The sequence below is a fragment of the Populus alba genome, chromosome 13, assembly GCF_005239225.2.
Source record: "Populus alba chromosome 13, ASM523922v2, whole genome shotgun sequence".
Classification (NCBI taxonomy): Eukaryota; Viridiplantae; Streptophyta; class Magnoliopsida; order Malpighiales; family Salicaceae; genus Populus; species Populus alba.
The window spans coordinates 9548525-9692703 of NC_133296.1; the positions used below are offsets into that span (position 1 = coordinate 9548525).

At 34.7% G+C, this 144179-nt stretch overlaps 1 protein-coding gene, 1 non-coding gene and 1 pseudogene across 2 annotated transcripts; 1 reads left to right on the plus strand and 2 right to left on the minus strand.

Moving 5' to 3' along the window:
* Window positions 1–34357: 34357 nt before the first annotated feature.
* LOC140954402 (uncharacterized) lies at window positions 34358–106476 on the minus strand (annotated as a pseudogene).
* On the plus strand, window positions 50241–56312 carry LOC140954438 (uncharacterized). Its single transcript, XM_073403942.1, has 6 exons — window positions 50241–50760; window positions 52907–53043; window positions 53179–54075; window positions 54397–54525; window positions 54601–54730; window positions 55362–56312. Exons 1-6 carry the CDS (start codon window positions 50241–50243, stop codon window positions 55823–55825), a joined length of 2277 nt encoding a protein of 758 aa, XP_073260043.1. The 3' UTR covers window positions 55826–56312.
* A 15579-nt stretch (window positions 106477–122055) lies between the features above and the next one.
* LOC118034489 (small nucleolar RNA R71) lies at window positions 122056–122162 on the minus strand. Its single transcript, XR_004685037.1, has one exon. It is a non-coding gene; the product is annotated as a small nucleolar RNA R71 (small nucleolar RNA).
* Window positions 122163–144179: the final 22017 nt, after the last annotated feature.

The following is a 144179-nucleotide window of genomic DNA, read 5'->3' on the forward strand; positions in this document are numbered from 1 at the left end:
GACTTTAGGGTATTAGGTGTTAAAACACCCCTTCGGGCTTAATTGCTTAGGTTAGGGAGGCTACGAAACCAAACTTATCCACGTTTTATTATCATCAATACTATCTTTTTTTTTTTTTTCTTTGCAAATTATATACTATCCTTTTCCCTTAGTTGTTACCTTCAACAAAAGAACATAATTAATGTAATAATCCAATGTGCAACCCACAATCATATGTTAAAGTGTGTGTGTGAAAATGAAGGTTTAATAATACTTGTTAAATGAGTATAGGAGCAGAATCAAGTGATAACAATGTGAGAGTTTGTAAACCTGAATATTTCAAGAAGTATTATGATAGACCTTGGTAATGAAACTTACTAAGATGCGTCTCTAGAGTCAATAAAATTGATTCCATACTCTGCCATCCTAATAACAATTTTGTCAAATGGTTTTAATAATAGCAAAAACAGTTAGCAAGTTAGTATTTTTTTTTTTTTTTTGGTTTTTAAACTACTACCCTCTCCCCCCAACCAAAACGAGACATTGTCCTCAATGTTCGAAGGTATAAAGATAGAGTATAGAAGACATCACCTGAAACAGCGAATAATGACAAACCTGAAATACACTTAAACAAACATAAGAAGTAACAAAACAAAATAATATGCTATTAATAAAACCAAAAGACACAAGTTTTCACAGATGAAGACTCAAATCTAATCTAAGCTTTTTACGGCTTTCCTTAGTTGACCAATCTAGGCGACTCATGCAGGGATCAATGATAGGGATGAAAGATTGTAGTTGGTCAATCAATTGTTCAGCAGTAGCAGCAGAGATTATGATTTGTCGTGCCGAAGATGTTAGAAATTCCTGTTCCACAGCTTGATCAAGGAAAGACAACAACTTATCATAAAAACCATTAACGTTTAACAAACCTATAGGTTTATGGTGAATGTGCAGTTGGGCCCAAGATGAAATATGAAAGATCTCTTCCAATGTGCCCAGACCACCTGGTAAGGCAATGAAGGCATCAGCATGGTTAAACATGGTATTCAGTCGGTCAGACATTGTTGGGACCTGTAGTTCCTCTCCAATTGTTTTTCCAATGATGTCCCCAGTTGCTAAAGCTTTGGGGACAACCCCCAAAACTTGACTGCCTCCTAAAAATGCAGCCATTGACACACCTCCTATTAACCCAAGGCTACCTCCCCCATACACTAAATGAATCTTTCTCTCAGCTAGTACCCGACCAAGATGATTTGCTGATTCTAAAAACTCTTTTTCTTTCCCAGAACTGGATCCACCGAAAACACAAATATTTCTTATATGATGACTTGAGGAACCTGCCATTTCTACACACTTCTATATTTGATGAATATATGGGATGAGTAGAAATGAAGGGAAGGAAGAGAAGAATTTATAGATGAAAAAGTGAAAATGCAATCATACCACCTATATGTAGGCCAGCTGTAGTCTCACAAACTCTCTCTCTCTCTCTCTCTCTTTTTATTAATTATTTATTTTGAAAAAGCATGTATGTACAGGTAGTTGTGATTGTGGCTCACATCTTCCCTTGGTTTTACGTCCAAGAACGGCTTAAACGCCCTCTATGGGTCGGGGATAGGCTTCCCATCCAGTTTTCTTAAAAACTAGCAAACAGGGTCTTTTTTAGTCAGATTCCCAAGACTAAGTCGATCATGTTCTTTATGGAATTGTGGCCATAAATCATGAATTACACGATGCACATCTCCACTAGGATGCGTCTCAAGGGTCACTAAAAGATTATCTAAAGACCCCTTACTCAGGCCATCCTTAATGAATTGTATCTTATCTTCACGGTTTACAGATACCATTCCTAAAGAACGACATGTCGCATTACAAGTCCATCTGGCACATCTGTGACAGACTTTCAGTCGTTTTGCACGACGTTTCTTTGCAAAAGTGCTTTTACCTGTTCCAGGCATGTGTGAAATGAAAGAATTGGAGGACTCACCTGATAATCGGACCTTTGCTTTAATCAGCCAACGAATATCTTCAGGAATTCCATGGTTCATTAACAACCTCAATCTTTCACACCTAGCACGGTAAATTTTTGTAATCGCATTCTGAGGCAGAGCGGGAAAATACTTTTTCAATTTTTCAAGAGTGGTGTCCATTTTTAAATGAGAATTGGATGGGAGATTCAAAGAAGGGAGAAAGAGCTAAGAATTGTACAAATATATACAGATATCAGTTATTTGGGAAACTGAAAGAACCGACTTATATCACGGAGTACCGTTATCCGCCATTTGACCGGGGTGAGAGACTAGCAAAACAAAAGTCACACTAAAAAGCAACAAAAAAAAATGTGAGAAAAACAAAATAATCAACCTTTATCAATAAGATTATTCAAACCAATGGATTCATTTTCACTAGGAAACTCATCAAAGTAAGCTTTTAAACGATGTTCATTTACCTTCAAAACATTGTCATTCTTTGGATTCTCAATATCAAGGGCCCCATAAGGATACACATGTTTCAAAATAAATGGACCGCTCCATCTTGATCTTAGTTTTTCAGGAAATAAATGGAGTTGAGAATTATAAAGCAAAACTTTTTGACCAGTATCAACTTTTTGACAATTTTCACAAGTTTTGCAGAATGTATGTGTGTCCTTGAACATGGTGGGCCAATAAAATCCATTTTGTAAGATTTTTGCAGTCGTCTCTCTTGATGAGAATTGACTCCCACATGCTTCAGAATGACAAAGTTTAATGACATTACTTACCTCATTGTCGGGAATGCATTTTTGAAATATTTGATCAGGACAATTTTTGAATAAGTAAGGGTCATCTAAGTAAAAGTTCTTCACTTCGTTCAAAAACTTTCCTTTGTCTTCGGTACTCCAGTGAGCTGGCAAATCTCCTGTTGCAAGAAAATTGATATTTTTAGCAAACCAAGGCATTGAACTGAGAGAAAGTAAGGATTCTTCAGGAAAGTAATCATCGATTGGTGTAATGTCAAATATCAAATCTGTTGTCACTCTTGACAAAAGATCGGCATCAATATTTTCGGTGCCTTTTTCATCCGTGATTTCTTCCTGAGAATAAATCATTTGCAAATCTTCAGATTCATCCAACTTAATTTTACTCAAAGTAGATTCAAGTTGATCATGAACTAATTCTTCAATAAGATCTACTTCTTGTAAATCATTATCATCTCCAGGCTGCTTGCAAACGTTGAAAATATTCATCTCCAATGTCATGTTTCCAAAAGATAACTTCATGAGTCCATTCCTACAATTAATCAATGCATTAGAAGTTGCAAGAAACGGACGTCCTAAAATAATAGGAAATGAATTACATGCTTCAACAGGTTGCGTGTCCAAGACAATAAAATCCACAGGATAAATGAATTTATCGACTTGTACTAACACATCTTCAATTATTCCTCTAGGCACTTTTACAGATCTATCGGCGAGTAAAAGAGTTACAGAAGTTGGTTTTAACTCACCTAGATTGAGACTTTGAAAAACTGAATATGAAAGTAAATTCACACTAGCTCCAAGATCAAGTAAGGCTCTTTCAATTTTATGTTCTCCAATAAAGCAAGAAATTGTAGGACAACCAGGGTCTTTATATTTCAAAGCATTATTGTTCTGAAGAATGGCACTTACTTGTTCGGTGATGTAACCATATTATTCGATAGTTTCACCCGCATTTAACTAGTGTTTTGCATATGTTATTTATATAAAATGCCTTGATATTCTTTGTTTATGTTTTGAAGGCACTTTTGGATGAAAGATACAAAAAGGAGTAAATTGGAGGTAATTGGCAGATTTGACGTTCAGTCGGTATTTTGTGCAGAGCGTGAGTTCCAGAGATCGAAATGAAGTGATTCCAGTGGAATTAAAAAGCTAACATCCATACCTTTTTGGAAATGTAATGCAAGAAAAATAAAAAGAGAAAGATCATGGAAATCACATCCTTCAAAGTCAAATCTCGCAGTCTGCCAATGTTGACCTTTGCCCATTCAAAATTCAATATCTGGAGCTTCAAAAGTCCAATTGATGCAAACTCAATTTTGTTGGATTCCTTACTCAAAGATCTATAAACGCTCCAAATTTCAGCCAAAAACGATGTCATATGAGGGATATATGATTTTTCAAAGATGACAGCTGAATTCTGCCAGCAAGCAGGTTGCGTGAAGAAACGAATCCAAATTTCATCTAGAAGCATCCAAACCGACCAGCAATTTAGCTCCTCTAGTAAATATTCTAGAAGGTCAAGGAAGGCAGCCACCAACCTCAAGGCAGCCACCAACCTCAAGGCAGCCACCAACCTCATGGCAGCCACCAACCTCAACCCAGCAGCCAGCAACCAGCAGCCAGCAGCCTTCACACTACCACCATCTATTGATGTTCACACTTGAGCTTTGATATTTTCTTACTTAAAATTTGTGTATAAATAGAGGGTGAGTAGAAGGAGGTAGACAAAAAGAGCAAGAAGAAGGGAGGAAACACAAACTCTCCTCTCTACAAATCAGAAATTATGTATTCTTTCATCTTTAGGAGTAGTTGTTCAATAGATATGCAAGGCTAAGCTCATTTTCTTGGTTGCAAGGACACAACAAACCTTCGGATTTCAAGAACCGTGAGATTTATTCTTCCTTTTATTTTCAGTTTATGTTATGAATGAGTATGTTTGTTTTCCTATGCATATTTCCTATGATTGTTTATCTTAATTGCTAGAGCGGACTCTAAATTATTATTGTGAACAATCTATTGCTAAGTTTGATATCAAAACCGGAGTTGTGGTATATAAACTTGTGAAGCAACTAAGCTTGATAATTGTAGCGGAACTACGTTATTAAACTTAGGGAGAACATTCGATCATAGCAACACAAATTGACAACTTGGTTGTTAAGATTAATGAATTTATCTGGATCTTAAGGCTGCCATTGGATTAAATCATTAGTGCGGACACTGTGATTGTTTGTTGGTTAGGGATAGTTATACGGCGGATCCGTTAATTAACCAATATTAAGAAAAGATAAAATTCATAATATAAACTGGAGTTTCGTTTCAAGGATCGGTTCTAATTTCCGTTGGTGGATGTGTGCTTGCAACCAAGGTTTGTTTTCTTGATATATTTCAGTTTCAATTGATTTTGTTTGCTAGTTTAATTTCTGCCATAGTTTAAATCATTTCAAATCAATCCCCCCCAATTACATAACGTACAACATAAAAATCTAACTTCAAACTTCCTCGTGGGATCGACCCCTTGCTTGCTCTATACTATCTTGTGTGTTTTAAGCTAGGGTAATTAATTTGTGCGACCGCGACATCGCAACAAATTTTGGCGCCGTTGCCGGGGAGGTAATTTTAGTTGATTCTTGTGCTTGTACTGTTATTTTTAGTTTCTGTGATTGTTATTTACATTTCTGAAAAAAAAAAAAAAAAAAAAACAAAAACAGAATTTTTGCTTGCGGTGTTACTGTTCACCTGCCGCAGCGGTACAGTTCAAAACAGAATTGTTTGTGGAATTAGGTTTCTAGCCTTTGTTTTCTGAAGTGAAACGATGTTCTGAACAAGACTAGTGGTAAACCACTAGCCCCACCCCATCGAGGCAAAATTCTGCTGTTTTCTAAGGTTTTTAGGTAGTTTTAGTTTTTTTTAGCATAGGATTTTCATATAATTTTCATTTTTTTTTTCTCTTGTGTGGTTGCTTTCTTTTGAGTTTTCTTAGCGATTGATGCTAGTAACCCGTTCTACTAATCAGAGTCTAGTGCAGGTTGATCTTGAAATAGAAAGTACTTTACGCAGGTTAAGAAAGGAAGTTCACCTCAACACCATGGCGATTGCACGACAACAAACACTCAAGGAGCTTGCTGCTCCTAACGTGGAAAATCAACCATTGTGCATAAACATTGACAATAATGTAAACTTTGAGCTCAAATCTGGTTTTATACATTTGTTACCAACATTTAATGGTCTTGCAGGAGAAGATCCTCATACTCATCTCAAGGAGTTCCATATGGTTTGTGTTGGCATGAAACCGAATGGAGTTGATGAAGAACAAGTTAAGTTGAAAGCTTTCCCTTTCTCTTTAAAAGGGGCAGCAAAGGCATGGCTTTTCTCTATTCTCCCAGGATCTATTGGAACTTGGAATGCCATGAAGAAGATTTTTCTTGAGAAGTATTTCCCAGCATCTCGAGTTGCCAACATAAGGAAAGAAATATGTGGGATTCGGCAATCTCATGGAGAGACTCTCTCTGAGTATTGGGAAAGATTTGAGCAACTATGCATTCAATGCCCTCATCATCAAATACCCGATCAGCTGCTCATTCAATATTTCTATGAAGGATTGATGCCTACTGACCGTAGTATCATTGATGCTGCAAGTGGAGGCGCATTGGTAGATAAGACACCTGAGGCTGCACGCCAATTGATCTCAAACATGGCAGCCAACTCGAAACAATTCGGCACTCGTGGAGACTTCTCCAACAAACGAGTAAATGAGGTAAGTATTTCTAACCTTGAAAATAAAGTTAATGATCTTACTTCTCTTGTGCGTTCTTTGGCTTGTGGAAATGTGCAGCAGGTGAAAGTTTGTAGCATATGCTCCTCACAAGGACATGCTTCGAATATGTGCCCAACAATGCAAGAAGATTACATTGAACAAGCTCATGCAATTGATGGAGCATTCAACGGACAACCTCAGCATAAGTATGATCCTTTTTCCCACACGTACAATCCTGGATGGAGAGATCATCCTAACCTACGATATGGGAACCAACCTCAACAAGGCAATCAAGGCCAACAATTCCATCCCAATGGATTTCAACCCCAACAGAATTATCAAGCAAGACAATTGTCATCCAATGATGATCTTCGTGAGATGATGAAAACTTTGGCTTCTAATACTGTTACTTTGCAACAAAATGTCATGTCTTTTCAACAGGAAACAAGGTCAAGTATTCACAACTTGGAAAAGCAAATGGGGCAAGTAGCTTCAAGTGTAGGAAAATTGGAAGCACAAATGAATGGAAAATTGCCCTCCCAAGCATTGAATCCAATAGAGCATGTTAGTGCGATCATGTTGCGAAGTGGAAAAGAAATTGAAGAGAAAAGGTCAAAACAAATTGAGATGGAGGAAGAAGAAGAGATAGAAACTGAATTGAGTACAAAGAAGGAACATCATCCTCCTCCTCCACAAACTGAAACAAAGACCAACACTCCAAAGGTAAATCCTCACTCAATGAATTCCAGTTTTAAAACAATTCCACCCTTTCCCGTGAGTTCTTCTAAGTCAAAGAAAGAGGACAAAGAAAAAGAGATTTTAGAGGTTTTTAAGAAAGTAGAACTCAACATTCCTTTGCTTGATGCTATCAAGCAAATTCCCAAGTATGCCAAATTCTTTAAGGAGTTGTGTACTACCAAGAGAGCTTTCAAACTGAAAGGTCATGAAACGGTAAGTATGGGTGAAGTTGTATCTGCTGTTGTTCAAAAGAATCTGCCTTTGAAACAAAAAGACCCAGGTGCGTTTACTATCCCATGTGTTATTGGTAATGCTAGTTTTAAAAGAGCTTTATACGATTTAGGTGCATCCATTAGTGTTATGCCTAAACATGTTTATGATTCTCTTAGTCTAGAGCCTTTGAATAAAACTAGTATTGTAATGCAACTTGCGGATCGTAGTTTTGTTTACCCACTTGGTGTGATAGAAGATGTCCTAGTCAAGATTGATAGTTTGGTTATTCCATGTGACTTTTATATTCTTGATATGGAACATGATTCTTGTGATTCATCAACCAGCACTCCTATATTGTTTGGGAGACCATTCTTGAAAACTGCCAACACAAAGATTGATTGTGGTAAGGATACCTTGTCTATGGAGGTAGGAGATGAAAAAATTGAATTTAATTTTCATGATGCAATGACATATCCTTATAGCAATGTTTATTCTATCACATGTTATGACCAAGTTGATAAGTGTGTGCAGCCAGTTTGTGATTTTGATGATGAGTATGGATTAAGCATGGCTTTGAGCAATGACTATGATTTTACCAAGATAGAAGAGATGGAAAGGCATATATGTGTTCCCCAAAACATGCATGAATCAACATTGGATTTGCAAGATTTGCAAATTGTCCTTCATGATGCAGGAGTCATTTACCCCATCACGAATAGTGAATGGGTGGCGCCTATCCTTTTGGTGCCTAAAAAGATTGGAATTACGGTGGAAGAGATTCAAAATGATGCTTACGAGAATGCAAGGATTTACAAAGAAAAGACTAAGAATCTTCATGACCGAATGCTTACAAGAAAGGAGTTTCATGTTGGAGACAAAGTCCTTCTTTATCATTCGCGTTTGAAACTTTTTCCTGGAAAGTTAAGCTCTCGTTGGATTGGACCATTTGTTGTTTCTAATGTTTTTCCTTATGGTGCAGTTGAAATTACAAGTTTAGAAACAAACAACATACTCAAAGTCAATGGGCATCGTTTGAAACCTTTCTATGAAGGTTGGACGTCAGAACTCACCGCTTCTGTAGAGTTAATTGAACCAATCTATGAAGAATGAGCATGCAATATGTCGAGCCAATGACATAAAACAAAAGCGCTTACTGGGAGGCAACCCAGCACAAAAAGAAAAAAAAAATCAGATTTGCTTTCTTTTTCCTTATCTTTTATTTTTCGTATTTTACTTTATCTTTGTCATTCTCTTATGTTCCTTTGCTTTTATTTCAACATTGAGGACAATGTTGTGTTTTAAGTGTGGGGGTATTGGGAGAATTTTGGTTTTCTTATTTTCATTTTCTTTGTTGTTTTTTTTTTTTTTTTTTTTAAAAAAAAAACATTGTGTTTGATCTTTTTAACTCCTATTGGTTTTTTAGAATATCAGTATTATATATGAGAATTAATTGAGATAGATGAAGATATAAATCAAATGAAGGAGTATGCATGCAAATTTTAAGGTTTAATTGGTTTAGGGATTGACTTTGAGAATATGCCATGTTGACTTTATAGTGTTATACCAATGCAAGCTTTTGAGCCTTCAACATTATATTCTTTGAGTGTGCATTCTTTCAATGATAAGTATCTCTAGAACTTGCTTCATATCTTATTGAGATTATATCCCATTACAAATATACATGAAGATGATAAAGGCATTAGGAATTTTAACCCCTCAAGCCAAAAAGCCAACCTAAAGCATATTATCCTTAGTGAACCCGTTTTGAGCTTGGTTATCTTTTTTTTGCTTTATCCATGTATAAGCCTTAACTTTATATATGTTTTTCTTTTCCCCTGGCCAAGGATTAGTAGAGCATATACCTGTAATATTTCATGGAATTATGGTTGGAAATTATATGAAAAGAAAGAAGTGATGCTTGATGAAAAAAATGGGCAAAGTTGCCGAAGAAAAAAAAAAGAAAAAGAAAAAAAAAATATTCCTTTATATTCTTAAGGTTTTATGTTGAAAGAGCTTGAAATCAAAAGGAGTTAAGCATTTGTGATTAAAGATGAAAAATTTATGAGCTTTGATGGAATATCTTGTTTGAAGTATCATTTTTCAAAATGCTCTACTTTCATTGGTTTGAACCTTTCCTTTTCTTTTACTTTCTTTTACCTCACCTTAACCTCAGCCCCATTACAACCGGAAAATAAGACCTTTTGATTCATGTAGTACTTGTAATAAGTTACTAATGGAGATGAGATTGAAAAGCAAGCTTATGGTAGAACATACTCTTTGATTGAATTTGAGAGATTTAAACACATAAACCCTAAACACATGAGTGTTGGAGTGTATATCAATGAGAGGACCTATCACTTTGGCATGGCATAGATTTCATTTAAATCCAGATGATTGATTGAGTTTTGAAGTTTGCATGTAAATAAATTCATGAGAATTATATTATTTATCCTTCATGATTGTATTCTTGTTTATAATGCTTGTACTCTTAGACATTGATGGGAGATTAAGAAATTGATCATAGTTATTTTCAAATTTAATTTTATTTATCCTTTCTCGAGGACGAGCAAGAGCTAAGTGTGGGGGTATTTGATGTAACCATATTATTCGATAGTTTCACCCGCATTTAACTAGTGTTTTGCATATGTTATTTATATAAAATGCCTTGATATTCTTTGTTTATGTTTTGAAGGCACTTTTGGATGAAAGATACAAAAAGGAGTAAATTGGAGGTAATTGGCAGATTTGACGTTCAGTCGGTATTTTGTGCAGAGCGTGAGTTCCAGAGATCGAAATGAAGTGATTCCAGTGGAATTAAAAAGCTAACATCCATACCTTTTTGGAAATGTAATGCAAGAAAAATAAAAAGAGAAAGATCATGGAAATCACATCCTTCAAAGTCAAATCTCGCAGTCTGCCAATGTTGACCTTTGCCCATTCAAAATTCAATATCTGGAGCTTCAAAAGTCCAATTGATGCAAACTCAATTTTGTTAGATTCCTTACTCAAAGATCTATAAACGCTCCAAATTTCAGCCAAAAACGATGTCATATGAGGGATATATGATTTTTCAAAGATGACAGCTGAATTCTGCCAGCAAGCAGGTTGCGTGAAGAAACGAATCCAAATTTCATCTAGAAGCATCCAAACCGACCAGCAATTTAGCTCCTCTAGTAAATATTCTAGAAGGTCAAGGAAGGCAGCCACCAACCTCAAGGCAGCCACCAACCTCAAGGCAGCCACCAACCTCATGGCAGCCACCAACCTCAACCCAGCAGCCAGCAGCCTTCACACTACCACCATCTATTGATGTTCACACTTGAGCTTTGATATTTTCTTACTTAAAATTTGTGTATAAATAGAGGGTGAGTAGAAGGAGGTAGACAAAAAGAGCAAGAAGAAGGGAGGAAACACAAACTCTCCTCTCTACAAATCAGAAATTATGTATTCTTTCATCTTTAGGAGTAGTTGTTCAATAGATATGCAAGGCTAAGCTCATTTTCTTGGTTGCAAGGACACAACAAACCTTCGGATTTCAAGAACCGTGAGATTTATTCTTCCTTTTATTTTCAGTTTATGTTATGAATGAGTATGTTTGTTTTCCTATGCATATTTCCTATGATTGTTTATCTTAATTGCTAGAGCGGACTCTAAATTATTATTGTGAACAATCTATTGCTAAGTTTGATATCAAAAACCGGAGTTGTGGTATATAAACTTGTGAAGCAACTAAGCTTGATAATTGTAGCGGAACTACGTTATTAAACTTAGGGAGAACATTCGATCATAGCAACACAAATTGACAACTTGGTTGTTAAGATTAATGAATTTATCTGGATCTTAAGGCTGCCATTGGATTAAATCATTAGTGCGGACACTGTGATTGTTTGTTGGTTAGGGATAGTTATACGGCGGATCCGTTAATTAACCAATATTAAGAAAAGATAAAATTCATAATATAAACTGGAGTTTCGTTTCAAGGATCGGTTCTAATTTCCGTTGGTGGATGTGTGCTTGCAACCAAGGTTTGTTTTCTTGATATATTTCAGTTTCAATTGATTTTGTTTGCTAGTTTAATTTCTGCCATAGTTTAAATCATTTCAAATCAATCCCCCCCAATTACATAACGTACAACATAAAAATCTAACTTCAAACTTCCTCGTGGGATCGACCCCTTGCTTGCTCTATACTATCTTGTGTGTTTTAAGCTAGGGTAATTAATTTGTGCGACCGCGACATCGCAACAAATTTTGGCTAAAAAGGCTTTCTTTTTCACATTCAGTTTTCTCTTCACAGTGCACAAATCTTTCAAAAATTTAGCATAGGAAGGAACCTGTTTAATAGCATCCAACAAAGGTATATTGATCCTTACCTGTTTGAAAATTTCAAAGATTTCAGAGTTGTGATTGACTTTCCTTTGTTTGGTCATGGCATGAGGAAATGGAAGTGCTGGCGGGGAATCGGCCTTCTCTTTGCAATGTTCAGGTTCAACCCCTTCCTTACCCTCAGAGATAGACTCATCATCTTTCTCACAAGGTTCAAGAATAGGTTTTTCAATAACCTTACCACTACGAAGAGTGATGACTGATTTGACTTGATCCATGTGTTGGCTTCCAGAACTACTTGCATTTGCATTGTATTGCCCCTTTGGATTTTGCTGTGGTTGAGAAGGAAACTTACCTTTCTCTTGAAAACTGAGAGCAGATGTTAATTTTGCAAGAGCATCTTTAAAATCGGTCATGCTTTGAGCAAGTTGAGTGTTGATTGTCTCCTGCTTTTCAATGAATGCATGCAATATTTCCTCAAAATTTCTTCTAGGAGGTGGAGCATAAGGAGGTGCATATCCATGAGAATTTTGGAAATTATGGTGTGCTTGAAACGGTGGACGTGAAGTTTGTGCATTGTTGCTATCACTCTTCCAACTAAAATTTGGGTGATTTCTCCAACCAGGGTTATATGTTTGTGAGTATGGGTTATGGTTGGGTCTTTGGAAACTGTTTAAAGCATGGGCTTGTTCATGGAGGCATTCCTTGAAAGAAGGCAAAGTTGGACAATCATTGGTTGCATGCTCATTTGTTTCACAGATTTGACACACAATGTCTTGAACAGATTTTAATTGACCACTCTTTTTTAATTCTAGTGCCTCGACTTTTCTAGCTAAAGATGCAAACTTGGCTTGGAGGTCATGATCTTCCCTAAGGTTGTGCATACCCCCACTAGATGTATGAGGTTGAGTTTTACCTGGTGCCTCATAAGTACCTGTGGTGTCCCAATTTTGAGCATTTTCAGCTAGCAAGTCTAGGTACTCCATTGCTTCATTAGGGTCTTTATCTTCAAAAGTTCCATTGCACATCAATTCAACCATTTGCCTATCTCTAGGTGTTAAACCCTCATAAAAATGTGAAACCAATCTCCATGTTTCAAAACCATGATGTGGGCAAGTATTAAGCAAATCTCGATACCTATCCCAACATTGGTAAAATGTTTCTCCTGGCTTTTGAGTGAAAGTGATGATTTGTCTTTTGAAAGAGTTTGTTCTGTGAGATGGAAAAAACTTCTTTAAAAATTGTTGTTGCATATCATCCCAAGCACGAATGGATCCTGGTCTCAAATTTTGTAGCCTTGTTTTAACTTTATCTTTTAATGAAAAAGGAAAAAGCTTTAATCGAATGGTGTTCATGCTACAATTTGAGTCATTATAGGTATTACAGACCTCCTCAAATTCCCTTAAATGCAAGTATGGATTTTCTAAGTCTAAGCCATGAAAAGATGGTAAAAGTTGAATAATGCCTGGCTTAAAATTAAAATGAGATGCATCAGGAGGGAAAACTATGCATGAGGGTGCACTAGTTCTTGTGGGATTCATGTGGTCTCTAAGTGTTCTCATACGGTTATTCTCATTATTCTCATTATGAAGCGATTGATTATCTTCTTCGGCCATATTTTCTGAAAATGATGAAGATACCCTACAAAGTCGACCACTTAATGTACGTGACCAAACTCTCATGCACGTGTAAGAAGAGAATAAAAGCAAGAAAAGAAAATAGAAGAAAAAGAAACAAAACAAAACAAAGGAAACAAAAATAGATAAAATGAAAAGTGAAAAGAGAAAATAAATTAAATATTATAATTTATACAAGAATTTACCTCCCCGGCAACGGCGCCAAAAACTTGACACGATCAAAAGCTTGATGTCTTTTCCCAAGTACAGGAGTGTCGAAGTAATAAATAACCCGGCAAGACCGGGGTCGAACCACATAGAGGTTAATTGTATAAATTATAAATAAAAAAAACAACAACAACAACAATAATAATAACAATAATAATTGCAATACTCAGTACGTGGCGTTGTTACACCTGAGAATGATCCAAAAGACCGGGTCATAGGTTTCCAGCCTATATACTGAGTTTATGAAAAGATCAAAGGGATATATTACAGAATGTAAATAACAACAATAACAATAATAATAATAACAATAGTAGTAGTAGTAGTAATAGAAGAAGATGAAGAAATTAATGAGAACTTTGAGTTGGAAGATTAATGTAAGGATTAAACAACGATAAAATTAAATGTCAAGGTTAGAGGATCCACTAATGGTACTTCAAACAAGTATAATATAAAATCTTATTACTCAATTGGAAACCACACATAAAGGAGGTTCCAATCAGATTATAAATTGTTAACATGATTACATTAGTTATCTTATTCGAATAAAGCTAATACTTGTAAATGTTGGCAGGCATTCATGATTATAACTTATGTTAACAACAAATCAAGTCCCTTTCATAGCTCAGGTGTCGGTTATACCATACAGTATGGGCTATGAAAGTACCAAGTATTTGTTGTACCAAGTGTTATACAACATAAATCTAGATTAACCATTTAACAAGCAAACTATTAAAAGTGAACAAGATAACAAATATAAAACATGTTAGTATCCAACGTTAAGGTCCATGTTAAGTTTATATTATACTTATTCTTACACCATTAGTGTACCCTTTTCACCTTGACATAATTAACTTAGCTAAACATAATAAAAGAAAGAAACATTAATGAACAAGACAATAACATAAATGAGAAAGAAGTTAACTAAGTAAAGGAAAGAAAATGAAGTGCATAAACTTGATATTAATGAAAGCAAAACATAAGCAATACAAAGAGAGAAAGCAAGAGCATGATCTTGATCTGGAAACCAAGATGCCTCAATACATGGTAAGTGCCTCCTTTTATAGGCCAAAATTTGGAACTATTGATTTGTTGACTAATTGATGAGTGGGTGACCACATCTTGACTAGATAACAATCCTTATCTTCTTGTCTGATCAAGACGTCATTGCTAACATCATAATTTGCCCAGAATCCTCAAGAATGTTCTAGGAAATTGTCTCAGCTTTCCAACAAAAAAAGGATGAGGTCATTTGGACTTCTAGAACTCAAGATATGGGCTGAACACTAAATAGTGTTTGGGCTGCAGGACAGCTTCGGACTTCTTCGTTGTTCCTTCAATTTGGACTTCAAAACGACCTTTTCAAATCTTGGGCTCCTCATGAAAGTTGTAGGCTTTTGTCTTACCTTTCCATCCATATAAAGTGGACCTAAATCCGAAATCTAGAGCTCCAGATATGATCCAATTACCGAGCAATGTTCCGGTTTGGACTACACCGACATCTCTTTTCTAAGTTTGGCCATCTCTTTGTCCTTTAACTTTCAATGCTTAAACTCATCAATCAATCCTTTTATTTATGTGATAGTCCTGCATTTAAAATGAGCATTTACCATAAATTAAGGTATCTTATAATATCAAACTTGTTATTATAAAACATGCTTTAGTTAAGGAGTTATTGATACTTCAAGTGCAAAATGATGATATAAAACCTTGATAAACATGCACTTTTAAGTACTAATCATGCCACCAACACATAACAAGAGCGGCAAAAGAATTTTATTGATTTGAAAATTGTGTAACCCTTACATGTTCGGTTATGCCCTTATTTATACTGCCTTTAGACTCAAATAAACCTTAATGAATCCTTTATGTGGGCTTATAGGATGCCCACTTATAATTAAACCCAAATAATGTAAATAAAACCTTTGTTAACCAGTATTGTAATGTCTTCCTGGACTTCGATTGACTTGATATGTTAACCCAAGATAGGAAAGCATGTTTGTAGACTCGACGTAAAAGTTCAGCCTGATCCAATGGTTAGATTGAGAATTATGACTGTTGTCATTAAACTAGAAATATATGCATTTTATGTCAAAGTCCGAATCTAATTGTTTTTTTGTTGGCCGAATCATATCATTCATCGAGTCTAAGGACATATTTGTTTTCATTAGGGTTTTTTCAATGCTCGGATCAAATTAACAACTAGGAGAAATGGCCTCAAAACCTAAAGAGCCACTCAATTAATATTAATTCGTGAATGAGAAGTATAAGAATGATGCCACAAAGTCAATTGTTCTTCGATAAGTCGTATTAGCTTTTTATAGAAACAAGGAAAGGAGAATATCACACCAATCACACACAAAGTTGCGGCAAAAGACATTTATTAACCTGAAAATTTCATAGCCCCACACACAACTGATTATGGCTTTATTCATTTAATTCATCTAATTCATGTCCAAGAATAGCCCAAGTCATGTGCAACAAGGAGCTGATGTGTTCGGCCCCATACAACCTTGTTAGGCTTGTTTTTTCCTAATGCTACAAGGATAGAAAGTTAACAATTTATTCTCCTAATAAGTAAGGATTTTGGCCAGATCTTGTTCCCAAAGAGGGAGGATTATTTAATGTTTTTCCTAACATAGAAAGGAAAGTCGTAAAATCAACAACAAAGGAGAAAATTTATTTTCTTATTTTGTCCAAAGTTAAACAAGTAAATCCAAGCTAATCAAGGGCATAAAAAGGGGCGGCAAAACAAATTTTCCAAATCAGATTTCTTCTAGTTTATTCGAGACTTTTTAAAGGTGACAGATCTGATTCTAACATATTTAGGATAGTAATTTTTGAATTTTTATTATTTTGTACTTAGTGTTTGGGTTGTTATTACTTATTGGGGTCAATTGTAAGTGGGTTTCAAATAAATCCACATAGGGGGGTGTCTAATAGTGTATCTTTAAGTCTTAGGAACCCTATGAAAATTTAATACTAGAATGTACACAACAATTATATGTACACTATAAATGGAAAATAAACCCTATCAAAGGCTTGTTTGGGTTTAATTAATACATTGATTTTATCTAGGATCCAAGGCTTGAACTCAGGGTTTTGGCAAACTAATAAAGGTTTTAGGACAGTTTTTGTATGTGGATCAATTCAGCCCACAAGGGTAGATCCATTAGGGTTAATTTTTCATAACTATATAAACACATGTAAGCCTAAACTTCTACAACCATTGATGAATAATACTTCTGAACTTTGTAGATTTAATGTGTGAGAGAAGTTCTTGCATTCTTTGGTTCTTGAACTAACTAAATCTAACTTATCAAAGATTAATTGTGATAAGGATCAGCCCAACACGAAGTGTAATCATACCAATGACTCATTAGAGGTGCCAACTAGGCCAATTACAATAAGCCAAAAAGCTTAAAAAAACATTGAATGGGCTTGTTCATAACATATGGGCAAGATGGACATAAAAGAGCTTGGGACATTCAAGAGCATGAAGGACAACCTCTAATTCAAATTCAAGAAGAGGCTAATTCATACGAAACAAGGAGATGATATGTCCAACCCCATACAAGGATAGAAAGTTAACAATTATTCTCCTAAACAATCAAGGAAGTTTTGGCATATCTAATTCCTAAACAAGGAAGATTATTTAATGTTTTTTTCTAGCCAAAGAAGGAACGTGATTAAATCATCAACAAAGGGGGAAATTTGTTTTCTTATTTTTTTGAGTTAAACAAGGAAATCCAAGCTAATCAAGGACTTATAGAGAGCAGCAACACAAATTTCTCAAATCAGATTTCTACTAATAAATGGGACTTTTATAGGGTAGCAAATTTGATCTTATCATATTTAGGATGTTAAATTCGGATTTATTATTGTTATTATTGTTTTCTTCCTAGAATAGGGTTTTTATTTATACTATTTAGGTTTAATTGCAAGTGGGCCTCATATAAGTCCCATTTAAGGGGTGATGCGAACCTCTTGAACACGCGGTCAAGCAACATACGCGCAAGGAGAGATTTGCAGCTCATAAGTAATCAAAGCTACAACCACGAGGAGATAGGTAATTTCAGATCCTTGAGAGGATCAATGACATTATCAAGTTGATCTGCCAGGTAAGTATGGTGTTAATGTTACCTTTAATGTTTATGATCATATTCTGTTTGATGTAGGTGGTGATTTCAGGTCAAATTCTTTTGAAGATGATATGATCCAGGCAAGGTAAAATATAGACTTTTATGTAAAATGTGCAACTATCCAATTTTACGGCAAAAATCATAATTCTCAATCCGACCATTGGATCGGGCTAAAATGTTACGTGGAGTCTCCTGACATATTTTCCTACCTTAAGTTAAAATATTAAGTCAATCGGAGTTTGGTAAGGCATCAAAACACGGGTCAACAAAGGCTTACGAATTTTTTTATTTACTTCCTTTTGAAGTGGACTTTCTATTTGGCCAGGATTCTTTTCCTAAAAGGAAGCGAGAGCTTATTTTGGGAATCTCTCAGCTATAAAAAGATCTTTAAGGGGCTACAACATAGTTTCCAAGTGTGGCAAGGATTCATAAATGTTTCAAAATATTTTTCTTACAAGAATTCCCTATTCATCCTAGCTACAAGAAAAAGGAAAGAAGATTTCAGAATTAATTCTACCTTCAGATTTGATTCTCCTAGTTCTATGGGACTTCTAAAGGGCAATAAATCTGATCCTATTATATTTAGGATATTAAATTCAGATTTGTTATTGTTTTTACTATTTTCTTCTTAGTTTTTGGGTTATTATTACTTATTTGGGTCAATTGTAAGTGGGCTTCATTAGGGTTTCTTTAAGTCTAGAGTTAGTATAAATAAAGGCATAACCAAACATGTAAGGTTACGCAATTTTCAGATCAATAAACTTCTTTGTCGTACTTATTATGTGTTGGTGGGATAATCTCCCTTGCTTGGTTCTCTAAAGGACTGAAAATGACTTATCGAAGAACAACTGTCTTCGTGGCGTCATCCTTAAACTTCTCATTTGCGAATCAATATTCGTTGGGTGGGGGTCACCGTTTTCAATAGTGCTGGTGCCTAGGTACAAGTTATCTTTGTGTCACACTCCTGTCAATCCTAATTTACTTGGCTTTTCGGGAATTGGTGTCTTTGTGTGTGAGTTGCGTAACCATGTGATGCGAACCTCGTGATCATGTGGTCACGCAACCCACAATCAAGATTGAGATCTGATCCCGGAAAGCCGAAATAGGTCTGATATGAGTGTGACACAATGGAAACCTGCCCCAAGGCACCAACACTATTGGAATGAGCAGAATGACGCCACGAAGCCAGTTATTTTTGATAAGTCAGATTCAGTTCGTTCAAGAACTGAAGAATGCAAGAATCACTCTCACACGTTAAAACTAAAAAATTCAAAATAATAATCATCCAAGCTGCCGAAATTGTGGCTTACATGAGTTTAAATAGTTCTTGAAAAGTTAATCCTAATGGACCCCTTATGTGGACTTATATGAGGTCCACTCAAAACTGGCCCAAAACTCTAAACTGAAAAAGCCCATAACCTAATCCAAACAAGCCTTGGACCCTAGCTCAAAACAAAGTTTTAATTAAGCCCAAACATTAAAGAAAATAATAAAAATAACTAATCTATCATTAAATACCACCAGCCTTCTTTTCTTGTGTAGCTAGGATGAATAAGGAATCCTTATAAGAAAAGGATTCTGAAATATTAATGAATCACTGCCACACTTGTAGATTATATTGCAGGTCATTAAACATCCTTATGGAACTAGGAAATTCCCAAAGCCAGCTGCCACATCCTTGTAGGAAAAGAATCCTAACCAAATAGGAAGTCCACAAGTCAAATGGAAGTAAATAACAAAATCCATACAGCCTCCGTTGACTAGTATTGCGGTTCCTTCCCGAATTATGATTGACCTGAATTTTTAACCCAAGGTAGTAAGATATGTCTGGAGAGTCCACATAAAATATCATCCCGATCCAACGGTCAGATTGAGAATTATGACTGTTGCCGTAAACCTGGACTGTTGCGCTTTTTACGCCAAAATCCGAATCTGACCTTACTTGGGTTGTATCACATGGCTGAACCGTATCACCATATGATCACGAGGTTCGTATCAGAAGAGAGAGGGGATAATGAGGAATAGCCCAACACCAAGCATAATCATGCCAATGACCCATTGGAGGTGACAATTTAGCCAATACAAGAGTTAGATCAAAGAAGCTTAAAGAAGCATTGAATGGGCTTGTCAGAACATATAGAGCAAGATGGACCTAGAGGCGCATGGGACATTTAAGGAGCATGAAGGAGAGCCGCTAATTTATCTAATTCAGGTCCAAGAAGAGACTAATTCATGTGGAACAATGGGGTAATGGTCCGGAATCACAACAAGGGTTAGGCTTATTTTTCCTAATGCTTCAAGGATAGAAAATCAGTAATTTGTTCTCCTAATTAAGTAAGGAAGTCGGCCATATCTTTGTTCCTAAAAAGGGGAGGATTAATTAATGCTTTTTGATTAGTACTTAAAAGTGCATGTTTATCAAGGTTTTATATCATCATTTTGCACTTGAAGTATCAATAACTCCTTAACTAAAGTATGTTTTATAATAACAAGTTTGATATTATAAGATATCTTAATTTATGGTAAATGCTCATTTTAAATGCAGGACTATCACATAAATAAAAGGATTGATTGATGAGTTTAAGCATTGAAAGTTAAAGGACAAAGAGATGGCCAAACTTAGAAAAGAGATGTCGGTGCAGTCCAAACCGGAACAGTGCTCGGTAATTGGATCATATCTGGAGCTCTAGATCTCGGATTTAGGTCCAATTTATATGGATGGAAAGGTAAAACATAGGCCTACAACTTTCATTTGGACACCAAGATCTAAGAAGGCCGTTTTCAAGTCCAAAATATAGGAACAACGAAAAAGTCCGAAGCTGTCCTGCAGCCCAGACACTATTTAGTGTTCAGCCCATATCTTGAGTTCTAGAAGTCCAAATGACCTCATCTTTTTTTTGTTGGAAAGCTGAGACAATTTCCTAGAACATTCCTGAGGATTCTGGGCAAATTATGATGTTAGCAATGACGTCTTGTTCAGACAAGAAGATAAGGATTGTTATCAAGTCAAGATATGGCCACCCACTCATCAATTAGTCAACAAATCAATAGTTCCAAATTTTGGCCTATAAAAGGAGGCACTTACCATGTATTGAGGCATCTTGGTTTCCAAATCAAGATCATGCTCTTGCTTTCTCTCTTTGTATTGCTTATGTTTTGCTTTCATTAATATCAAGTTTATGCACTTCATTTCCTTTCCTTTACTTAGTTAACTTCTTTCTCATTTATGTTCTTATCTTGTTCATTTATGTTTCTTTCTTTCATTATGTTTAGCTAAGTTAATTATGTCAAGGTGAAAAGGGTACACTAATGGTGTAAGAATAAGTATAATATAAACTTAACATGGACCTTAACGTTGGATACTAACATGTTTTATATTTGTTATCTTGTTCACTTTTAATACTTTGCTTGTTAAATGGTTAATCTAGATTTATGTTGTATAACACTTGGTACAACAAATACTTGGTACTTTCATAGCCCATACTGTATGGTATAACCGACACCTGAGCTATGAAAGGGACTTGATTTGTTGTTAACATAAGTTATAATCATGAATGCCTGCCAACATTTACAAGTATTAGCTTTATTCGAATAAGATAACTAATGTAATCATGTTAACAATTTATAATCTGATTGGAACCTCCTTTATGTGTGGTTTCCAATTGAGTAATAAGAGTTTATATTATACTTGTTTGAAGTACCATTAGTGGATCCTCTAACCTTGACATTTGTTTTTATCGCTGTTTAATCCTTACATCAACTTTACATCTCAAAGCTCTCTTTATTATTACTATTACTATTATTGTTATTATTGTTGTTGTATTGTTATTTATAATTTATACAATAACCTCTCTGTGATTCGACCCCGGTCTTGCCGGGTTATTTATTACTTCGACACTCCTGCACTTGGGAGAAGACATCAATCTTTTGATCGTGTCAAGTTTTTGGCGCCGTTGCCGGGGAGGTAAATTCTTGTATAAATTATAATATTTATTTCATTTTCTCTTTTCACTTTTCATTTTATTTAACTTTTGTTTCTTTTGTTTTCTTTTGTTTCTTTTTCTTCTCTTCTCCTTTCTTCCTTTTATTCTCTTCTTACACGTGCATGAGAGTTTGGTCACGTACATTAAGTGGTCGACTTTGTAGGGTATCTTCATCATTTTCAGAAAATATGGCTGAAGAAGATAATCAATCGCTTTATAATGAGAATAATGAGAATAACCGTATGAGAACACTTAGAGACCACATGAATCCCACAAGAACAAGTGCACCCTCATGCATAATTTTCCCTCCTGATGCATCTCATTTTAATTTTAAGCCAGGCATTATTCAACTTTTACCATCTTTTCATGGCTTAGACTTAGAAAATCCATACTTGCATTTAAGGGAATTTGAGGAGGTCTGTAATACCTATAATAACTCAAATTGTAGCATGAACACCATTCGATTAAAGCTTTTTCCTTTTTCATTAAAAGATAAAGCTAAAACATGGCTACAAAATTTGAGACCGGGATCCATTCGTGTTTGGGATGATATGCAATAACAATTTTTAAAGAAGTTTTTTCCATCTCACAGAACAAACTCTTTCAAAAGACAAATCATCACTTTCACTCAAAAACCAGGAGAAACATTTTACCAATGTTGGGATAGGTATCGAGATTTGCTTAATACTTGCCCTCATCATGGTTTTGAAACATGGAGATTGGTTTCACATTTTTATGAAGGTTTAACACCTAGAGATAGGCAAATGGTTGAATTGATGTGCAATGGAACCTTTGAAGATAAAGACCCTAATGAAGCAATGGAGTACCTAGACTTGCTAGCCGAAAATGCTCAAAATTGGGACACCACAGGTACTTATGAGGCACCAAGTAAAACTCAACCTCATACATCTAGTGGGGGTATGCACAACCTTAGGGAAGATCATGACCTCCAAGCCAAGTTTGCATCTTTAGCTAGAAAAGTCGAGGCACTAGAATTAAAAAAGAGTGGTCAATTAAAATCTGTTCAAGACATTGTGTGTCAAATCTGTGAAACAAATGAGCATGCAACCAATGATTGTCCAACTTTGCCTTCTTTCAAGGAATGCCTCCATGAACAAGCCCATGCTTTAAACAGTTTCCAAAGACCCAACCATAACCCATACTCACAAACATATAACCCTGGTTGGAGAAATCACCCAAATTTTAGTTGGAAGAGTGATAGCAACAATGCACAAAATTCACATCCACCGTTTCAAGCACACCATAATTTCCAAAATTCTCATGGATATGAACCTCTTTATGCTCCACCTCCTAGAAGAAATTTTGAGGAAACATTGCATGCATTCATTGAAAAGCAGGAGACAATCAACACTCAACTCGCTCAAAGCATGACCGATTTTAAAGATGCTCTTGCAAAATTAACATCTGCTCTCAATTTTCAAGAGAAAGGTAAGTTTCCTTCTCAACCACAGCAAAATCCAAAGGGGCAATACAATGCAAATGCAAGTAGTTCTGGAAGCCAACACATGGATCAAGTCAAATCAGTCATCACTCTTCGTAGTGGTAAGGTTATTGAAAAACCTATTCTTGAACCTTGTGAGAAAGATGATGAGTCTATCTCTGAGGGTAAGGAAGGGGTTGAACCTGAACATTGCAAAGAAAAGGCTGATTCCCCGCCAGCACTTCCATTTCCTCATGCCATGACTAAACAAAGAAAAGTCAATCACAACTCTGAAATCTTTGAAATTTTCAAACAGGTAAGGATCAATATACCTTTGTTGGATGCTATTAAACAGGTTCCTTCCTATGCTAAATTTTTGAAAGATCTGTGCACTGTGAAGAGAAAATTGAATGTGAAAAAGAAAGCATTTTTAGCCGAACAAGTAAGTGCCATTCTTCAGAACAATAATGCTTTGAAATATAAAGACCCTGGTTGTCCTACAATTTCTTGCTTTATTGGAGAACATAAAATTGAAAGAGCCTTACTTGATCTTGGAGCTAGTGTGAATTTACTTCCATATTCAGTTTTTCAGAGTCTCAATCTAGGTGAGTTAAAACCAACCTCTATAACTCTTTTACTCGCCGATAGATCTGTAAAAGTGCCTAGAGGAATAATTGAAGATGTGTTAGTACAAGTCGATAAATTCATTTATCCTGTGGATTTTATTGTCTTGGACACGCAACCTGTTGAAGCATGTAATTCATTTCCTATTATTTTAGGACGTCCGTTTCTTGCAACTTCTAATGCATTGATTAATTGTAGGAATGGACTCATGAAGTTATCTTTTGGAAACATGACATTAGAGATGAATATTTTCAACGTTTGCAAGCAGCCTGGAGATGATAATGATTTACAAGAAGTAGATCATATTGAAGAATTAGTTCATGATCAACTTGAATCCACTTTGAGTAAAATTGAGTTGGATGAATATGAAGATTTGCAAATGATTTATTCTCAGGAAGAAATCACGGATGAAAAAGGCACCGAAAATATTGATGCCGATCTTTTGTCAAGAGTGACAACAGATTTGATATCTGACATCACACCAATCGATGATTACTTTCCTGAAGAATCCTTACTTTCTCTCAGTTCAATGCCTTGGTTTGCTAAAAATATCAATTTTCTTGCAACAGGAGATTTGCCAGCTCACTGGAGTACCGAAGACAAAGGAAAGTTTTTGAACGAAGTGAAGAACTTTTACTTAGATGACCCTTACTTATTCAAAAATTGTCCTGATCAAATATTTCAAAAATGCATTCCCGACAATGAGGTAAGTAATGTCATTAAACTTTGTCATTCTGAAGCATGTGGGAGTCAATTCTCATCAAGAGAGACGACTGCAAAAATCTTACAAAATGGATTTTATTGGCCCACCATGTTCAAGGACACACATGCATTCTGCAAAACTTGTGAAAATTGTCAAAAAGTTGATACTGGTCAAAAAGTTTTGCTTTATAATTCTCAACTCCATTTATTTCCTCAAAAACTAAGATCAAGATGGAGCGGTCCATTTATTTTGAAACATGTGTATCCTTATGGGGCCCTTGATATTGAGAATCCAAAGAATGACAATGTTTTGAAGGTAAATGAACATCGTTTAAAAGCTTACTTTGATGAGTTTCCTAGTGAAAATGAATCCATTGGTTTGAATAATCTTATTGATAAAGGTTGATTATTTTGTTTTTCTCACATTTTTTTGTTGCTTTTTAGTGTGACTTTTGTTTTGCTAGTCTCTCACCCCGGTCAAATGGCGGATAACGGTACTCCGTGACTCTTAAGTCGGTTCTTTCAGTTTCCCAAATAACTGATATTTGTATATATTTGTACAATTCTCTGCTCTTTCTCCCTTCTTTGAATATTTTCCCCAATTCTAATTTTAAAATGGACACCACTCTTGAAAAGTTGAAAAGGTATTTTCCCGCTCTGCCTCAGAATGCGATTACAAAAATTTACCGTGCTAGGTGTGCAAGATTGAGGTTGTTAATGAATCATGGAATTCCTGAAGATATTCGCTGGCTAATTGAAGCAAAGGTCCGATTATCAGGGTGAGTCCTCCAATTCTTTCATTTCACACATGCCTGGAACAGGTAAAAGCACTTTTGCAAAGAAACGTCGTGCAAAACGACTGAAAGTCTGTCATCGATGTGCCAGATGGACTTGTAATGCGACATGTCGTTCTTTAGGAATGGTATCTATAAACCGTGAAGATAAAATACAATTCATTAAGGATGGCCTGAGTAAGGGGTCTTTAGATAATCTTTTATTGACCCTTGAGACGCATCCTAGTGGAGATGTGCATCGTGTAATTCATGATTTATGGCCACAATTCCATAAAAAACATGATCGACTTAGTCTTGGGAATCTGACTAAAAAAGACCCTGTTTGCCAGTTTTTAAGAAAACTGGATGGGAAGCCTATCCCCGACCCATAGAGGGCGTTTAAGCCGTTCTTGGACGTAAAACCAAGGGAAGATGTGAGCCACAATCACAACTACCTGTACATACACATGCTTTTTCAAAATAAATAATTAATAAAGAGAGAGAGAGAGAGAGAGTTTGTGAGACTACAGCTGGCCTACATATAGGTGGTATGATTGCATTTTCAATTTTCATCTATAAATTCTTCTCTTCCTTCCCTTCATTTCTACTCATCCCATACATTCATCAAATATAGAAGTGTGTAGAAATGGCAGGTTCCTCAAGTCATCACATAAAAAATATTTATGTTTTCGGTGGATCCAGTCCTGGGAAAGAAAAAGAGTTTTTAGAATCAGCAAATCATCTTGGTCGGGTACTAGCTGAGAGAAAGATTCATTTAGTGTATGGGGGAGGTAGCCTTGGGTTAATGGGAGGTGTGTCAATGGCTGCATTTTTAGGAGGCAGTCAAGTTTTGGGGGTTGTCCCCAAAGCTTTAGCAACTGGGGACATCATTGGAAAAACAATTGGAGAGGAACTACAGGTCCCAACAATGTCTGACCGACTGAATACCATGTTTAACCATGCTGATGCCTTCATTGCCTTACCAGGTGGTCTGGGCACATTGGAAGAGATCTTTCATATTTCATCTTGGGCCCAACTGCACATTCACCATAAACCTATAGGTTTGTTAAATGTTAATGGTTTTTATGATAAGTTGCTGTCTTTCCTTGATCAAGCTGTGGAACAGGAATTTCTAACATCTTCGGCACGACGAATCATAATCTCTGCTGCTACTGCTGAACAATTGATTGACCAACTACAATCTTTCATCCCTGTCATTGATCCCTGCATGAGTCGTCTAGATTGGTCAACTAAGGAAAGCCGTAAAACGCTTAGATTAGATTTGAGCCTTCATCTGTGAAACCTTGTGTCTTTTGGTTTTATTAATAGCATATTATTTTGTTTTGTTACTTCTTATGTTTGTTTAAGTGTGTTTCAGGTTTGTCATTGTTCGTTGTTTCAGGTGATGTCTTCTATACTCTATCTTTCTACCTTCGAACATTGAGGACAATGTCTCGTTTTGGTTGGGGGGAGAGGGTAGTAGTTTAAAAAAAAAAAAAATACTAACTTGCTAACTGTTTTTGCTATTATTAAAACCATTTGACAAAATTGTTATTAGGATGACAGAGTATGGAATCAATTTTATTGACTCTAGAGACGCATCTTAGTAAGTTTCATTACCAAGGTCTATCATAATACTTCTTGAAATATTCAGGTTTACAAACTCTCACATTGTTATCACTTGATTCTGCTCCTATACTCATTTAACAAGTATTATTAAACCTTCATTTTCACACACACACTTTAACATATGATTGTGGGTTGCACATTGGATTATTACATTAATTATGTTTTTTTGTTGAAGGTAACAACTAAGGGAAAAGGATAGTATATAATTTGCAAAAAAAAAAAAAAAAGAAAAAAAAAAGAAAAAAAAAAGATAGTATTGATGATAATAAAACGTGGATAAGTTTGGTTTCGTAGCCTCCATAACCTAAGCAATTAAGCCCGAAGGGGTGTTTTAACACCTAATACCCTAAAGTCAACTGACTTGGGAGCTATTGGCCCAAAGCTTGTTACATGGGTTAAGGAGAAAAGCTTAAGGGAATCAAACATTGCATTATCTACGTATTAGTATCTGCAACCCGAGTTGTTAAGCTCGTAGGGGTGTCTCAACACCTAATGCCCTAAGACCAACTGGTCTGGGAGTCATTAGCCTAAAACTCGTTACATGGGTTAAAGATACATTGTGTTTTAAGTTGTATGTGTATATAAATAAAAAGAAAAAAAAAATCCCAACCCAAGGAAGTTCACCTTAAACATTTGAACATAATATTGTTTTCTTCCAACAAAAGCCCCATCATCTATGTTTTCATTGAGCACACAAAAAGAAGGTTTATTAATATCTTGTTTAAGAAGTATGAAGCAGGAATATAAATTTAATGAGAGTTTGTTTATCTGGATAGATTAATGGAAGTTGAATGATGAATGCCTTGCTTTGTGGAACTTGCAAATTGTTTCTCTATTTTAACGCTTTAGATTACTAGGGACTAGTAATAAGCTGGTTGGGGGTGTGATTAGTACTTAAAAGTGCATGTTTATCAAGGTTTTATATCATCATTTTGCACTTGAAGTATCAATAACTCCTTAACTAAAGTATGTTTTATAATAACAAGTTTGATATTATAAGATACCTTAATTTATGGTAAATGCTCATTTTAAATGCAGGACTATCACATAAATAAAAGGATTGATTGATGAGTTTAAGCATTGAAAGTTAAAGGACAAAGAGATGGCCAAACTTAGAAAAGAGATGTCGGTGCAGTCCAAACCGGAACAGTGCTCGGTAATTGGATCATATCTGGAGCTCTAGATCTCGGATTTAGGTCCAATTTATATGGATGGAAAGGTAAAACATAGGCCTACAACTTTCATTTGGACACCAAGATCTAAGAAGGCCGTTTTCAAGTCCAAAATATAGGAACAACGAAGAAGTCCGAAGCTGTCCTGCAGCCCAGACAGTATTTAGTGTTCAGCCCATATCTTGAGTTCTAGAAGTCCAAATGACCTCATCTTTTTTTTGTTGGAAAGCTGAGACAATTTCCTAGAACATTCCTGAGGATTCTGGGCAAATTATGATGTTAGCAATGACGTCTTGTTCAGACAAGAAGATAAGGATTGTTATCAAGTCAAGATATGGCCACCCACTCATCAATTAGTCAACAAATCAATAGTTCCAAATTTTGGCCTATAAAAGGAGGCACTTACCATGTATTGAGGCATCTTGGTTTCCAGATCAAGATCATGCTCTTGCTTTCTCTCTTTGTATTGCTTATGTTTTGCTTTCATTAATATCAAGTTTATGCACTTCATTTCCTTTCCTTTACTTAGTTAACTTCTTTCTCATTTATGTTCTTATCTTGTTCATTTATGTTTCTTTCTTTCATTATGTTTAGCTAAGTTAATTATGTCAAGGTGAAAAGGGTACACTAATGGTGTAAGAATAAGTATAATATAAACTTAACATGGACCTTAACGTTGGATACTAACATGTTTTATATTTGTTATCTTGTTCACTTTTAATACTTTGCTTGTTAAATGGTTAATCTAGATTTATGTTGTATAACACTTGGTACAACAAATACTTGGTACTTTCATAGCCCATACTGTATGGTATAACCGACACCTGAGCTATGAAAGGGACTTGATTTGTTGTTAACATAAGTTATAATCATGAATGCCTGCCAACATTTACAAGTATTAGCTTTATTCGAATAAGATAACTAATGTATCATGTTAACAATTTATAATCTGATTGGAACCTCCTTTATGTGTGGTTTCCAATTGAGTAATAAGAGTTTATATTATACTTGTTTGAAGTACCATTAGTGGATCCTCTAACCTTGACATTTGTTTTTATCGCTGTTTAATCCTTACATCAACTTTACATCTCAAAGCTCTCTTTATTATTACTATTACTATTATTGTTATTATTGTTGTTGTATTGTTATTTATAATTTATACAATAACCTCTCTGTGATTCGACCCCGGTCTTGCCGGGTTATTTATTACTTCGACACTCCTGCACTTGGGAAAAGACATCAATCTTTTGGTCGTGTCACTTTTCCTAACCTACTAAAGAAACAAATGATAAAAACAATCGGGGTCGAACCATAGGAAGGTGAACTATATAAATTATAAATAATAAAAACAATAAAAACAACAACAATGATGGTGGTGGTGGTGGTGATGAGTTAAAGAGGACTTTGAGATGTAAGATAATTATGAAGATTAAACAATGATAAAAACTAATGTCAAGGTTAGAGGATCCACTAATAGTATTAGAGATAAGTAACGTATAAACTCTTTATAAATTATTAACATGATCATATTAATCATCATATTTACGTAACACTATACTTATAAATTTTATCAGGTATTCATGATGCTAACTTATGTTGACAACAAATCAAGTTCCTCTCATAACAACGGTGTCGGCCGAAGATTATGAAGAATCAAGTATTTGATGTACCAAGTGCTATACAACACAAATCTAGATTAACCATTTAACAAGCAAGGTATTGAGAATTAATAAGATAAAAATGATAAGACATGTTAATAGTAAGTTGTTTAGGATATAAGTATTAAAGTCCATATTGAGTTTATATTATACTTAGCCTAACACCATTAGTGAAACCTTTTCACCTTGACATAATTAACTTAGCTAGACATTATGAAGAAGAAAAACATAAATAAACATGATATAAGTTAATTAAGTATAGTAAAAGAAATGAAAAGCATGAACAAAAGATTAATGGAAGCAAAACTTAAACATTACAAAAATATAAATAGAGAGAGAGAGAGCAAGAACATGATCTTGATTTGAAAAACAAGATGCCTAAATAAATGGCAAATGCCTCATTTTATAGGCTAAAATTCAGAACTATTAATTTGGTAATTGATTATTGATGTAGTGGACAACTATTGATTTAGTGGACCTGGTGGACAACAACACTCAAACATTTTGGCCGGATGAAATGACATTGATGCAATCCGAATTTGGCAAAGTATTTTTCATGAAAGTTGTTCGAAATTGCCGTTTCCTTTGACCCACCAATTTTCAGCACATTTGGATCACTACAACTTGAGATATGTCTAAATTACTGAGTAGTGATGCTGGTGGATGTGGTGGATAGCCCTCAAGCTCTTGTCTGGATGAAATATCATTGCTACCATCAGAATTTGAGCATGTCTTCTACATGAAAGTTGTTGTCAATTGTCTTTTCCTTCCACCCACCAAATTTCACGTCATTTGGCCTTCTAGAACTCCAGATATGGGTAAAATTCTAAGTAGTGTTTGGGCTGGATTACAGGACAAATTCTGACTTTTCTTTTGTGGCCAAACTTTGAATTTGAAAATGATAGATTTGGGTCTTTCCCTATTCATGAAAGTTGTAGTCCTATTTCTTATCTTTCCTGCCAAATAAACCAAACTAAAATCCAAGATCTATAGCTCCAGATATGACTCAATGACTGAACAGTGTTCGAATTTGAATTGAACCACATCTCCTTCCTAAGCTTAGCCTTTTCTTTGTCCTTTCACTTTCAATAGTTAATCATAACAGTCCATCCTTTGAATAATGAGATGTACCTGCACTTAAAATGAGCATTTACTATAAATTAAAGGTATCTTATATTATCAGACTTGTTATTATAAAACATGCTCTAGTTAAGAAGTTATTGATACTTCAAGTGCAAAATGATGATATAAAACCTTGATAAAAATGTACTTTTAAGTACTAATCACACCCCCCCAACTAGCTTATTACTATTCCCTAGTAATCAAACTATTAAAATAGAAAAACAATTTGCAAGTTCCACAAAGCAAGACATTCATCATTCAACTTCCATTAATCTATCCAAGTAAACAAACTCTCATTAAATTTATATATATATATACTTCATACTATGGAAACAAGATATTAATAAATCTTCTTTTTTTATATTCTCAATGTATGAAAACATAGATGATAAGGCTTTTATTAGAAGAAAACATTAATATGTTCTAATGTTTAAGGTTAACTTCCTTGAGTTAGGATTTTATATATATATATATATATATATATATATATATATATAAAACTTAAAACATAATGCATCTTTAACCCACGTAATGAGCTTTCAGCTAATAACTCCCAGACCAGTTGGTCTTAGGGCATTAAGTGTTAAGACACCCTTTCGAATTTAATAACTCGGGTTGTAGATGTTGATACGTAAATAATGCAATGTTTGATTCCCTTTAGCTTTTCTCATCAACCCATGTAACAAATGTTGAGCCAATAGCTCCCAAGTTAGTTGACTTTAGGGTATTAGGTGTTAAAACACCCCTTTGAGCTTAATTGCTTAGGTTAGGAAGGCTACGAAACCAAACTTACTATGTTTTTATTTATTTATTTAATTACATTTATCATCATTTTTTTTTTTTGCAAATTATATACTATCCCTTTTCTTTAGTTGTTACCTTTAACAAAAGAATATAAATAATATAATAATCCAATATACAACCCACTATCATATGTTAAAGTGTGTGTGTGAAAATGAAGGTTTAAGAGTACTTGTTAAATGAATATATAAGCAGTAGCAATTGATAATAATGAGAGAGTTTGTAAACCTGAATATTTCAAGAAGTATTCTAATAGACCTTTAACAATGTTTACTAAGATACGTCTCAAGAGTTACTTTAACAAAAGAACTCCTTGACTCTGCCATCTTAGTAACAACAGTTTTGCAAATAGAAAACACAGTTAGTTTTTTTTTTTAAATATCAACTACTACCCTTTTCCCCCAACTAAAACGAGACATTGTCCTCAATGTCCCAAGGTAGAAAGATAGAGTATAGAAGACATCACCTGAAACAACGAACATTGATAAAGCTGAAACACACTTAAACAACTATAAGAAATAACAAAACAAAATAATAAAACAAAAGGACACAAGGTTTCACAAACAAAGGCTCAAATCCAATCTAAGCTTTTTATGGCTTTCCATATTTGACCAATTTATGTGACTCATAGAGGGATCAATTACAGGGATGAAAGATTGTAGTTGGTCAATCAATTGTTCAGCAGTAGTAGCAAAGATTATGATTTGTCGTGCCGAAAATGTTAGAAATTTATGTTCCACAGCTTGATCAAGAAAAGACAACAATGTATCATAAAAACCATTAACATTTAACAAACCTATAGGTTTATGGTGAATGTGAAGTTGGGCCCAAGAGGAAATATGAAAGATCTCTTCCAATATGCCCAGACCACCTGGTAAGGCAATGAAGGCATCAGTATAATTAAACATTGTATTCAGTCAATCAGACATTATGGAGACCTGTAGTTCCTCTCCAACTGTGTTTCCAATGATGTCCTCTTTGGCTAAAGCTTTTGGAACGATACCCAAAACTTGACTTCCTCCTAAGAATGATGATGTTGACACACTCCCCATTAACCCAAGGCTGCATCCTCTATACACTAAATGAATCTTTCTCTCAGCTAATACCTGACCAAGATGATTTGTTGATTCTAAAAACTCGTTTTCTTTCCTAGGACTGGATCCACCGAAAACACAAATATTTCTTATTTGATGACTTGAGGAACCTGCCATTTCTACACACTTCGATAGCTGTGGAATGTGTGGGTTAAGTAGAAATGAAGGGAAGGAAGAGAAGATTTTATAGATGAGAAATTGAAAATTCAATCATACCACCTATATGTAGGCCAGCTAGAGTCTCTCTCTCTCTCTATCTCTCTCTCTCTCTAAAAACATGTATATGTACAAGTAGTTGTGATTGTGGCTCACATCTTCCCTTGATTTTACATTCAATAATGGCTTAAACGCCCTTTATGGGCCGGGGATATGCTTCCCATCTAGTTTTCTTAAAAACTGGCAAACATGGTCTTTTTTAGTCAGATTCCCAAGACTACGTCGAGCATGTTCTTTATGAAATTGTAGCTATAAATCATGAATTGTACGATGCACATCTCCACTAGGGTGCATCTCAAGAGTCAATAGAAGATTATTTAAAGACTCCTTACTAAGGCCATCCTTAGTGAATTGTATTTTATCTTCACAGTTTACAGATATCATTCCTAAAGAACGACATTTTGCATTATAAGTCCATTTGGCACATCTGTGACAGACTTTCAATCATTTTGCACGATGTTTCTTTGCAAAAGTACTTTTACCTGTTCCAGGCATGTATGAAATGAAAGAATTGGAGGACTCACCTGATAATCGAACATTTGCTTCAATTAGCCAGCGAATATCTTCAGGAATTCCATGGTTCATTAACAATCTCAATCTTTCACATCTAGCACGGAAAATTTTTGCAATCGCATTTTGAGGCAAAGCGGGAAAATACTTTTTCAAATTTTCAAGAGTGGTGTCCATTTTTTTTTTAGATGAGAAGTGGAAAAGAGATGCAAAGAAAAGAGCAGGAATTGAACAAATGTATACACATTTATTAGTTATCATGGGAAACTGAAAGAACCGACTTAAAAGTCACGGAGTACCATTATCCGCCATTTGAATGGGGTGAGAGAAACTAGCAAAAAAAAAGTCACACAAAAAAGAAACACAAAAACAATGTGAGAAGAAGAATCAATCTTTATATACAGGATCACCCAATTCAATAGAATCATTTTCAACTGAAAAATTATCAAAGTAAACTTTCAAACGATGTCCGTTTACCTTGAAAACATTACAATTCTTTGGATTCTCGATATCAGAGGCCCCATATGGATACACATGTTTCACAATAAAAGAACTGCTCCATCTTGATCTTAGCTTTCCAGGAAATACATGGAGTCAAGAATTATAAAGCAAGACTTTTTGACCAACATTGAATGTTTTTCTCAGTATTTTCTTGTCATGAAACTTTTTGATTCTTGCTTTATGAATTCTTGAATTTTCATATGCATCATTTCTTATTTTCTCAAGCTCATTTATTTGTAATTTTCACATCTGACTAGCATCATCAAGATTTGAATTGACAGTTTTAATAGCCTAATAAGCTTTATGCTCAAGTTCCACAGGTAAGTGATAAGGTTTTCCATAGAGTAGTCTATAAGGTGACATACCTAATGATGTTTTATAAGCAGTTCAATAAGCTCAAAGTGCATCATTAAGTCTTAAAGACCAGTCTTTCTTATCAGGGTTCACTGTTTTCTCCAAGATCTGTTTGATCTCCCTATTAGCAAGTTCTACTTATCCACTTGTTTGAGAGTGATAAGGGGTGGCAACTTTGCGTGTAATTCCATATTTTTTCATTAAAGACTCAAATGACTTGTTGCAGAAATGTGTTCTACCATCACTTATCATGGCTCGAGGGATTCCAAATCGACTTAAAATATTTTCTTTCAAAAACTTTATCGTTGTTTTATGATCATTGTTTCGACTTGGAATTGCCTCTATCCATTTTGAAACATAATCTACTGCGACTAATATGTACAAGAAACCAAATGATGGAGGAAATGAACCCATAAAATCTATACCCCAACAGTCAAAGATCTCAATAACAAGAATAGAATTTAAAGACATCATGTGATGTTTTGAAATAGATCCCAACTTTTGACAATTTTCAGAATGCATGTGAGTCCTTGAACATGGTAGGCCAATAAAATCCACTTTGTAATATTTTTGCAGTTGTCTTTCTTGATGAGAGATGACCCCCACATGCCTCAGAATGACAAAATTTAATGACACTATTTACCTCATTGTCAAGAATGCATCTTCAAAATATTTGATCAGAACAATATTTGAATAAATAAGAGTCATCCTAATAAAAGTTCTTCACTTTGTTCAAGAACTTTCTTTTGTCTAGGGTACTCCAATGAGATGGCAAATGTCCTGAAACATGAAAATTAAGAATTTTAGCAAATAAGGTATTGTAGAGACAAAAAATAAGGATTCATCAGGAAAGTAGTCATCGATTGGTGTGATGTCAGATCTCAAATTTGTTGTCAATCTTGACAAATGATCTGTGATAACATTTTTGGTGCCTTTTTTGTCTTTGATTGTGATATCAAATTCTTGAAGTAACAAAATCCATCGTACCAGTCTAGCTTTAGAATCCGTTTTTGAAAGAAGATATTGCAAAGCTGCGTGATCATTAAAAATGACAATAGGTGAGCTAACAAGATAACTTACCTTCTTGATGTGCATTAAGTTTAAAAGAGATTATTAGCGAAAAAGTTTCATTTTCTCCTAAAAATGAGTATTTCAGATTGAATGGTAACGACTTCAAATCAGGTTTTGGTGGTTGAACACTTGAAGGTATAGACTCAATTGATCGTGGTGGCAATTCTTCAATTTGTGATCTCCAATTACTTGGCCAAAATTCTTCTTGAAAATAAACCATTTGCAAATCTTTAGATTCATTAAACTCAATTTCACTGGAAGTAGTTTGAAATTAATCATAAACTAATTTTTCAATAAAGTCCACTTCCTGTAAATCATTATGATCTCCAGGTTGCTTGCAAATGTTGAAAATATTCATCTCCATTGTCATGTTTCCTAATGATAACTTCATCAGTCCATTCCTACAATTAATCAATGCATTAGAAGTTGCCAGAAATAGACATCCTAAAATAACATGAATTAAATTACATGCTTCAACAGGTTGTGTATCCAAGACAATAAAATCCACAAGATAAATGAATTTATCAACTTGTACTAACACATCTTCAACTATTCATCTAGGAACTTTTACAGATCTATCGACAAGTAAAAAAGTTATAGAAGTTGGTTTTAACTCACCTAGATTGAGACTCTGAAAGACAGAATATGGAAGTAAAATCACATTAGCTCCAAGATCAAGTAAAGCTCTCTCAATTTTATGTTCTCCAATAAAGTAAGAAATTGTAGGACAACTAGGGTCTTTATATTTCAAAGCATTATTGTTTTGAAGAATGACACTTACTTGTTCGACTAAAAAGGCTTTCTTTTTCACATTCAGTTTTCTCTTCACAGTGCACAGATCTTTTAAAAATTTAGTATAAGAAGGTACATGTTTGATAACATCTAAGAAAGGTATATTGATCCTTACCTGTTTGAAAGTTTCAAAGATTTTAGAGTTGTGATTGACTTTCCTTTGTTTGGTCATGGCATGAGAAAATGGAAGTGTTGGTAAGGAATCAATATTTTATTTGCAATGTCCAGCTTCAACCCCTTCCTTACCCTTAGAGATTAACTCATCATCTTTCTCACAAGGTTCAAGAGTGGGTTTTTCAATAACCTTACCAATACGAAAAATGATGACTGATTTGACTTGATCCATATGATGGCTTTCGGAACTACTTGCATTTGCATTGTATTGCCCATTGGGATTTTGCGGTGGTTGAGATGGAAACTTACCTTTCTCTTGAAAACTGAGAGTAGATGTGAATTTTGCAAGAGCATCTTTTAGATTTGCCACGGTTTGAGCATTTTGAGTGTTGATTTTCTCTTGTTTTTCAATGAATACATGCAATGTTTCATCAAGATTTCTTTTAGAAGGTGGAGCATAAGGAGGTACATATCCATGAGAGTTTTGGAAATTATGGTGTGTTTGAAATGGTGGCTGTGAAGTTTGTGCATTATTGTTACCACTCTTCCAACTGAAATTTAGGTGATTTCTCCAACCAAAGTTATATGTTTGCGAGTATGCATTATGATTGGGCCTTTGGAAACTATTTAAAGCATGAGCTTGTTCATGGAGGCATTCTTTGAAAGAAGGCAAAGTTAGACAGTCATTGGTTGCATGTTTATTCATTTCACAGATTTGACACATAATGTCTTGAACATATTTTAATTGACTACTCCTTTTTAATTGTAGTGCCTCAACTTTTCTAGCTAAAGATGCAAATTTGGCTTGAAGGACATGATCTTGCCTAAGGTTGTACATACCTCCACTAGATGTATGAGGTTGAGTCTTACCTGGTGCCTCATAAGTACCTATAGTGTCCTAAATTTTAGCATTTTCAGCTAGCAAGTCTAGATTTTCCATTGCTTCATCAGGGTCTTTATTTTCAAAAGTTCCATTGCACATCAATTCCACCATTTGTCTATCTTTAGGTGTTACCCATTCATAAAAATATGAAACCAATCTCCATGTTTCAAAACCATGATGAGGGCAAGTATTAAGCAAGTCTCGATACCTATCTCAACATTGATAAAATGTTTCTCTTGGTTTTTGAGTGAAAGTGGTGGTTTGTCTTTTGAAAGAGTTTGTTCTGTGAGATGGAAAAAACTTCTTTAAAAATTGTTGTTATATTTCATCCCAAGCATGAATAGATCTTGACCTAAGATTTTGTAGCCATGTTTTAGCTTTATCTTTTAATGAAAAAGGAAAAAGCTTTAATCTGATGGTGTTCGTGCTACAATTTAAGTCATTATAGGTGTTACAGACTTCTTCAAATTCTCTCAAATGCAAGTATGGATATTTTAGATCTAAGCCATAAAAAGAAAGTAAAAGTTGAATAATGCCTAACTTAAAATTAAAGTGCGATGCATCAAGAGGGAAAATTATACATGAGGGTGCACTTGTTCTTGTAGGACTCATGTGGTCTTTAGGTGTTCTAACTCAATTATTCTTATTATAAAGCGACTGGTTATCTTCCTTGGCTATTTTTTCTGAAAATGATGAGGATACCCTACAAAGTCTACCACTTAATGTACGTGACCAAACTCTCATGAACGTGCAGGAAGAAAATAAAAGGAAGAAGGAAACAAAACAAAAGAAACAAAAGTTAGATACAAAAAAAGTGAAAAGTGGAAATAAAATAAATATTATAATTTATACAAGAATTTACCTCCCCAGCAACGACGCCAAAAACTTGACATGGTCAAAGAGTTGATGTTTTATCCCAAGTGCAGGAGTGTCAAAGTAATAAATAACCCGACAAGATCGGGGTCGAACCACAAGGGAGGTGAACTATATAAATTATAAATAATAATAATAATAAGAACAACAACAACAACGATGGTGGTGGTGGTGGTGGTGGTGAGTTAAAGAGAACTTTGAGATGTAAGATAATTATGAAGATTAAACAATGATAAAAGGAACAAGGAAACAAGACAAAAGAAACAAAAGTTAGATACAAGAAAAGTGAAAAGTGAAAAGTGAAAATAAAATAAATATTATAATTTATACAAGAATTTACCTCCCCAGCAACGGCGCCAAAAACTTGACACGATCAAAGAGTTGATGTCTTATCCCAAGTGCATGAGTGTCAAAATAATAAATAACCCAACAAGATCGGGGTCGAACCACAGGGAGGTGAACTATATAAATTATAAATAATAATAAGAACAACAACAACAACAATGATGGTGGTGGTGGTGGTGGTGGTGAGTTAAAGAGAACTTTGAGATGTAAGATAATTATGAAGATTAAACAATGATAAAAACAAATGTCAAGGTTAGAGGATACACTAATAGTATTAGAGATAAGTAACATATAAACTCTTTATAAATTATTGACATGACCATATTAATCATCTTATTTACATAACACCATACTTATAAATTTTATCAGGTATTCATGATGCTAACTTATGTTGACAACAAATCAAGTTCCTCTCATAACAATGGTGTCGGCCGAAGATTATGAAGAATCAAGTATTTGATGTACCAAGTGCTATACAACACAAATCTAGATTAACCATTTAACAAGCAAGGTATTGAGAATTAATAAGATAAAAATGATAAGACATGTTAATAGTAAGTTGTTTAGGTTATAAGTATTAAAGTTCATATTGAATTTATATTATACTTAGCCTAACACCATTAGTGAAACCTTTTCACCTTGACATAATTAACTTAGCTAGACATTATGAAGAAGAAAATCATAAATAAACATGATATAAGTTAACTAAGTATAGTAAAGGAAATGAAAAGCATAAACAAGAGATTAATGGAAGCAAAACTTAAACATTACAAAAATATAAAGAGAGAGAGAGAGAGTAAGAACATGATCTTGATCTGAAAAACAAGATGCCTAAATAAATGGAAAATGCCTCCTTTTATAGGCTAAAATTTAGAACTATTAATTTGGTAATTGATTATTGATGTAATGGCCAACTATTGATTTAGTGGACTTGGTGGACAGCAGCACTCAAGCATTTTGGATGGATGAAATGACATTGACGCAATCAAAATTTGGCAAAGTATTTTCCATGAAAGTTGTTTGAAATTTTCTTTTCTTTCACCCACCAATTGTCAATGCATTTGGATCACTACAACTCAAGATATGTCTAAAATACTGAGTAGTGATGCTGGTAGACGTGGTAGATAGCCCTCAAGCTCTTGTTTGGATGAAATGGCATTGCTACCATCAGAATTTGAGCATGTCTTCTACATGAAAGTTGTTGTCAATTGTCTTTTCCTTTCACCCACCAAATTTCACGTCATTTGGCCTTCTAGAACTCCAGATATGGGTAAAATTTTGAGCAGTGTTTGGGCTGGATTACAGGACAAATTCTGACTTTTCTTTTGTGGCCAAACTTTGAATTTGAAAACAATAGATTTGGGTCTTTCCCTATTCATAAAGTTGTAGGCCTATTACTTATCTTTCCAGCCAAGTAAACCGAACTAAAATCCAAGATCTATAGCTCCAGATATGACTCAATGACTGAACAGTGTTCGAATTTGAATTGAATCACATCTCCTTCCTAAGCTTAGCCTTTTCTTTATCCTTTCACTTCCAATAGTTAATCACAACAATCAATCCTTTGAATTATGAGATGTACCTGCATTTAAAATGAGCATTTACTATAAATTAAAGGTATCTTATATTATCAGACTTGTTATTATAAAACATGCTCTATTTGAGTTATTGATACTTCAAGTGCAAAATGATGATATAAAATCTTGATAAAAATACACTTTTAAGTACTAATCACCTTGCCACATTTGGAGATTATATTATAGCTCATTAAAGATCATTGTGGAACTAAAAAATTCCCAAAACAAGCTCCCACATCCTTGTAGGAAAAGAATCCTAGCTAAATAGGAAGTCCACAAGTCAAAATAAAGCAAATAACAAAATTCATACAGCCTTTGTGGACCCGTATTGTGATGCCTTCCCAAACTCTAATTGACCTAACATTTTAATCCAAGGTAGGAAAACATGTCATGAGACTCCACATAAATGTTCAACCTGATCCAACGGTCGGATTGCCGTAAAGGTGGACAGTTGCGCATTTTACTTCAAAATCCGAATCTAATTGTTTTTTCTCTACCCAGATCGTATTAGTTACCGAGGAGGTAAATTACTGTATAAATTATAAATTATAACCAAGGACTCCTCAACTGGTAATGCTAACTCATCCCCATCACTATTCTTGAATGGTGGCATACCTTCATTATCAGATTTGTCACTTTCAGATTCAATATCATCATTATCTCTAATCATCATGATTCTCTTGTTTGGACACCCTGAAGTGTAATCTCAATGTCCTTGACACCTGAAACATTTAACATCACGAGTATGTTTAGGTTGAGTTTCACATTTACCTTTGGCACCAGTAGGGACATCAACTTTAGCCTTTGGTAGTTCGGCTTTGGAAGGAATAAAGGACCTCGGCCAGATAGTACCCTCTCTAATGCGAACCTCGTGATCACATGGTCATGCAACCTAATTAAATATGAAAGTTGGGTTGTTAAGAGAGTGACATAGAGATAACATGTATTTAGGTACCTGCAATAGTGGAAACGAAAACCTCCACCCAACGAATATTGATTCACAAACAAGAAGTATAAGGATGATGCCACAAAGCCAGTTGTTCTTCGATGAGTTGTTTTTGGTTCCTTAAAGAACCAAGGAAGGGAGATTATCCCATCAACACACAACTAGTGTGCAAAATAAGTTTATTGATCTGAAAATTACGTAGATCTAAAAATTGTATAACCCTTACACGTTTGGTTATGCCCTTATTTATACTGACTCTAAACTCAAATAAATCCTAATAGACCTCCCTTACAATTGACCCAAATAAGTAATAACAACCCAAAGTTTAAGCAAAAAATAATAAAAATCCAAAAATTAATATTCTAAATAAGTTAGAATCAGATTTGTCACCCTTAAAAAGTCCCAGACATACTAGGAGAAATCTGATTTGAAAAATTTGTCTTGCTGCCCCTTTTGATGTCCTTGATTGGCTTGGATTTCTTTGTTTAACTTGACAAACCAGAAACCAAATTTCCTCCTTTGTTGCTGATTTAATTACTTTCCTTCCTAAGTTGCGATCCAAGGGTTGTTGTTTGAATCAAGTTATGGGCCTTTTAGTTTAGGATTTTTGGGTCAGTTTTGTATGTGGGTCATTCTAGCCCACAAGGGTAGATCCATAAGGGCTAATTTTTAAAATCTATTTAAACACGTGTAACCTAAATTTCAAAAGCCATTGGAAATGAAAACCCCCACCGAACAAAAATTTTAGGTTCTGATATAAAAGGGAGTATTACAAGCAATATTTCAAATATTCTGATGAGGTGTTAAGGCAAATGACAAGGAGGATTTAAAAGGAAATGTGGTGTCAAAGAGAGAGAAATAAAGAGATTAATGTTCTAAAAAAAGAAACCAAGTCTTTATCCCATATTCTAGGAGAGATGCAGCAAGAAGATAATGTGTTAACAACATTAGTCGATGCGCAGCAAGCTTCAGAAAGAGAAGAGCAAAAACGCCGCCATAATGATAGACAAAAGAGAAGGGCTACTACCTTCATTCAAAGTTGTTGTCGATGATTGTTGGCAAGAAAAGAACTCTAAAAGCTTCAAAAGGAGGCTAAAACTTTGTACCTTATCCCTCTTAATGATTCTAGGATGAATCATCTTGAAAAGAGAGAGAATGATACGATCCTGAAAATGAAAAAACACTCAAATTTGGATTCTGACGTAAAATGTACAACTATCCAGTTTCATGGCAACAATTATAATTCTCAATTGGAAATGGAAACCCCCACCCAATGAATATTGACCTAAAATTCTAACCCAATATAGAACAACATATCAGGAGACACCACGTAAAATTTCTGCCCGATCTAACAGTCGGATTGAGAATTATGATTGTTGCCATAAAACTGGATAATTGCACATTTTACCTCAAAATCCAAATTTGACCTTGCCTTGATTGTATCATATAGTTCTTTCAAAATGTGTAAGCCGCGAATCGGATTTCCTTGTGCACCATGATGGTATGATGTCCCTATTATAGCACAAAATAATTTCAAGCATTATAGGTAATTTAAAAATGTAATAAAGCAATATTAACGTTACATTTCATTCATGGACCAAAAGGAGCACAATTCTTTCATTTCTCCTTATGTAAATACCATTGTTAATAATTTATTAATTATTGAGGCTAATTACAATACTTAAACCCAATCATTCATCTCAAATACTGTAACATCTCCTATTCCGGGATAAAATGACAATCTCATGTCAATAAAAAGAAAAAGAATAATTTTGGCTAGGATGAATAAGGAATCCTTGTAAGAAAAGGATTCTAAAACATTTATGAATCCTTGCCACACTTGGAAACTATGCTGCAGCCCATTAAAGATCTTTGTAGAGTTAGGAGATTCCCAAAATAAGCTGCCACATCCATTTAGAAAAAGAATCCTAGCCAAATAGGATGTCCACAAGTCAAAATATGAACGAAACTGCGATGATGGTCTCGCGAGTAGCAAGCGAGTCTATCCGAAATATGAACGAAACTGAAGACTCGAATAAAAAAAACAAAAACAAAATATGAAAAATGATGAAACAACACCCAGATATGTTGGTATGATTTTAATTCAGCACCAACCTCCCTCACATTTTGGGTACATGTTCCAGCCATGTTACCATGTGTTACCACCTTCTCAAGTCTGTGACACACGTTCCCCATCGTGAAATTCATTCTTTCCATCATCTTCGTCATGGCTTGCATTTGGAATTTAAGTTCTACATCGGGAGGGCGCGGTGTGTTGTTTTTATTTGACATGATAGTACCTGTAAAAATTGGTTAGTGGTAAAAACAAATCCTCACATCACTCGTGTTTCGCTCAAATACTCTTAATGTCCTCACATGCTCACACCTCTTGTCTCACCTTCTTACGGTTCTTGCGAAACTAAAACCAACACCAAATAAAACCAACTTGGCAGCGCAATCCATATATATATATATATGACTCAAGAAGCAATAAAAACAAGAAAACAAGCAAAACAAAACTGCGATGATAGTCTCGCGAGTAGCAAGCGAGTCTATCCGAAATATGAACGAAACTGAAGACTCGAATAAAAAAAACAGAGTGATGTGAGGATATGTAGCAAGCGAGTCTATCATAATGTTGAGCAAATTATGAGATTCTTTCTTTGGTCAGGTTCAGATATGAGCACTACTAGGGCTAAAGTGGCTTGGGATCAGGTATGTCTTCCAAAAAAGGAGGGGGGGCTAGGCATAAAAAGGATAACAGAATGGAACAAGATTGCCTTGTTGAAACACATTTGGAACTTGTGCAATGACTCGGATGGCTCAATCTGGTCTACTTGGATCAGATCCAATCTCTTGCGAGGTAGGAATTTCTGGACAATCAAGGCGCCAGGAAGCTGCTCTTGGGCTTGGGGAAAGATTCTAAAGCTCAGATCCTTAGCATGGCCGAAGATGAAGCACATCATCGGAGATGGAATGACAACCTCTCTATGGTTTGACAATTGGCATCCTCACAGCCCGCTCGCTGATACTTACGGTGAAAGATTCATCTATGATTCAGGTATGGAACATAACGCGAGAGTGAACCTGCTGATTAATAACTTAGAATGGAGAATTCCTATCACTCATGCTCTTGGCTGGCACCCCATTATAGAAGCTATTCCGCTATTCCTTCCACATCTACTCTTAAGGGTAAAAAGATGAGATTGTTTGGTTGGATTCGCCACATCAAAGTTTCTCGGTCAAAGTAGCATGGGAGCAACTAAGAATTCATCATCAAATGGTTGATTGGCATGACATTGTGTGGTTCAAGAATGTTGTCCCAAGACATGCATTTCTTCTATGGGTGACTATCTAATGGAAACTCTCAACGCAAGATAGACTTCATCGATTTGGTATACATGGTCCCAATAGGTGCTCACTCTATCTCCACAACAATGAAGATCAAACCACTTGTTCTTTGAATGCTCCTATACGAAAGCATTATGGTGGAATGTTTGTCACAGATGCGACATTCCAAGAATGACAAAAAGCTTGGATGAATGGATTCGATGGGCCACTGTCACTTGGCATGGCAAAAGCTTCGTCAACTTTTCTCGTAAACTGGGTTTCGCAGCTACAATGTATTGTATCTGGCAAGAACGGAACGCAAGGATCTTTGCAGATGTGTCTAAACTTCGAATTTGGTTTTTGATCAAATCGAGGGTCAATAACATGGACTCTTAATTTGATGTTTAGCTGGTTGTTTTGTACCCCTAGCATATTTAGTTGGTCTAAGTTTTTGTTTTGTTATGTGGCTAGCCTATAGCCATTTGTTGGTTTTATTTCTGTTCACATTGTAAATCTTGGGGTATGCCCATTATATTTTTTGTATCATTTTCCTTTAATACATAAGTAAGCTTACAAAAAAAAAAAGAATAAAAAAAACAGAAACAAAATATGAAAAATGATGAAACAACACCCAGATATGTTGGATATGATGAAAATAAACTGCAAGAAACGAAAACAACAGAAAGAAAGCGAATTTCAAAAGTTGACACAAAACAGACTCGTTTACGATGAGTTAGGTCTGAATCTGGAACCTAATGTCAATGATGTCCAATTGAGCTAAAATTTCAGATATAGTTCTCTACGAACCCAAATAGGCAGAATATGAAATTTGAGCAATTTATGATAAGGTTTGATAGCTGACACAAAAACATTATGAATAAGACCCAATTAGACCCGAATTTGAAACCCAAAGAAAATGATATCCAATTGACCCCAAAATCAATATGTGGTGCGATTCAGGTCCCAGTAATAACAGAATCAAATTTGAACTCATTCTGAGTTGATTTGGTCAAATTTTCCTTTGTTTAGTTTTCTGCAGCAGAAACAAACGAATGACTTTTTTTTTTCTTTTTTTTCTTTTTTCTTCTTCTTTTTTTTTTAAATGCCACTGATATATTTTGGTCAGGAACCAAACAAAATAACTTCTTTTTTTTTTTTTCCTGATATGATACCAAATCAAGAGAAGAAGAAAGTGGACACTAAGGATTTTTTTTTCTTTTTAGAAACAACAAGAAACGAAAACTTCACAAGGATATAACCTGATTAATGGAGCCAAGCTCTGATACCAAATGATGCGAACCTCGTGATCACGTGGTCACGCAACCCACACGCAAAGACACCAATTCCCGGAAAGCCAAGTAAATCAGGTTTGATAGGAGTGTGACACAAAGATAACTTGTACCTAGGCACCAGCACTATTGGAAATGGAGACCCCAACCCAACGAATATTGATTCGCGAACGAGAAGTATAAGGATGACGCCACGAAGACAGTTATTCTTTGATAAGTCGTTTTCAGTTCGTTAGAGAACCATGGAAGGGAGATTATCTCACCAACACACACACACACACACACAAAGTGCGGCAAACAAGAAGTTTTATTAATGTGAATTGTCTTACTTACATGTCTGGTTATGCCTTTATTTATACTGACTCTAGACTTAAATAAACCCTAATGGACCCCTTATGTGGACTTATATGATGCCCACTTACAATTAAACCCAAATAATATAAATAAACCCTAAACTAGGAAGAAAATAACAATAAAATAAATAAATCCGAATTTAATATCCTAAATATGGTAGGACCAGATTTTGTTGCTTTTTAGAAGTCCCATATAAGCTAGGAGAATCAAATCTGAAGGTGGAATTAATTCTGAAACCTTTTTTCCTTTTTGTAGCTAGGATGAATAAGGAATCCTTGTAAGAAAAGGATTCTGAAACATTTATGAATCCTTGCCACACTTGGAAACTATGTTGCAACCCATTAAAGATCTTTGTAGAGTTAGGAGTTTCCCAAAATAAGCTGCCACATCCTTTTAGGAAAAGAATCCTAGCCAAATAGGAAGTCCACAAGTCAAAAGGAAGTAAATAACAAAACTCGTACAACCTCTGTTGACCCGTGTTTGGCTGCCTTGCCAAACTCCGATTGACATGATATTTTGACCCAAGGTAGGACAACATGTCAGGAGACTCCATGTAAAATTTCAGCCCGATCCAATGGTAAGATTGAGAATTATGACTATTGCCGTAAAACTAGATAGTTGCACATTTTACATCAAAATCCGAATTTGACCTTGCCTGGATTGTATCATCTCTTTTCATCTTTGGCCAATAGAAATGCTCATGCAATACATCCTAGGTTTTGGCAACCCCAAAGTGACCCATTAAACCACCCCCATGTGCTTCACGAACAAGCAATTCATGCAAAGAACTAGCAGGAACACACAATCTATTCTCTTTGAACAAATAACCATCCATCAAATAAAACTTATCGAATGCCGAATGTCCACATGCATTATAAATATCAGCAAAGTCAAAATCATTATCATACAATTCCTTCACATATTCAAAACCTAACAATCTAGTATTCATGGTGTGTAAAAGAACATACCTGCGCGAGAGTGCATCAGCTACGATGTTCTCTTTCCCTTGTTTATACTTGATTACGTAAGGAAAAGTTTCAATGAATTCAACCCATTTTGCATGCCTCCTGATTAATACTTAAAAGTGCATGTTTATCAAGGTTTTATATCATCATTTTGCACTTGAAGTATCAATAACTCCTTAACTAAAGCATGTTTTATAATAACAAGTTTGATATTATAAGATACCTTAATTTATGGTAAATGCTCATTTTAAATGCAGGACTATCACATAAATAAAAGGATTGATTGATGAGTTTAAGCATTGAAAGTTAAAGGACAAAGAGATGGCCAAACTTAGAAAAGAGATGTCGGTGCAGTCCAAACCGGAACATTGCTCGGTAATTGGATCATATCTGGAGCTCTAGATTTCGGATTTAGGTCCACTTTATATGGATGGAAAGGTAAGACAAAGGCCTACAACTTTCATGAGGAGCCCAAGATTTGAAAAGGTCGTTTTGAAGTCCAAATTGAAGGAACAACGAAGAAGTCCGAAGCTGTCCTGCAGCCCAAACACTATTTAGTGTTCAGCCCATATCTTGAGTTCTAGAAGTCCAAATGACCTCATCTTTTTTTTGTTGGAAAGCTGAGACAATTTCCTAGAACATTCTTGAGGATTCTGGGAAAATTATGATGTTATCAATGACGTCTTGATCAGACAAGAAGATAAGGATTGTTATCTAGTCAAGATGTGGCCACCCACTCATCAATTAGTCAACAAATCAATAGTTCCAAATTTTGGCCTATAAAAGGAGGCACTTACCATGTATTGAGGCATCTTGGTGTTCAGATCAAGATCATGCTCTTGCTTTCTCTCTTTGTATTGCTTATGTCTTGCTTTCATTAATATCAAGTTTATGCACTTCATTTCCTTTCCTTTGTCTAGTTAACTTCTTTCTCATTTATGTTCTTGTCTTGCTCATTTATGTTTCTTTCTTTTATTATGTCTAGCTAAGTTAATTATGTCAAGGTGAAAAGGGTACACTAATGGTGTAAGAACAAGTATAATATAAACTTAACATGGACCTTAACGTTGGATACTAACATGTTTTATATTTGTTATCTTGTTCACTTTAATACTTTGCTTGTTAAATGGTTAATCTAGATTTATGTTGTGTAACACTTGGTACAACAAATACTTGGCACTTTCATAGCCCATACTGTATGGTTTAACCGACACCTGAGCTATGAAAGGAACTTGATTTGTTGTTAACATAAGTTATAATCATGAATGCCTGCCAACATTTACAAGTATTAGCTTTATTCGAATAAGATAATTAATGTAATCATGTTAACAATTTATAATCTGATTGGAACCTCCTTTATGTGTGGTTTCCAATTGAGTAATAAGAGTTTATATTATACTTGTTTGAAGTACCATTAGTGGATCCTCTAACCTTGACATTTGTTTTTATCATTGTTTAATCCTTACGTTAATCTTTTATCTCAAAGTTCTCATTAATTTCTTCATCTTCTGTTATTATTATTATTATCATTGTTATTATTATTATTATTTACATTCTGTTTATATTATATAACATATATCTTTGATCTTTTCATAAAGTCAGTATATAGGCTGGAAACCTGTGACCCGATCTTTAGATCATTCTCAGGTATAACAACGCCACGTACTGAGTATTATTATTGTTGTTGTTGTTGTTGTCTTGTTATTTATAATTTATACAATTAACCTCTCTGTGGTTCGACCCCGGTCTTGCCGGGTTATTTATTACTTCGACACTCCTGCACTTGGGAAGAGACATCAAGCTTTTGGTCGTGTCAAGTTTTTGGCGCCGTTGCCGGGGAGGTAAATTCTTGTATAAATTATAATATTTAATTTATTTTCTCTTTTCACTTTTCATTTTATCTATTTTTGTTTCCTTTGTTTTGTTTTGTTTCTTTTTCTTTTATTTTCTTTTCTTGCTTTTATTCTCTTCTTACACGTGCATGAGAGTTTGGTCACGTACATTAAGTGGTAGACTTTGTAGGGTATCCTCATCATTTTCAGAAAATATGGCCGAAGAAGATAATCAATCACTTCATAATGAGAATAATGAGAATAACCGTATGAGAACACTTAGAGACCACATGAATCCCACAAGAACAAGTGCACCCTCATGCATAGTTTTCCCTCCTGATGCATCTCATTTTAATTTTAAGCCAGGCATTATTCAACTTTTACCATCTTTTCATGGCTTAGACTTAGAAAATCCATACTTGCATTTAAGGGAATTTGAGGAGGTCTGTAATACCTATAATGACTCAAATTGTAGCATGAACACCATTCGATTAAAGCTTTTTCCTTTTTCATTAAAAGATAAAGCTAAAACATGGCTACAAAATTTGAGACCAGGATCCATTCGTGCTTGGGATGATATGCAACAACAATTTTTAAAGAAGTTTTTTCCATCTCATAGAAACAAACTCTTTCAAAAGACAAATCATCACTTTCACTCAAAAGCCAGGAGAAACATTTTACCAATGTTGGGATAGGTATCGAGATTTGCTTAATACTTGCCCACATCATGGTTTTGAAACATGGAGATTGGTTTCACATTTTTATGAAGGTTTAACACCTAGAGATAGGCAAATGGTTGAATTGATGTGCAATGGAACCTTTGAAGATAAAGACCCTAATGAAGCAATGGAGTACCTAGACTTGCTAGCCGAAAATGCTCAAAATTGGGACACCACAGGTACTTATGAGGCACCAGGTAAAACTCAACCTCATACATCTAGTGGGGGTATGCACAACCTTAGGGAAGATCATGACCTCCAAGCCAAGTTTGCATCTTTAGCTAGAAAAGTCGAGGCACTAGAATTAAAAAAGAGTGGTCAATTAAAATCTGTTCAAGACATTGTGTGTCAAATCTGTGAAACAAATGAGCATGCAACCAATGATTGTCCAACTTTGCCTTCTTTCAAGGAATGCCTCCATGAACAAGCCCATGCTTTAAACAGTTTCCAAAGACCCAACCATAACCCATACTCACAAACATATAACCCTGGTTGGAGAAATCACCCAAATTTTAGTTGGAAGAGTGATAGCAACAATGCACAAACTTCACATCCACCGTTTCAAGCACACCATAATTTCCAAAATTCTCATGGATATGCACCTCCTTATGCTCCACCTCCTAGAAGAAATTTTGAGGAAACATTGCATGCATTCATTGAAAAGCAGGAGACAATCAACACTCAACTTGCTCAAAGCATGACTGATTTTAAAGATGCTCTTGCAAAATTAACATCTGCTCTTAGTTTCCAAGAGAAAGGTAAGTTTCCTTCTCAACCACAGCAAAATCCAAAGGGGCAATACCATGCAAATGCAAGTAGTTCTGGAAGCCAACACATGGATCAAGTCAAATCAGTCATCACTCTTCGTAGTGGTAAGGTTATTGAAAAACCTATTCTTGAACCTTGTGAGAAAGATGATGAGTCTATCTCTGAGGGTAAGGAAGGGGTTGAACCTGAACATTGCAAAGAAAAGGCTGATTCCCCGCCAGCACTTCCATTTCCTCATGCCATGATCAAACAAAGGAAAGTTAGTCACAACTCTGAAATCTTTGAAATTTTCAAACAGGTAAGGATCAATATACCTTTGTTGGATGCTATTAAACAGGTTCCTTCCTATGCTAAATTTTTGAAAGATTTGTGCACTGTGAAGAGAAAACTGAATGTGAAAAAGAAAGCCTTTTTAGCCGAACAAGTAAGTGCCATTCTTCAAAACAATAATGCTTTGAAATATAAAGACCCTGGTTGTCCTACAATTTCTTGCTTTATTGGAGAACATAAAATTGAAAGAGCCTTACTTGATCTTGGAGCTAGTGTGAATTTACTTCCATATTCAGTTTTTCAAAGTCTCAATCTAGGTGAGTTAAAACCAACTTCTATAACTCTTTTACTCGCCGATAGATCTGTAAAAGTGCCTAGAGGAATAATTGAGGATGTGTTAGTACAAGTTGATAAATTCATTTATCCTGTGGATTTTGTTGTCTTGGACACGCAACCTGTTGAAGCATGTAATTCAATTCCTGTCATTTTAGGACGTCCATTTCTTGCCACTTCTAATGCATTGATTAATTGTAGGAATGGACTGATGAAGCTATCATTTGGAAACATGACATTGGAGATGAATATTTTCAACATTTACAAGCAACCTGGAGATGATAATGATTTACAGGAAGTGGACTTTATTGAAAAATTAGTTCATGATCAATTTCAAACCACTTCTAGTGAAACTGAGATTGATGAATCTGATGATTTGCAAATGGTCTACTTTCAGGAATCAAAGGCATGCAATTGGAAACCACAAATTGAAGAATTACCACCACGATCAATTGAGCCCATACCTTCAAGTGTTCAACCACCAAAACCTGAATTGAAGCCGTTACCATTTAATCTCAAATACTCATTTTTGGGAGAAAATGAAACTTTTCCGGTAATAATCTCTTCCAAACTTAATGCGCATCAAGAAGGTAAGTTATTACAGACTCTGAAAATGCACAAAAAATGCATTAGGATGGACCATAGCTGACATAAAAGGAATTAGCCCTTTGATTTGCACACACAGGATTTATTTGGAGGAAAATGCTAAACCCTCTAGAGAAATGCAACGAAGGCTTAATCCTAATATGAAAGAAGTAGTGAAAAATGAAGTCATTAAGCTTCTAGATAATGGAATCATTTATCCTATTTCTGATAGCAAATGGGTAAGTCCTACCCAAGTTGTACCCAAAAAGTCTGGAGTCACTGTGATAACAAATGAGAAAAATGAGTTAATTCCAACTAGGACTGTTACGGGTTGGCGCATGTGCATTGACTATAGGAAACTTAATTCAATGACTAGAAAGATCATTTCCCTTTACCTTTCATGGACCAAATCCTAGAAAGAGTTGCAGGTCATGAATTTTATTGTTTCCTAGATGGTTATTCAGGTTACAATCAAATTGAAATTGCATTGGAAGATCAAGAGAAGACTACTTTCACATGTCCATTTGGTACTTTTGCATATCGAAGGATGCCTTTTGGATTATGTAATGCACCAGCCACGTTTCAAAGATGCATGCTTAGCATATTCAGTGATATGGTTGAACGTTTTCTTGAAATTTTTATGGATGATTTTTCTGTTTTTGGTGATTCATTTGATGATTGTTTGACTAACTTAGAAAAGGTTTTGAGCAGGTGTGAAGAGAAGAATCTTGTACTGAATTGGGAAAAATGTCACTTTATGGTAACAAACGGCATTGTACTTGGTCACATTGTTTCATCGAAAGGAATTGAGGTTGACAAATCTAAAATCGAGTTAATTGCCAACTTACCAACACCAAAATCTGTTAAAGATGTTAGATCATTCTTAGGACATGCTGGTTTTTACAGAAGGTTCATCAAAGATTTTTAGTGTAATATCTAAGCCCTTGAGTAACCTTCTAACAAAGGATAATATTTTTGAATGGACTGAACATTGTGAGGAAGCCTTTGTTAAACTTAAAAACTTGCTTACTTCTGCTCCTGTCATTCAACCTCCTGATTGGTCATTACCTTTTGAAATAATGTGTGACGCTAGTGATTATGCCGTGGGTGCTGTCTTGGGACAAAGGAAAGATAAGAAACCTTATGTGATTTACTATGCAAGTAAAACTTTAAATAGTGCTCAAATGAATTACACTACCACTGAAAAAGAATTACTTGCAGTAGTATTTGCATGTGACAAGTTCAGATCTTATCTTGTTGGCTCACCTGTTGTTGTTTTTAGTGATCATGCAGCATTGAAATATCTTCTCTCTAAGAAAGATTCTAAGGCTAGATTGGTGCGGTGGATTTTGTTACTTCAAGAATTTGATATCACAATCAAAGACAAGAAAGGCACCGAAAATGTTGTCGCAGATCATTTGTCAAGATTGACAACCGATTCGAGATCTGACATTACACCAATCGATGACTACTTTCCTGATGAATCTTTATTTTCTGTCTCTACGATGCCTTGGTTTGCTAATATTGTTAATTTTCTTGTTTCAGGACAATTTCCAGCTCATTGGAGTACCCAAGACAAAAGAAAGTTCTTGAACGAAGTAAAAAACTTTTATTGGGATGACCCTTATTTATTCAAATATTGTCCTGATCAAATATTTCGAAGATGCATTCCTGACAATGAGGTAAGTAGTGTCATTAAATTTTGTCATTCTGAGGCATGTGGGGGTCATTTCTCATCAAGAAAGACAACTGCAAAAATCTTACAAAGTGGATTCTATTGGCCCACCATGTTCAAAGACTCACATGCATTCTGTAAGATTTGTGAAAATTGTCAAAAGTTGGGATCTATTTCGAAACGTCACATGATGCCTTTAAATCCTATTCTTGTCATTGAGATCTTTGATTGTTGGGGTATAGATTTCATGGGTCCATTTCCTCCATCATTTGGTTTCTTGTATATATTGGTCGCAGTAGATTATGTTTCAAAATGGATAGAGGCAATTCCAAGTCGAACCAATGATCACAAAATAGTGATAAAGTTTTTGAAAGAAAACATTTTAAGTCGATTTGGAATCCCTCGAGCCATGATAAGTGACGGTGGAACACACTTTTGCAACAAGCCATTTGAGTCTTTAATGAAGAAATATGGAATCACACATAAAGTTGCCACCCCTTATCACCCTCAGACAAGTGGACAAGTAGAGCTTGCTAATAGGGAGATCAAACAGATCTTGGAGAAAACAGTGAACCCTAATAGGAAAGACTGGTCTTTAAGACTTAATGATGCACTTTGGGCTTATCGAACTGCTTATAAAACATCATTAGGTATGTCACCGTATAGACTAGTCTATGGAAAACCTTGTCACTTGCCTGTGGAAATTGAACATAAAGCTTATTGGGCTATTAAAGCTTTCAATTCAAGCCTTGATGATGCTAGTCAACTGCGAAAATTGCAAATAAATGAGCTTGAGGAAATTAGAAATGATGCATATGACAATTCAAGAATTCATAAAGCAAGAATCAAAGAGTTTCATGACAAGAAAATACTGAGAAAAACATTCAATGTTGGTCAAAAAGTCTTGCTTTATAATTCTCGACTCCATTTATTTCCTGGAAAACTAAGATCAAGATGGAGCGGTCCTTTTATTGTGAAACATGTGTATCCATATGGGGCCTGTGATATCGAGAATCCAAAGAATGGCAATGTTTTCAAGGTAAATGGGCATCGGTTGAAAGTTTATTTTGACAATTTTTCAGTTGAAAATGACTCTACTGAATTGAGTGATCCTGTATATAAAGATTGATTCTTTTTCTCACATTGTTTTGTGTTTGTTTTGGTGTATCTTTTGTTTTGCTAGTTTCTCTCACCCCGGTCAAATGGCGGATAACGGTACTCCGTGACTCTTAAGTCGGTTCTTTCAGTTTCCCATGATAACTGATATCTGTGTATATAATTGTGCAATTCTCTGCTCTTTCTTCTTTCTTTGAATCTCCCATCCAATTCTCATTTAAAAATGGACAGCACTCTTGAAAAGTTGAAAAGGTATTTTCCCGCTCTGCCTCAAAATGCGATTACAAAAATTTACCGTGCTAGGTGTGAAAGATTACGGTTGTTAATGAATCATGGAATTCCTGAAGATATTCGCTGGCTAATTGAAGCAAAGGTTCGATTATCAGGTGAGTCATCCAATTCTTTCATTTCACACATGCCTGGAACAGGTAAAAGCACTTTTGCAAAGAAACGTCGTGCAAAACGACTGAAAGTCTGTCATCGATGTGCCAGATGGACTTGTAATACGACATGTCGTTCTTTAGGAATGGTATCTGTAAACCGTGAAGATAAGATACAATTCATTAAGGATGGCCTGAGTAAGGGGTCTTTAGATAATCTTTTGTTGACCCTTGAGACGCATCCTAGTGGAGATGTGCATCGTGTAATTCATGATTTATGGCCACAATTCCATAAAGAACATGATCGACTTAGTCTTGGGAATCTGACTAAAAAAGACCCTGTTTGCCAGTTTTTAAGAAAACTGGATGGGAAGCCTATCCCCGACCCATAGAGGGCGTTTAAGCCGTTCTTGGACGTAAAACCAAGGGAAGATGTGAGCCACAATCACAACTACCTGTACATACATGCTTTTTCAAAATAAATAATTAATAAAGAGAGAGAGAGTTTGTGAGACTACAGCTGGCCTACATATAGGTGGTATGATTGCATTTTCACTTTTTCATCTATAAATTCTTCTCTTCCTTCCCTTCATTTCTACTCATCCCATATATTCATCAAATATAGAAGTGTGTAGAAATGGCAGGTTCCTCAAGTCATCATATAAGAAATATTTGTGTTTTTCGGTGGATCCAGTTCTGGGAAAGAAAAAGAGTTTTTTAGAATCAGCAAATCATCTTGGCCGGGTACTAGCTGAGAGAAAGATTCATTTAGTGTATGGGGGAGGTAGCCTTGGGTTAATGGGAGGTGTGTCAATGGCTGCATTTTTAGGAGGCAGTCAAGTTTTGGGGGTTGTCCCCAAAGCTTTAGCAAATGGGGACATCATTGGAAAAACAATTGGAGAAGAACTACAGGTCCCAACAATGTCTGACCGACTGAATACCATGTTTAACCATGCTGATGCCTTCATTGCCTTACCAGGTGGTCTGGGCACATTGGAAGAGATCTTTCATATTTCATCTTGGGCCCAACTGCACATTCACCATAAACCCATAGGTTTGTTAAATGTTAATGGTTTTTATGATAAGTTGCTGTCTTTCCTTGATCAAGCTGTGGAACAGGAATTTCTAACATCTTCGGCACGACGAATCATAATCTCTGCTGCTACTGCTGAACAATTGATTGACCAACTACAATCTTTCATCCCTGTCATTGATCCCTGCATGAGTCGTCTAGATTGGTCAACTAAGGAAAGCCGTAAAAAGCTTAGATTAGATTTGAGCCTTCATCTGTGAAACCTTGTGTCTTTTGGTTTCATTAATAGCATATTATTTTGTTTTGTTACTTCTTATGTTTGTTTAAGTGTGTTTCAGGTTTGTCATTGTTCGCTGTTTCAGGTGATGTCTTCTATACTCTATCTTTCTACCTTCGAACATTGAGGACAATGTCTCGTTTTGGTTGGGGGGAGAGGGTAGTAGTTTAAAAAAAAAAAAAAAAAAAATACTAACTTGCTAACTGTTTTTGCTATTATTAAAACCATTTGACAAAATTGTTATTAGGATGGCAGAGTATGGAATCAATTTTATTGACTCTAGAGACGCATCTTAGTAAGTTTCATTACCAAGGTCTATCATAATACTTCTTGAAATATTCAGGTTTACAAACTCTCACATTGTTATCACTTGATTCTGCTTTTATACTCATTTAACAAGTATTATTAAACCTTCATTTTCACACACACACTTTAACATATGATTGTGGGTTGCACATTGGATTATTACATTAATTATGTTCTTTTGTTGAAGGTAACAACTAAGGGAAAAGGATAGTATATAATTTGCAAAAAAAAAAAAAAAAAAAAAAAAAAAAAAAAAAAAAAAGAAAAAAAAGATAGTATTGATGATAATAAAACGTGGATAAGTTTGGTTTCGTAGCCTCCCTAACCTAAGCAATTAAGCCCGAAGGGGTGTTTTAACACCTAATACCCTAAAGTCAACTGACTTGGGAGCTATTGGCCCAAAGCTTGTTACATGGGTTAAGGAGAAAAGCTTAAGGGAATCAAACATTGCACTATCTACGTATCAGTATCTGCAACCCGAGTTGTTAAGCTCGTAGGGGTGTCTCAACACCTAATGCCCTAAGATCAACTGGTCTGGGAGTCATTAGCCTAAAACTCGTTACACGGGTTAAAGATACATTGTGTTTTAAGTTGTATGTGTATATAAATAAAAAGAAAAAAAAAGAGAAAAAAAAAAAAGAAGAAGAAAAAAAATAATAATCCCAACCCAAGGAAGTTCACCTTAAACATTTGAACATAATATTGTTTTCTTCCAACAAAAGCCCCATCATCTATGTTTTCATTGAGCACACAAAAAGAAGGTTTATTAATATCTTGTTTACGAAGTATGAAGCAGGAATATAAATTTAATGAGAGTTTGTTTATCTGGATAGATTAATGGAAGTTGAATGATGAATGCCTTGCTTTGTGGAACTTGCAAATTGTTTCTCTATTTTAACGCTTTAGATTACTAGGGACTAGTAATAAGCTGGTTGGGGGGTGTGATTAATACTTAAAAGTGCATGTTTATCAAGGTTTTATATCATCATTTTGCACTTGAAGTATCAATAACTCCTTAACTAAAGCATGTTTTATAATAACAAGTTTGATATTATAAGATACCTTAATTTATGGTAAATGCTCATTTTAAATGCAGGACTATCACATAAATAAAAGGATTGATTGATGAGTTTAAGCATTGAAAGTTAAAGGACAAAGAGATGGCCAAACTTAGAAAAGAGATGTCGGTGCAGTCCAAACCGGAACATTGCTCGGTAATTGGATCATATCTGGAGCTCTAGATTTCGGATTTAGGTCCACTTTATATGGATGGAAAGGTAAGACAAAGGCCTACAACTTTCATGAGGAGCCCAAGATTTGAAAAGGTCGTTTTGAAGTCCAAATTGAAGGAACAACGAAGAAGTCCGAAGCTGTCCTGCAGCCCAAACACTATTTAGTGTTCAGCCCATATCTTGAGTTCTAGAAGTCCAAATGACCTCATCTTTTTTTTGTTGGAAAGCTGAGACAATTTCCTAGAACATTCTTGAGGATTCTGGGAAAAATTATGATGTTATCAATGACGTCTTGATCAGACAAGAAGATAAGGATTGTTATCTAGTCAAGATGTGGCCACCCACTCATCAATTAGTCAACAAATCAATAGTTCCAAATTTTGGCCTATAAAAGGAGGCACTTACCATGTATTGAGGCATCTTGGTGTTCAGATCAAGATCATGCTCTTGCTTTCTCTCTTTGTATTGCTTATGTCTTGCTTTCATTAATATCAAGTTTATGCACTTCATTTCCTTTCCTTTGTCTAGTTAACTTCTTTCTCATTTATGTTCTTGTCTTGCTCATTTATGTTTCTTTCTTTTATTATGTCTAGCTAAGTTAATTATGTCAAGGTGAAAAGGGTACACTAATGGTGTAAGAACAAGTATAATATAAACTTAACATGGACCTTAACGTTGGATACTAACATGTTTTATATTTGTTATCTTGTTCACTTTAATACTTTGCTTGTTAAATGGTTAATCTAGATTTATGTTGTGTAACACTTGGTACAACAAATACTTGGCACTTTCATAGCCCATACTGTATGGTTTAACCGACACCTGAGCTATGAAAGGAACTTGATTTGTTGTTAACATAAGTTATAATCATGAATGCCTGCCAACATTTACAAGTATTAGCTTTATTCGAATAAGATAATTAATGTAATCATGTTAACAATTTATAATCTGATTGGAACCTCCTTTATGTGTGGTTTCCAATTGAGTAATAAGAGTTTATATTATACTTGTTTGAAGTACCATTAGTGGATCCTCTAACCTTGACATTTGTTTTTATCATTGTTTAATCCTTACGTTAATCTTTTATCTCAAAGTTCTCATTAATTTCTTCATCTTCTGTTATTATTATTATTATCATTGTTATTATTATTATTATTTACATTCTGTTTATATTATATAACATATATCTTTGATCTTTTCATAAAGTCAGTATATAGGCTGGAAACCTGTGACCCGATCTTTAGATCATTCTCAGGTATAACAACGCCACGTACTGAGTATTATTATTGTTGTTGTTGTTGTTGTCTTGTTATTTATAATTTATACAATTAACCTCTCTGTGGTTCGACCCCGGTCTTGCCGGGTTATTTATTACTTCGACACTCCTGCACTTGGGAAGAGACATCAAGCTTTTGGTCGTGTCACCTCCTTTTCAACTTACCTTGTCCTTTCCTATGTTTCAAGGAATCATGATCCGAATGGATTACAAACTCTTTTGGCCACAAGTAATGCTGCCATGCCTCAAGTGCTCTTACCAATGCATAGAGTTCTTTGTCGTAAGTGGAATAGTTCAAGGTCGCTCCACTTAACTTCTTACTGAAATAAGCAATAGGTCTCTGATCCTGCATCAAAACAACACCTATTCCTATTCTAGACGCATCACATTCTATTTCAAATACTTTCGTAAAGTCAGGTGAAGCCAAAACAAGTGCAGAACATCATTTGTCTTTCAAAAAGAACAAAAGCCAACTCTTGTTCCTCCCCCCATCTAAACCCAACTGACTTTTAACAACTTCATTCAAGGGCGCAGCTATTGTGTTGAAATCTTTCACAAAACGCCTTTAAAAACTAGCTAACCCATGAAAACTCACCTCACTTATCGATTTAGGTGTAGGCCAATCCCGGATGGCCTTAACTTTCTCCTCGTCCATCTCGATACCCTGTGCAGTTACAACATAGCTAAGAAACACAATTTTCTCCATGCAAAAGGCACACTTTTTAAGATTAACAAACAATTTCTCACTACGTAACACACTAAGTACATTACGCAAATGATCAAGATGCTTAGTTAAGTTCTTGCTATATATCAAAATATCATCAAAATACACAACCACAAACTTACCTATGAATGCATGCAACACATGATTCATTAAACGCATAAACGTACTAGGTGCATTTGTAAGTCCAAACAACATTACTAACCATTCATACAAATCATGCTTCGTCTTAAATGTTGTTTTCCACTCATCACCTTCTTTCATCCTAATTTGATGGTACCCACTTTTCATGTCAATTTGAGAGAAAATACAGGATCCATGTAACTCATCTAACATGTCATCAAGCCTAGGAATGGGATGTCTATACTTTACCGTTATGTTGTTGATGGCTCGGCAATCAACACACATCCTTCATGTTCCATCCTTCTTAGGCACAAGTAGCACAGGTACAACACACGGGATCATACTCTTACGAATGTAGCCCTTTTCCATCAGCTCAAAAAACTTGCCTTTGAAGCTCCTTCTTCTCCTCGGGATTGCTTCTATAGGCTGGTCGGTTAGGAATTGAAGCTCCGAGTACAAAATCAATCTGATGCTTTATCCCCTTTAATGGTGGTAATCCGCTAGGAGTATCGTCGGGGAACACATCATCAAATCCCTGCAACAAAGAAATAGCAACAATAGGCATAATATGATCAAGATCATTAGTATTAAAGTAAACCTCTTTGTACACAAGTAAAATCATTGGCTTGTTAGTGAAAAATGCAGATCTGACCTCACCCTCTCTAGCATAAAAATTGGGTTGTTTCTTTAGTTTTTCCACACAATTCTAATCACACTTGCTGACTTTCTTCACTCCTCTTGTCTTACCTCCACTCTCGGCCAGATTTGGGTGTTTTTGAGTTGTGGTCGAATGGAGTGTTGGCTGAATATTTGCTTGTGTTTGGATGGGTGGCCGAATGGGTTGTAGTGGTTTAGGTTCTAGCCAAATCTGATGGTCTTCTCTCCCCTTGTTCCTCACCTTGAGTTTCTCTCCCCATCACCTCATGCTCACTTTTTAGCTTTGTTTGATCATCATACACCTGTTTGGGTGTAAGAGGTACAAGAGTGGTTTTACTATCTTTTACAATGGTATACCTACTTTTAACCCCATCATGAATTGCCTTCCTATCATATTGCCATGGTCTCCCCAACAAGATGTGACTTGCTTGCATTGGTACCATGTCGCACAGAACTTCATCAACATATTCCCCAATCGAAAATGGAACCACAACCTGTTTAGTCACTTTCACTTCACCACTATCATTCAACCATTGCAATCTATATGGTTTAGCATGCTTAGCAGTACACAAATTTAGTTTACTAATAAGGGTGGCATTGCAAACATTAACATAGCTTCCACTATCTATAATTAAACCACACACCTTGCTTTGTACATAACAACGCGTATGGAAGATGTTCTCCCTTTGTTCATTAGTATCATCTTCTTTGACCTGAGCCTGAAGTGTTCGCCTTATAATCAAGGACTCCTCAACTGGTAATGCTAACTCATCCCCATCACTATCCTCCAATGGTGGCATTCCTTCACAATCAGAATTGTCACTTTCAGATTCCACATCACCATTATCTCTAATCATCATGATTCTCTTGTTTGGACACTCTGAAGCATAATGTGCATGTCCCTGACACTTGAAACATTTAACATCACGAGTACATTTAGGTTGAGTTTCAGATTTTCCTTTGGCATCAGTAGGACATCAACTTTAGCCTTTGGTGGTTCAGTTCTAGAAGGACTAAAGGATCTTAGGTGGATAGTACCCTCTCCCTTTAGATTCGGCTTCCAAGATGATGACGAACCTGAATTAAACGTTGGTCAAGCATGCCCCTTCCTAAGTTGTCTCTTCACCTTCGTCGCCATGTGAACCATTTCCTCTAGCTCCACATAGTGTTGTAGCTCAACCACATTAGCAATGTCCCGATTCAACCCATTAAGAAATCTAGCTATGGTGGCTTCTATATCCTCAACAACATTACCCCGAATCATTGTTATCTCCATCTCTTTGTGATAGTTCATCTATTGTCTTATAACCTTGATTCAGACCTTGGAGCTTCAGATATAAGTCTCTGTAATAGTGGTTTGGCACAAATCGTCTCCTGATTAAGACTTTCATCTCCCCCCAAGTCTGAACGGGTTGCTTGCCATTCCTCTCCTACTGATCATAATCTGATCCCACCAAATCAATGCATACTCTGTAAACTCAATTATCACCAATTTCACCTTTTTTTGTTCAGAATAGCTATGGCAATCAAAAATCCAATCTACCTTTTTCTCCCACTCCAAATAAGCCTCGAGATCGTTTTTACCTTGAAAGCTAGGAATTTTCAGTTTAATGGTGTCCAAAGGCCCATCCATATCTTCCTAAATGCTCATGCCACAGAAATTCACATTCCTCTTAGCCCTGTTCGGTCCAGACCTAATTCCTTGGCCAGTAGATGCAAAAATCATAGTCATCTTCACCCGCATCTGCATTTTCATCAACAAACTCTTCAAAATCAGATCTGACATTCCGTACGGCTATACGGATCGTATTTCCCCGGTGATTAGCCCCACTAATTCTTTTGCTTTATCAAAATCCACCTCATCTTTCAGATCCTTTTACGTCCTAGACAACAGCTCAAGTTGCTGGCCTATGGATCGCAATTGGAAAGCTACGTCAGCGTTTTGTGTCGCTGATTCGTTGTTTTCAGACATTCTTTGAATCTGTAAAATTTGGTTAGTAGCACAAAATATATCCTCACACCTCTTGTGTATCACACAAAACAAAAATCAAGGCTTTTCACTCTATTAAGCTCTCTACGCCTTTTACCTCACAACTTGCTTTCTTTTTGTTCTTTAGGAACTGAAATCAACAAATCAAAGTCAGTTGCTTTCGCAGGGCACTCTAATTATAATTTTTAGACTCAAGAATCAAAAAAAATATACTGAAAACAAAGCAAAACAAAACTATGATTACGATTTTGCGAGTAGCAACAAAGTTGTTAATTCTGTTCCGTTCGACCGAAATGCCCGGAACATCTTGTACCATTTTTAAAAAACGAAACAAAATGGAACAAGTTTCGCCTCGCTTAAAATCTCGGTCTGATCCGGAAATTTCTGGTCAAATTGTGGCCGGAACGTTATGGTCAAATCCATTTTCATTTCCATTTGGGTTAAAGACACTGAGTCAAAGTCAAAGACTCAAAATTTAAACCCGGTTGATTTTCATTAACTGCACAGTTACACTTACAAGGCTACACCCACACTCTTTTTCTCAGAAGTCTAAAGTAAAATTTGCTAAACCAAATCCCTAATTTCTCTTCCTCCTCGCAGACTCAAGTTTCCCGACCAAAACAATTACAATCAACAACTTTCTTTCAGTTTCACAAACTCCCCCTCCAATCTGTCGTCTTCTCCAGTTCTCTGTTGCTATCATGCTCTTCCATGCGGCAGTAAGCCAATAACTACACTGCTGCTGAATTCTCGATCGAAGCAGCTCAATCAACAAAAAAGAGAAGTGATGCGAACCTTGTGATCACGTGGTCACGCAACCCAAAATCAAGATTGAGATCTGATCTCGGAAAGCCGAAATAGGTCTGATATGAGTGCGACAGAATGGAAACCTGCCCCAAGGCACCAACACTATTGGAATGAGTAGAATGACGCCACGAAGCCAGTTAATCTTCGATAAGTTAGATTCAGTTCGTTCAAGAACTGAAGAATCCAAGAATCACTCTCACACGTTAAAACTGAAAATTTCAAAATAATGATCATCAAAGCTGCCGAAATTGTGGCTTACATGAGTTTAAATAGTTCTTGAAAAGTTAACCCTAATGGACCCCTTATGTCAACTTATATGAGGTCCACTAAAAACTGGCCCAAACCCCTAAACTGAAAAGCCCATAACCTGATCCAAACAAGCCTTGGACCCTAGCTCAAACAAAGTTTTAATTAAGCCCAAACATTAAAGAAAATAATAAAAATAACTAATCTGTCATTAAATACCACCAGCCCTTCTTTCCTTGTGTAGCTAGGATGAATAAGGAATCCTTATAAGAAAAGGATTCTGAAGCATTAATGAATCACTGCCACACTTGTAGATTATATTGCAGCTGCATTAAAGATCCTTGTGGAACTAGGAAATTCCCAAAGCCAGCTGCCAAATCCTGTAGGAAAAGAATCCTAACCAAATAGGGAAGTCCACAAGTCAAATGGAAGTAAATAACAAAATTCGTACAGCCTCCGTTGACCAGTATTGCGGTTCCTTCCCGAACTCCGATTGACCTGAATTTTTAACCCAAGTAGTAAGATATGTTTGGAGAGTCCACATTAAAATATGATCCCGATACAATGGTCAGATTGAGAATTATGATTGTTGCCGTAAACCTGGACTGTTGCGCTTTTTACGCCAAAATCCAAATCTGACCTTACTTGGGTCGTATCACATGGCTGAACCGTATCAGCTCATATCTGAACCTGACCAAAAAAAGATCTCATAATTTGCTCAACATTTTTCACTACTTCCCCAGGTAATAGGAATAGAGATGCCCAATAGACTTGGATGGAGAATAAGACTGAGTTAATTAGTTGTACTCGCCCTGTGAAAGAGAGTGTTCCTGCAGGTCCAATGTCGTACTTTAGCGGTAAATTCGATCCACGAGGCCCTTACAATTAATAGCCTTTAGTCTGGACGAGATAAGAGGCACTCCTAAATATTTCATAGGAAGCTCCCCTCTCTAAACCCAAGAATACTAATAATCTGTTCCCTCTCAGCACCTAACGGACCGCTCAAGAAGATGTCACTTTTGTTGGATTTGGATATAGACCTGATAGAACTTGAAACTCTGTGAGTACATTTTTTATCATACGAATTGAATGTACATCCCCTTTGCTGAATATAATGTCCATGTAACAACAGGCTTCATAATTAATTCCACATTCAGATTAGATTTACTAGTCTATTTTTTATTTCTTTTAAAAACAGATTTTCTAAAACACCAACTCATTAGCGACCTGCTTCACTGCAACATAGACTCGTTGATACGATCCAGGCAAGGTCAAATTTGGATTTTTGATGTAAAATGTGCAACTATCTAGTTTTATGGCAATAGTCATAATTCTCAATACTACCCATTAAATTGGGCTGAAATTTTACGTGGAGGCTCTTGACATGTTTGCCTACTTGGGTTAAAATATCATGTCAATCGGAGTTCGGCAAGGCATCCAAACACAAGTCAATAGAGGTTTGTGCGAGTTTGTTATTTTACTTCCTTTTGACTTGTGGACTTCTTATTTGGCTAGGATTCTTTTTTCTAAAAGGATGTGGCAGCTTATTTTGGAAGTCTCCTAATTCTACAAAGATCTTTAATGGGCTGCAACATAATTTCCAAGTATGGAAAGGATCATAAATGTTTTAGAATCCTTTTCTTACAAGGATTCCTATTCATCCTAGCTACAAAAAGTAAAAAAGATTTCAGAACTAATTCGACCTTCAGATTTGATTCTCCTAGCTTATATGGGACTTTTAAAGGGCAACAAATATGATCTTATCATATTTAGGATTTTAAATTCAGATTTATTTTTATTATTATTATTTTCTTCTTAGTTTTTGGTTTATTTATATTATTTTGGGTTTAATTGTAAGTGGGCATCATATAAGTCCACAAAAGGGGTTCATTAGGGTTTTTTTTAGTTTGGAGTCACTATAAATAAAGGCATGACTAGAGATATGTAAGGAGAGACAATTCAGATTAATAAAACTTCTTGTTTTTGCCACACTTTGTGTGTGTGTGTGTGTTCATTGATGATATACTAGTTTACTCGAATTCTTAGTTTGGATTTGATGAATCGGGTTTCCAACCATACCTGCATAAGTTTGTGGTGGTATTCATTGATGATATACTAGTGTACTCGAATTCTTTCGAGGAGCATAAAGAACACTTGAGACAAACCTTACAAACCTTGAGAGATCACCAGCTATATGCAAAACTGAGTAAATGTGAATTTTGGCTGAAGAGAGTGACGTTTCTGGGACATGTCATTTCAGCCGAAGGTTTTTTGTTGACCCCAAAAAGTCAAAGGAGTCTTGAAATGGGAAAGACCGACTTTGTCACCGAAATACGTAGCTTCATAGGACTTGCAGGATACTATCGGAGATTTATTGAAGGTTTTTCCCTGATTGCAACCCCTTTGACCCAGCTAACTAGGAAGGATAAGAAATGGGAGTGGTCGGAAGAATGTGAGAAAAACTTCCAAGAATTGAAGAGGAGGCTCACCATTGCTCCAGTGTTAACCCTTCCTTAGGGACTTGAGGGTTTTGTGGTATATAGTGATGCCTTGGGAAGGGATTGGGGTGTGTTTTGATGCAACATGGGAAGGTGATCGCCTATGCATCAAGGCAATTAAAGACTCATGAGGTGAACTACTCGGTGCACGACCTAGAATTGGCTGCTGTAGTATTTGCCTTGAGGATAATGAGACACTATTTGTATGGGTCTCGAACCCAAATTTTTACTGATCATAAGAGCCTGAAGTATCTGATGTCGCAAAAGGAGTTGAACATGCGACAAAAGAAGGTGGATAGAACTCATTAAGGATTATGATTGCACCATAGAATACCACCGGGGAAAGCAAAACGTGTGTGGCAAGATGCCCTCAGTCGCAAAAATAAAGCCTTTTTGGAAGGTTAACAGTGGGAAAGGAAGCGGCAATTGGTTGGAATTGAAAGAGATAGGTGCAAGATTTGGGAATTAATGCAGGAGGTGGGTTAGTAGCCCAACTATTGTGCGACCAACGTATCGGAACAAATACTACATGCCAATGCCGGGACAAGGAGGGATCAAGATTAGGAAAAATGTAGAGGCGATGGTAGAAACAAAATTCCGGGTAGCGAATGGATGGATCACTTGATGATGGGATGGCAATTGTATGTGCCTAATGATGAAACAATCAAACGAATGGTTCTACAAGAAGCACATGAGTCCAAGTTCTCCATACATCCTGGCAGCACTAAGATGTATCGAGACTGAAACACCTCTATTGTGGCCTAATATGAAAAGGGAAATAACTGAGTATGTGTCTAAGTGTGGATATGTCAAACAGTCAAGGTTTGAACACCAAAGGCCTGCGGGTCCATTACAACCATTACAAATTCCAGAATGAAGTGGGAGATGATCACCATGGATTTTGTGTCAGGATTTCCCAAGGGAGGAAAGGAAATGACGCGATATGGGTCATCGTAGATCGGTTGACGAAATTTGCACTATTCTTGCCTATAAGATGATCGACTCGGGTGGACAAGCTTGCCAAGATCTACATAAATGAGGTGGTATTGCTCCATGGGATTCTGGTGTCCATTGTATTGGATCGAGAGATCCCATGTTCACCTCTCGACTTTGGCCGAGCATACAACATGCCTTGGGGACAAGATGTTAGACATGAGCATTGCGTTTCACCTGTCAAACGGATATGGCCAATCAGAAAGAGTCATCCAAGTCTTGGAAGACCTATTACGGGCATGTGTGCTAGAATTTGGAGGAAACTGGGAGGTGAAACACAATGGCATTGGTGGAGTTTCACGTATAACAATAGTCACCAAGCCACAATAGGGATGGCCCCATATAAAGCCTTGTATGGTAGGAGATGCCGCTTCATTGGACCCTTCAAAATCTTATAGCAGGTAGGGCCAGTAAACCTACAAAGTGGACTTGCCCCACAGTTAGCCAAGGTCTATGATGTGTTCCATGTCTCCTTGTTAAGGAAGGCTGACGTGACCCGCTCGAATTCTACCCCAAGTTCCAATAGAAGTAAAGGAAGATGACTTAGTTTTCACTGCCGATTTCTTGATCGCAAGCGACACAGTTTTCGCTACCGATTTCTGGATCGGCAGCCACGCAGTTTTTGCTGCCGGATTTCTTGATCGGCAACGACGCAGTTTCTGCTATCGATTTTTGGATCGGCTGAGTGACATAGTTTTTCGTTGTCGAGGCAAAAATCGGTAGCGATGAAGTTTTTGCTGCCGATTTCTTGATCGGCAGCGACATAGAGGTGAAAGGGAGGGGTAAAAACCAGTTTTAGATAGACCAAGAAAAGGATAAGAACATATCTCAACCAACCCCAAACAACCACCTCATTTAATAGGGAGTATAAATACAAGGAAGAGAGAGAGAGAGAGAGGATGACCCCATCCTTTTCCCAAAGTTGTCTCCAGCAGCTGCATGTCGTTCTTTCCCTCTTCTTTCCCAACAGAAACCTAAACCAAACCAAAGAGAGTGCCTTGTGAACGTGTGAGGGAAAGATGAGACCTTGAAGAGAAGATTTGACAGTTGCCTAGAAGGAGGAAGAGCCAGCAGCTAGAAAACATGAGAGGAAGAAGAAGGAGGAGAACCAGCAGGAGAAGAGAAAGAATAGTGTCAAACCTTCCTCAAACTTATTTAGATTTGAAAGGTATGGGTCAGAGTTTCCTCTTCTTCTTAAGACCCAAAACCGAAAATGAAGAAGAAGACCTAAGAAAAATTGACCTAAGACCTAAGCTAGCTATGAAGGAAACTGAAATTAACTAAGAGGATAAGGAAACAGAAATGAAATGAGGCCTAAATTCCCAGAACATCTAACAAAGAAAAGTGAATAAAATGGAAATAACAAATTATGGTAGAGAGTTGGCCTTAACTATAAGGTTGGCAGCATGCATGTGTGTGTGTTCTACTAGAAGTATTAAAGGATTATGTGTTGAAATTAATGTTTTTGAATTGTGTGTGTCCTGCTGGAAATTGTTGAAAGAGTATATTCTAAAATTGATGATTTCAATGTGTGTGTTCTGCTGGAACTTAGTGACAACTATATGCTGGAATTATTACAGCATGTGAGGTGTGTGTTCTTGCCAAAATGTTGAGTTCGAGCAGCGAAATTGTGATTCACTGCCGATGTTGTGTCTTCTGCAGTGAATTAACATTCGTTGCCGAATCGTGTGTTCTGCAGCGAATTTGTGATTCGCTGCTGAAGCTGTGTCGTTCACAGCGAATTAACATTCGCTGCCAAATGACGTGTTCTATAGCGAATTTTGTGGTTTCGCTGACGAAACTGAGTTTCTGCAGCAAATTAACATTCAACTGCCGAAACTGAGTTGTATGCAGTGAAATGTGAATCGCTGCTGATGTTGTGTCGTTTGCAGTGAATTAACATTCACTGCCGAATCGTGTGTTCTGCAGTGAAATGGTGATTCACTGCCGAATGATGTGTTCTGCAGCGAATTTATGGTTCATGACAAAACTGAGTTTCGACAACAAATTAACATTCGCTACCAAAACTGGGTCGGCTGCAACAAATTAACATTCGCTGCCGAATTGGGTGTTCAGCAGCCAAAATTATGATTCGCTGCCAAAACTATGTGGCTGCAGCGAATAACATTCGCTGCCGAAATTAAGTTGTTTGCAGCGAACCAATTTTCGCTGTCGAATCAACAACCTACAGTGAACCAGTTTTCGCTGATGAATTGGCTGCTTGCAGAACCAGCTTCGCTGCTGAATTTGGCAGCCTACAGGGAACCAGTTTTCGCTGCCAATTTCTACAATATGCCCCTAGGCTGAAATGACTTATATGCTAGTAACAATTTCATGGTATGATAATGTAAAAATGTGGGAAACTTGAATGTGAACATATGAACTCTTAAAATAAGTGTGGTGATGAATGTGATTCGAAGATACCTATGTACTAATTTGTGACCATTGATGTTTTAGGTGGTGCAGCCGGGATTGGATCATCGTCAAGACCAGAACAACCCTCAGGTGGAGCAGGTAGGTGACTTGCACCTTTCTTTTTCATACGTTGAATAATAAAATGCTTTATCATGAATGTTACCATATTTTGTTAGAACATATATTAGATTGTCGAACGCTTAAACGTTGACAAATGGATGATTAGCTTTGGCTAATGGCATCCAAATGGATGACCGGGACAAATGAATGATTAGCTTCGTCTAATGGCATTCGAATGGATGGATGGGAAAAATGATTGATTAGTTTCGGCTAATGGCATCCGACTAGATGACTGGGATGAAAGATTGATTAGCTTCAGCTAATGGCATCCGAGTGGATGACCGGGACGAACGATTGATTAGCTTTGGCTAATGGCATCCAAATGGATGACCGGGATAAATGGATGATTAGCTTCAGCTAATGGCATCCGAATGGATGGCCGGGACTAAAGATTGATTAGCTTTGGCTAATGGCATCCGAGTGGATGACCGGGACGAACAATTGATTAGCTTTGACTAATGGTATCCAAATGGATGATCGGGATAAATAAATGATTAGCTTCGGCTAATGGCATCCGAATGGATGGCCGGGACAAATGATTGATTAGCTTCGGCTAATGGCATCCGACTGGATGACCGGGAAGAAAGATTGATTAACTTCGGCTAATGGCATCTGAGTGCATGATCGGGATGAACGATTGATTAGTTTTGGCTAATGGCATCCAAATGGATGACCGGGACAAATGGATGGACAGCTTCAGCTAATGGCATCCGAATGGATGGCCGGGATGAAAGATTGATTAGCTTCGGCTAATGGCATCCGAGTGGATGACCAGGATGAATGATTGATTAGCTTTGCCTAATGACATCCAAAATGGATGACTGGGGTGAGTGAACGGTTAACCTCAGCAAATGATACCTTAAGAGGATAACCAAGTTTAAGATTATGGTTGGTTGCAAGAATTGGTGTATCTATATGTACTACACGTTGTTTATACCAAGTACATGAAGAAACTATGAATGTTAATGCTTCATTTAACTACTAGACCGTTTAATATCATTATTATTATTATTATTATTATTAAGTAATTGCACTCTCTTAAATGTTTTGTGCTGCAGCAAGGACATTACACCAACGAAATGTCTAGGAAACCTAATGCATGGGGACCTACTTTTGCAAGGAATCATGTAGATGCATTCTAAATCACAATGTATTTTGTATGAACCAATGTACTGAATGTATAATTTTTATTAGATCCTTTTGTTTAAATTCATAATGGCTATTAGTATGACAGGAATGCAAACTCATGTCTATGTATGTATATTTTTAATATGAACTTCTAATCATGCAACTATAAGATTATGTGTTTATGTAAGATTCACTTTTAAATGAAATGTTGATTGTATGGATTGTATTTTGATGATGTGAGGGATCAGGTTCGTCAATTACGGAACCATGTGTGTCAAGTATATATATAAAAAAATTATTGTTGTTTTGGGCTTGAAAAGCCGGGTTGTTACAGTTGAAATTGTATGTGGAGCTCTTGACATGTGGTCCTACCTTGGGTTAAACTTCCAGGTCAATCGGAGTTTGGGAAGGCATTGCAATACAGGTCAACAGAGGCTGTACAAATTTTGTTATTTAGTTCCTTTTGACTTGTGGTGATGCAAACCTCGTGATTACGTGGTCACGCAACCTACAATCAAGATTGAGATCTGATCCCAAAAAGCCGCAATAAGTTTGATAGGAGTGTGACATAATGGAAACCTGCCCCAAGGCACCAACACTATTGGAATGAGTAGAATGATGCCACAAAGCCAGTTAATCTTCAATAAGTCAAATTCAGTTCGTTTAACAACTGAAGAATGCAAGCATTACTATCACACGTTAAAACTGAAAAATCTAGAAGTAATAATCATCAAAGCTGCTGAAATTTAGGTTATGTATGTTTAAATAGTTCTTAAAAGTTACCCTAATAGATCTACCCTTATGGGCTGAACTGACCCCCATACAAAACTAACCCAAAAACCCTAAATTGAAAAGCCCATAACCTGATCCAAACAAGCCTTGGACCCTAGCTCAAAACAAATTTTAATTAAGCCCAAACATAAAAGAAAATAATAAAAATAACTAAGTCGAACGATAACTGAGATTTTAGCTCAATTAGACATCATTTACTTTAGATTCCAGATTTAGACTTAACTCATCGTTAATGAGTCTATTTTGCGTCAACTTTTAAAATTCATTTTCTTTCTGTTGTTTTTGTTTCTTTCAATATATATATATGTTGATATTGTGTGTGTGTGTGTTTGTTCCATCATTTTTCATATTTCGTTTCTGTTTTTATTCGAGTCTTCAGTTTCGTTCATATTTCTAATAGATTCACTTGCTACTATCGAGACTATCATCGCGTTTTTGTTTTGCTTGTTTTATGTTTTTCATTGCTTCTTGAGTCTTATATATGTATTTGGATTGCATTGGTTCTATTTGGTGTTGGTTTCAGTTCCGCAAGAATCGCAAAAAGGTGAGACGAGAGGTGTGAGCATGTAAGGATATTAAGAGTGTTTGAGTGTAACACAAACAACGTGAGGATATTTGATACAATCCAGGCAATGAGAAAACAATTAAATTCAAATTCTGATGTAAAATGCACAACAATCTAGTTTCATAGTAATAGTTATAATTCTCAATCCCACTGTTGGATCGGACTAAACATTTATGTAGTCTCCAAATATATTTTCCTATCTTTGGTTAAAATTTCAGCGCAATCATAGTTCAAGAAGACATCACAATACTAATCAACAACGATGTGGTAACTTGTTTTGAAAATCTTCTATCTGTACAAGGATGTTTAATGGGCTAAAACATAGTTTTCAAATGTGGCAAGGATTCATAAATGTTTCAGAATTCTTTTCTTACAAGGATTCCTTATTCATCCTTCCTACAACAAGAAAAAAATATTTCAGAATTAATTCTACCTCATATTCATTATCCTAGCTTATATGAAACATCTAAAGGGCAATAAATCTAATTCTATCATATTTAGGATATTAAATTCAGATTTATTATTGTTATTGTTATTTTCTTCTTAGTTTATGTTTTATTTATATTATTGTGTCACACTCCTATCAGGCCTATTTTCGACTTTCTAGGATCAGACCTCAATCTTGATTGTGGGTTGTGTGACCACGTGATCATGAGGTTCACATCAGAGCTAGGCTCCGAAAAAAGGTCATATCCTTCTGTTATTTTTGTTTTTTTAGTGTTCCTTTAAGTTTTTCAGTGTTTTGCATCCATCTTCTAGTTCTTCATGTCTGCGTCATCTAAGCAAAAAAAAAAAAAAGGTTTATATTTCATCTTGTTACTGTCTCTAATCATATCAGTAGATTAAAAAGAAGAAAAAGAGAGAGTGTGAGAGAGAGAGAGAGAGGGATTAGTTGAAATTTGAAGGATCTTTCAATTTTTACCGTAGAAACATAACTCTTGGTGAACCATAAGAAAACAACCTCGGAATGAATTGAAACTTCCTATTCAGTCTATTGGGGGTGATATAGCATCCGATGTCAAATTTGGTCTTATTCTGAAATTGGTTGCTTGTGATTTTCATTCGAGGTTCAATTTTGCCACAGAAACACAACTCTTAGTGATACGGTTCAGCCCTGTGATACGACCCAAGTAAGGTCAGATTCGGATTTTGGCGTAAAAAGCGCAACAGTCCAGGTTTACAGCAACAATCATAATTCTCAATCCAACCGTTGGATCAGGCTAATATTTTATGTGGACTCTCCAGACATATCTTACTACCTTGGGTTAAAATTGCAGGTCAATCGGAGTTCGGGAAGGCACCCCAATACTGGTCAACAGAGGCTGTACGGATTTTGTTATTTACTTCCATTTGACTTGTGGACTTCCTATTTGATTAGGATTCTTTTCCTCCAAGGATGTGGGAGCTGGTTTTGGGAATTTCCTAGTTCCACAAGGATCTTTAATGAGTTGCAATATAATCTCCTAGTGTGGCAAGGATTCATTAATGTTTCAGAATCCTTTTCTTATAAGGATTCCTTATTCATCCTAGCTACACAAGGAAAGAAGGGCTAGTGGTATTTAATGACAAGTTACTTATTTTTATTATTTTCTTTCATGTTTGGGCTTAATTAATAGTTTGTTTTCAGTTAGGATCCAAGGCTTATTTGGATCAGGTTATGGGCTTTTTAGTTTAGGGTTTTGGGCCAGTTTTGAGTGGACCTCATATAAGTCCACATAAGAGCTCCATTAGGGTTAATTTTTCAAGAACTATTTAAACTCATGTAAGCCATAATTTCGGCAGCTTTGATGATTATTATTCTGAACTTTTCAGTTTTAACGTGTGAGAGTGATTCTTGCATTCTTCAGTTCTTGAATGAACTGAATCTGACTTATCGAAGATTAACTGGCTTTGTGGCGTCATTCTACTCATTCCAATAGTGCTGGTGCCTTGGGGCAGGTTTCCATTATGTCACACTCATATCAGACCTATTTCGGCTTTCCGGGATCAGATCTCAATCTTGATTGTGGGTTGCGTGACCACGTGATCACGAGGTTCGCATCACTTAGTGAACCATAAGCAAACCACCTTAGAATCAATTTAAACTTCATATTATGTGTATTGGGGATGCGATCGCATCATATATTAAATTTGGGCTTATTTTGATATCGTCTTCTAGAGGTTTTAATTGGAGGTTCAATTTTACCGCAAACTGATCATACATGGGGTTTGGGTACCTAGACATACTAGAACAACCTATAAACTGTGATTTGTTGTTTTCTTGGCATCCTAATACTATATATTAAATTCTAGGTCATTTGGATTGCGTTTTCTTTAGGTTCCAGAATCGAGTTTTGTCTTACTATAACGGGTTTGTTTTGCGTTGTCTTTCAAAACTTATTTTGTTTCTGTTCATTTCATTTCTGCCATTATACTATCATCATATTTTGATATTTGTCTGTTGTTTGGGTCATTTTTATCACTTTTGCATTTTTTTTTATAAGTTTTGGTCCAAACAAAAGGCAGATTCGTAATCTTGAGTCTAAATTAATGTTCTTCATGTTATAAACTCTATTCTTGTCTTCGTCTTCTTCTTGTTTTTTTTCCCTGTCTGTGTCATGTATTCACCAAGGGAGAGGAAACAGAGGATGATTGTTGATACGATCCAGTCAAGGTCAAATTCGGATTTTGACGTAAAATGTGCTACTATCCAGTTTTACGGCAATAGTCATAATTCTCAATCCTACCATTTAATCGGGCTGAAATTTTATGTGGAGTCTCCTGACATGTTGTCCTACCTTGAGTTAAAATATCATATCAATCAGAGTTCAGCAAGGCATCCAAACAGGGGTCAACAGAGGTTGTACGAGTTTTGTTATTTACTTCCTTTTGACTTGTGGACTTCCTATTTAGCTAGGATTCTTTTCCTAAAAGGATGTGGCAACTTATTTTGGAAATCTCTTAATTCTACAAAGATCTTTAATGGGTTGTAACATAGTTTTCAAGTGTGGCAAGAATTCATAAATGTTTTAGAATCCTTTTCTTACAAGGATTCCTTATTCATCCTAGCTACAAAAAGGAAAGAAGATTTCATAATTAATTCCACCTTCAGATTTGATTCTCCTAGCTTATAAGGGACTTCTTTTGGCTACAACTCTGATCCTATCATATTTAGGATATTAAATTCGTATTTATTTATTTTATTATTACTTTCTTCTTAGTTTAGGGTTTATTTATATTATTTGGGTTTAATTGTAAGTGGGCATCATATAAGTCCACATAAGGGGTCCATTAGGGTTTATTCTAGTTTGGAGTCACTATAAATAAGGGCATAACGAGACATGTAAGGTTAGACAATTCAGATTAATAAAACTTCTTGTTTGTCGCACTTTGTGTGTGTGTGTGTGTGTTGGTAAGATAATCTCCCTTTCATGGTTCTCTAAAGAACTGAAAACGACATATCAAAGAACAACTGTCTTCATGGCGTCATCCTTATACTTCTCGTTTGCGAATCAATATTCGTTAGGTGGGAATCTCTGTTTTCAATAGCGCTGGTGCCTCGGTGCAAGTTATCTTTGTGTTACACTCCTATCAAAACTTATTTACTTGGCTTTCCGGGAATTGGTGTCTTTATGTGTGGGTTTCGTGACCTTGTGATCACGAGGTTTGCATCAATTCTACATCAATGATGCGAAAAACTAAGCCATGGTTTGGGGGTTTTAGAACAAGAAGTTGATAAGTTTAGAAGATTATTCTATGATCTTCAAGCTTCATGGGAAAAAGAGGTAAGACGCCAAAAGAATCAAAGCCGAAGGAGAGCCGCTGTGGTTATCATTCAAAAGGATGTACGCAAGTGGTTAAATACGGCGTGCTTATTTGAAATTCTTGTCAGTCACTACTTCTATATAGTGTTGTTGGAGAAAGGTATTAGCAATAAGGGAATTCTGAAGGTTTAAACAAGAGGCTACTGAAGTCGCTATTAATCCTATTTAAGATTCGAGGGCAGATCTTCTTGAAGAGGAAGGGAATGATACAGTTCAGCCTTGTGATACGACCCAAACAAGGTCAGATTCGGATTTTGGTGTAAAAAGCGCAACAGTCCAGGTTTAAGGCAACAGTCATAATTTTCAATCCGACCGTTGGATCGGGGTAATATTTTATGTGGACTCTGCAGGCATGTTTGCCTACCTTAGGTTAAATATTTAGTTCAATCGGAGTTCGGAAAGGCACCATAATACTGGTCAACAGAGGCTTTATGAATTTTGTTATTTACATCCATTTTACTTGTAGACTTCTTATTTGGTTAGAATTCTTTTCCTACAAGGATATGGCAGTTGGTTTTAGGAATTTCCTAGCTCCACAAAGATCTTTAATGAGTTGCAATATAATCTACAAGTGTGGCAAGGATTCATTAATGTTTTAAAATCCTTTTCTTATAAGGATTCCTTATTCATCCTACACAAGAAAAGAAGGGCTCATGGTATTTAAAGACAAATTAGTTATTTTTATTATTTTCTTTCATGTTTGGGCTTAATTAAAACTTTGTTTTGAGTTAGGGTCCAAGGCTTGTTTGGATCAGGTTATGGGCTTTTCAGTTTAGGGTTTTTGGGTCAGTTTTGTATGGGGTCAGTTTAGCCCACAAGGGTAGATCCATTAGTGTTACTTTTAAGCACTATTTAAACACATGTAACCTAAATTTTGGCAGCTTTGATGATTATTACTTTTGAATTTTTATGTTTTAACGTGTGAGAGTGATTCTTGCATTCTTCAATTTTTAAACGAACTGAACAACTTAATGAAGATTAACTGGCTTCGTGGCATCATTCTACTCATTCCAATAATGTTGGTGTCTTAGGGTAGGTTTCCATTGTGTCACACTCCTATCAGACCTATTTCGGCTTTCCAGGATCAGATCTTAATCTTGATTATGGGTTGTGTGACCACGTGATCACTGATTAGTACTTAAAAGTGCATGTTTATCAAGGTTTTATATCATTATTTTGCACTTGAAGTATCAATAACTCCTTAACTAAAGCATGTTTTATAATAACAAGTTTGATACTATAAGATATCTTAATTTATGATAAATGCTCATCTTAAATGCAGGCCTATCACATAAATGAAAGGATTGATTGATGAGTTTAAGTATTGAAAGTGAAAGGACAAAAAGATGGCCAAACTTAGAAAAGAGATGCCGGTGCAGTCCAAACCGGAACATTGCTCGGTAATTGGATCATATCTGGAGCTCTAGATCTTGGATTTAAGTCCATTTTATATGGATGGAAAGGTAAGACGTAGGCCTACAACTTTCATGGGAGCCCAAGATTTAAAAAGTCCGTTTTGAAGTCCAAATTGTAGGAACAACGAAGAAGTCTGAAGCTGTCTTGCAGCCCAGACACTATTCAGTGTCCAGCCCATATCTTGAGTTCTAGAAGTCCAAATGACCTCATCTTTTTTTTTTTGTTGGAAAGCTGAGACAATTTCCTAGAAGCTTCATGAGGATTCTGCACAAATTATGATGTCAACAATGATGTCTTGTTCAGACAAGAAGATAAGGATTGTCACCAAGTCAAGATGTCGCCACCCACTCATCAATTAGTCAACAAATCAATAGTTCCAAATTTTGGCCTATAAAAGGAGGCACTTACCATGTATTGAGGCATCTTGGTTTCCAGATCAAGATCATGCTCTTACTTTTTCTCTTTGTATTGCTTATGCTTTGCTTTCATTAATATCAAGTTTATGCACTTCATTTCCTTTTCTGTTTATTATTATTATTATTATTATTATTATTATTATTCTGTTTATATTATATAATATATCTTTTTGATCTTTTCATAAACTCAGTATATATAGGCTGGAAACCTGTGACCCAATCTTTTAGATCATTCTCAGGTGTAACAACGCCACGTACTGAGTATTATTATTATTATTATTATTATTGTTATTGTTGTTGTTGTTGTTGTTGTTGTTGTTGTTGTCGTCGTCTTGTTATTTATAATTTATATAATTAACCTCTCTGTGGTTCGACCCCGGTCTTGACGGGTTATTTATTATTTCGACACTCCTACACTTGGGAGAAGACATCAAGCTTTTGGTCCTGTCAAGTTTTTGGCGCCGTTGCTGGGGAGGTAAATTCTTGTATAAATTATAATATTTTTTTTTATTTTCTTTTTTCACTTTTCATTTTATCTAACTTTTGTTTTCTTTGTTTTGTTTTGTTTTGTTTTGTTTCTTTTTCTTCTATTTTCTTTTCTTCCTTTTATTCTCTTCTTACACGTGCATGCGAGTTTGGTCACGTACATTAAGTGGTCGACTTTGTATCATTTTCAGAAAATATGGCCGAAGAAGATAATCAATCGCTTCATAATGAGAATAATGAGAATGACCGTATGAGAACACTTAGAGACCACATGAATCCCACAAGAACAAGTGCACCCTCATGCATAGTTTTCCCTCCTGATGTATCTCATTTTAATTTTAAGCCAGACATTATTCAACTTTTACCTTTTTTCATGGTTTAGACCTAGAAAATCCATACTTGCATTTAAGGGAATTTGAGGAGGTCTGTAATACTTGTAATGACTCAAATTGTAGCATGAACACCATTCGATTAAAGCTTTTTCCTTTTTAATTAAAAGATAAAGCTAAAACATGACTACAAAATTTGAGACCAGGATCCATTCGTGCGTGAGATGAAATGCAACAACAATTTTTAAAGAAGTTTTTTCCGTCTCACATAACAAACTCTTTGAAAAGACAAATCATCACTTTCACTCAAAAACCAGAAGAAACATTTACCAATGTTGGGATAGGTATCGAGACTTGCTTAATACTTGCCCTCATCATGGTTTTGAAACATGGAGATTGGTTCATATTTTTATGAAGGTTTAACACCTAGAGATAGGCAAATGGTTGAATTGATGTGCAATGGAACTTTTGAAGATAAAGACCCTAATGAAGCAATGGAGTACCTAGACTTGCTAGCTGAAAATGCTCAAAATAGGGACACTACAGGCACTTATGAGGCACCAAGTAAAACTCAATCTCATACATCTAGTGGAGGTATGCACAACCTTAGGGAAGATCATGACCTCCAAGCCAAGTTTGCATCTTTAGCTAGAAAAGTCGAAGCACTTGAATTGAAAAAGAGTGGTCAATTAAAATTTGTTCAAGACATTGTGTGTCAAATCTGTGAAACCAAGGAACACTCAACAAATGATTATCCAACTTTGCCTTCTTTTAGGGAATGCCTCCATGAACAAGCTCATGCTTTAACTCTGGTTAGAGAAATCACCCAAATTTCAGTTGGAAGAGTGATAGCAACAATGCAGAAACTTCACACTCACCGTTTCAAGCACACCATAATTTTCAAAATTCTCATGGATATGCACCTCCTTATGCTCCACCTCCTAGAAGAAATCTTGAGGAAACATTGCATGCATTCATTGAAAAGCAGGAGACAATCAACACTCAACTTGCTCAAAGCATGAAAGATTTTAAAGATGCTCTTGCAAAATTAACATCTACTCTTAGTTTCCAAGAGAAAGGTAAGTTTCCATCTCAACCACAGCAAAATCCAAAAGGGCAATACAATGCAAATGCAAGTAGTTCTGAAAGCCAACACATGGATCAAGTCAAATCAGTCATCACTCTTCGTAGTGGTAAGGTTATTGAAAAACTCATTCTTGAACCTTGTGAGAAAGATGATGAGTCTATCTCTTAGGGTAAGGAAGGGGTTGAACCTGAACATTGCAAAGAGAAGGCTGATTCCCCGCCAGCACTTCCATTTCCTCATGCCATGACCAAACAAAGGAAAGTCAATCACAACTCTGAAATCTTTGAAATTTTCAATCATGTAAGGATTAATATACCTTTGCTGGATGCTATTAAACAAGTACCTTCCTATGTTAAATTTTTTAAAGATTTGTGCACTGTGAAGAGAAAACTGAATGTGAAAAAGAAAGCCTTTTTAGCCGAACAAGTAAGTGCCATTCTTCAAAACAATAATGCTTTGAAATATAAAGACCCTGGTTGTCCTACAATTTCTTGCTTTATTGGAGAACATAAAATTGAAAGAGCCTTTCTTGATCTTGGAGCCAACCTCTGTAACTTTTTTACTTGCCGATAGATCTGTAAAAGTGCTTAGAGGAATAGTTGAGGATGTGTTAGTACAAGTTGATAAATTCATTTACCCTGTAGATTTTGTTGTCTTGGATACACAACCTGTTGAAGCATGTAATTCAATTCCTGTCATTTTAGGACGTCCATTTCTTGCCACTTCTAATGCATTGATTAATTGTAGGAATGGACTGATGAAGCTATCATTTGGAGACATGACATTGGAGATGAATATTTTGAACATTTACAAGCAACCTGGAGATGATAATGATTTACAGGAACTGGACTTTATTGAAAAATTAGTTCATGATCAATTTCAAACCACTTCCAGTGAAACTGAGATTGATGAATCTGATGATTTGTAAATGGTCTACTTTCAGGAATCAAAGGCATGCAATTGGAGACCACAAATTGAAGAATTGCCACCATAATCAATTGAGCCCATACCTTCAAGTGTTCAACCACCAAAACCTGAATTGAAGCCATTACCATTTAATCTCAAATACTCATTTTTGGGAGAAAATGAAACTTTTCCGGTAATAATCTCTTCCAAAGTTAATGCACATCAAGAAGGTAAGTTATTACAGACTCTGAAAATGCACAAAAATGCATTAGGATGGACCATAGCTGACATAAAAGGAATTAGCCCTTTGATTTGCACATACAAGATTTATTTGGAGGAAAATGCTAAACCCTCTAGAGAAATGCAATGAAGGCTTAATCCTAATATGAAAGAAGTAGTGAAAAATGAAGTCATTAAGCTTCTAGATAATGGAATCATTTATCCTATTTCTGACAGCAAATGGGTAAGTCCTACCCAAGTTGTACCCAAAAAGTCTGGACTCACTATAATAACTAATGAGAAAAATGAGTTATTCGAACTAGGACTGTTACTGGTTGGCGCATGTGCATTGACTATAGGAAACTTAATTCTATGACTAGAAAAGATCATTTCCCTTTACCTTTCATGGATCAAATCCTAGAAAGAGTTGCAGGTCATGAATTTTATTATTTTCTAGATGGCTATTCAGGTTATAATCAAATTGAAATTGCATTGGAAGATCATGAGAAGACTACTTTCACATGTCCATTTGGTACTTTTGCATATCGAAGGATGCCTTTTGGATTATGTAATGCACCAGCCACGCTTCAAAGATGCATGCTTAGCATATTCAGTGATATGGTTGAATGTTTTCTTGAGATTTTTATGGATGATTTTTCTGTTTTTGGTGATTCATTTGATGATTGTTTGACTAACTTAGAAAAGGTTTTGAGCAGGTGTGAAGAAAAGAATCTTGTACTGAATTGGGAAAAATATCACTTTATGGTAACAAATGGCATTGTACTTGGTCACATTGTTTCATCAAAAGAAATTGAGGTTGACAAATCTAAAATCGAGTTAATTGCCAACTTACCAACACCAAAATCTATTGAAGATGTTAGATCATTCTTAGGACATGCTGGTTTTTACAGAAGGTTCATCAAATATTTTAGTGTAGTATCTAAGCCCTTGAGTAACCTTCTAACAAAGAATAATATTTTTGAATGGACTAAACATTGTGAAGAAGCCTTTGTTAAACTTAAAAACTTGCTTACTTCTGCTCCTGTCATTCAACCTCCTGATTGGTCATTACCTTTTGAAATAATATGTGACGCTAGTGATTATACCGTAGGTGTTGTCTTAGGACAAAGAAAAGATAAGAAACCTTATGTGATTTACTATGCAAGTAAAACTTTAAATAGTGCTCAAATGAATTACACCACCACTGAAAAAGAATTACTTGCAGTAGTATTTGCTTGTGATAAATTCAGGTCTTATCTTAGGTCAGGATCTATTCATGTTTGGGATGAAATGCAACAACAATTTTAAAGAAGTTTTTTCCATCTCACAAAACAAACTCTTTCAAAAGACAAATCACCGCTTTCACTCAAAAACCAGGAGAAACATTTTACCAATGTTGGATAGGTATCGAGACTTGCTTAATACTTGCCCTCATCATGTATTTGAAACATGCAGATTGGTTTCACATTTTTATGAAGAGTTAACACCTAAAGATAAACAAATGGTGGAATTGATATGCAATCGAACTTTTGAAAATAAAGACCTTGATGAAGCAATGGAGTACTTAGACTTGCTAGCTAAAAATGCTCAAAATTAGGACACTGTACTTGTGAGGCACCAGGTAAGACTCAACCTCATACATCTAGTGGAGGTATGTACAACCTTAGAGAAGATCATGACCTCCAAGCCAAATTTTCATCTTTAGCTAGAAAAGTGGAGGCACTAGAATTAAAAAAGAATGGTTAATTAAAATCTATTCAAGACATTGTGTGTCAAATCTGTGAAACGAATGAACATGCAACGAATGATTGTCCAACTTTGCCTTCTTTCAAAGAATGCCTCCTTGAACAAGCCCGTGCTTTAAATAGTTTTCAAAGGCCCAATCATAACCCATACTCGCAAACATATAATCCTGGTTGGAGAAATCACCTAAATTTCAGTTGGAAGAATGGTAACAATAATGCACAAACTTCACAACCAACGTTTCAAGCACACCATAATTAAACATATACCTTTCGATGCTAAATTTTTGAAAGATCTGTGTACTGGGAAGAGAAAACTAAATGTGAAAAAAAAAGCATTTTTAGTTGAACAAGTAAATGTTATTCTTCAGAACACTAATGCTTTGAAATATAAAGACCCTTATTGTCCTACAGTTTCTTGCTTTATTGGAGAACATAAAATTGAAAGAGCCTTACTTGATCTTGGAGCCAGTGTGATTTTACTTCCATATTCAGTCTTTCAAAGTCTCAATCTAGGTGAGTTAAAACCAACCTCTGTAACTCTTTTACTTGCTGATAGATATGAAAAAGTGTCTAAAGGAATAGTTGAGCATGTGTTAGTACAAGTTGATAAATTCATTTATCCTCTAGATTTTGTTTTCTTGGATACATAACCTGTTGAAGCATGTAATTCAATTTATGTTATTTTAGGACGTCCATTTCTTCCAACTTCTAATGCATTGATTCATTGTAGGAATGGACTAATGAAGCTATCATTTGAAACATGACATTGGAGATGAATATCTTCAATATTTGCAAGTAACCTGGAGATTATAATGATTTATAGGAAGTGGATTTTATTGAAAAATTAGTTCATTATCAATTTCAAACCACTTCCAATGAAACTGAGATTGATGAACCTCACGAGTTGCAAATGGTCTATTTTTAGGAAGAAGCAAAGGCATGTAAAGAGACCACAAATTGAAGAATTGCCACCACGACCAATTAAGTCCATACCTTCAAGTGTTCAACCACCAAAACCTGATTTGATGTCGTTACCATTCAATCTCAAATACTTATTTTTGGGAGCAAATAAAACTTTTCTTATAAGAATCTCTTCAAAACTTAATGCACATCAAGAAGATAAGTTATTACAAACTCTGAAAATGCACAAAAATGAATTAGGATGGACCATAATTGATATAAAAGGAATTAGCCCTTTGATTTGCACACACAAGATTTATTTAGAGGAAAATGCCAAACCCTCTAGAGAAATGCAACGAAGGCTTAATCCTAATATGAAAGAAGTAGTGAAAAATGAAGTCATTAAGCTTCTAGATAATGGAATCATTTATCCTATTTCTGACAGCAAATGTGTAAGTATTAACCAAGTTGTACCCAAAAAGTCTGAAGTCACTGTGATCACAAATGAGTTAATTCCAACTAAGACTATTACTGGTTGGCGCATGTGCATTGACTATAGGAAACGTAATTCATTGACTAGAAAAGATCATTTCCCTTTACCATTCATGGATCAAATTGTAGAAAGAGTTGCAGGTCATGAATTTTATTGTTTCCTAGAGCCATTTAGGTTACAACGAAATTGAAATTGCATTGGAAGATCAAGAGAAGACTACTTTCACATGTCCATTTGGTACTTTTGCGTAACGAAGGATGCCTTTTAGATTATGTAATGCACCATCCACGTTTCAAAAATGCATGGTTAGCATATTCATTGATATGGTTGAACGATTTCTTGAAATTTTTATGGATGATTTTTCTATTTTTAGCGATTCATTTGATGATTGTTTGATTAACTTAGAAAAGGTTTTGAACAGGTGAGAAGAGAAGAATCTTGTACTAAATTGGGAAAAATATCACTTTATAGTAACGAACGACATTGTACTTGGTCACATTGTTTCATCGAAAAGAATTGAGGTTGAGAAATCTAAAATTGAGTTAATTGCCAACTTACCAACGCTAAAATCTGTTAAAGATGTTAGATCATTCTTAGGACATGCTGGTTTTTACATAAATTTCATCAAAGATTTTAGTGTAATATCTAAACCATTGTGTAACCTTCTAACAAAGGAAAATGTTTTTGAATAGACTGAACAATGTGAAAAAGCCTTTGTTAAACTTAAAAGCCTTTGTTTTAGTATTTGATGTGACAAGTTTAGATCTTATCTTGTTGACTCACCTATTGTCATTTTTAGTAATCGTGTAGCTTTGAAATATCTTCTTTCTAAGAAAGATTCTAAGGCTAGATTGGTGCAGTGGATTTTGTTGCTTTAAGAATTTCATATCACAATCAAAGACAAGAAAGGCACCGAAAATGTTGTCGCAGATCATTTTTCAAGATTGATAATCGATTTGAGATCTGACATCACACCAATCGATGACTACTTTCTTGATGAATCTTTATTTTCTATCTCTAAAATGTCTTAGTTTGCTAATATTGTTAATTTTCTTGTTTCAGGATCATTGCCAGCTCATTGGAGTACCCAAGACAAAAAAAAGTTCTTGAATGAAGTGAAGACTTTTATTGGAATGACCCTTATTTATTCAAATATTTTCCTAATCAAATATTTTGAAGATGCATTCCTGACAATGAGGTAAGTAGTGTCATTAAATTTTGTCATTCTGAAGCATGTGGGGGTCATTTCTCATCAAGAAAGACAACTGCAAAAATCTTACAAAGTGGATTTTACTGGCCCACCATGTTCAAGGACTCACATGCATTGTACAAGACTTATGAAAATTGTCAAAAGTTGAGATTTATTTTAAAACATCACATATCAGCCTTTAAATCCTATTCTTGTTATTGAGATGTTTGACTATTAGGGTATAGATTTTATTGGTCCATTTCCTCCATCATTTGGTTTCTTGTACATACTAGTCGCAGTAGATTATGTTTCAAAATGGATAGAGGCAATTCCAAGTCGAAACAATGATCATAAAACAGTGATAAATTTTTTGAAAGAAAATATTTTAAGTTGATTTGGAATCCCTCGAGCCATAATAAGTGATGGTGGAACACATTTCTGCAACAAGTCATTTGAGTCTTTAATGAAGAAATATGGAATCACATACAAAGTTGTCATCCCTTATCAAGTAGAACTTACTAATAGGAAGATCAAACAGATCTTGAAGAAAACAGTGAACCCTAATAGGAAAGACTAGTCTTTAAGACTTAATGATGCACTTTGGGCTTAACGAACTACTTATAAATCATTATTAGGTATGTCACCTTATAGAGTAGTCTATGGAAAACCTTGTCACTTGCCTGTGGAACTTGAACATAAAACTTATTGGGCTATTAAAGCTTTCAATTCAAATCTTGATGATGCTAGTCAGCTGTGAAAGTTACAAATGAATGAGCTTGAGGAAATAAGAAATGATGCATATGAAAATTCAAGAATTCATAAAGCAAGAATCAAAGCGTTTCATGACAAGAAAATACTTTTATTCAATGTTGGTAAAAAAAGTCTTGCTTTATAATTCTCGACTTCATGTATTTCCTGGAAAGTTAAGATCAAGATGGAGCGGTCCTTTTATTATGAAACATGTGTATTCATATGGGGCTTATGATATCAAGAATCCAAAGAATGAAAATGTTTTCAAGGTAAATGGACATCATTTAAAAGTTTACTTTGACAATTTTTCAGTTAAACTCATCTATTGAATTGGGTGATCCTGTATATAAAGATTGATTCTTTTTCTCACATTGTTTTTATGTTTCTTTTTGGTGTGACTTTTGTTTTGCTAGTCTCTCTCACCTTGGTCAAATGGCGGATAACGGTACTCTGTAACTCTTAAGTCGGTTCTTTCAGTTTCCTATGATAACTGATATATGTGTATATATTTGTGCAATTCTTTGCTCTTTCCCCTTTCTTTGAATCTCTCCTCCAATTCTCATTTGAAAATAGACACCACTCTTGAAAAATTAAAAAAGTATTTTCCCGCTTTGCCTCAGAATGCGATTACAAAAATTTACCGTACTAGATGTGCAAGATTAAGGTTGTTAATGAACCATGGAATTTCTGAAGATATTTGCAAAACTGTTGTTACTAGGATGGCAGAGTAAAATGAGTTCTTTTGTTAAAGTGACTCTTCAGACGCATCTTAGTAAACATTCTTAACAAGATCTATTAGAATACTCCTTAAAATATTCAGGTTTATAAACTTTGTATTGTTATCAATGATTTTGCTCATATGCTCATTTAACAAGTATTCTTAAATCTTCATTTTCACACACACACTTCAACATATGATTGTGGGTTGCACATTTGATTATTACATTATTTATGTTCTTTTGTTAAAGGTAATAACTAAAGGAAATGGATAGTATATAATTTGCAAAAACAAAAAAACAAAAAAAAATAATGATAATAAAAACATAGATAATTTTGGTTTTGTAGCCTCTCTAACCTAAGCAATTAAAAGCTCAAAGGAGTGTTTTAACACTTAATACCCTAAACTCAATTGACTTGGGAGCTATTGGCCTAATGCTTGTTTCATGGGTTGAGGAGAAAAGCTTAAGGGAATCAAACATTGCACTATCTACTTATCAGTAACTGTAACCCGAGTTACTAAGCTCGTAGGGGTGTCTTAACACCTAATACCTAATGCCCTAAGACCAACTAGTCTAGGAGTCAATAGCCGAAAGCTCATTACATAGGTTAAAGATATATATATATATATATATATATATATATATATATATATATAAAGATAATAATTCTAATCCAAGGAAGTTAACCTTAAACATTAGAACAAAAAATTTTGTTTTCTTCCAAGTAAAGCCCCATAATTATGTGTTGATATATTGAGCATAAAAGGAAGGTTTATTAATATTTTGTTTAAGAGGTATTGATCAGATATATAAATTTAATGAGTATGTTTATCTAGATAGATTAATGGAAGTTGAATGATGAATGCCTTGCTTTGTGGAATTTGTAAATTGTTTTTCTATTTTAACGCTTTGATTACTAGGGACTAGTAATAAGCTGGTTGGGGGATGTGATTCGTACCTAAAAGTGCATTTTTATCAAGGTTTTATATCATCATTTTGAACTTGAAGTATCAATAACTCCTTAACTAAAGCATGTTTTATAATAACATATCTAATAATATAAGATACCTTTAATTTATGGTAAATGTTCATCTTAAATGCAGGCCTGTCACATAAATAAAATGATTGATTGATGAGTTTAACTACTAAAGCTGTAGATCTCGGATTTAGGTTTGCTTTAAATGGATGGAAAGGTAAGACATGGGCCTACAACTTTCATGTGGAGTCTAAGATTTAAAAAGGCCGTTTTCAAGTCCAAATTATTGCAACAACGTAGAAGTCCGAATCTGTCCTACAGCCCAGACACTGTTCAGTGTTCAGCCCATATCTCGAGTTTTAGAAATTCAAATGACCTCAATATTTTTTTCCTAGAAAGATACGACAAATTCCTATAACTTTTATAAGTATAGTTGGTTCCAGTTCTAATGTTAGTAATGATGTTTTGTTCAGACAAGAAGAAAAGGATTTTTACCAAGTCAAGAGTTGGCCACCCATTCAATAATTAGTTATGAAATCAATAGTTTCAAATTTTGGCATATAAAAGGAGGCATTTTCCATGCATTTAGGATCTTGGTTATTCAGATCAAGATCATGCTCTTTATTTCTTTCTTTATATTTTTGTAATGTTTAAGTTTTATTTCATGTTAAATTTTCCTTAATCTCTTGTTTATGCTTTTAATTTCCTTTACTATACTTATGTTCTTATGTTGTTTATTTATGTTTCTCTTCTTCATTATGTTTAGCTAAGTTTATTATGTAAATCCCGAGAAAAAAAAAATCAAGGCTGGATTAAATTAAAGGAATAAACTAAACTAAAAAGAAGTGGGGGCAAAACAAATACACTTAAAGAAAATGGGGCCTAAATGCAAATAAGAATAATTATAGAGCATAAGCACTCATCTTCTCACCAAAAATAGATCTACAGATAACATAAAGAAAGAAAAGAGGGAGTTTTTATTTTTATTTTTACAAATCAAGAGAGAAACACCAAAATTTCAAAAAAAAAACCCATCCAAGATTAAGAGTTATAGGTAGAATAAACATTGGTGGGAAAGGGATTAACAAGAAAAAAATTAAACAAAAAGAGAAGAGGGAGGGCCGGCTGTCATTAGAAAGAAAAGGAGGGATTGAAACCTTGATTTGTATCGGGTAAGGTATTCTAAACTTGCTCTTATGAGTCATTTCAAGTCGATTATGAATTGATGTCTGGATGTTAATTTAAGATTTGCTTAATACTTGCACTCATCATGGTTTTGAAACATGGAGATTGGTTCATAATTTTATGAAGGGTTAACACCTAAAGATAGGCAAATAGTTGAATTAATGTGCAATGGAACATTTGAAGATAAAGACCCTAATGAAGCAATGGAGTACCAAGACTTGCTAGCTAAAAATGCTCAAAATTAGGACACAACAGGCACTTATGAGGCACTAGTTAAAACTCAACCTCATACATTTAGTGGAGGTATGTACAACCTTAGGGAAGATCATGACCTCCAAGCCAAATTTTCATCTTTAGCTAGAAAAGTCGATGCACTAGAATTGAAAAAAAGTGGTTAATTAAAATCTGTTCAAGAAATTGCATGTCAAATCTATGAAACGAATGAGCATGCAACCAATGACTATCCAACTTTGCCTTCTTTCAAGGAATGCCTCCATGAACAAGCTCATGCTTTAAACAGTTTCTAAAGGCCCAATCATAACCCATCCTCGCAAACATACAATCCTGGTTGGAGAAACCACCAAAATTAAAGTTGGAAGAGTGATAATAATGATGCACAAACTTCACAGCCACCAAAAGAATCCTAGCCAAATAGGAAGTCCACAAGTTAAATGAAAGTAAAGAACAAAATTCGTACAGCCTCTGGTGACCAGTATTATGGTGTCTTTCTAAACTCCTATTGACCTGAATTTTTAACCCAAGGTAAGACAACATATATGGAGAGTCCATGTAACATATTACCCCGATCCAACGGTCGGATTGAACATTATGACTGTTGCCGTGAACCTGGACTATGGCGCTTTTATGCCAAAATCTGAATTTGACCTTACTTGGGTCGTATGACAAGGTTGAACCGTATCAGTTGGTATGGGGCCAGACACATTAGTTCCTTGTTCCACAAGAATTGGGCTCTTCTTGACACTTCATGCTCCTTAAATGTCTCAAGCCCCTCTAGGTCAATCTTGCTCCATATATTCTGAACAAGCTCATCCAATGCTTCTTTGCCCTTACTTTGTAGTTGGCCCAATTGACATCTCTAATAGGTCATTGGCATGATTCCCGCCCATACGAAATCAAAGCTACAACCATGAGGAGATGGGCCATGAGGAGATAGGCCATTTCAGATTCTTGAGAGGATCAATGACAATGCTTATAAAGTTGATTTGTTAAGTGAGTATGGTGTTAGTGTTACCTTTAATGTTTCTAATCTTACATTGTTTGATGTAGGTGATGATTCGAAAAAAAGAATCCTTGCTAAATATTCAGATTGGTATTTGTTTTCATTATTTTTTTTCTTAGTCTTTGGGTTATCATTACTTATTTGGGTCAATTATAAGTGGGCTTCATATGTCTATCTAAGGGGGGTCCATTAGGGTTTATTTAAGTCTAGAGTCAGGATAAATAAAGGCATAACCAGACATGTAAGTAAGACAATTCAAATTAATAAAACTTCTTGTTTGTTGCACTTTGTATGTGATACATGTCAGCCTTGTGATACGACCCAATTAAGGTCAGATTCAGATTTTGGCATAAAAATCCCAAGTCCTGGTTTACAGCAACAGTCATAATTTTCAATCCGGCCGTTGGATCGGAGTAATATGTTACATGGACTCTCCATATATGTTGTCTTACCTTGGGTTAAAAATTCAGGTCAATCAAAGTTCAGAAAGACACCGTAATACTGGTCAACAGAGGTTGTATGAATTTTGTTCTTTACTTCCATTTGACTTGTGGACTTCCTATTTGGCTAGGATTCTTTTCTTAAAGGGATGTAGGAGCTTATTTTGGGAATTTGATGATTATTACTTCTGGATTTTTTCAGGTTTAACGTGTGAGAGCGATTCTTGCATTCTTCAATTCTTGAACGAACTGAATCTAACTTATCGAAGATTAACTGGCTTCGTGGCATCATTCTACTCATTCCAATATTGTTGGTGCCTTGGGGCAGGTTTTCATTGTGTCATATTGCTATCAGACCTATTTCGGCTTTCCGGGATCAGATCTTAATCTAAATTGTGGGTTGCGTGACCACATGATCATAGTGTTCGCATCAATAGTGGTTAGGCACAAATCACCTTCTCATCAACACTTTCATCTCCTTCTTCTACTAATCCTATTCTGATCCCACCAAATTAGTGTGTAATATGTGAATTCAATGACTACCAATTTTACCTTCTTCGCCTCCGAATAGTTATGGTAATAAAAATTCCAAATCCACCTTTTTTTTTCCACTCCAAATATATCTCGGGATCATTTTTACCTTGAAAAGAAGGTATTTTCAGTTTGATAGCATCCAAATCACCATCTAAATCAGCAAGTCCCCCAACACTACGGAAAATTTCCCTTTGGCCGAATTGGCCCCTAGTTTTATTCCCAAAATCCCTTCGAGTTTTAGGCTGCCAAAAACCTTCTCAATGGCCTATGGCCTCATTTGCAAAACCACCATCACCACCATCATCATCGTTCTCCTCAAAATCCTCATAATCAGCCCACCTTGGCCTTTTGGCCCTACGTCGTTGTTTGCTTTCAATTCAGCCCCAACCTTCCTCACGTTTTGGGTGCTTGTACCAACGTCATTACAAAGTTTCTCCACCCTATCAAGTCTGTCACACACATTACTAATGAAGCTCATTTTTTGAACATTTTTTTTTCCTTTTCTTTTCTCTTTTATCTTTTTTTTATGCTACTGATTTATCTTGAACAACAACATAATGAAATAACAATTTTTTTTTTTTATATATATGATGCAAATTCAAAGAGAAGAAATTGGACATATGAATTTTTTGTGGAAACAACAAGAAACAAAAATTTCAGAAAGATATAACCTGATTAATGGAACCAAGCTCTAATACTAAATGATGCGAACCTCGTGATCACGTGGTTACGCAACCCACACGCAAAGACACCAATTCCCAGAAAGCAAAGTAAATTCGGTTTGATAGGAGTATGACACAAATATAACTTCTACTTAGGCACCATCACTATTGAAAACAGAAACCGCTACCCAATGAATATTAATTCGCGAATAAGAAGTATAAGCATGACGCCACGAAGCCCGTTATTCTTCGATAAATCATTTTTAATTCATTAGAGAACCAAGGAAGGGAGATTATCCCACCACACACAACAAATACGCAAAACAAGTTTATTGATATGAAAATTACATGTTTGGTTATGCTCTTATTTATACTAACTCTAACTCAAATAAACCCTAATGGACCCCCCTTCAATGGACTAATATGAAGCCCACTTACAATTGACCCAAATAAGTAATAACAACCCAAACACTAAGCAAAAAATAATAAAAATCTGAAATTAATGTATTAAATGTGCTAGAATCAGATTTGTCACCCATAAAGAAGTCCTAAATATACTAGGAGACATTTTTTTTGGAAACTTTATCCTGCTGCCCCCTTTGATGTCCTTGATTAGCTTGGATTTGCTTATTTAACTTGGACAAATAAGAAAATAAATTTTATTCTTTGTTGCTACTTTAATTACTTTCCTTCCTAGGTTAGGAAAAGCATTAAATAATTGTCTCATCTTTAGGAACAAGATCCGGCCAACTTCTTTACTTAATTAGGAGAATAAACTGTTGACTTTGTGTCCTTGTAGAATTAGGAAGAATCAAGCCTAACAAGGCTGGTATAGGGTCGGACACATCAGCCCGTTGTTCCACGTGAATTAGGCACTTCTTGGACTTGAATTAGATTAATTAGAGGTTGTCCTTTATGCTCCTTAAATTTCCCAAGCCCCTCTAGGTCCATCTTGCTCTAAATGTTCTGAACAAGCTCATTCAATGCTTTTTTGACCTAGCTCTTGTAATTGGTCCAATTGGCACCTCTAATGGGTCGTTGGCATGATTACGCTTGGTGTAGGGCTAATCCTCATCATTAGATGAGCTTTGTGGATTTTGTATTTTCTCTAAAATTGACTTAAAAGTGGGTACCATTATATTAGGATGAAAGAAGGTGATGAGTGGAAAACAACATTTAAGATGAAGTATGGTTTGTATGAATAGTTAGTAATGTTGTTTGGACTTACAAATGCACCTAGTACATTTATGCATTTAACAAATCATGTGTTGGGTGCATTCATAGGTAAGTTTATGGTTGTGTATTTTGATGACATTTTGATCTATAGTAAGAACTTAACTGAGCATTTTTATCATTTACATAATGTTCTTAGTGTGTTGCGTAGTGAGAAATTGTATGCTAATCTTAAAAAGTGAACCTTTTGCATGGAGAAAATTATGTTTTCTTGGCTATGTTGTAACTGCACAGGGTATCGAGATGGATGAGGAGAAAGTTAAGGCAATTCACACAAAAACTAGGTAAGTGAGGTAATTAGTTTTCATGGACTCACTAGTTTTTATAAAATGTTTGTGAAGGATTTTAGTACTATTGCTACACCTTTAACTAAAATTCTGAAAAAGTGTACTGGATTTAAATGGAATGATGAATAGGATAAGACTTTTAATTTGTTGAAAGACAAACTTTGTTCGCCACCTGTTTTAGCTTTGCCAAACTTTAAGAAAGCTTTTGAAGTTGAATGTGATGTGTCAGTTATTGGTATAGGAGTTGTGTTAATGCAGGATAGGAGACCCATTGCATATTTCAGCCAAAAACTTACTAGGGTAGCCTTGAATTACCCTACATATGATAAGGAGCTCCATGCCTTGGTAAGAACTTTAGAGATGTGGCAGCTGACACGACCAAAAGATTGATGTCTTCTTCCAAGTGCAGGAGTGTTGAAGTAATAAATAATCCGGCAAAACCGGGGTTGAACCAGAGAGAGGTTAATTGTATAAATTATAAATAACAATACAACAACAACAACAATAATAATAACAACAATAATAACAATAATAGTAATAGTAATAATAATAATAATAATAATAATAATAATAATAATAATAATAATACTCAGTACGTGGCGTTGTTATACCTGAGAATGATCTAAAAGATCGGGTCACAGGTTTCCAGCCTATATACCAAGTTTATGAAAAGATCAAAGAGATATATTATATAATATAAACAGATTTCTGATGCGAATGAACAAGGCAAGACCAACAATGTCAGGATTCTTGATCAAACACAGAGCATACTTAATGTAAATAAAATATAACAAGAATTTAAATAGTAGTAGTAGTAGTAGTAGTAGTAAAAAGAGGAAGAAATTAATGAGAACCTTGAGATGGAAGATTACTGTAAGGATTAAACAATGATAAAAACAAATGTCAAGGTTAGAGGATCCACTATTGGTACTTCAAACAAGTATGGTATAAACACTTATTATTCAATTGGAAACCACACACGAAGGAGGTTCTCATCGAATGATTTGTAATTAATAGCTCATTATAAATTGTTAACATGATTATGTTAATTATCTTATTTAAGTAAAAACAAACTTTTAAATATTGTCAGGAATTCATGATGCTAACTTATGTTAACAACAAATCAAGTTCCTTTCATAGCATAGATGTAGGTGATACCATACAGTTGGGCTATGAGGGCGCCAAGCATTTGTTGTACTAAGTGTTATACAACAAAAATCTAGATTAATCATTTAACAAGCAAGGTATGAAGAATTGGTAAGATAAAAAGATAAGACATGTTAATATTAAACATTAAGGTCCATGTTGAGTTTACACCATTAGTGTAACCTTTTCACCTTGACATAATAAACTTAACTAAACATAATAAGAAGAGAAACATAAATAAACAAAACAAGAACATAAATAAGATACAAGTTAACTAAGTAAAGGAAAGGAAATGAAAAGCATAAACAAGATATTAATGAAAGCCAAACATAAGAATTACAAAAAAAATTATAAAGAGAGAGAGCAAGAACAAGTTCTTGATCTGAACAACCAAGCCTCTAAATGCATGGAAAATACCTCTTTTTATAGGCCAAAATTTGAAACTATTGATTTGATGACTAATTGTTGAGTGGGTGGCCAACTCTTGACTTGGTGAAAATCCTTATCTTCTTATCTGAGTAAAACGTCATTGCTAACATTAGAACTGGATCCACCTAAACTTATGAAAGTTATAGGAAATTGTCTTAGCTTTCCATAAAAAACATTTGAGGTCATTTGGAGTTCTAGAACTTGAGATATGGGCTAAACACTGAACAGTGCCTGGGCTGCAGAACATATTCAGACTTCTCTGTTGTTGCTATAATTTGGACTTGAAAAAGAGCTTCTTAGATCTTGGCCTCCACATGAACGTTTAGGCCTATATCTAACTGAATTTGTGTAAAAAATTAAGATCATTTGGATATCTAGAACTCAGGATATGACCTAATTACCAAACAGTGTTCCAGTTTGGACTGCACCAACATCTCTTTTCTAAGTTTGGCCCTCTCTTTGTCCTTTCAATTTCAATACTTGAACTCATCAATCAATCCTTTCATTTATGTGATAGACCTTGATTTAAGATGAACATTTACCATAAATTAAAGGTATCTTATATTATTAGGTATGTTATTATAAAACATGCTTTAGTTAAGGAGTTATTGATACTTCAAGGGCAAAATGATGATATAAAACCTTGATAAAAATGCACTTTTAAGTACTAATCACACCCCCAATCAGCTTATTACTAGTCCCTAGTAATCAAAGCATTAAAATAGAAAAACAATTTGCAAGTTCCATAAAGCAAGGCATTCATTATTCAAGTTCCATTAATATATTCAGATAAACAAACTCTCATTAAATTTATATTCATGCTTCATATATCTTAAACAAGATATTAAAAAAACCTTCTTTTTATGTGCTCAATGTATGAAAACATAGATGATAGGGCTTTTGTTGGAAGAAAACAATATTATGTTCTAATGTTAAGGTTAACTTCCTTGGGTTGAGATTATTATTATTTTTTTCTCTTTTTTTTTATATATATATACACATACAACACAATGCATCCTTAACCCATGTAATGAGTTTTCGGCTAATGACTCCCAGACCAGTTGGTCTTAGGGCATTAGGTGTTGAGAGACCCCTATGAGCTTAACAACTCGGGTTACAGATACTGATACGTAGATAGTGAAATGTTTGATTCCCTTAAGCTTTTCTCTTTAACCCATGTAACAAGTGTTGGGCCAATAGCTCCCAAGTTAGTTAACTTTAGGACATTAAGTGTTAAAACACCCCTTCAGGCTTAATTGCTTAGGTTAGAGAGGCTACGAAACCAAACTTGTCTATGTTTTTATTATCATTAATATTTTTTTTTGTTTTTTGTTTTTTTTGTTTTGAAAACATATTATATACTATCACTTTCCCTTAGTTGTTACCTTTAACAAAAGAATATAAATAATGTAATAATCCAATGTGCAACCCACAATCATATGTTAAAGTGTGTGTGTGAAAATGAAGATTTAAGAATACTTGTTGAATGAGTATATGAATTACACCACCACTAAAAAATAATTTTTTTTTGGTAAGCTGACTTATGTATTAAAAGAAAATGATACAAAGAATATAATGGGCATACCCAAGATTTACAATGTGGACAGAATCGAAAACCAACAAATGGCTACAGGCTAGCCACATAACAAAACAAAAACTTAGACCAACTAGATATGCTAGGGGTACAAAAACAACCAGCTAAACATCAAATTAAGAGTCCATGTTATTGACCCTCCAAAGTCTTTGGATACTTATGTTTTCATCTATTTGTTGAACATTCCTCATCAAAACAAGCTTATCGCGAATGATACATTCGATTTGATCAAAAACCAAATTCGAAGCTTTAGACACATCTGCAAAGATCCTTGCGTTCCGTTCTTGCCAGATACAATACACTGTAGCTGCGAAACCCAGTTTACGAGAAAAGTTGACGAAACTTTTGCCATGCCAAGAGATAGTGGCCAATCGAATCCATTCATCCAAGCTTTTTTTTCATTCTTGGAATGCCGCATCTGTCACAAACATTCCACCATAATGCTTTCGTAAAGGAGCATTCAAAGAACAAGTGGTTGTGATCTTCATTATTGCGGAGACAGAGTGAGCACCTATTGGGACCATGAATACCAAACCAATGAAGTCTATCCTGCGTTGAGAGTTTCCGTTGGATAGCCACCCAAAGAAGAAATGCATGTCTTGGGACAGCATTCTTGAACCACACGATGTCATGCCAATCAACCATTTGATGATGAATTCTTAGTTGTTCCCAAGCTACTTTGACCGAGAAACTCTGATTTGGCAAATCCAACCAAACAATCTCATCCTTTTACCCCTTAGGAGTAGATGTGGAAGGAATAGCTTCTATAATGGGGTGCCAGCCAATAGCATGAGTGATAGGAATTCTCCATTCTAAGTTATTAATCAGCACGTTCACTCTCGCGTTGTGTTCCATACCTGAATCATAGATGAATCGTTCACCGTAAGTATCAGCGAGCGGGCTGTGAGGATGCCAATTGTCAAACCATAGAGAGGTTGTCATTCCATCTCCGATGATGTGCTTCATCTTCTGCCATGCTAAGGATCTGAGCTTTAGAATCTTTCCCCAAGCCCAAGAGCAGCTTCCTAGCGCCTTGATTGTCCAGAAATTCCTACCTCGCAAGAGATTGGATCTGATCCAAGTAGACCAGATTGAGCCATCTGAGTCATTGCAGTAGTATTTGCATGTGATAAATTCAGGTCTTATCTTGTTGGCTCACCTATTGTTTTTAGTGATCATGCAGCATTGAAATATCTTCTTTCTAAGAAAGATTATAAGGCTAGATTGGTGCGGTGGATTTTGTTACTTCAAGAATTTGATATCACAATCAAAAATAAGAAAGGCACCGAAAATGTTGTTGCAGATCATTTGTCAAGATTGACAATAGATTTGAAATCTGACATCACACCAATCGATGACTACTTTCCCGATGAATCTTTATTTTCTGTGTCTACGATGCCTTGGTTGCTAATATTGTTAATTTTCTTGTTTCAGGACAATTGCCAGCTCATTGGAGTACCGAAGACAAAAGAAAGTTCTTGAATGAAGTGAAGAACTTTTATTGGGATGACCTGTATTTATTTAAATATTGTCTTGATCAAATATTTCAAAGATGCATTCTTAACAATGAGGTAAGTAGTGTCATTAAATTTTGTCATTCTGAGGCGTGTGGGGGTTATTTCTCGTCAAAAAAGACAACTGTAAAAATCTTACTGCATTTTACTGGCCCACCGTGTTCAAAGACTTAGATGCATTCTTTAAGACTTGTGAAAATTACAAAAGTTGGGATCTATTTCAAAACGTCATATAATGCCTTTAAATCCTATTCTTGTCATTGAGATCTTTGACTATTGGGGTATAGATTTCATGGGTCCATTTCCTCCATCATTTGGTTTCATGTACATATTAGTCACAATAGATTATGTTTCAAAATGGATAGAGACAATTCCAAGTTGAAATAATGATCACCAAACAAATGATAAAGTTTTTGAAAGACAATATTTTGAGTCGATTTGGAATGTCTTGAGCCATGATAAGTGATGGTGGAACGCATTTCTGCAACAAGTCATTTGATTTTTTAATGAAGAAATATGGAATCACACATAAAGTTGCCACCCCTTATCACCCTAAGACAAGTGGACAAGTAGAGCTTGCTAGTAGGGAGATCAAACATATCTTAGAGAAAACAGTGAACCCTAATACGAAAGACTGGTCTTTAATACTTAATGATGCACTTTGGGCTTATAGAACTGCTTATAAAACATCATTAGGTATGTCACCTTATAGACTGGTCTATGGAAAACCTTGTCCCTTGCTTGTGCAAATTGAACATAAAGCTTATTGGGCTATTAAAGCTTTCAATTCAAACCTTGATGATGCTAGTTAGCTGCGAAAATTGCAAATAAATGAGCTTGAGGAAATAAGAAATGATGCATATGACAATTCAAGAATTCATAAAGCAAGAATCAAAGAGTTTCATGACAAGAAAATACTGAGAAAAGCATTCAATGTTGGTCAAAAAGTCTTGCTGTATAATTCTCGACTCCATTTATTTCCTGGAAAACTAAGATCAAGATGGAGCGGTCCTTTTATTGTGAAACATGTATACCCATATGGGGCCTGTGATATCGAGAATCCAAAGAATGACAATGTTTTCAAGGTAAATGGGCATCGTTTGAAAGTTTATTTTGACAAATTTTCAGTTGAAAATGACTCTATTGAATTGAATAATCCTGTATATCTATTGATTTTTTTTCTCACATTGTTTTGTGTTTTGTTTTGGTGTAACTTTTGTTTTGCTAGTCTCTCTCTCACCCCGATCAAACGGCGGATAACGGTACTCTGTGACTTAAGTCGATTCTTTCAATTTCCCATAATAACTGATATCTGTATATATTTGTACAATTCTTTGATCTTTCTCCCTTCTTTGAATCTCTTCTCCAATTCTCTTTTGAAAATGGACACCACTCTTGAAAAATTGAAAAAGGTATTTTCCTATTTTGCCTTCAAATACGATTATAAAAATTTACCGTGCTAGGTGTGCAAGATTGAGGTTGTTAATGAATCATGGAATTCCTGAAGATATACGCTGGCTAATTGAAGCAAAGGTCCGATTATCAGGTGAGTCCTCCAATTCTTTCATTTCACACATGCCTGGAACAGGTAAAAGCACTTTTACGAAGAAACGCCATGCAAAACGACTGAAAGTCTGTCATAGATGTGCCAGATGGACTTGTAATGCGACATGTCATTCTTTAGGAATGGTATCTTTAAACCGTGAAGATAAAATACAACTCATTAAGGATGGCCTGAGTAAGGGGTTTTTAGATAATCTTCTGTTGACCCTTGAGACGCATCCTAGTGGAGATGTGCATCGAGCAATTCATGATTTATGGCCACAATTCCATAAAAAACAAGCTCGACTTAGTCTTGGGAATCTGACTAAAAAAGACCATGTTTGCTAGTTTTTAAGAAAACTAGATGGGAAGCCTATCCCCAACACATGGGAAGATGTGAGCCATAATCACAATTACTTGTACATACATGCTTTTTCAAAATAAATAAATAAAGAGAGAGAGTGTGAGACAACAGTTGGCCTATATATAGGTGGTATGATTGCATTTTCAATTTCTCATCTATAAATTCTTCTCTTCCTTCCCTTCATTTCTACTCAACCCATACATTCATCAAATATAGAAGTGTATAGAAATGGTAGGTTCCTCAAGTCATCACATAAGAAATATTTGTGTTTTCAGTGGATTCAGTCCTGGGAAAGAAAAGGAGTTTTTAGAATCAGCAAATCATCTTGGTCAGGTATTAATTGAGAGAAAGATTCATTTAGTGTATTGGGGAGGCATCCTTGGGTTAATGGAGGGTGTCAATAGTTGCATTTCTAGGAGGCAATCAAGTTTTGGGGGTTGTCCCCAAAGCTTTAGCAAATGGGGACATCATTGGAAAAACAATTAGAGATGAACTACAGGTCCCCACAATGTCTGATCGACTGAATGTCATATTTAACCATGCCAATGCCTTCATTGCCTTACTAAGTGGTTTGGGCACATTGAAAGAGATCTTTCATATTTCCTCTTGGGCCCAACTGCACATTCACCATAAATCTATAGGTTTGTTAAATGTTAATGGTTTCTATGATAATTTGTTGTCTTTTCTTGATGAAACTATGGAACATGAATTTCTAACATCTTCGGCACGACAAATCATAATCTATGCTGCTACTACTGAACAATTGATTGACCAACTACAATCTTTCATCCATGTCATTGATCCCTACATGAGTCGTCTAAATTGGTCAACTAAGGAAAGCCGTAAAAAGCTTAAATTAGATTTGAGCCTTCATTTGTGAAAACTTGTGTCTTTTGGTTTTATTAATAGCATATTATTTTGTTTTGTTACTTCTTATATTTGTTTAAGTGTGTTTCAGGTTTATCATTGTTCGCTGTTTCAGGTGATGTCTTCTATACTTTATATTTCTACCTTAGGACATTGAGGATAATGTCTCGTTTCGGTTGGGGGGAGAGGGTAGCAGTAAAAAAAAAAAAACTAACTTACTAACTTTTTTGCTATTATTAAAACCATTTGACAAAATTGTTATTAGGATGGCAAAGTAAGGAGTCAGTTTTATTAACTGTTGAGACACATCTTAGTAAGTATCCTTATTAGGATGGCAGAGTAAGGAGGAAATTTTATTGACTCTTTAGACACATCTTAGTAAGTATCATTACCAAGGTCTATCATAATACTTCTTAAAATATTCAGGTTTACAAACTCTCGCATTGTTATCACTTGATTCTGCTCATATACTCATTTAACAAGTATTCTTAAACCTTCATTTTCACACACACACATTTTAACATATGATTGTGGGTTGCACATTGGATTATTACATTAATAATGTTCTTTTGTTGAAGGTAACAACTAAGGGAAAGGGATAGTATATAATTTGCAAAAAAAAAAATTGATAATATTGATGATAATAAAAATGTAGATAAGTTTGGTTTTGTAGCCTCCCTAACCTAAGCAATTAAGCCCGAAAGGGTGTTTTAACAACTAATACCCTAAAGTCAATTGACTTGGGAGCTATTGACCCAAAGCTTGTTACATGGGTTAAGGAGAAAAGCTTAAAGGAATCAAACATTGCACTATCTACATATCAGTATCTGCAACCTGAGTTGCTCAGCTCGTACGGGTGTCTCAACTCCTAATACCCTAAGACCAACTGATCTGGGAGTCATTAGCCTAAAACTCGTTACATAGGTTAAAGATACATTGTGTTTTAAGTTGTATGTGTATATAAATAAATAAATAATAATAATAATAATAATAACCCCAACCCAAGGACGTTAACCTTAAACATTCGAACATAACATTGTTTTCTTCCAACAAAAGCCCCATCATCTATGTTTTCATTCAGCACATAAAAATAAGGTTTATTAATATCTTGTTTAAGAAATATGAAGCAGGAAAATAAATTTAATGAGAGTTTGTTTATTTGGATAGATTAATGGAAGTTGAATGATGAATGCCTTGCTTTGTGGAACTTGCAAATTGTTTTTCTATTTTAACACTTTGATTACTAAAGACTAATAAGAAGTTGGTTGGGGGGTGTGATTAGTAGTTAAAAGTTCATGTTTATCAAGGTTTTATATCATCATTTTGCACTTGAAGAATCAATAACTCCTTAACTAAAGCATGTTTTATAATAACAAGTCTGATACTATAAGATACCTTAATATATGGTAAATGTTCATCTTAAATGCAGGCCTAACACATAAATAAAGAATTGATTGATGAATTCAACTACTGAAATTGTGAAGATAAAGAGAGGGTGAAGCTTAGAAAAAAGATGTTGATGCAATCCAAACTGGAACACTATTCGGTAATTGGGTCATATCTCGAGTTCTAGATGTCCAAATGATCTCAAATTTTTACATAGATTTGGTAAGACATAGGCCTACAACTTTCATGTGGAGGCCAGGATTTAAAAAGGCTGTTTTCAAGTCCAAATTATAGCAACAACGAAGAAGTCTGAATCTGTCCTGCAGCCCGGACACTGTTTAGTGTTCAGCCCATATCTCAAGTTCTAGAAGTTCAAATGACCTCAATTTTCTTTTTCGAGAAAGCTAAGAGAATTTCCTAGAACTTTCATGAGTACAGGTGGTTTTAGTTCTGATGTTAGCAATGACGTTTTATTCAGATAAGAAGATAAGGATTTTCACCAAGTCAAGATGTGGACACACTCTTAACAATTATTCATCAAATCAATAGTTCCAAAATTTAGCCTATAAAAGGAGGCATTTGCCATGCATTTAGGCATCTTGGTGTTCAAATCAAGATCAAGCTCTTACTCTCTTTCTTTGTATTTTGTAATGTTTAAGTTTTATTTGATGTTATATTAATCTCTTGTTTATGCTTTTCATTTCCTTTCCTTTATTTATATAATTATGTTCTTATCTTGTTTATTTATGTTTCTTTCTTTCATTATGTTTAGTTAAATCTATTATGTCAAGGTGAAAAGGTTACACTAATGGTATAAGAATAAGTATAGTATAAACTCAATATGGACTTTAATGCTTGATACTAACATGTTTTATATTTATTATCTTGCTTACTCTTAATACCTTGCTTGTTAAATGGTTAATCTAGATTTGTGTTGAACAACCCTTGGTACAACAAATGCTTTGCACTTTCATAGCCCAACCGTATGGTATATAACCTACACTTGTGCTATGAAAGGAACTTGATTTGTTGTTAACATAAGTTATCATATTGAATACCTGATAATACTTACAAGTATTGGCATTACTTGAATAAGATAATTAATGTAATCATGTTGACAATTATGCATCTTCCTTTGTGTGTGGTTTATACTATACTTGTTTGAAGTACCATTAGTGGATCCTCTAACCTTCACATTTGTTTTTATTATTGTTTAATCCTTACATCAATCTTACATCTTAAAGCTCTCTTTACTATTACTATTACTATTATTAATATCATTACTACTACTACTACTACTATTACTATTATTACTATTATTGTTATTATTAGTATTAGTATTAGTATTAGTATTACTACTACTACTACTACTACTACTACTACTAATTATTGTTGTTGTTGTTGTTGTGTCATTGTTGTTATTTATAATTTATATAGTTAATGTCCCTATGGTTCGACCCCGGTCTTACCAGGTTATTTATTACTTCGACACTCCTGCACTTGGGAGAAGACATCAAGCTGTTGGTAATGTCAATTAGTAAGTTAGCAATTAACTCGATTTTAGATTTGTCAACCTTAGTTCCTTTCAATGAAACAATGTGACCAAGTACAATGCCATTTGTTACCATAAAGTGACTTTTTTCCCAATTCAGTACAAGATTCTTCTCTTCACACCTGTTCAAAACATTTTCCAAGTTAGTTAAACAATCATCAAATGAATCACCAAAAATAGAAAAATCATCCTTAAAAATCTCAAGGAAACGTTCAACCATATCATTGAATGTGCTAAGCATGCATCTTTGAAATGTGGCTGGTGCATTACATAATCCAAAAGGCATTCTTCGATATGCAAAAGTACCAAATGGACATGTGAAAGTAGTCTTCTTTGATCTTCCAATGCAATTTTAATTTGGTTGTAACCTGAATAGCCATCTAGGAAACAATAAAATTCATGATGTGCAACTCTTTCTAGGATTTGATCTATTAAAGGTAAAGGGAAATTATCTTTTCTAGTTATTGAATTAAGTTTTCTATAGTCAATGCACATGTGCTAACCAGTAATAGTCCGAGTTGGAATTAACTCATTTTTCTCATTTGTTATCATAGTGACTCCAAACTTTTTGGGTACAACTTGGGTAGGACTTACCCATTTGTTATCAGAAATAGAATAAATGATTTCATTATCTAGAAGCTTAATGACTTCATTTTTCACTACTTCTTTCATATTAGGATTAAGTCTTCGTTGCATTTCTCTAGAGGGTTTAGCATTTTCCTCCAAATAAATCCTGTGTGCACACATCAAAGGGCTAATTTCTTTTATATCAGTTATGGTCCATCCTAATGCATTTTTGTGCATTTTTATAGTCTGTAATAACTTACCTTCTTGATGTGCATTAAGTTTGGAAGAGATTATTACCAGAAAGGTTTCATTTTCTCCTAAAAATGAGTATTTAAGATTGAATGGTAATGGCTTCAAATTAGGTTTTGGTGGTTGAACACTTGAAGGTATGGACTCAATTGATCGTGGTGCCAATTCTTTAGTTTGTGGTCTCCAATTCTTTGACTTTTATTCTTTTTCAAAATAGACCATTTACAAATCGTCAGGTTCATCAATCTCAGTTTCATTGAAAGTGATTGGAAATTGATCATGAATTAATTTTTCAATAAAATCCACTTCCTGTAAATCATTATCATCTCTAGGTTGCTTGCAAATGTTAAAAATATTCATCTCCAATGTCATGTTTCCAAATGATAGCTTCATCAATCCATTCCTACAATTAATCAATGCATTATAAGTTGCAAGAATTGGATGTCCTAAAATAACAGGAATTGAATTCCATGCTTTAATAGGTTGTGTATCCAAGACAACAAAATCTACAAGGTAAATGAATTTATCAACTTGTACTAACACATCCTCAACTATTCCTCTAGGCACTTTTACAGATCTATCAGTAAGTAAAAGAGTTACAAAAGTTGGTTTTAACTCACCTGGATTGAGACTTTGAAAAATCGAATATGGAAGTAAATCCACACTAGCTCCAAGATCAAGTAAAGCTCTTTGAATTTTATGTTCTCCAATAAAGCAAAAAATTGTAGGATAACCAGGGTCTTTTTATTTTAAAGCATTATTGTTCTGAAGAATAGCACTTACTTGTTTGGCTAAAAATGCTTTCTTTTTCACATTCAGTTTTCTCTTCACAATGCATAGATCTTTCAAAAATTTAGCATAGGAAGGTACCTGTTTAATAGCATCCAACAAAGGTATATTATTCCTTACCTGTTTGAAAGTTTAAGGATTTCAAAATTGTGATTGACTTTCCTTTGTTTGGTCATGACATGAGGAAATGGAAGTGCTGGAAGAGAATCAATCTTTTCTTTACAATGTTTAGATTCAACCCCTTCCTTATTCTCAGAGATTGACTCATCATCTTTCTCACAAGGTTCAAGAGTGGGTTTTTCAATAATCTTAGCACTGCGAAGAGTGATGACTGATTTGACTTGATCCATGTGTTGGCTTTTGGAACTACTTGCATTTACATTGTATTGCCCCTTTGAATTTTGTTGTGGTTGAGATGGAAACTTAACTTTTTCTTGGAAACTAAGAGCAGATGTTAATTTGCAAGAGTATCTTTAAAATCTGTTATGCCTTGAGCAAGTTGAGTGTTGATTGCCTCTTGCTTTTCAATGAATGCATACAATGTTTCCTCAAGATTTCTTCTAGGAGGTGGAGCATAAGGAGGTGCATATCCATGAGAATTTTGAAAATTATAGTGTGCTTGAAACGGTGGCTGTGAAGTTTGTGCATTATTATTATCACTCTTCCAACTTAAATTTGGGTGGTTTCTCCAACTAGGGCTGTATGTTTGCGAGTATGGGTTATGATTAGGCATTTGGAAACTGTTTAAAACATGAGCTTATTCATGGAGGCATTCCTTGAAAGAAGGTAAATTTGGACAATCATTGGTTGCATGTTCATTTGTTCCATAGATTTTACACACAATGTCTTGAACAGATTTTAATTAATCACTCCTTTTCAATTCTAGTGCCTCGACTTTTCTAGCTAAAGATGCAAACTTGGCTTGGAGGTCATGATCTTCCCTAAGGTTATACATACCTCCACTAGATGTATGAGGTTGGGTTTTACATGCTGCCTCATAAGTGCCCGTAGTGTCCCAATTTTGCGCATTTTCAGCTAGAAAGTCTAGGTACTCCATTGCTTCATTAGGGTCTTTATCTTCAAAAGTTCCATTGCACATCAATTCAACCATTTGCCTATCTTTAGGTGTTAACCCTTCATAAAATTCTGAAACCAATCTCCATGTTTCAAAACCATGATTAGGGCAAGTATTAAGCAAGTCTCGATACCTATCCCAACATTGGTAAAATGTTTCACCTGGTTTTTGAGTGAAAGTGGTGATTTGTCTTTTGAAAGAGTTGGTTCTGTGAGATGGAAAAAAACTTCTTTAAAACTTCTTGTTGCATTTCATCCAAAGCACGAATGGATCCTGACCTAAGATTTTGTAGCCATGTTTTAGCTTTATCTTTTAATGAAAAAGAAAAAAGCTTTAATCTAATAGTATTCATGCTACAATTTAAGTCATTATAGGTGTTACAAACTTTAAATTCTCTCAAATACAAGTATGGATTTTCTAGATGTAAGCCATGAAAAGAAGGTAAAAGTTGAATAATGTCTAGCTTAAAATTAAAATGAGATGCATCAGGAGGGAAAACTATGCATGAGGGTGCACTTGCTCTTGTGGGATTCATGTGGTCTCTAAGTGTTCTAACACGGTTATTCTCATTATTCTCATTATGAAGTGACCGGTTATCTTCTTCGGACATATTTTCTGAAAATGATGAGGATACCTTATAAAGTCTACCACTTAATGTACGTGACCAAACACTCATGCACGTGTAGAAAGAGAATAAAAGGAAGAAGAAAACAAAAGAAACAAAGTTAGATACAAGAAAAGTAAAAAGACAAAATAAAATAAATACTATAATTTGTACAAGAATTTACCTCCCCAGCAACGGCGCCAAAAACTTGACAAGACCGGAGTCGAACTATAAGGAGGTTAATTGTATAAATTATAAATAACAATAATACAAAACAACAATAATAACAATAATAGTAATAGTAATAATAATATTAATAGTAGTAGTAGTAGTAGTAGTAGTAGTAGTAATAAAGAAGAAGAAGAAGTTGATGAGAATTTTGAGATGGAATATCAATGTGATAATTAAACAATGATAAAAACAAGTGTCAAGGTTAGAGGATCCACTAATGATATTTCAAACAAGTATAGTATAAACTCTTATTACTCCACTAGAAACCACACATATAGGAGGTTCCAATTGGATGATTTGTCATTAATAGTTCATTATAAATTGATAACATGATCATATTAATTATCTTATTTAAGTAACACCAAACTTTTAAATATTATCAGGAATTTATGATGCTAACTTATGTTAACAACAAATCAAGTTCCTTTCATACCATACAGTTGGGCTATGAGAGTGCCAAGCAGTTGTTGTACCAAGTGTTATTGATATAATAAACTTAGCTAAACATAATGAAGAAGAGAAATATAAATAAACAAAACAAGAACATAAATAAGATACAAGTTAACTAAGGAAAGGAAAGGAAATGAAAAGCATAAACAAGATATTAATGAAAGCAAAACTTAAGAATTACAAAAAAAATATAAAGAGAGAGAGCAAGAGTAAGAGCAAGTTCTTGATCTGAACAATCAAGCCCCTAAATACATGGCAAATGCCTCCTTTTATAGGCCAAAATTCAGAATTATTGATTTGATGACTAATTGTTGAGTGGGTGGCCAACTCTTGACTTTGTGAAAATCCTTATCTTCTTATCTGAATAAAACAAAATTGCTAACATCAGAACTAGGACCACTTGAAAACATGAAAGTTGTAGGAAATTGACTCAGCTTTCCTGGAAAAAAAATGAAGGTCATTTGGACTTCTAGAACTCCTGATATGGGCCAAACACTGAACAGTGTTTGGGCTGCTGGACAGATTCGGACTTCTCCGTTGTTGCTATAATTTGGACTTGCAAATGGCCTTCTTAGATCTTGGTGTCCACATGAAAGTTGTAGCTTATGTCTTACTAAATTTGTGTAAAAATTTAAGATCATTTTGACATCTAGAACTCAAGATATGACCCAATTACCGAACAATGTTTCAGTTTGGACTGCACCAACATCTCTTTTCTAAGTTTGGCCCTCTCTTTGTCCTTTCAATTTCCATACTTGAACTCATCAATCAATCCTTTGATTTATATGATAGGCCTGTATTTAAGATGAACATTTACCATATATTAAGGCATTTTATAGTATTAGACTTGTTACTATAAAACATGTTTTAGTTAAAGAGTTATTGATACTTTAAGTGCAAAATGATGATATAAAACCTTGATAAATATGCACTTTTAAGTACTAGTCAGTTATACAACACAAATCTAGATTAACCATTTAACAAGCAAGGTGTTAAGAATTAGTAAGATAAAAAGATAAGACATGTTAATATTAAACATTAAGGTCCATGTTGAGTTTACACCATACTTATTCTTACACCATTAGTGTAACCTTTTCACATTGACATAATAAACTTAGCTAAACATAATGAAGAAAAGAAACATAAATAAACAAAATAAGAATATAAATAAGATACAAGTTAACTAAGTAAAGGAAAGGAAATAAAAAGCATAAACAAGATATTAATTAAAGTAAAACTTAAGAATTACAAAAAAATATATAAAGAGAGAGAGCAAGAGCAAGTTCTTTATCTGAACAATCAAGCACCCAAATGCATGGAAAATGCCTCCTTTTATAGGTCAAAATTTGGAACTATTGATTTGATGACTAATTGTTGTGTGGGTGGCCAACTCTTGACTTGGTGAAAATTCTTATCTTCTTGTATGAATAAAACATCATTGCTAGCATCAGAATTGGAATCACCTATTCTCATGAAAGTTATAGGAAATTGTCTTATCTTTCCAGAAAAAAAAATAGAGGTAATTTGGACATTTGGAACTCGAGATATGACCCAATTACCAAACAGTATTCGAGTTTGGACTGCACCAACATCTCTTTTCTAAGTTTGGCCCTCTCTTTGTCCTTTCAATTTAAATACTTCAACTCATCAATCAATTCTTTCATTTATGTGATAGGCCTGCATTTAAAATAAACATTTACCATAAATTAAAGGCATCTTATATTATTAGGCATGTTATTATAAAACATGCTTTAGTTAATGAGTTATTGATACTTCAAGTGCAAAATGATGATATAAAACCTTGATAAAAATACACTTTTAAGTACTAATCTCTATACATGAATTGCTTATACGTGAAGCACATAGAGGCAGGTTGATGGGGGCATTTTGGTGTTGCTAAGACTTTGGATGTGTCGCATGAGCATTTTTATTGGCCTAAAATGAAAAAAAGATGTGCGACATATATGTGATAAATGCATAACTTGTAGGAAAGAAAAGTCTAGGACTCAACCACATGGCTTGTATATCCCTTTGCATGTACCTAAGGAACCATGGGTCGATATTTTGATGGATTTTGTCTTAGGTTTACCTAGGTCAAAACAAGGTAGGGATTCAATTTTTGTAGTTATTGATAGGTTTTCAAAGATGGCACACTTTATTCCATGTCATAAAATCGATGATACCACTAACATTGTTGATTTGTTCTTTAGGGAGATAATACGCCTTCCCAGGGTCCCTAAGAGCATTTGATACGGTTCAGCCCTGTGATACGACCCAAGTAAAGTCAAATTTGGATTTTGGCATAAAAAGCGCAACAGTCTAGGTTTACGGCAACAGTCATAATTCTCAATTTGACCATTGAATCGGGCTAATATTTTATGTGGACTCTCCAGACATGTTTTACTACCTTGGGTTAAACATTCAGGTCAATCGGAGTTTGATGTGGCAGCTGGTTTTGGGAATCTCCTAGTTCCACAAGGATCTTTAATGAGCTGCAATATAATCTACAAGTGTGGCAATGATTCATTAATGTTTCAGAATCCTTTTCTTATAAGGATTCCTTATTCATCCTAGCTACATAAGGAAAGAAGGGTTGGTGGTATTTAATGACAGATTAGTTATTAAAACTTTGTTTTGAGCTAGGGTACAAGACTTGTTTGGATCAAATTATGGGCTTTTTAGTTTAGGGTTTTTGGGTCAGTTTTGTTTGTGGGTCAGTTCAGCCCATAAGGGTAGATCCATTAGGGTTACTTTTAAGAACTATTTAAACTATGTAACCTAAATTTCAATAGCTTTGATGATTATTATTCTGAATTTTTCAGTTTTAACTTGTGAGAGTGATTCTTGCATTCTTCAGTTCTTGAACGAACTGAATTTGACTTATCACAGATTAACTGGCTTCGTGACGTCGTTCTACTCATTCCAATAGTGTTGGTGCCTTGAGACAGGTTTCTATTATGTCACACTCCTATCAGACCTATTTCAGCTTTCTGGGATTAGATCTCAATCTTGATTGTGCGTTGCGTGACCACTTGATCACGAGGTTCGCATCAACATTGTTTCTGATAGAGATGTTAAGTTCCTTAGTGACACGACCAAAAGCTTGATGTCTTCTCCCAAGTGCAGGAGTGTCGAAGTAATAAATAACTCGGCAAGACCGGGGTCGAACCACAGAGAGGTTAATTTTATAAATTATAAATAACAATACAACAACAACAACAATAATAACAACAACAATAGTAATAGTAATAGTAATAGTAATAGTAATAGTAATAGTAATAGTAATAATAATAGTAATAATAATACTTAGTACGTGGCGTTGTTATACCTGAGAATGATCTAAAAGATCGGGTCATAGGTTTCCAGCCTATATACTGAGTTTATGAAAAGATCAAAGAGATATATTATATAATATAAACAGATTTCTAATGCGAATGAACAAGGTAAGACCAACAATGTCAGGATCCTTGATCAATCACAGAGCATACTTAACTTACATAAAATATAACAAGAATGTAAATAATAATAATAGTAGTAGTAATAATAAAGAGAGCTTTGAGAGGTAAGGTTGATATAAGGATTAAACAATAATAAAAACAAATATCAAGGTTAGAAGATCCACTAATAGTACTTCAAACAAGTATAGTATAAACTCTTATTACTCAATTAGAAACCACACATAAAGGAGGTTCTAATCAGATTATAAATTGTTAACGTGATTACATTAGTTATCTTATTCGAATAATGCTAATACTTGTAAATGTTGTCATGCATTCATGATTATAACTTATATTAACAACAAATCAAGTTCCTTTCATAACTCCGGTGTCAGTTATACCATACAGTATGGGCTATGAAAGTGCCAAGTATTTGTTGTACCAAGTGTTACACAACATAAATCTAGATTAACCATTTAACAAGCAAAGTATTAAAAGTGAACAAGATAACAAATATAAAACATGTTAGTATCCAACATTAAGGTCCATGTTAAGTTTATATTATACTTATTCTTACACCATTAGTGTACCCTTTTGACCTTGACATAATTAACTTAGTTAAACATAATGAAAGAAAGAAACATAAATGAACAAGATAAGAACATAAATGAAAAACAAATTAACTAAGTAAATGAAAGGAAATGAAGTGCATAAACTTGATATTAATGAAAACAAAACATAAGCAATACAAAGAGAGAAAGCAAGAGCATGATCTTGATCTGGAAACCAAGATGCCTAAATACATGGTAAATGCCTCCTTTTATAGGCCAAAATTTGGAACTATTGATTTGTTGACTAATTGATGAGTGGGTGGCGACATCTTGACTTGGTGACAATCCTTATCTTCTTGTCTGAACAAGACATCATTGCTAACATCTTAATTTGCATAGAATCCTTAGGAATGTTCTAGGAAATTGTCTCATATTTCCAACAAAAAAAAAAAGATGAGGTCATTTGGACTTCTAGAACTCAAGATATGGGCTGAACACTGAACACTGTTTGGGCTGCAGGACAGCTTCGGACTTCTTTGTTGTTCCTACAATTTGGACTTCAAAACAGCCTTTTTAAATCTTGGGCTCCTTATAAAAGTTGTAGGCCTATGTCTTACCTTTCCATCCATATAAAATAGACCTAAATCCGAGATCTAGAGCTCCAGATATGATCCAATTACCGAGCAATGTTCTAGTTTGGACTGCACCAACATCTCTTTTCTAGGTTTGGCCATCTCTTTATCCTTTCACTTTCAATACCTAAACTCATCAATCAATCCTTTCATTTATGTGATAGGCCTGCATTTAAGATGAGCATTTACCATAAATTAAGGTATCTTATAGTGTCAAACTTGTTATTATAAAACATGCTTTAGTTAAGGAGTTATTGATACTTTAAGTGCAAAATGAAGATATAAAACCCTAATAAACATGCACTTTTAAGTACTAATCACTTAGCTATTTTTGGAAGGTGTTATGGGGAAAATTGGGTACTAAACTGTTGTTTTCAACCACCTGTCAACCCCAAATAGATGGGTAAACCAAAGTATTTAATAAGACCTTAACACAACTTTTGCGTGTTGTCATTCAAAAGAACTTAAAGAATTGGGAAGATTGTTTGCCATTTATAGAGTTTGCATATAACCGTAGTGTGTACTCTACTACTGAATTTTTACCATTTGAAATTGTGTATGGATTTAACCCTTTAACTCCAATGGATTTGATTCCTTTGCTTATTGATGAAAGGGTAAGTTTGGATGGCAATCATAAAGCACAAGTGGTAAAGACACTCCATGAGAGTGTGCAGAACCAGATTGAAAAGAGGAATCATGTGTATGCGAACAAAGCCAATAAAAGGCGCAAACATGTTGTCTTTCAGCCCAGCGGTTGGGTTTGGGTGCATATACGCAAGGAGAGATTTTCGGCTCATAGAAAATCAAAGCTACAACCACGAGGAGATGGGCCATTTTAGATCCTTAAGAGGATTAATGACAATGCTTATAAAGTTAATTTGCTAGGTGAGTATGGTGTTAGTGCTACCTTTAATATTTATGATCTTACACTGTTTAATGTAGGTAATGATGATTCGAGGTCAAATCCTTTTGAAGATAGAAGGGATGGTGCTAATCAGCCCAACACCAAGCGTAATCATGCCAACAACCTATTAGAGGTGTTAATTGGGCCAATCACAAGAGCTAAGGCAAATAAACTTAAAGAAGCATTGAATGGGCTTGTTAAGAACATATGGAGAAAAATGGACCTAGAGGGGCTTGGGAAATTTAAGGACCAAGAAGAGCCCAATTCGTGTGGAACAAGGGGTTGGTGTGCCCGGCCCAATACTAGCCTTGTTAGGCTTGTTTTTTTCCCTAATGCTACAAGGATAAAAAGTCAGCAATTGATTCTCCTAATTAAGTAAAAAAGTTGGTCATATCTTATTTCTAAAGAAGGGAGGACTATTTAATGCTTTTCCTAACTTAAGAAGGATAAGTAATTAAATCAGCAACAAAAGAGAAAATTTATTTTCTTTTTTTTTCCAAGTTAAACAAGGAAATCCAAGCTAATAAAGGACATCAAAGGGGGTAGCAACACAAATTTTTCAAATAAGATTTTTCCTAGTTTATCTAGGACTTTTTAAGGGTGACAAATCTGATTCTAGCATATTTAGGATGGTAATTTTTAGATTTTTATTATTTTTTTTAATTTCTTCTTAGCTTTTGGGTTATTATTACTTATTTGGGTCAATTGTAAAGGGGGTCCATTAGGGTTTCTTTAAGTCTAGAGTCAGTATAAATAAAGACAACCAAACATGTAAGGTATAGCAATTTTCATATCAATAAACTTCTTTGTTGCACTTGTTGTGTATTGATGGGATAATCTCCCTTCCTTGGTTCTCTAAAGGACTAAAAATGACTTTTCAAAGAACAACCGTCTTTTTGGCGTCATCCTTATACTTGTTCACGAATCAATATTTATTGGGTGGGGGTTTTTCGCTTCCAATAGTGCTGGTGCCTAGGTACAAGTTATCTTTGTGTCACACTGCTATCAAACCTGATTTACTTGGCTTTCCAGAATTTGATGTCTTCGCGTGTGGGTTACGTGACCACGAGGTTCGCATCAACGTGATAAAATGGCCATAGAAGGAATGCCTTTTCTGACTTGAAAGAAACAGCTCTATTGGGTCCAACTCAACCACTTCGTACCTCTTCTGAGTATGACAAAATTATTGCAACTTCAACAGCAAACTCCTTGAACTTGATTGGACAATAGACCTTTTCACTTCAATATAACTCTAGCCCCAATTTAAATTTATTACAAGCTTTAAAAGGTTCTAATGATGTGGGCGAAAAGCTTATGATGCAAACCTCATGATCACGTGGTCACGCAACCCACACGCAAAGACACCAATTCCCGGAAAGCCAAGTAAATCAGATTTGATAGGAGTGTGACACAAAGATAACTTGTACCTAGGCACCAGCACTATTGGAAACGAAACCTCCACCCAACGAATATTGATTCACAAACGAGAAGTATAAGGATGACGTCACGAAGACAATTGTTTTTCGACAAGTCATTTTTTCAGTTCTTTAGAGAACCATAGAAGGGAGATTATCTCACCAACACACACACACACACACACAAAGTGCGGCAAACAAGAAGTTTTATTAATATGAATTGTCTTCCTTAGATGTCTGGTTATGCCCTTATTTATAGTGACTCTAAACTAAAATAAACCCTAATGGACCCCTTATGTGGACTTATATGATGCCTACTTACAATTAAACCCAAATAATATAAATAAACCCTAAACTAAGAAGAAAATAACAATAAAATAAATATATCAAAATTTAGTATCTTAAATATGATAGGATCAGATTTGTTGCCCTTTAGAAGTCCTATATAAGCTAGGAGAATCAAATCTGAAAGTGGAATTAATTCTGAAATCTTCTTTCCTTTTTGTAACTGGGATGAATAAGGAATCCTTATAAGAAAAGGATTCTGAAACATTTATGAATCCTTGCCATACTTGGAAACTATGTTGCAGCCCATTAAAGATCCTTGTAGAATTAGGAGATTCCCAAAATAAGCTGCCACATCCTTTTAGGAAAAGAATCCTAGCTAAATAGGAAGTCCACAAGTCAAAAGGAAGTAAATAACAAAACCCGTACAGCCTGTGTTGACTCGTGTTTGGATGCCTTGCTGAACTCCGATTGACATGATATTTTAAACCAAGGTAGGAAAACATGTCAGGAGACTCCACGTAAACTTTCAGACCGATCCAATGGTAGGATTGAGAATTATGACTCTTGGCGTAAAATTGGATAGTTGCACATTTTATGTCAAAATCCGAATTTGACCTTGCCTGGATCGTATCAGGTTAAAATGCCCTTTGATACAACTAGAAACCTTCATTTTCCTCCCTCCAAAGTAAATGGTCGTGTGACTATTGGTGTAGTTTATAAATGAATAAAGAAAGAAAAGGTGTTTATCCCATATTAGAATGAAATAATCCCTCCTAATGTTTATAACTATTGGTTTATATTGTGTAGTAAATTAAACCATGATGGATGGACTCTTCTATTTGGCTTCCTAGTGTTATTTTATGGATATTTATAATATCAAAAGATAGCATTTGAAACTTGAAACTCAATATATCAGTGAGATTAATTCATCCTTCAATTATTTTTTATAATTAATTTTGACATTTGTAATTTTTGAGATAAAATTAAATAGCAGCTATTCAATTTAATTTAAAGTATATTATTTGATCAGCGGTCATACTATTTCATTGTTATATTTCAAGTCCATAAAAACCTATTGCTACACAGAAAACTACATAAAAAATGCATATTCGTTTTCTTGGTCTTATCTTCTCATCTCTTTTTTAGGTTTAGAGGGCTTAGTTATATCTTGAAGGTGTTGTCTCTGTCTGTGACAAATAAATACCTTATATATAGTGTTTTCATGCCTCTAAGCTAACTCCATATTTGTTTCCATCCTAAATATTTCTAACAATTTTAATGTGTTTATTTTGATGGAGATAAATATAAATTCCACTGTCAAAGTTGCTAAGTCAAAATTCAACTAGATCATTTTGAAGGTACAACTTACACAAGGTGGATGGAAAAGATGGTGTTCCTACTTACTGTATTAAAGATTTACTATATTATTGACCCAAATCTGTCTGCACTACCTGAACCCCAAGAAGATGAATCTGTTACTGTTAAGACTGAAAGACTAAAACGTGAAGAAGATGAAGTGCTTTGTTGAGGGCATATTCTAAATACTTTGACTAGTCGACTTTATGAAATCTTTTTCAAATTAAAGTCGCCAAAAGAGATTTGGGCTGTCTTGGAGACACACTACAAGCAGGAAAAACCAAGCTCTAATTGTTTTCATGCTTTAAAATTTTTTAAGTATAAGATTACTGACAATATGTCAATCATGGATCAAGTCCATAAAATTGATATGCTGATATCAAAACTTAGTGATCTGGATATCAAAGTTCCTGATTCATTTCTAGTAAAGGCTGTTTTATCAAAACTTCCATCCTAGAATGAATATAGAAAAAAGATGTTGCATTTTATAGACAATTATACCTTTGAACAGTTTCAAACACACTTGCAAATTGAGGTTCAATCTCATATGTGTGAATTGCAAGCAACAAATTCTAAAGTGAATTTGGTTACTGAAACTGGTTTGACAATGACTCAAAACAATCTGAAAGTGCAAAAGAAAGGAAACAAATTCAAGAAGAAATAAAATGCTAATAAGAAGCATAGGGTTTGTTTCCATTGTGGAAATAAAAGGAACTACATAAGAGAGTGCAGATTTAAGAATTTCTACAAGAAAGGTGGTTCTTTCAAAGTGAATATAGTTGAAAAAAGATGAAGTCAGGGAGTTGGTTGTCGTGGTTTCAAACATTCAAATTGGAATGATTACTTCATTAAATATGACAGCTAATGTTGTAAAGACTTTGGGATTAATAACTAGATTTTAGTGCAACAGTTCATGTTTGCAACAATAAAACAAAGTTCAAGACTTATGAAGAATTGAAAAAAACTTGAAGAGGTCTTGATGGGCAACCATAATTCTGCCAAAGTTTTGGGAAAAGAGACTATTGAGTTGTACTTTACTTCTAGACATAAATTATCTTTAGTCAATGTGTTTTTCATGTTCCTGAATTAGAAAAAACCTTGTACCTGCTAGTCTCTTGAGAAAGGGTTCAAGATTGTTTTGGAGTTTGATAAGGTTATTGTAACTAAAAGTGGGATGTTTGTGAGAAAAAGGTTATTCTTATGATGGCATGTTTAAGTTCAGTATTATTGAAATCAATGTTATTTCTAATTATATGGTTGAATCTACTAGATTAGGACATCTAAATTATAGATATTTAAAATAAATGTGTAAGCATGGTTATATTTCATATAAGCATGGTGATAATAACAAATGTGAAGTATGTATTAAAGCAAAGATGACAAAGAAGCATTTTTCTAAGTTAGAAAGCAAAAATAGGACCTTAGTGGATATGGTCAATGTCATGCTTTTGAATACTAATTTACCAAATAAGTTATGGGGTGAAGCCTTACTTACTGCATGTCACATTCATAATAGGGTACTATCTAAAAAATTAAATGTTATCCCTATGAAGCATGGAACGATAGAAAACCAAATCTAAATTATTTTAAAGTGTGGGGGTGTGTAGCTTTTTATAAAGTTTTTGATCCTTAAAGAACAAAATTAGGACCCAGAGATCTTAAGAGTGTTTTTGTTGGTTATGCACAAAATTCAAATGTGCTTTTATAAAAAATAATGAAATGTGATTGTTGAATCTATATATGTTGAATTTATCAAAAATAAATTCATAAGTGATTTAAATGTGCAAGAAGCAAATCTAAAATTAATACTCCTAGCTCAATGTTAAGTGAAAAAAATAAAAAAACTAGAAGTAATAGGTTCAAGTGAACCTAAAAGAAGTCAAAGAGTTAGAAAGGAAAAACACATAGATACAAATTTTATTTCTACCAATTCAATTGTATTTTTTGTGAAAGGTGATAGAAGTGCAATATTGAAAACGACACTTATGATCATAAATATAGAAGACAATCCAAAGACATTCAATCAAGATATGTCTTTTAGGGATGTTGCTTTTTAGAAAGAAGCGGTAAATAATGAAATGGATTCAATATTGTCTAACAATACTTGTGTCCTAGTAGATTTACCTCCAAGTTTTAAGTCAATAGGATGTAAGTGGGTGTTTAGAAGAAAATACAATACTTATGGTTCTATACAAACCTTTAACGCAAGATTAGTTGCTAAAAGTTTTACTTGAAAAGAGGGTGTTGATTATTTTGACACTTATTCTCTTATGGCAAGAATTGCATCAATTAGAGTTTTATTTGCATTAACATCAATTTATAAATTGTATGTTCATTGATTAGTACATAAAAATATATTTTTATCAAGGTTTTATATTATCATATTACACTTAAAGTATCATTAAATTCTCTAATTTAAGCATGTTTTATAATAACAAGTCTGATAACATAAGATATCTTTAATTTATGGTAAATGCTTATTTTGAATGCAAGCATGTCTCACAATTTAAAGGATTGATTGATGTGTTTAACTATTGAAAGTAAAAAGACAAAAACAGGGCTAAGCTTAAAGAAGAGATGTTGGTTCAATTTAAACTAGAACATTATTTGGTTATTGGATCATAAATGAAGCTGTAGAACATGGATTTAGGTTTGATTTATATGGATGGAAAGCTAAGTCATAGCCCTAAAACTTTCATGAAGAGTACAAGATTCAAAACGGCTGTTTTCAAGTTCAAATTATAGCAATAAAAGAGAAGTCAGAATTTTTCCTATAGTGCGACATTGTTCAATGTTCAACCCATATCTTGAGTTCTAGAAGTCCAAATTAGCTCATTCTAGTTTAGTTGGAAAGCTGAGACAAATTCCCAAAACTACCATGAAAACTATCTGTGTAAATTTTGACGTTAGCAATGACGTTTTGTTTAGACAAGAAGATAATGGTTGTCACCAAGTCAAGAGGAGCAGCCCACTCAATAATTAGTCATCAAATCAATAGTTCTGAATTTTAGCCTATAAAAGAAAGTATTCGCCATACATTTAGACATCTTGGTTTTCAAATCAATATCATATTCTTGCTTTCTTTCTTTGTATTTTTGTAATGTTTTAGTTTTGCTTTCATTAATCTCTTGTTTATGCTTTTCATCATAATTATGTTCTTATCTAGTTTATTAATGTTTCTCTTCTTCACGATGTTTAGCTAAATTTATTATGTCAAGCTGAAAAGGTTTCACTAATGGTCTTAGAATATCTATAAAATAAACTCAACATGAACTTCAATGTTTATATCCAAGAAAGTTTGTTATTAACATGTTTTATCTTTTTATCTTACTAATTCTTAATATGTTGCATGTTAAATGATTAATCTAAATACTTGGCACTTTCATAGCCTACTACTTACTGTATGGTATAACCAACACCTATGCTATGAAAGGAACTTGATTTGTTATTAACATAAGTTACCATTGATTAGTACTTAAAAGTGCATGTTTATCAAGGGTTTATATCATCATTTTGCACTTAAAGTATCAATAACTCCTTAACTAAAACATGTTTTATAATAACAAGTCTAATATTATAAATTACCCTAATATATGGTAAATGTTCATCTTAAATGCATGCATATCACATAAATCAAAGGATTGATTGATGAATTCAACTACTAAAATTTTAAAGATAAAGAAGGGTGAAGCTTAGAAAAGAGATGTTGGTGCAGTCCAAACTGGAACACTGTTCGGTAATTGGGTCATATCTCGAGTTCTAGATATCCAAATGATCTGAACTTTCTATAGCAATTTGATAGGACATAGTCCTACAACTTTCATTTGGACATCAAGATCTAAGAAGGTCGTTTTCAAGTCCAAATTATAGCAACAACGGAGAAGTCTGAATCTATCCTGCAGCCCAAACACTGTTCAGTGTTTGGACCATATCTGAAGTTATAGAAGTCCAAATCACCTCCACTTTTTTTTCCTGAAAAGCTGAGTCAATTTCCTACAACTTTCATGCTTTCAAGTGGACCTAGTTCTGATTCTAGCATTTTCGTTTTATTTATACAAGATGATAAGGATTTTCACTAAGTCAAGAGTTGGCCACCCACTCAACAATGAGTCATCAAAGCAATAATTCCGAATTTTGGCCTATAAAAGGAGGCATTTGCCATGTATTTAGGGGCTTGGTTGTTCAGATCAAGTTCATGCTCTTTATTTTCTCTCTTTATATTTTTGTAATTCTTAAGTTTTGCTTTCATTAATTTCTTGTTTATGCTTTTCATTTCCTTTCCTTTCCTTAGTTAACTTGTATTTTATTTATGTTCTTGTTTTGTTTATTTATGTTTCTCTTCTTCATTATGTTTGGCTAAGTTTATTATGTCAAGGTGAAAAGGTTACACTAATGGTGTAAGAACAAGTATGGTATAAACTCAATATGAACCTTAATGTTTAATATTAACATGTCTTATCTTTTTATCTTACTAATTCTTAATACCTTGCTTGTTAAATGGTTAATCTAAATTTGTGTTGTATAATACTTGGTACAACAAATGCTTGGCACTCTCATAGCCCAACCGTATGGTATTCCCTACACCTGGGCTATGAAAGGCACTTGATTTGTTGTTAACATCAATTAACATCATGAATTCCTGATAATATTTAAAAGTTTGGTGTTATGTAAATGAGATAATTAATATGATCATGTTAATAATTTATAATGAGCTATTAATGACAAATCATTCGAATGGAACCTCCTTTGTGTGTGGTTTCCAAATTGAGTAATAAGAGTTTATACTATACTTGTTTGAAATACCATTGGTGGATCCTCTAACCTTCACATTTATTTTTATCCTTGTTTAATCCTTACATTAATCTTCCATCTCAAAGTTCTCATTAATTTCTTCCTCCTCTTCTTTTTATTGTTATTATTATTACTACTACTATTATTATTATTATTATTATTATTATATTATTATTATTATTATTTACATTCTTGTTATATTTTATGTATGTTAAGTATGCTCTGTGTTTGATCAAGGATCCTGACATTGTTGGTCTTGCCTTGTTCATTCGCATCAGAAATCTGTTTATATTATATAATATATCTCTTTGATCTTTCCATAAACTCAGTATATAGGCTGGAAACCTATGACCCGATCTTTTAGATCATTCTCAGGTATAACAACGCCACGTACTGAGTATTATTATTATTATTATTATTACTACTACTACTGTTATTGTTATTATTGTTGTTGTTATTGTTGCTATTATTGTTATTGTTGTGTTGTTATTTATAATTTATACAATTAACCTCTTTGTGGTTCGACCCCGGTCTTGCCGGGTTATTTATTACTTCGATACTCCTGCACTTGGAAGAAGACATCAATCTTTTGGTCGTGTCAACCATCATGAATTCCTGACAATATTTAAAAGTATGGTGTTACTAAAATAAGATAATTAATATGATCATGTTAAAAATTTATAATGAACTATTAAGGAGAAATCATCCAATTGTAACATCCTTTGTGTGGATTCCAGTTGATTAATAAAAAGAGTTTATACTATACTTATTTCTAATACTATTAGTGGATCCTCTAACCTTGACAATTGCTTTTATCTTTGATTAATACTCACAGCAATATCACATCTCAAAAGTTCTCTTCAACTCCTTTTCATTTGTTGTTTATAATTTTATATAGTTCACCTCCCTATGGTTCGACCCCGGTTTTGCCAGGTTATTTATTACTTCGATGCTCCTACACTTGGGATAAGATATCAATCTTTTGATCTTGTCAAGTTTTTGGCGTCGTTGCTTGGGAGGTAAGTTACTATATAAATTATATAGTTTATTTTATTTTTCTTTTAACTTTTATTATTTTTTCTAATTTTTGTTTCTTTGTTTTTTTTTTCTTTCCTTCTGCACTTGCATGAGAAATTTGGACATGCACATTAAGTGGTACACATTCTAGGAAATCCTCATAATTTTTAGAAAACATGGTCGAAGAGGATAATTAGTCGCTTCATAATGAGAATAATCGAGTTAGAGCACTTAGAGACCACATGAATCCAACAAGAACAAGTGCACCATCATATATAGTTTTCTCTCCTGATGCATCTCACTTCAATTTTAAGCAATGCATTATCCAACTTTTACCTTCTTTTCATGGCTTAGATCTAGAAAATCCATACTTGTATTTGAGAGAATTTGAAGAAGTTTGTAACACTTATAATGACTCAAATTGTAGCATGAACACCATCAGATTAAAGCTTTTTCCTTTTTCATTAAAAGATAAAGCTAAAACATGGATACAAAATCTAAGGTCACCATCCATTCATGCTTGGGATAAAATGTAATAACAGTTTTTAAAGAAGTTTTTTTCCATATCATAGAACAAACTCTTTCAAAAGACAAATCACTACATTCACTCAAAAGCTTGGAGAAACATTTTATCAATGTTGGGATAAGTATAAAGATTTGTTTAATACATGCCCTCATCACGATTTTGAAACATGGAGATTGGTTTCATATTTTTTTCAAGGATTAACACCTAAAGATAGGCAAATGGTGGAATTGATGTGCAATGAAACTTTTGAAGATAAAGACCCTGATGAAGCATTGGAGTAGCAAGACTTGTTAGCTAAAAATACTAAAAATTGGGACACTATAGGTACTTATGAAGCATCGGATAAAATGCAACCTCATGCATCTAGTGAAGGTATGTATAGCCTTATGGAAGATTATGACCTCCAAGCCAAATTTACATCTTTAGCTAGAAAAGTCGAGGCACTAGAATTAAAAAAAATGGTTAATTAAAATTTGTTTAGGAAATTGTGTGTCAAATTTGTGAAACAAATGAACACTCAACCAATGATTGTCCAACTTTGACTTCTTTTAAGGAATGTCTCAATGAACAAGTCATTGCTTTAAACAGTTTCAAAGGTCAAATCATAACCCATACTCGCAAACAACCCTGGTTGAAGAGATCATCCAAATTTCAGTTGGAAGAGTAGTAACAATAATGCACAAACTTCACAGCCACCATTTCAAGAACATCATAATTTTTAAAATTTTTATGGATATGCACCTCCTTATGTTCCCCCTCCTAAAAGAAATCTTAAGGAAACATTGCATGCATTCATTAAAAAGCAAAAGACAATCAACTCTCAACTTGCTCAAACCATGACAAATTTTAAAGATACTCTTGCAAAATTTACATCAGCTATCAGTGATTAGTACTTAAAAGTGCATTCTCATTAAGGTTTTATATCATCGTATTGCACTAAAGTATCATTAAATTCCCTAACTACAACATGTTTTATAATAACAAGTCTGATAATATAATATATCTTTAATTTATGGTAAATGTTTATTTTGAATGCAGGTATATCTCACAATTCAAAGGATTTATTGATGTGATTAACTATTGAAAGTGAAGAGACAAAAAGAGGACTAGGCTAAGAGAAGAGATGCTGGTTCAATTCCAAACTCGAACACCATTTGATTATTGGATCATAACTGGAGTTGTAGAACTCGGATTTAGGTCTACTTTATATGAATCGAAAAGCTAAGACATAGACCAACAACTTTCATGAAGAGTCCAAGACTCAAATCTGTCGTTTTCAAGTTCAAATCTTAGGAACAACGGAGAAGTCGGAACCTGTCCTGCAGCTCGGACACTGTTCGGTTTTCAGCTCATATCTTGAGTTCTAGAAGTCCAAATGATCTCTGGTTTTTTTTGTTGGAAAGCTAAGACAATTGCCCATAGTTTTAATGGAACAAAGGGCTCTAATTATGATGTTAGCAATGACGTTTTGACCAGCCAACAATATCAATAACCAGCCAATAATGTCAAGAACCAGCAGCCAACATTGTCAAAAACCAGCCACCAAATCAATGGCTGGCCACCAACTAAATAGTTCGTCAACCAATCAATAGTTCTAATTTTTAGCCTATAAAAGGAGGCATTTGCCATGTATTTATATTTTATTTTTCAGATCAAAATCATCTTCTTGCTTTCTCTCTTTGTAATGTTCAAGTTTTCTTTCATGCTATATTAATATCTTGTTTATGCTTTTTTCATTTCCTTTCCTATACTTAGTTAACTTATATCATGTTTATGTTCTTATATTATTTATTTATGTTTTTCTTCTTCATTATGTTTAGCTAAGTTAATTATGTCAAGGTGAAAAGGTTTCACTAGTGGTGTTAGAATAGATATAATATAAACTCAACATGGACTTTAATGTTTATATCCAAGAAAGATTGTTATTAACATGTTTTATCTTTTTATCTTACTAATTCTTAATACCTTGCTTAATGTTTAATCTAGATTTGTGTTGTATAACACTTGGTACATCAAATGCTTGATCCTTCATAGTTTTCGGCCGACATCATTATTATGATAGGAACTTGATTTGTTGTTAACATAAACTAGCAACATGAATGCCTGATGATATTTATAAGTATGGTGTTACTTAGATAAGATAATTAATATGATCATGTTAACAATTTATAATGAGTTAATAACGATAAATCATCCGATTGGAACCTCCTTTGTGTGTGGTTTCCAGTTGAGTAATAAAAAGAGTTTATATTATATTTATTTGAAATACCATTAGTGAATCCTCTAACCTTGACATTTGTTTTTATTATTGTTTAATCCTTACATCAACCTTACCTCTCAAAGCTCTCTTTATTATTACTACTACTATTATTATTATTTACATTCTTGTTATATTATATGTACGTTAAGTATGCTCTGTGTTTGATCAAGGATCCTGACATTGTTGGTCTTGCCTTGTTCATTCGCATCAGAAATCTGTTTATATTATATAATATATCTCTTTAATATTTTCATAAACTCAGTATATAGGCTGGAAACCTGTGACCCGATCTTTTAGATCATTCTCAGGTATAACAACGCCACGTACTGAGTATTATTATTATTACTCTTAATATTACTATTATTATTGTTGTTATTGTTGTTATTGTTATCGTGTTGTTATTTATAATTTATACAATTAACCTCCTTGTGGTTCGACCCCGGTCTTGCCGGGTTATTTATTACTTCGACACTCCTGCACTTGGGAGAAGACATCAATCTTTTGGTCGTGTCAATCAGCTTTTAGGAGAAAGGTAAGTTCTCATTTCAACCACAGCAAAATCCTAAAGGGCAATACAATTAAAGTGCAAACAACTCCAAAAGCCAACACATGGATCAAGAACAATCAGTCATTACTCTCTACAGTGGTAAGGTTATTGAAAAATCCATTCTTGAACCTTATGAGAAAGATGAGTCAATATATGAGGGTAAGGAATTGGTTAAACCTGAACATTGCAAAGAAAAGATTGATTCCCCACCAATACTTCCATTTCCTCATGTCATGACCAAACAAAAGGAAGTCAATCATGATTCTGAAATCTTTAAAACTTTTAAACATGAAGAAATCGAGGACAAAAAAGGCACTAAAAATGTTGTTGCGGATCTTTTATCAAAATTGACAATAGATTCGACATCTAACATCACACCAATGGATGATTACTTTCCTGATGAATCTTCACTTTCTATTGCTTCAATACCTTGGTCTGCTAATATTGATAATTTTCTTACTTTAAGATTTTTGCCAGCTCATTTGGATACCCAAGACAAAAGAAAGTTTTTGAGCGACATGTAGAACTTTTATTGGGATAACCCTTACTTATTCAAATATTGTCCCAATTAAATATATCAAAGATGCATTCGTGATAATGAGGTAAGTAGTGTCATTAAATTTTGTCATTTTGAGGCATGTGGGGTCATTTCTCATCAACAAAGACGATTGAAAAAATCTTACAACATTGATGTTATTGGCCTACCATGTTCAAGGACACACATGCATTCTGTAAAACTTGTGAAAATTATCAAAAGTTAGGATTTATTTCAAAACATAAAGAGTTCTTAGATAATCTTCAATTAACTCTTGGGACGTACCTTAATGGAGATGTGCATTGTGAAATTTATGATTTATGACCTCATTTTCATAAAGAACATGCTCTACATAGTCTTAGGAATCTTATTAAAAAAGATCATGTTTGCCAGTTTTTAAAAAAACTAGATATGAAGCTTATCCTAGACCCATAGAGGGCGTTTAAGTCGTTCTTCAACATAAAACCAAGGGAAGATGTGAGCCACAATCACAACTACAATTTAAGCCTTAGTTTGTAAGAAATTGTGTCTTTTGGTTTTATTAATAGCATAATATTTGTGTTTTGTTGTTTCTTATATTTTTTTAAGTGTGTTTTAGGTGATGTCGTCTATACTCTATCTTTCTACCGTAGAACATTGAGGACAACATTTCATTTAGTTGGGGGAAGAGGGTAGTAGTTGACAAAAAAACTAACTTTTTATTGTTATTAAGACCATTTGGCAAAACTATTTTGTTATGATGACAGAGTAAGGAGGCATTTTATTGACTTTTGAGACGTATCCTACTAAACATTTTCCAATCGTTATTTGCAACATTCATAATAAGGTTTTATCATACTTTTCTTGAAATATTCAGGTTTACAAACTCTTGTATTGTTATCACTTGATTATGCTCATATACTCATTTAACAAGTATTCTTAAACCTTCATTTTCACATACACACTTTAACATATGATTGTGGGTTGCACATTGGATTGTTACATTATTTATGTTCTTTTGTTAAAGGTAACAACTAAGGGAAAGGGATAATATATAATTTGTAAATTTTTTTTGATAATATTGATGATAATAAAAATATAGATAAGTTTGGTTTCATAGCCTCCCTAACTTGAGCAATTAAGTCCGAATGGATGTTTTAACATCTAATACCCTAAAGTCAATTGACTTGGGAGCTATTGGCTCAGTGATTGTTATATGGGTTAAGGAGAAAAACTTTAGGGAATCAAACATTGCACTATCTACGTATCAATAACTGCAACCTGAGTTACTAAACTCGTAGGGGTGTCTCAACACTTAATGCTCTAAGATCAACTAGTCTGGGAGTTATTAGCCTAAAGCTCGTTATATGGGTTAAAGATGCATTGTGTTTTAAGTTATATATATATATATAAAAAAAAAAAAAAAAAAAGAAGAGAGATAATAATCCTAACCCAAGGAAGTTAACCTTAGAAAAACATTAGAGCAAAATTGTATTTTCATCCAAGCAAAGCCCCATAACTATGTGTTGATATATTGAGCACAAAATAAAGCTTTATTAATGTCTTGTTTAAGAAGTATGAAGCATATATATAAATTTAATGAGGGTTTGTTTATTTTGATAGATTAATGGAAGTTGAATGATGAATGTCTTGCTTTTGAATGTCGCAAATTATTTTAATGATTTCATTATTAGGGACCAGTAATAAACTGGTTGGGGTGTGATTTGTACTTAAAAGTATATTTTTATCAAGGTTTTATATAATCATATTGCACTTAAAGTATCATTAAATTTCCTAACTTAAGCAGGTTTTATAATAACAAGTCTGATAACATAAGATATATTTAATTTATGATAAATGCTCATTTTGAATGCAAGCATATCTCATAATTTAAAGGATTGATTGATGTGTTTAACTATTAAAAGTGAAAAGACAAAAAGAGGGCTAAGCTTAAAAAAGAGATGCTGGTTCAATTCAAACTAGAACATTATTTGGTTATTGAATCATAACTAGAGCTGTAAAACATGGATTTAGGTTTGATTTATATGGATGGAAAGCTAAGTCATAGGCCTAAAATTTTCATGAGAGTCCAAGATTCAAAATGGGTGTTTGCAAGTTCAAGTTGTAGCAACAAAGAAGAAGTTGGAATCTGTCCTGCAGCCCAGACACTGTTTCGTGTTCAACCCATATCTCAAATTTTAGAAGTCCAAATGAGCTCATTCTTGTTTTTTTTTGGAAAACTAAGACAAATTCCTAGAACTATCAAGAAACTATCTGTTTAAATTCCGACATTAGTCATCAAATCAAGAGGTGGTCGCCCACTCAATAATTAGTCATCAAATCAATAGTTTTGAATTTTAGCCTATAAAAGGAGGCATTTTCCATACATTTAGATATCTTGATTTTCATATCAAGATCATATTCTTGCTTTCTTTCTTTGTATTTTTGTAATGTTTTAGTTTTGCTTTCATTAATCTCTTGTTTATGCTTTTCATCATAAGTATGTTCTTATCTAGTTTATTAATGTTTCTCTTCTTCACGATGTTTAGCTAAGTTTATTATGTCAAGCTGAAAAGGTTTCACTAATGGTCTTAGAATATGTATAAGATAAACTCAACATGAACTTCAATGTTTATATCCAAGAAATTTTGTTATTAACATGTTTTATCTTTTTATCTTACTAATTCATAAAACCTTGCTTGTTAAATGATTAATCTAGATTTGTGTAGTACAACCCTTGGTACAACAAATACTTGACACTTTTATGGCCTACTATATGGTATAACCGATATTTGTGCTATAAAAGGAACTTGATTTGTTGTTAACATAAGTTAACATCTTGAATTCCTGATGATATTTAAAAGTATGGTGTTACTTAAATTAGATAATTAATATGATCATGTTAAAAATTTATAATGAACTATTAAGGATAAATCAACTGATTGGAACATCTTTTGTGTGTGTGTGGATTCCAGTTGATTAATAAAAAGAGTTTATACTATACTTATTTCTAATACTATTAGTGGATCCTCTAACCTTGACAATTGCTTTTATCTTTGATTAATACTCATATCAATATCACATCTCAAAAGTTCTCTTCAACTCCTTATCATTTGTTGTTTATAATTTTATATAGTGCACCTCCATGTGGTTCGACCCCGGTCTTACCGGGTTATTTATTACTTCGACACTCCTGCACTTGGGATTAGACATCAATCTTTTGATCGTGTCATTCATCAAATGGATGTAAGGATAACTTTTCTAAATGAATATTTAAAAGAGGAAGTGTATATAGAGCAACCTATGGGTTTTATACTTCCTAGAAATGAAGAAAAAGTTTGTAAATTGGTAAAGTCTTTATTTGGTTTAAAATGAGCTCCAAAACAATGGCATGAAAAGTTTTACAAATCAATTTTGTTGAATGGTTTTCATCACAATAGTGCCAATATATGTATGTATTCTAAATTTATAAAAGATTTTAGTGTGATTAGTTGACTCTACATAGATTGTTAATATTTACCATCAATGTGATTGAAATTGCTGAAACCAAAAGGTATCTCACTTTTATCTTTAAAATGAAAGATATTGGTAAAGTATATACAATTTTAGGTATCAAAGTTAAGGAACATAGTAATTAAAGTTGTTCCAAGACATTGGTTTCTTATATGGGTGGTTGTCCAACAAAAGCTCACAACTCAGGATAGACTGTATCGGTTTGGTATATAGATGGTCCCAACCAGTGCTACCTCTGTTTCCACAACAATGAAGATCATAACCACTTGTTCTTTGAATGCTCTTATACTAAAGCGGTATGGTGGGACGTTTGTGATAGATGCAACATTCCAAGAATGACAAAAGCTTGGGATGAATGGATTTAATGGGCCATTGTCACTTGGCATGGCATAAGTTTCATCAATTTTTCTCGTAAACTAGGTTTTCACAACTGTAGTGTATTACACCTGGCAAGAACGGAATGCAAGGATTTTTACAGGAATGTCTAAAACTTCAAAATTGGTCTTTGATCAAATCGAATGTATCATTCGCGATAAGCTTGATTTGATGAGGAACGTTTTACCAACATATGAAAACATAAGGATCCAAAGAGTTTGGAGGGTCAATAACATAGACTCTTAATTTTATATTTAGCTAGTATTATTTGTGTCCCTGACAAATCTAGTTAGGTCTCAGCTTTCTGTTTTGTGGCTTTCCTATAGCCATTTGTTGTTTTACATTTTAATTCTAGGGTATGCCCCTTATAATCTTTGTGTCTTGTTCTTTTAATACATATGTTAACTCACCAAAATTTTTTTTTTAAGTATCTCATAATAAAGGAGGCTAATACCCAATTTGACTCTAGTATAAAGTTAAATGATTATTGTGATAAAGCGGTAGCACAACTAGAATATACTAGTGTTATTAGAAGTCTTATGTATGCTATAAATTATACAAGACTAGATATAACATTTGTTATATACAAGTTATCAAGATATACAAACAAGCTGAATACAGATCATTAGAAGGCCATTGCAAGAGTCTTTGGTTATCTAAAAGAACGATCGATTTGGGCTTGTTTTATTCTGATTTTTCAGTTGTGATGGAAGGATATAGTGATGCAAATTGGATAACTAGTTCAAGTGATAATAAGTCCATATCATGATGGATTTTCTCACTTGGAGGTGCAATATCTTGGGCATCTAAGAAACAAATGTGCACCTTTCATTCTACCATGGAATCAAAATTTATTGTTATGGCTGTTGCAGGTAAAGAAGCAGAATGACTAAGAAATATGTTGTTTGATATTAAGTTGTGGCATAACCTATGTCAGTTATTTTCTTTATATTGCGATAGTGAAGCAACTATGTCTCGAGCTTATAGTAGCATTTACAATGGTAAGTCAAGACATGTAAACATTCAACATGGATATATTCGAGAGTTGATTAAAAATGAGGTAATCATCATTATCTATGTAAAGTTTGTGAATAATTTAGCGGATCCACTATTAAAGATATGGTACGAAAAACAACTAATGGAATGGGGTTGAAACCCATTATTAAAGATATCAATAATATGAACATAACTTCAGATCAACAAGAAGCTTATCTCTAAGTTTAATGGGTAATAACAAGTTACCGTTTAGTATTTGTTGGATACTAATAATTAATTTTAGACCCTATTCTGATAGTATTCAGTGTGTTCTATTATGTAAAGGACTATGAGCTTAGGCTCTTAATAGAATTTAAAGATTGTGTTTAATGTAATAAAGACATGTATAATTCCACCCATATGAATATTGAAGTGATGCCGCTTTTGACAAGAGTTAGGGTTTTCTCTTTTAAATAGTCATGAGAGTAAGATTTTAGCACATGGTTATAATAGTGCTAAACAGTTGTAAACCTGTTTAAGAGTTTGGATAGTATTAAGTGTGTAATATCTTTTATTGTACAAGAAAAGTTTTGGTTTAATATGCGAACACCAATCACTATAGTACGATTCAAGTTCTAATACTAATTGAAGGTTTAAATTGTAAAATACCTTATTGTAAGCATAATTATATCAAGTGAAAAGACATTCATTACAAACTAGTGGGGGATTGTTGGTGTAGTTTATAAATGAATAAAGAAAGAAAAGATGTTTATCCCACATTGGAAAGAAACACTCCCTCTTAATGTTTATAAGTGTGGGTTTCTATTGTGTAGTAAATTAAGCCATGATTGACGGACTCTTCTATTTGGCTTTCTAATGCTATTATATGGATATTTATAATATCAAAAGATAGCATTTGAAACTTGGAAGTTGGAAATTAATATGTAAGTGAAATTAATTCATCAATGAATTAATTTTCGTAATTAATTTTGACATTTGTAACTATTGCGATAAAACTAAATAAAAGCTATTCAATTTAATTTAAAGTATAATATTTGATAAACAATCAAACTATTTGATTAATAGTGATATTATTTCATCAATCAGTCATATTGTTTCATCAACAGTCATACTGTTTCATCGTTATATTTTAAGTCTATAAAAACATGTTACTACACAGAAAACTACACCAAAAAATATATATTCTTTTCTTGGTCTTACTTTTCATTCTTTTAGAGGTTTAAAGGGTTTAGTTGTATCTGAAGGTGTTGTCTCTGTATGAGATAAATAAACACCTTAAAGACAATGTTTTCACGTCTTTAAGGCAACTCCATATTTGTTTTCATCCTTACTGTTTGCTTTTGTCCAAATATTTTTGTTTCTATTATAATTAGGTTAGTTAGGAGTCATGATGCGAATCTCATGATCACATGGTCACGCAACCCACACGTAAAGAAATCAATTTCCGGAAAGCCAAGTAATCAGGTTTGATAGGAGTGTGACACAAAGATAACTTGTATCTAGGCTAGGCACCAACACTATTGAAGGATCAATTACAGGGATGAAAGATTGTAGTTGGTGATGCAAACCTCGTGATCACGTGGTCATGCAACCCACAAGCAAAGACACCAATTCCCAAAAAGCCAAGTAAATCAGGTTTGATAGGAGTGTGACACAAAGATAACTTGTACCTAGGCACCACCACTGTTGGAAACGTAAACCCCCACCCAATGAATATTGATTTGCGAACGAGAAGTATAAGGATGACGCCACGAAGCCAGTTGTTCTTCAATAAGTCATTTTCAGTTCTTTAGAGAACCAAGGAAGGGAGATTATCTCACCAACACACAACAAGTGCAACAAAGAAGTTTATTGATCTGAAAATTGCGTAACCTTACATGTTTGGTTATGCCTTTATTTATACCGAGACTTAAAGAAACCCTAATGGACCCCTTTTAGGTGGACTTATATGAAGCTCACTTACAATTGACCCAAACAAGTAATAATAACCCAAAAACTAAGAAGAAAATAATAAAAATAATAAAAATCCGAAAATTACCATCCAAAGTATGCTAGAATCAAATTTGTGTTGTTGCCCCCTTTCCTTTGATGTCCTTGATTAGCTTTGATATCCTTGTAGCATTAGGAAAAAAACAAGCCTAATAAGGTTGGTATTAGGCCGGACATATCAACCCCTTGTTCCACACGAATTAAGCTCTTCTTAGACCTGAACTAGATGAATTAAAGGTTGTCCTTCATGCTCCTTAACTGTCCCAAGCCCTTCTAGGTCCATCTTGCTCCATAAGTTCTGAACAAGCCCATTCAATGCTTCTTTAAGCTTCTTTTCCCTAGCTTTTGTGATGGCCTAATTGGCACCTCCAATGGATCATTGGCATGATTACGCTTGGTGTTGGGCTAATACGCATCATCCCCTCTCTCTTCAAAAGGATTCAACCTCGAATCATCGCCTACATCAAATAGAGAGTAAGATTAGAAACATTAAAGGTAGCACTAACACCATACTCACTTGGCAAATCAACTTTATAAACATTGTCATTGACCCTCTCAAGGATTTGAAATGGCCCATCTCCTCGTGGTTGTAGCTTTGATTTCCTATGGGCCGCAAAATCTCTCCTTGCGCATATGCACCCAAACCCAATTGTCAGGCTGAAAGACAACATGTTTGCACCCTTTATTGGCTTTGATCGCATACACACGATTCCTTTTTTCAATTTGTTGCTACACACTCTCATGGAATGTCTTCACCACCTGTGCTTTACGATTACCATCCAAAGTAACCCTTTCATCAATAGGCAAAGGAATCAAATCCATTGGAGTTAAAGGGTTAAATCCATACATAATTTCAAATGGTGAAAATTCAATAGTAGAGTGCACACTACGATTATATGCAAACTCTATAAATGGCAAACAATCTTCCCAATTCTTTAAGTTCTTTTGAATGACAGCACGCAGAAGTTGTGTTAAGGTCCTATTAACTACTTCGGTTTGTCCATCTATATGGGGGTGACAAGTAGTTGAAAACAACAGTTTAGTACCCAAATTTTCCCATAACACCTTCCAAAAATAGCTAAGGAACTTAACAACTCTATCAGAAACAATGCTCTTAAGGATCCCATGAAGTCATACTATCACCCTAAAGAACAAATCAACAATGTTAGTGGCATCATCGGTTTTATGACATGGAATAAAGTGTGCTATCTTTGAAAACCTATCAACAACTACAAAGATTGAATCCCTACCCCATTTTGACCTAGGTAAACCTAAGATGGAATCCATCGAAATGTCTACCCATGGTTCCTTAGGTACAGGCAAAGGGGTATACAAGCCATGTGGTTGAGTCCTAGACTTTGCTTTCCTACAAGTTATGCATTTATCACATATGCGCTGCACATCTTTTTTTATTTTAGGTCAATAAAAATGCTCATGAAACACATCCAAAGTCTTAACAACACCAAAATACCCCATCAACCCGCCCCCATGTGCTTCATGTACAAGCAATTCATCCATATAAATTAATGGAACACACAATCGACTTTCTTTAAACAAATATCCATCAAGTCTATAAAACTTCCCAAAATTTGAAGTTTTGCAAGCATTGTAAACATTTTTGTGTGTTCAAATCCTAGAAATCTAGCATCCAAAGTAGATAAAAGAACACACCTGCGCGAAAGTGCATCAGCCACAATGTTTTCTTTTCCTTGCTTATACTTGATCACTTACAGAAAGGTTTCAATAAATTCCACCCATTTGGCATGTCTCCTACTCAACTTACCTTGCCCTTTCAAATGCTTCAATGATTCATGATCAAAATGTATCACAAACTCCTTGGGCCACAGGTAATGCTGCCACGTCTCTAGAGTTCTTACCAAGGCATATAGCTCCCTGTCATATATAGGGATTCAAGCTGCCCCATTAATTTTTTCGCTGAAATACGCAATGGACCTCTTGCATTAACACAGCTCCTATACCAATACCTGACGCATCACATTCAACTTCAAAAGCTCTCGTAAATTCTGGCAAAGCTAAAATAGGCGCTAAACAAAGTTTATCTTTCAACAAATTAAAAGCCTTATCCTGTTTATCATTCCATTTGAATCCAATAGAATTTTTAACAATGTCAGTTAAAGGTGCAGCAATAGTACTAAAATCCTTCACAAACCTTCTATAAAAACTAGCAAGTCCATGAAAACTCCTTACCTCACTTACCAATTTTGGTGTAGGCCAATCCCGGATGGCCTTAACTTTCTCCTTGTCCATCTCGATACTGTAACAACCTCGATTTCCCACATCCTTTTTCCGCGATACATTGGAAATTTTCAGGTAAATTTTTTTTATATATATATACAGGTTCTACCCAAATTTCCACTAAAATTTCAACAGAGTCTCCCCTATACCGGTAGGTCCCAAGTTATCGACATATACCCTGTTTACACTTCTAATAACTCACATCTTATAACTCAAAATCACGACCCAATCATCCTGGGCCTCAACCCAACTCATTCTCATCAACACAACACATCTTATTCAATAACATCATATAATGCAGTTCAAATAAAACATTCAATTTCAACTGTAAACATGCATGGTCAAAAAGGTACTAAGAGTTTCAACCATTAGATTAAAGACATACATTCAAATTTACGGATTTATATTACATCTCAAGTTTTAGGAGATAAGTCTTTTAATTTACAATTAATTTACATGATCAAAAGCAAAAGATAACTAAACTAGTATTACCCTTGACGTGACCCTGGTGGACTTGAAAATAGAATTTAACATGTACACATAAATATAAAAGATAGTAACAAGCAATAACAATGGCAGACAATAATCTTTACGGAATTTATTTTTATATATAAAATTAGGCATAAACCTCTTTTACAACATATATTTTCCTTCTATTACCAATATCCTTCTAATATCCTATCTCATTTGCCAAGAATAATTCCATCTTGGAAATCTCAACACAACTCAACGGTTTGCGAACACCATCTCTTTATAAATCAATTTTCACTTGATACCAAGATATTCCTCTCTTGATATCATTAGCTTATCTCATTCTTTTGGAATAATTAATCAATATTTTTTTTTTCCTTTTCTAAATCTGTTGCTAGAAGGTAATCGCTGAAACTAATAAATCTCATTAATATCATTAGTCTTCTAATATTGGGCTAGACTAATCAATTTAAAATATACCAGCGCCGATGAAACCGCGCCGATGAAACCTCTTCGATACCATTAGCAATCCAAACCTGGTAGCTAATCCATGCCATTTGATTCTTCCATTCGTATCGAATCCCTTTCATTTTTCTTATTAACATCATATGCATTGTAATCACGGTTGCCAAGTATCATTTGCACACAATCTTAGTTATCGACACTACGGTTACTAAGCATCCTTCATATAACCTTGGTCACCCTCATTACAGTGCCAAGTATCAATTTATGCCCTTAGCCACCATCATTATGGTGTTAAGTATCACTGTAATGTATCCTTAGCCACCAACACTATGGTAATTAATTATCTATCAATTCCCCTCCAGTCTCCAAATCATTGTGTCTACCCAATAACCACATTAATTAATTTAATCAAAATCTTAGTCATATATTAATTATTTTACTCATAACATTTAGAATTTACTACTTCTAACTTCAATCAATTAATTCACATAATCTTTTCAAAACTTAACTATCTGGCTAACTCATCTCAATTGCCAATAATTTTGGTAATTTCATATAATTACCCACATATTTGGTTAACCTTCCTTGGTTACCAGTACATCTGGTAATTCCATACGAATTACCCAGCCTCCAGTTATACATTTAGTACATTGATTCATACAAAATACATTATGATTTAGAATGCATCTACATGATTCCTTGCAAAAGTAGGTTCCCGTGTATCGGGTTTCCTAGACATCTCGTTGGTGTGATGTCCTTACAGCAGTACAAAACATTTAAGAGAATGCAAATACTTAAGAATACTAATAATGGTAACTAACGTTCTAGCAATTAAATGAAGCATTAACATTTATAATATCGTCATATACTTGGTATAAACAGCTAGTAGTACATATAGATGCACCAATTTTATTTTATTTATTTTGCAATCAACCATAATCTTAAACCCGACTATCCTCTTAAGGCATTATTTGTTGAGGTTAACCGTTCACTCACCCCGATCATCCACTTCGGATGCCATTAGCCGAAGCTAATCAATCGTTCGTCCCGGTCATCCTTTTGGATGCCATTAGCTGAAGCTAATCAATTGGTCGTCCCGGTCATCCTTTCGGATGCCATTAGCCGAAGCTAATCAATCGCTCGTCCCGGCCATCCTTTCGGATGCCATTAGCCGAAGCTAATCAATCGTTTGTCCTAGTTAGCCGAAGCTAATCATTCATTTGTCCTAGTCATCCATCTGGATGTCATTAGCTTTCAGATGCCATTAGCCGAAGCTAATCAATCGCTCGTCCCGGTCATCCTTTCGGATGCCATTAGCTGAAGCTAATCAATCACTCATCCCGGCCATCCTTTCGGATGCCATTAGCCGAAGCTAATCAATCGTTCATCCTGGTTAGCCGAAGCTAATCATTCATTTGTCCTGGTCATCCATCTGGATGTCATTAGCCGAAGCTAATTAGTCGTTCATCCCGGCCATCCATTCGGATGCCATTAACCGAAGCTAATCAACCTTTAGTCAACATTTAAGCGTTCGACAATCTAATATCGGTTCTAACAATATGGTAATAATCATATTAAAGTATTTCAATATTCAACGTATGAAAAAAAAAAAAAAAGGTGCAAGTCACCTACCTAATGCATCGCGCAAAAGTCCCATGTTACTGAACAGATTCTGCAATCTCTCCTGTATCATTAAAGATACATATCAAATGTGGCTCCACCATAATTGAAAATTCCATTCTAAAATTCATTTAAATTTAGAATCGCATGACACATGCATTTGCATATTTATTTATTTATTTCCTTTCTTTTCATGACTTGTTTTTTCCAGACTGAGTATCTTTAAACATGACCTAACAATCTTAATTTATGTTATTTTATTTTTGTCTACTCAATCCATCATGTACAAACTTAGTAACATCACATCCTTGCATTTATTCATACCATTGAAACTAATTCATTTTCCTTATCAAACCAACTCTTGGCCGAATGACCTTATTTTTTATTTATTTATTTTCATGATGAGTTTTCCAATTCTTTTTCATAAGTCCACTTTACTTCATCTTAAGTAAATTTAACAACATATTTTCATCATAATTCCATGTACGCCTTAATTTAACCTTTCCTCCTCTTTTATTATCCATTTGGACAACGTTAAAATTCCACAAAATGACATTTTCGTCACATTAATCTATTATTTCAAACATAACACAATTCATTTGGCATTCAACAAACCACAATCCCATAAAAATCCCCATAACATTAGGTCGAATAAACTCAAGTTCAAGATTTTCATTTTTGGTTGGATTCCATATTATGATGAGAATTTGAATCTTTTTAAAATTCTTCCAATTAACACTCTACCTAATTTTCTTTATACAAATATATGCATCCATACCTAGTTTTCATAGAAAATGAATCAAAGTCTTATCTCCTTATTTCTTCTTCATTTGGCCGAATGCCTTCATTCATGGTGAGGGATGATTCCCTTTTTAATTATTCCATATAAACCTTTACCAATTTATTTCATATATATTCTAACCTCATTCAACTCAAATTCCATGGCAATTAAAACAATTAAGCTCATTCTCTCATTTATATGTCTAGGCCAAATCTTTGCATTAAATGGAGGATAAAGTTTTCTTCAAGTTTTTTTTCAATTACCACTAGACCCAATCCTTTTTAATGCCTAAAAACATATATCCATTAAATCAACAAACTCAATGTCCCTTCATCCAAATTTCAAAACTTCCCTAACACATTTTACAACACAATTAATCTATAACAACACTAATAACAAGAGCACATTTTACCATTATTTCTTACATAAACCCTACACCCACATAATTTTAATTTCATCAAAACATGTAATTAAATCAAGATTCCTAAATGTTTTACTAAGACTAGCAATAGATTCAAATAGCAACAACTCATCCACCTTTGATTATTTCCTTGAACCCAACGGTCCGAATATATATCATTGTGTTGCGTACAATATATCTCAAAATCAGAATAATCCAACTGTTGGATCTCCATAGATCTGAATAAAACCGAACTAACCTGAAAATGGACGAGCTACTGTTCAACATGAACCAAACCTTTCCGGAGAGTGCGTTTCTGATCTCCACCGTCCAGAATGTAGGCGCACCACATATCCAAAAATAAGCATGATCCAACGGTGGAAGAGAGAGAAATCGGCCGACGACCAAAACTGCCCTGCAGGTATATTTCCTTTTGTTTTCCAGGACACTTCCGATGATGATGGTTGCTCAATGGATTATTTTCCTTCAAATCCCTTTGGTAAGTTTATAGAGGAGTGTGAGAAGAACAATATATCCAAAAATCAACATGATCCAACGATGGATTTAAGAGATATAGCCACCGAAGCATTATTGGTTCATCCAAATCCTGCGCCTCTCTATAACCGAATTCTCTATTGTCTCACCCCTTTTCGTTTTTCTTTCTCTCTTTTTTTTTTTTAATCTGGTGGCCTTTTGTTGTTTTTAAAGGCACCATTGTTTTCCTAATTACATTTATGTCCTTCATTTATGTATTTATATATTATTTGTTTTTTTTTTTTTTGAAAAAAAAAAACCATCCGGTTTGTTTCTGCTTAAATCTTTAGTCTTTACCAAACTCCCATTGAGATGATATCTTTCACCAATGTAGGAAAACATATTGATAGACTTCATGCAAAATTTCATCCCAATCCAACGATTGGATTGAGAGCTCTGCTTTCTAATGTAAAATTGGTCAGTTTATGACTTTTCGTCAACTATCCAAATTTTCTTGTTCAATCTTCACATAAAATAATATCAATTATCCTTCTAAACCTTTAAGGTCATTTTATTATTTTGGAATATATTCATTTTTTCATTTCTCTTATTATTTTATTCATCAAAACACGTTACCAGTTTATTTGTCTTTATGAATTCTAAAACAAAAATTCATTTTATGGAGGTCATCCCCTCCATTATATATCACTTTCAGTCCTACGTTTACATGGCAGGTTATACATCCGCATATTTAAATCATAAATTTTCTAGGGTTTCACAGATACCTTGCGTAGTTACGACACAACCAAGAAACACAATTTTTTTCATACAAAAGGTACACTTCTTAAGATTAGCATATAATTGCTCACTATGCAACACACTAAGTACATTACGCAAATGATCAAGATGCTCATTTAAGTTATTGTTATAGATCAAAATGTCATCAAAATACACAACAACAAACTTACCTATAAATGCACGCAATACATGATTCATTAAACGCATAAACATGCTAGGCGCATTTGTAAGTCCAAACGACATGACTAACCATTCACACAAACCATGCTTAGTCTTAAATGCAGTTTTTCACTCATCACCCTCTTTCATCCTAATCTGATGGTACCCACTTTTTAGGTCAATCTTAGAGAAAATACATGATCCATGTAACTCATCTAGCATGTCATCAAGCCTAGGAATAGGATGTCGATACTTTACCGTTATGTTATTGACGACACGACAATCAACACACATCCTCCATGTTCCATCCTTTTTAGGCACAAGTAGCACTGGCACAACACAAGGACTCATACTCTTATGAATGTACCCCTTCATCATCAACTCATCTACTTGCCTTTGAAGCTCCTTTGTCTCCTCAGGTTGCTTCTATAGGCTGGACGGTTAGGAATCGAAGCTTCGGGCACAAGGTCAATTTGATGTTCAATCCCCCTTAATAGTGGTAATCCATTAGGGATGTCTTCACGAAATACATCATCAAACTTCTGCATCAAAGAAACAGCCACACTAGGAATAGCAGAATGAAGATTGTTAATGTTAAAATAAGCCTCCTTATACACAAGTAAGATCATTGGCTTATTAGTGAAAAATGCAGATCTGATTTGAGATCCTTTTGCATAAAAATTAGGTTGTTTCTTTAATTTTTCCACACTACTATCATCACACAAGCTTACTTTCTTCACTGCTCGGTTTTTACCTCCACTCTCAACCGATTTAATTAATGATTTAGGTTTAGCCGAATCTAATGGTTTTCTCTCACCATTGTCCTCACTTGAATTTTCACTCTTCCCATCCTCACATTCTTTTTTTAATTTCATTTGATCATCGTACACTTGTTTTGGAGAAAGAGGTACAAGAGTGATGGTTTTACCATCCTTCACAATAGTGAACCTATTTTTAAACCCATCATGAATCACTTTCCGATCAAACTGTCATGGACGCCCCAAAAGTATGTGACTAGCATGCATTGGGACTACATCACACAAAATCTCATCATAATACTTCCCAATAGAAAATGCAATCAAAACCTGCTTAGTAACCCTCACTTCACAACATTCATTCAACCATTGCAATCTATAAGGCCTAGGATGCTTAATACAACTCAAATTCAATTTCTTCACAAGAGTATCACTAGCATCACTAGCACAACTACCTCCATCAATTATCATACTACATACCTTGTTTTAGATATGACATCGAGTGTGAAATATATTTTCCCGTTGCAGATCTACATCTTCTTCTTTGATTTGTATGTTCAGCGCATGCCTTATAACCACGGCCTCTCCCTCAACAGGATATGCAATCTCCTCATCACTACAATCCACCAAAGGTGGCATCTCTTCACTTTCAGATTTGTCAATTTCAAATTCAACCTCCCCATTGTCTCTTGTAAGCATAACTCTTCCGTTTGGACATTGAGATGCAATGTGCCCCTTCCCTAAACACTTAAAGCATTTAATATCTCTATCATGAGTAGGTTGATATTCAGATTTACCTTTCCCATCTGTATGAGTATCCTTTTTGGCCTTAGGTGGTTCGACCTTTTCATAAGGCAACCCCCTTCTCTTTATTGAGGCAACCCCCTCTCTCTTCAAATTCGGCCTCCATATTGAGGAAGATGAAGCCAAATTGGTCTGAAAACGTGTACTGCCCCTTCTCTTTATTTGCCTCTCCACCTTCATTGCCATATAGATCATGTCCTCTAATTCCACACAATGTTGTAATTCTACAACATTCACAAGGTCTCTATTTAGCCCATTTAGAAATCTAGCCATAGTAGCTTCCCGATCCTCAATCACATTGGCCCGAATCATGGCGATCTCCATCCCCTTGAAATACTCATCCACAAACCTAGAACCCTGATTCAGACCCTGTAATTTCATATACAAATCTCTATAATAGTGGTTAGGCACAAATCGCCTTCTCATCAACACTTTCATCTCCTCCCATGACACTACCGGTCTCTCTCCACTCCTCCTTCTACTAATAACATTCTAATCCCACCAAATTAGTGCATAATTCATGAATTAGATGACAACCAATTTCACTTTCTTTGCCTCCGAATAGTTATGGCAACCAAAAATCCAATCCACCTTTTTCTCCCACTCTAAATATGCCTCGAGATCGTTTTTACCTTGAAAAAAAGGTATTTTCAGTTTGATAGCATCCAAATCACCATCTAAATCAGCATGTCCCCTAACACTATGGAAATTTTGCCTTTGGACAAATTGGCCCCTATTCTATTCCCTAAATCCCTTCGGTTTCTAGGCTGCTAAAAACCTTACTGATGGCCTATGGCCTCATCCTCAAAACCACCATCACCAATATCATCAACGGCCCCCTCAAAATCCTCATAATCAACCCACCTTGGCCTTTCGCCCTACTGCCACTATTTGCTTTCGGTTCAGCCCCAAGCTTCCTCACATTTTGGGTGCTTGTACCAGCCTCGTTACCACGTTTCTCCACCCTATCAAGTTTTTCACACACGTTTCCCATCACAAAATTCATCCTTTCCATCATTTGTATCATGGCTTGCATTTGGAACGTAAGTTCTCCCTCGAGATGGGGTGGTGTGTTGTTTTGATCTGACATGATAGCACCTGCAAATATTGGTTAGTGGTAAAAAAAAAATTATCCTCACATCGCTCGTGTTTTGCTCAAACACTCTTAATGATACGGTTCAGCCCTGTGATACGACCCAAGTAATGTCATATTCGGGTTTTGGCGTAAAAAGCACAATAGTCCAGGTTTACAACAATAGTCATAATTCTCAGTCCGACCGTTGGATCGAGCTAATATTTTATGTGGACTCTCCAGACATGTTTTACTACCTTGGGTTAAACATTCAAGTCAATCGGAGTTCGGGAAGGCACCGCAATACTGCTCCACAGAGGATGTATGAATTTTGTTATTTACTTCCATTTGACTTGTGGACTTCCTATTTGGTTAGGATTCTTTTCCTACAAGGATGTGGCAGCTGGTTTTGCGAATTTCCTAAATCCACAAGGATCTTTAATGAGCTGCAATATAATCTACAAGTGTGGCAATGATTCATTAATGTTTCAGAATCCTTTTCTTATAATCTACACAAGGAAAGAAGGGCTGGTGGTATTTAATGACAGATTAGTTATTTTTATTGATTTCTTTCATGTTTGGGCTTAATTAAAACTTTGTTTTGAGCTAGGGTCCAAGGCTTGTTTGAATCAGGTTATGGGCTTTTCAGTTTAGGGTTTTGGGCCAGTTTAGAGTGGACCTCATATAAGTCCACATAAGGGGTCCATTAGGGTTAATTACTCATGTAAGCTACAATTTCGGCAACTTTGATGAATATTATTCTGATTTTTTTCATTTTTAACGTGTGAGAGTGATTCTTGCATTCTTCAGTTCTTGAACGAACTGAATCTGACTTATCAAAGATTAACTGGCTTCGTGGCATCATTCTACTCATTCCAATAGTGTTGGTGCTTTGGGGCAGGTTTCCATTGTGTCACACTCTTATCATACCTCTTTCAGCTTTTCAGGATCAGATCTCAATCTTTTTTTTTTTTGGTAAGCAATCAGATCTCAATCTTGATTATGGGTTGCGTGACCACATGATCACGAGGTCACGCAACCAACACGCAAAGACACCAATTCCCAGAAAGCCAAGTAAATTAGGTTTGATAAGAGTGTGACACAAAGATAACTTGTACCTAGGCACCACCACTATTGGAAACATAAACCCCCACCCAACGAATTTTGATTCACGAACGAGAAGCATAAGGATGATGCCACGAAGCCAGTTGTTCTTTGATAAGTCATTTTCAGTTCTTTAGAGAACCAAGGAAGGGAGATTATCCCACTGACACGCAACAAGTGCAACAAAGAAGTTTATTGATTTGAAAATTACGTAACCTTACATGGTTGGTTATGCTTTTATTTATAATGAGACTTAAAGAAACCCTAATGGAACCCTCTAAGGTGGGCTTATATGAAGCCCACTTACAATTGACCCAAATAAGTAATAATAACCCAAAAACTAAGAAGAAAATAATTAAAATAATAAAAATCAGAAACTTACCATCCAAAGTATGCTAGAATCAAATTTGTGTTGCTGCCCCCTTTCCTGTGATGTCCTTGATTAGCTTGGATTTCCTTGTTTAACTTGGACAAATAAGAAAACAAATTTCCTCCTTTGTTGTTGATTTAATTCCTTTCCTTACTATGTTAGGAAAAGCATTAAATAGTCCTCCCCTTTTTAGGAATAAGATATGACCAACTTCCTTATTTAATTAGGAGAATAAATTGCTGGCTTTTTATCCTTGTAGCGTTAGGAAAAAAACAAGCCTAACAAGGTTGGTATTGGGCCGGACATATCAACCCCTTGTTCCACACGAATTGGGCTCTTCTTAGACCTAAATAGATGAATTAAAGGTTGTCCTTCATGCTCCTTAAATGTCCCAAGCCCTTCTAGGTCCATCTTGCTCCATAAGTTCTAAACAAGCCCATTCAATGCTTCTTTA

Bases quoted from the DNA above. Each gene is read 5' to 3' on its own strand.
- LOC140954438 (XM_073403942.1), top strand. From the start codon at position 50,241: ATGGATCAAGTCAAATCAGTCATCACTCTTCGTAGTGGTAAGGTTATT. The intron at 54,526-54,600 runs GTTCGATTATCA...ACTTTTGCAAAG, and splicing joins GCTGGCTAATTGAAGCAAAG to AAACGTCGTGCAAAACGACT. The intron at 54,731-55,361 runs GTAAGGGGTCTT...CTGCATTTTTAG, and splicing joins ATTCATTAAGGATGGCCTGA to GAGGCAGTCAAGTTTTGGGG.